This window comes from Macaca fascicularis, chromosome 16, assembly GCF_037993035.2.
Source record: "Macaca fascicularis isolate 582-1 chromosome 16, T2T-MFA8v1.1".
In the NCBI taxonomy this organism is placed as follows: Eukaryota; Metazoa; Chordata; class Mammalia; order Primates; family Cercopithecidae; genus Macaca; species Macaca fascicularis.
In genome coordinates this window covers 60638349-60760244 of record NC_088390.1, presented here as the reverse complement: position 1 = coordinate 60760244, position 121896 = coordinate 60638349, and the positions used below count along the sequence as shown (strand labels likewise).

The 121896-nt window shown below is 54.2% G+C and overlaps 6 protein-coding genes, 2 long non-coding RNA genes and 1 pseudogene across 34 annotated transcripts; 4 read left to right on the top strand and 5 right to left on the bottom strand.

Annotated features, from left to right (window-relative positions):
• Window positions 1–3952: 3952 nt before the first annotated feature.
• LOC135967696 (uncharacterized) lies at window positions 3953–18261 on the bottom strand. Its single transcript, XR_010581866.2, has 4 exons — window positions 18178–18261; window positions 12707–12817; window positions 8449–8513; window positions 3953–4089 (listed from the first exon to the last, which is right to left on the bottom strand). It is a non-coding gene; the product is annotated as an uncharacterized lncRNA (long non-coding RNA).
• On the top strand, window positions 13485–30904 carry PGAP3 (post-GPI attachment to proteins phospholipase 3). 6 transcript variants are annotated; one of them, XR_001485936.4, is made up of 8 exons: window positions 13485–13687; window positions 15796–15893; window positions 17044–17196; window positions 27282–27344; window positions 27958–28019; window positions 28392–28528; window positions 28882–28988; window positions 29161–30904. XR_001485936.4 is itself a non-coding variant. In XM_005584031.4 (8 exons), exons 1-8 carry the CDS (start codon window positions 13507–13509, stop codon window positions 29222–29224), a joined length of 963 nt encoding a protein of 320 aa, XP_005584088.2. In that variant the 5' UTR covers window positions 13485–13506; the 3' UTR covers window positions 29225–30904. The 6 variants fall into 6 exon arrangements, 4 of the variants coding, with proteins under 4 accessions (XP_005584088.2, XP_015293387.1, XP_045231931.2 ...); XM_005584031.4 differs by having other exon boundaries at window positions 28784–28988; XM_015437901.4 differs by lacking the exon at window positions 28392–28528.
• On the top strand, window positions 29302–30135 carry LOC107127767 (uncharacterized; annotated as a pseudogene).
• A 657-nt stretch (window positions 30905–31561) lies between the features above and the next one.
• PNMT (phenylethanolamine N-methyltransferase) lies at window positions 31562–33885 on the bottom strand. Of its 2 annotated transcripts, XM_005584030.4 has the most exons (4): window positions 33661–33885; window positions 32206–32413; window positions 31788–32091; window positions 31562–31712 (listed from the first exon to the last, which is right to left on the bottom strand). In XM_005584030.4, exons 1-4 carry the CDS (start codon window positions 33860–33862, stop codon window positions 31653–31655), a joined length of 774 nt encoding a protein of 257 aa, XP_005584087.3. In that variant the 5' UTR covers window positions 33863–33885; the 3' UTR covers window positions 31562–31652. The 2 variants fall into 2 exon arrangements, with proteins under 2 accessions (XP_005584087.3, XP_005584086.3); XM_005584029.4 differs by having other exon boundaries at window positions 31562–32091.
• A 736-nt stretch (window positions 33886–34621) lies between these two features.
• Window positions 34622–47073, top strand: LOC141408811 (uncharacterized). Its single transcript, XR_012425794.1, has 3 exons — window positions 34622–34766; window positions 45151–45338; window positions 46701–47073. It is a non-coding gene; the product is annotated as an uncharacterized lncRNA (long non-coding RNA).
• TCAP (titin-cap) lies at window positions 35757–36960 on the bottom strand. The gene is made up of 2 exons (XM_045376000.2): window positions 36840–36960; window positions 35757–36593 (listed from the first exon to the last, which is right to left on the bottom strand). Exons 1-2 carry the CDS (start codon window positions 36947–36949, stop codon window positions 36200–36202), a joined length of 504 nt encoding a protein of 167 aa, XP_045231935.1. The 5' UTR covers window positions 36950–36960; the 3' UTR covers window positions 35757–36199.
• STARD3 (StAR related lipid transfer domain containing 3) lies at window positions 38792–66035 on the bottom strand. 17 transcript variants are annotated; one of them, XR_012425786.1, is made up of 16 exons: window positions 65948–66035; window positions 64899–65046; window positions 48546–48815; window positions 45180–45257; window positions 44449–44513; window positions 44262–44315; window positions 43775–43892; window positions 43468–43566; window positions 43184–43239; window positions 42739–42831; window positions 42017–42079; window positions 41767–41862; window positions 41386–41465; window positions 41190–41294; window positions 39939–40032; window positions 38792–39482 (listed from the first exon to the last, which is right to left on the bottom strand). XR_012425786.1 is itself a non-coding variant. In XM_074019497.1 (16 exons), the coding sequence occupies exons 3-16, from the start codon at window positions 48762–48764 to the stop codon at window positions 39378–39380; spliced, it is 1338 nt and encodes a 445-aa protein (XP_073875598.1). In that variant the 5' UTR covers window positions 48765–48815; window positions 64899–65046; window positions 65948–66035; the 3' UTR covers window positions 38792–39377. The 17 variants fall into 17 exon arrangements, 6 of the variants coding, with proteins under 6 accessions (XP_073875598.1, XP_073875599.1, XP_073875601.1 ...); XM_074019497.1 differs by having other exon boundaries at window positions 44436–44513; XR_012425792.1 differs by lacking the exon at window positions 43775–43892 and having other exon boundaries at window positions 44436–44513.
• Window positions 66036–66557: 522 nt separating this feature from the next.
• Window positions 66558–76713, bottom strand: PPP1R1B (protein phosphatase 1 regulatory inhibitor subunit 1B). Of its 4 annotated transcripts, none has more exons than XM_005584025.4 (7): window positions 76193–76713; window positions 74420–74480; window positions 74095–74117; window positions 73612–73687; window positions 69587–69790; window positions 67453–67572; window positions 66558–67363 (listed from the first exon to the last, which is right to left on the bottom strand). In XM_005584025.4, the coding sequence occupies exons 1-7, from the start codon at window positions 76271–76273 to the stop codon at window positions 67314–67316; spliced, it is 615 nt and encodes a 204-aa protein (XP_005584082.1). In that variant the 5' UTR covers window positions 76274–76713; the 3' UTR covers window positions 66558–67313. The 4 variants fall into 4 exon arrangements, with proteins under 4 accessions (XP_005584082.1, XP_045231934.1, XP_045231933.1 ...); XM_045375999.2 differs by lacking the exon at window positions 76193–76713 and adding an exon at window positions 74951–75156; XM_045375998.2 differs by lacking the exons at window positions 73612–73687; window positions 74095–74117.
• Window positions 76714–95193: 18480 nt separating this feature from the next.
• NEUROD2 (neuronal differentiation 2) lies at window positions 95194–99334 on the top strand. Of its 2 annotated transcripts, none has more exons than XM_065531498.2 (2): window positions 95194–95385; window positions 96513–99334. In XM_065531498.2, exon 2 carries the CDS (start codon window positions 96518–96520, stop codon window positions 97664–97666), a length of 1149 nt encoding a protein of 382 aa, XP_065387570.1. In that variant the 5' UTR covers window positions 95194–95385; window positions 96513–96517; the 3' UTR covers window positions 97667–99334. The 2 variants fall into 2 exon arrangements, with proteins under 2 accessions (XP_065387570.1, XP_065387571.1); XM_065531499.2 differs by lacking the exon at window positions 95194–95385 and adding an exon at window positions 95879–96335 and having other exon boundaries at window positions 96513–98473.
• Window positions 99335–121896: the final 22562 nt, after the last annotated feature.

Here is a 121896-nt window from a genome sequence, read left to right as displayed (position 1 = left end):
AACCCAGGAGGCAGAGCTTGCAGTGAGCTGAGATCGGGCCACTGCTCTCCAGCCTGGACAACAGAGTGAGACTCCATCTCAAAATACGCATATATATATATATATATATATATATATATATATATATATATATATCTTAAATCTATCACATATCAGTCATGTGACCTTGGGCAAGTGACTGAGCATCTCTGGTCTCAGTTAGCTCATCTGTAAAACAGCATCTGGCATACTATGCTGGGGTTAAAGGAGATAATGCTCTGGAAGCACTCAGTGCAATACTTGGCATATAATAATTGCTCAATAAATGGTCCCAGATTTAGTTATAATGGGGCAGATCCAGGTTTTGTGGGGCTTCAAGCTTATATAATTTGGGAAACTCTCTTTAAGAAAGTAATATAGGCCAGGCGCGGTGGCTCAAGCCTGTAATCCCAGCACTTTGGGAGGCCAAGACGGGCGGATCACAAGGTCAGGAGATCGAGACCATCCTGGCTAACACGGTGAAACCCTGTCTCTACTAAAAAATACAAAAAAACTAGCCAGGTGAGGTGGCGGGTGCCTGTAGTCCCAGCTACTCGGGAGTCTGAGGCAGGAGAATGGCGTAAACCCGGGAGGCGGAGCTTGCAGTGAGCTGAGATCCAGCCACTGCACTCCAGTCTGGGTGACAGAGCGAGACTCCGTCTCAAAAAAAAAAAAAAAAAAAAAAGAAAAGAAAAAAAAGAAAGTAATACAAAGTTGGCCGGGCATGGTGGCTCATGCCTGTAATCCCAGCACTTTGGGAGGCCGAGGCGGGCAGATCATGAAGTCAGGAGTTCGAGACCAGCCTGGCCAACGTGGCAAAACCCCTTCTCTACTAAAAATACAAAAATTAGCCAGGTGTGGTGGCGGGCACCTGTAATCCCAGCTACTCGGGAGGCTGAGGCAAGAGAATCGCTTGAAATCAGAGGGCAGAGGTTGAAGTGAGCCGAGATCACTCCACTGCACTCCAGCCTGGGCTACAGAGTGAGACTCCATCGAAAGAAAGAAAGAAAGGAGAGAGAGAGAGAGAGAGAAAGAGAGAGAGAAAAAGAGAAAGAAAGAAAGAAAGAGAGAGAGATGGAGGGAGGGAGGGAGGGAAAGGAATGAAACAGAAAAAAACCCTAGCACGGCCAGGTGCAGTGGCTCATGCCTGTAATCCCAGCACTTTGGGAGCCCAAGGCAGGTAGATCACCTGAGGTTGGGAGTTCGAGACCAGCCTGACCAACATGGAGAAACCCCGTCTCTACTGAAAACACAAAATTAGCCGGGCATGGTGGCGCATGCCTGTAATCCCAGCTACTCGGGGAGGCTGAGGCAGGCGAATCGCTTGATCCTGGGAAGCGGAGGTTGCGGTGAGCCAAGATCGCGCCATTGTACTCTAGCCTGGACAACAAGAGTGAAACTCTGTCTAAAAAATAATAGGCCGGGCGCGGTGGCGCACGCCTGTAATCCCAGCACTTTGGGAGGCCGAGGCGGGTGAATCACAAGGTCAGGAGATCGAGACCACGGTGAAACCCTGTCTCTACTAAAAATACAAAAAATTAGCCAGATGTGGTGGCGGGCGCCTGTAGTCCCAGCTACTCAGGAGGCTGAGGCAGAAGAATGGCGTGAACCTGGGAGGCGGAGCTTGCAGTGAGCCGAGATTGCGCCACTGCACTCCAGCCTGGGCGACAGAGCGAGACTCTGTCTCAAAAAATAATAATAATAATAATTAATAAATAAATAAATAATAAAAATAAAACCCTAGCACATGCATGTAGTAAGGATAAAGTGGAGTTTTGTATAGGTGTCCGAAGTGATGATGTAAAATTGACTTATTCCTTGGACCGTTGTCACAAACATTCGAGAAATATTGCTGTATATGGAACACAGCAGCCCTTCTGGATGGCCATCAATATCCCTGTTTTCTTTTGGGCTGGTGTTAGGGTTAGGGTGAGGATCAGGGGAACTGAGGTAAGCAATTTGCCCAGGATGTCTTAGGGCTAGTGAGAAAAGTTGAGCATGTATCAAAACTGACCCCTTACTCTCACCCCATCATCCAGCCCAGGACTGGTGGACGTGCCTCTCAGTCCTGCAGCTTACAGCCCTGCAGGAAGAGGACAGGCTGACCTGGCCGGGAGTCACTGATTCGCCATACCTTGAAGGGCTTGCACCTGGACGAGTGCGCAGGCGGCCTTAGAGGCCATCGGGATGTTAGGGTCAGGGTTAGAGGTGTCCTTTCTCCCCAGGCCCCACCCCTGCCCTGCTGGCGTGTCCCAAAAGGTTAGTCCAGTCAGAAAAGCTACTGTGGATGCCATGCTTCATTGGACCCTACTCTGTGCCACTCTGACCTAGAGCCACGGTCCTCAGAACACTGAGTCCCCAAGACTCCAGAGGAGGCAGGTGTTATCATTCTCCATTTTGCAGAAAAGGAACCCTGAGATTCCACGAGCTAAAGCAGCTTTCCCAAGGTCACAGAGCAGAGCCGGGAACTGAGCCATGGCAGCTTTGGCTTCACCCATTACTCTCAAGAGCCCCAGTCAAGGGTACCAGGAGGGGAACCAGAGGAAAGAAGTTCGGGTAACTACAGGTTCCTCCCTCTACAAAGATCCTGCCTTCCCCCCTTCACTCTTCACCCCGGCCCAGGCAAACCCATCCTCTCTGCATCCCAGATCCCAGGAAGAAACCCGGACTGGCAGACAATGCCTAGTCGCAGTGGGCGGTAGAAAGGGTGGAGCCAGCTGGAGTGGGGACCGGAGTGGGGATGGGGGGGAGGAGCTGGGGTCAGAACTCACGCCCTAGGGAGGAGGCTCGGAGAGGGGCCGAGCCTCTGAAAGAGAATGAGCCCATTCAGAGCCGGGAAGCCAGAGGAAAAAACCTAGTCTGGTGTCTGACAAGAGGAGAGGAAGGGGGGCAGGGGTGGGCGCTGCTGATTCGATTTCCTTCTTAACTCTCCCTCCAGCAGGGCCTGGCAGGAGAGCCCAGGAAAAAGGATGTCTGAGGGACAAAGACAGTGAGGGGGACCCTCAGGGAAGGGAAGGGGGTGCTGGTGAGAGGGGTCTAGCTAGGGGGCTGGGGAGAGGGAGCTGGAACAGAGCGGGGCTGACTGTGGGACAGAGGGCAGTAAACCCAGATCAGGGCAGATGTGTGTGTTTTGCCCAAGACCCCGGCCTGTGGGCAGTGGAGTGACCACTGACACCAAAGAGGCAGGACAGGGCTCTAGCTTCCGAGGGTGACCTCTAAGTCAACAGACTGGGGCTGGAACCAGCGGCCTGTGAAATGCCAGTCAATCATTGACCAGCCGTGGAGACTGGGGGACACAAGAGACTCGTGTGTGTGTGTGTGTGTGTGTGTGTGTGTGTGTGTGTGTGTGTACACGTGCACCAAAGTCTCCTCCCTCTACCTACTTCACCAGCCAGCCTGGGGTCAGAGGACTGAAAGCAAACAGAAATCGGGAGGAGCCGTCTGGTCCATAGTCCGAGGTCCAGGCCACAAACTGAGGCCTACCCCACAGCGCCTTGAGGCTGGGGCACAGGTTGCTGAGGAAGTGACTGTAGGAATTAGTTCATTGGAAAGAGTCCCTCAGAGTAGGCTTGAGGCATCCCTTTGGGCCAAAGACGGATAACTTAGTTAGAAGCTTCTGATGGGAAAATTGGTCCCTCCTCAGGGTGGCCTTTGATGAGCACTTGTATCCTAACCACTGGGAGGCCACCCGTGGAGCCCAGGGTTAGCCCTAGTCTCCAGGACAGCAAAGGGGCAGAACCAAGCTTGCCAGACACACTGACCCTGGGCCCCTCTTACCCGCATCTCAGGAATGCAGCCCCGGGCCCCAGGAGTCACTTTTATCTCTCCCCAGGCTGCTCTGCTGAAACAAAAAGCCGTCTTCTGTCCTGGGACTCACCTCACTTTTGTGCATGTCCACAAAAGCACATGTCACTGTCATCACTGCCTGCACAGGCATGGCTGTCAGGGTCTGAGTCTCTGTGCTGCACTGCGTTTGTCCTGGCCATGCTACTCATGCCCCCGTTTTATCTGTGACTCTTTCCTCAGGGAGTAGCTTTGCATGTGGCCTTGAATATAGTTTTGCTTTGCCATCTGAAATAGACAAGTTGGACACAATGGGTCCTGGTCACAATATTTTCAGATTCGGTATAGGGACAGTGACCCCTTCAACCCCCACACTTGTCCCTTGAAAGCCCCACTGAGCCATCCTTCTCCCAGATTCTGGATTCCTTGTTTCAGGAGCACTAAGTCTTCCTGCCCGCTCCATTCCACTGATCCACGGGGCCTTTCAGGACATCACTTGCTCACTCGACTTGCTGCTGGAGGTATAGACCGCTGGGGTGTGAATGAGGGCATTCTTGCCTCTGGCTTTTGGTCTGAGGAAGAGACTAGGAACCTTTGAGAAGTGTACAACTATGGCAATCACAAATCTTGATTTCAGGGAACAATTCATTTCTGATGGTTTCATTCACTGAACCCACCTGGTTGATTCTTCTCTTCCTTTGCCCCTCACATCCAGTCATTCTTTAAGAGCTATCAACTCCTCTTTTTAATACATTTATGCTTATTCTACCTCCATCTCCAGCTAGTCTGAGTCTCTATCATTTCTCCTTTGGGCTAAAGCAGCAGACTTTGATCACTACCCACTCCACCAGTGCTACTTTTGACACCCTGCAATGCTCCCCCCAGCAACAGCAGCCAAAATAAATGTTTTATTATTATATATATATATATATATTTTTTTTTTTTTTTAGACAGAGTCTCACTATCATCCAGGCTGGAGTGCAGTGGTGTGATCTCCGCTCACTGCAACCTCTGTGTCCCGGATTCGAGCGATTCTCCTGCCTCAGCCTCCCAAGTAGCTGGGATTGCAGGCATGTGCCACCACATCCAGCTAATTTTTGTATTTTTAATAGAGGTAGAGTTTCTCCATGTTGGCCAGGCTGGTCTCGAACTCCTGACCTCAGGTGATCTGCCCACTTCAGCCTCCCAAAGTGCTGGGATTACAGGCATGAGCCACTGCGCCCGGCCTATTTTTTTTTTTTTTTTTTTTTTTTTTTTTTTTGAGACGGAGTCTCGCTCTGTCACCCAGGCTGGAGTGCAGTGGCCGGATCTCAGCTCACTGCAAGCTCTGCCTCCCGGGTTCACGCCATTCTCCTGCCTCAGCCTCCCGAGTAGCTGGGACTACAGGCGCCTGCCACCTCGCCCGGCTAAGTTTTTGTATTTTTAGTAGAGACGGGGTTTCACTGTGTTACCCAGGATGGTCTCGATCTCCTGACCTCGTGATCCGCCCGTCTCGGCCTCCCAAAGTGCTGGAATTACAGGCTTGAGCCACCGCGCCCGGCCCCGGCCTATTTATTTTTTAACTGAGACTCCTGACCTGAGGTGATCCACCTACCTCGGCCTCCCAAAGGGCTAGGATTACAGGCGTGAGCCACTGCACCCGGCCCTAGTATTATTATTATTATTATTATTATTATTATTTCGAGATGGAGTCTCACTCTGTTGCCCAGGCTAGAATGCAACAGTGCAATCTTGGCTCACTGCAACCTCTGCCTCCCAGGTTCGAGCAATTCTCCTGCCTCAGCCACCTGAGTAGCTGGGATTACAGGCGCGCACCACCATGCCTGGTTAATTTTTGTATTTTTAGTAGAGATGGGGTTTCACCATGTTGGTCAGGCTGGTCTCGAACTCCTGACCTCGTGATTCGCCCGCCTTGGCCTCCCAAAGGGCTGGGATTACAGGCGTGAGCCGTCGTGCTCGGCCGCTATTATTATTATTTTAGAGACGGGGTCTCACTCTGTCACCCATGCTGCAGATCAGTGGCCTGATCATAGCTCAATTCTGAACTTCGAACTCTGAGCGATCCTCCTGCCTTGGTCTCCCAAAGTGTTGGGATTACAGGTGTGAATCACTGTGCCTAGACCAAAGTAAATGTTTTGCTTGTTTGTTTGTTTGTTTTCTGAGATAGTCTTGCTCTGTCGCCCAGGCTGGAGTGCAGTGGCGCAATCTCGGCTCACTGCAAGCTCCACCTCCCAGGTTCACGCCATTCTTCTACCTCAGCCTCCCGAGAGTAGCTGGGACTACAGGCACCTGCCACCACGCCCGGCCAATTTTTTGGTTTTTTTTAGTAGAGACGGGGTTTCACTGTGTTAGCCACGATGGTCTTGAACTCCTGACCTCGTGATCCACCCGCCTCGGCCTCCCAAAGTGCTGGGATTATAGGCATGAGCCACCGCGCCCGGCCCAGTAAATGTTGTTTTTTTTTTTTTTTTTGAGATGGAGTCTTGCTCTGTCGCCCAGGCTGGAGTGCAGTGGCCGGATCTCAGCTCACTGCAAGCTTTGCCTCCCAGGTTCACGCCATTCTCCTGCCTCAGCCTCCTGAGTACCTGGGACTACAGGCACCTGCCACCTCGCCCGGCTAGTTTTTTGTATTTTTTTAGTAGAGATGGGTTTTCACTGTGTTAGCCAGGATGGTCTCGATCTCCTGGATCTCCTGACCTCGTGATCCGCCTGTCTCGGCCTCCCAAAGTGCTGGGATTACAGGCTTGAGCCACCGCGCCCTGCCATAAATGTTTTAAACATAAATCAAGTTGTGCCATTTGCTCCAGGACCAAAATACTCCTCATTGGCTTCCAATTGTCTTAACTCTTCACCATGACCTGAGACCTGTCTCTGGCTGCTGCTTCAGTCTCACAGCAGTCCAGCCAGTAGCTTCTTTTCTGCTTTTCAATGATGCCAAGCATGTTCCTACCTTAGGGCCTTTGCGTTGGCGTTGACAGAACAATCTGTCCCCAGGTGTTTTTTTTGTGTGTGGTTTTTTGTTTTGTTTTGCTTTTTGAGACAGGGTCTCACTCTGTTGCCCAGGCTGGAGTGCAATGGCATGATCTCAGCTCACTGCAACCTCCACCTCCCAGGTTCAAGTGATTCTACTGCCTCAGCCTCCCCAGTAGCTGGGATTACAGGCACATACCACCACGCCTGGCTAATTTTTTTTTTTTTTTTTTTTTTTTTTTTTTTTGAGATGAAGTCTCTACCTCCCAGGCTGGAGTGCAGTAGCATGATCTTGGCTCACTGCAACCTCCGCCTCTCAGGTTGAAGCAATTCTCCTGCCTCAGCCTCCTGAGTAGCTGGGACTACAGGCGTGCATCACCGTGCTCAGCTAATTTTTTTTTTTTTTTTTTTTTTGTATTTTTAGTAGAGACAGGGTTTCACCCTGTTGGCCAGGCTGGTCTCGAACACCTGACCTCAAGTGATCCACCCACCTCAGCCTCCCAAAGAGCCAGGATTACAGGCAGGAGCTGCTGTGCCCAGCCCCAGGTGTTAATGTGGCTGTTTCCTTCTGGTCATGCTGGTTTCAGCTCAAAAAAGCCTTTCCTAGCCACCCAATCCAAAGTAGACTTTCCCTCCCTCCCCATTCCCCTCCTCCTGCTGTCACTGTCACATTATCCAGTTACACAGTTCACTTGAATACAACATGGAGGATAGGGGTGCTGTCCCTTATGCAATCAAACATCTGTGCATAACTTTTTTTTTTTTTTTTCCGAAACAATGTCTCGCTCTGTCGCCCAGGCTGGAGTGCAGTGGCACAATCATAGCTCACTGCTACCTTGAACTCTTGGGCTCAAGCAATCCTCCCACCTCAGTCTCCCAAGTATCTGGGAATACAGGTGCATGCCACCATGCCTGGCTAATTTTTAGAAAAATACTTATTTTGTAAAGACAGGGTTTTGCTGTGTTGCCAGAGTAACCTGGAACTCCTGGCCTTAAGCAATCTTCCCTCCTGCCTCCCAAAGTGCTGGGTGCTGGGACTAGAGGCATGAACCATCAGCATGCCCAGCGTTTTTTTTTTTTTTTTTTTTTTTTTTAAGAGACAGGGTCTTGCTCTGTACCCAGGCTAGAGTGCAGTGGTGTGATCATAGTTCACTGTAACCACAAATTCCTGTGCTCAAGCGATCTGTGTATGTATAACTTTTGACTCCCCCAAAACTTAACTACTGGCCAGTACCATGGCTCATGCCTGTAATCCCAGCACTTAGGTAGGCTGAGATAGCAGGACTGCTTGAGCTCAGGATTCAAGACCAGCCTAGGCAATAGGGAAACACTGTCTTTACAAAAATTTTAAAAAATTAGCTGGGCATGGTGGCAAGCACCTTTATTCCCAGCTACTGGAGAGGCTGAGACAAGAGGATTGCTTGAGCCCAGGAGTTTTTGGTTGCAGTGAGCCATGATCGCACCACAGCACTCCAGCCTGGGCAACAGAGGGAGACCTTGTCACAAAACAAAAAAACTAATAATCTACCGTTTACCAGAATCCTTATCAATAGCAAACAGTCCGTTCACACACATTTTGTATGTGATATGTATTATATACTATATTTTTACAATAAAGGAAGCTAGAGAAAAGAAAATGCTACTAAGAAAATCATAAGTAAGAAAAAACATATTTACCATTCATTAAGCGGAAGTGGATCATCATAAAGGTTTTCATTCTCATCACCTTCACACTGAGTAGGCTGAGGAGGAGGAAAAGAAAGGAAAAGAGATGGGTTTGGTCTTGCTATTTTGGGGGTGGTAGAGGTGGAAGAAATGTGTGTATAAATGGACCCGTGCAATTCAAACCTGTGTTGTTCAAGGGTCAACTGCATTTAACTCGATGCTTGCTACTGCATGAAATTGTTTGTACATTTTTTCTTCGCGTTTTTGTTTTTGTTTTGAGACAGAGACTTGCTCTGTCACCCAGGCTAGAATGCAGTGGTACAATCTTGGCTCACTGCAACCTCTGCCTCCCAAGTTCAAGCGATTCTCCCGCCTCAGCCTCCCAAGTAGCTGGGATCACAGGCACCTGCCATCATGCCCGGCTAATTTTTGTATTTTCGTAAAGATGAGCTTTCACCATTTTGGTCAGGCTGGTCTTGAACTCCTGACCTCAGGTGATCTGCTGGCCTCAGTCTCCTTAAGGGCTGGGATTACAGGCAGAAGCCACCGCATCCAGCTTTTCTTTGTTTTTAATTCATTATATACACAGGCGGTACACAATTTTAAAGGTACAAAAATAAAAAGTATTCCTGGCCGGCTGCAGTGGCTCATGCTTATAATTAATCCTAGCACTTTGGGAGGCTGAGGCGGGCAGATCACCTGAGGTCGGGAGTTCGAGACCAGCCTGACCAACATGGAGAAACCCTGTCTTTACTAAAAATACAAAATTAGCCAGGCATGGAGGCGCATGCCTATAATCCCAGCTACTCCGGAGACTGAGGCAGGAGAATCGCTTGAACCTGGGAGGCAGAGGTTGCGGTGAGCCAAGATTGTGTCACTGAACTCCAACCTGGACAACAAGAGCAAAAACTCAGTCTCAAAAAAAAAAAAAGTGTTTCTTACTTCCCTATTGATCAGACACATAGTCCTACTTCCCACCAGAGGCAAGAACTATTTCTACTTTCTTATTTATCTTTCTAGATTTATTCTCTAAAATAACAACCATAATACTATGCGCATAACACGTACCCTTATTTTTCTTCACATGGGGTACTGTATATAAGTGCACATACACATGCATACACACACACACATTTTGTTCTGCACTGTGCATTTGATACTTACCAAAATATTTGGCCAGGTGTGGTGGCTCATGCCTATAATCCCAGCACTTTGGGAGGCTGAGATGGGTGGATCACATGAGGTCGGGAGTTCAAGACCAGCCTTACCAACATGGTGAAGCCCCGTCTCTACTAAAAAATACAAAAATTAGCCAGGTGTGGCAGCGCACACCTGTAATCCCAGCTACTCAGGAGGCTGAGGCACGACAGATATATATATATATATCATTAAGGTTTTACCATGCTAGTATATTACAAATCTGCCCCATTCCTATTAATTTCTCTTCAGCTTTCCATTGTATGGCTCTCCCTCCATTAATATAATTCATTCCCTATTGATGGATATTTCGTTGTTTCCTTTTTTCTTCTTGCTATTGAAAGCAATGACTAATGCTACCACAAATAACCGTACTTACACAAATTTGCACTTGTTTAGGTATACTGGAGCTTATGTAGGTATACCTAGGAGTGAAATTGCTGGGTTAGAGGGTGTGTGTGTATATATATATATATTTTTTATGTAGATGGAGTCTCACTCTGTCACCAGGCTGGAGTGCAGTGGCGCAATCTAGGGTCACTGCAACCTCCGACTCCCTGGTTCAAGCAATTCTCCTGCCTCAGCCTCCTGAAGTAGCTGGGATTACAGACACATGCCACCACCTTCAGCTAATTTTTTTGTATTTTTAGTAGAGAAGGGGTTTCACCATGTTGGCTAGGATGGTCTCTATCTCCTGATCTCATGATCCGCCTGCCTTGGCCTCCCAAAGCAGTGGGATTACAGATGCGAGCCACCGCACCTGGTTTCAGTCTTTTGTTTGACACTTGTTTATGGCCTGTCTCCCTCCTCTGACCATGAAAAGGACAGTGCCTTGTGCATTACTCTGTTCCCAGAGAACTGCACATGGTAAACTTCAATAAATATTTGATGAATAAGGAACCCTCATTGTAGACTCTCTACCAATTTTGTTCTAAGAGTATGGTCAGCTTGCCATTCAGCCTTTAGCACACTATACTTTTTTTTTTTTTTTTTTGAGACGGAGTTTTGCTCTTGTTGCCCAGGCTGGAGTGCAATGGCATGATCTCCGCTCTCCACAACCTCCACCTCCCGGATTCAAGTGATTCTCCTGCCTCAGCCTCCCAAGTAGCTGGGATTACAGGCATGTGCCACCATACCTGGCTAATTTTGTATTTTTAGTAGAGACGGGGTTTCTCCATGTTGGGTCAGGCTGGTCTCGAACTCCTGACCTCAGATGATCCACCTGCCTTGCCCTCCCAAACTGCTGGGATTACAGGCATGAGTCACCGTGCCTGGCCAGCACACTATACTATAACATATGCTTTGTCTTCTCTTTCTTCCCCCCATGAGTACAATGGCTGATACACAGTAGGACTCAATAAGCCTGAGTTGAAGGAATGAATTAATGACTTTTCCGACTGTGGCTCACATCTGAAGCCAAATACAAGTTAGGAAGAAGGATAAGCTAAGGAGGCTCAGGGGAGAACTAGGGGCTCCAGGCTAGAAAGTTGGGAAGAGGACAGGCCAGGTAATCACTATCTAGACATTGTTGTCTGGGGCTGTGCTGGCAGGGAAATTCTCAAGAGCTGTCCCAGAGAGACAATACCCCATCTTCCAAGAAGTCAACAGGACAGAAGTCTCTACTCCCCCTTCCACCATTAATCTAGGATTGCTTTTTCCATCAGGTATGTAAGCATGGGTTTTCAAGGACCTCTGAAACACTTTAGACCTCAACAATTTCCATTGTTAGTTCTAAAATATAAGAAAGCTGCGAAAATTAATATTTTATGGCCGTGTGGCGCGGCTCATGTCTGTAATCCCAGCACTTTGGGAGGTTGAGGTGGGAAGATCACCTGAGCCCAGGAATTGGAGATCAGCCTAGGCAACATATCTAGACCCTGTCTCTACAAAAAATAAAAAAATTAGCCGGACACAGTGGTGCATGCTGCAGTCCCAGTTACTCAGGAGGCTGAGGTGGAAGGATCACTTGCATCTGGGAGGTCAAGGTAGCAGTGATGGAGTGCAATGGCACGATCTCGGCTCACCGCAACCTCTGCCTCCCGGGTTCAAGCAATTCTCCTGCCTCAGCCTCCGGAGTAGCTGGGATTACAGGCATGTGCCACCACGCCCAGCTAATTTTGTATTTTTAGTAGGGACCAGGTTTCTCCATGTTGGTCAGGCTGGTCTCAAACTCCCAACCTCAGGTGATCCGTCCACCTCGGCCTCCCAAAGTGCTGGGATTATAGGCGTGAGCCACCGCCCCCAACCTTACGTACAAATTTTCTAAAGGGGAGAATCCCTACTTTGTCAGGATTTCATCCTCTTTAATCCTGAATGTCCTCATCTTTAAATGAGGATCCTCATAAAAAGACTCATCCCAGAGTCACAGTAAGGACAAAATGAAATGAAAAAAAAAAAAAAAAAAGTATTGTGAAAGAACTAATCTGTAAGATGCAAAGTAGTATTAGCACTGGATTTCCGGTCAGCTCCTGGAGGGCTAAGGGTTGTTTTATTCATTTCAGCTTCTCAGTCAGTATCAGTTGGGTGGTCAACTCCAGGGGACACTATTCATGTTATATTTAACTGGAAGAACTGCCATTCACAGAAAATGCAATGTGAATGCTGCTCCCCAGAGCACCATTCACAGATAATGCAATGTGAATGGTGCCTCCTGGAGATTTTGCCTTGCTTAGCAAGGTGCTAGAGCTAAGGACTCAGAAATGTTTGTTAAGTGACTGAATGGAATCCCACTCTACTTCTTACTCATTCCAACCCCCAGGACAACAAAGGAAAAGTTGACAAGGGGTGAGGAGAGTGGGGGAGGAGAAAGGGTGATCCTTAGCTACAAGGCTTCTCTGAGACTGGGTGTGGGTCGCTGCTGGTGGGAATGCAGGGGAGGTGAGAGGGGAGAGGACACTAAAGCAAGTGTCCTATTCCCAGGGTTCTCCTAATTTTCCTAGAAATATTACATCTCTCCGATCTCAGTGTAGAACCATACTGATGATTTTACAGCCCTGGATTTGTCAAGTTCTTATGTTGATGTATGCTGTTCATTCATTAAACAGACGAACAAACAAACGCACTTAGCGCCTACCATGAGCCAAATTCTGTGCTAGCACTGGAGGTAGAGTGGTGAACAGGATAGCAAAGGTTCTACCTCGCGTGGGGAAGCAATCACTCTCGGGAGGTGGTACTTCAATTGCGACTAGAAGAAAAAAGAGGAGTGAGCGATTCAGACCAGGCCAGGTAGTCAGGAAGCTTGAGGGACATAACCCTCTGAAGCGGGTCTGGAGCAAGGGAGTGAGGGAGACTAGTGGGCAGGGGCCAAATCACGCACGGCTTGTGGAGATTGTATTTTATCCAAGGTAACTGGGAGCCAGTAAATAATTTTAAGAAAAAAAGTGATACGGGCAAATTTTAATTTTTCAAAATGGAGCTCAGGTTGGAAGGGGCAAAAGTAGAGGCAGGGAGAGCCGTTAAGAGGCTACTGCAGCTGTCTTGGCGACACATGATATCTTTAACCAGGGTGGTGCCAGAAGAGATGGAGAGAAGTGGATAGTTACAGGTACGTTTAGGAAGTAAAATCCGACAGGGCTGGTGACAGTAAACAGCCCTACCTCAAAAAAGATCCTGGAAAAGAAAACACTTTAGTTTGCTCATTAACCCATCAGGCGTCCCCCTTCCCTTAACCCTTAACCCTGTCGCCTCGATATACGGACACAGTAGGGGGACGAGGGGCGGGGCAGGCGCCCACAAAAATCCGGGAACTTTAATTTAAACTGGGTGGACGTCACCGAGAGTAAAATAAAGAACATAGGAACTTCCGGTTACTCCGGAAGTGGAAGCTTCACATACTCCTAAGCTCCTCCCCCGGCGGCGAGCCAGGGAGAAAGGATGGCCGGTCGGGCGGCGCGGTTGGTCCTGCTAGCTGGGGCCGCGGCGCTGGCGAGCGGCTCCCAGGGCGACCGTGAGCCGGTGTACCGCGATTGCGTACTGCAGTGCGAAGAGCAGAACTGCTCTGGGGGCGCTCTGAATCACTTCCGCTCCCGCCAGCCAATCTACATGAGTCTAGCAGGTAAGCCCCACCCCCACGGTAAGCCCCGCCCATTTGTCTTGCTCCCGCCCCCTGCGCCCCCAATACGCCTCTGCAATCCCTGAACCTTAGTTTCCACATGAGGTCTCTAATGAATGTGAGTGAAGCCCCTAAGGTGATGAGAGCCTTACCAGCCTCTCTTACTTTCCCAGAAGCTTTCATTTACTTATTTATTCAGTCAAAAGGGTATTTATTAAATACATTCAGGCTACAATGTCTAGGAATGGCACAGAAATCAGACCAGGGTCCCACACATTGGGACTCACAGTCCCCACGGGGACATGAGCCTTCTCAAGTGCAAGGCAGAGAATGATTTGAGCCCCTGAAAGACTCTTAGATTAAGAAGTGTTTGGGATAGGAAGGTGTGGGTTCTGGCTTTGAAGAGTTGGGGGCAGGGATCATCTTGGAACGTTTTGTGTGAAGGAGGGACTTTGGACTGGTACTTTCAATTTGGACCATAGTGGGCAAAGAACCAACGTATTGAGCACTCAGTGTGTGACAGATGTCACAGTATGTCCGGTAATTTTTATCACACCCTTTGAGATAGTTTCTCTAATCCCAGTTGTACAGATGGGGATTAGAGAGATTAAATGCCCTGCCCAAGGTCACACAGCCAGTATGTGGTAAAGTGGAGTTTCCAGTTCTGGCCTGTTTGACCACAAGCTTGTCCTCTTTACTATTATGCCACTTTGCATTCCAGACAGAGGGAACAGAGAGAATGGATGCCCTGGGCAGATGTGGGCACATCCAGGAGCTTTATTTACTCAGGGAGCAGGGTACATGAACAGGAGTAGTGACCAATATGGTTGAAAAGGCAATTTGGAGCCTCAAAAGTCAGGTTGAAGAATTTGAGCTTCATTTTCATAGGAAGGGGGTAAGATAGCAAGAACTCTTTCCAGGAGAGTAAGAGCAAATCCTATATTCAGGAAGGACAAACATAAGCCCAGGTTTCCATAGATGAGTTCATCAGATGCCAGGATCTTGATGGACTTGAGCAAAAGGAGAGGAAATGTTTGCCAAGGTAGAAAGATCATTTGAGCCCTGGAGTTCAAGACTAGCCTAGGCAACATGACAAGATGCCATCTCTACAAAAGTTAAAAGAATTAGCCAGACATTGTGGTCTCAGCAACTTGGGAGGCTGAGGTGGGAGGATCATTTGAGCCAAGGGGATCAAGGCTGTGGTGAGCCATGATCTCCCCACTGTACCGCAGCCTGGATGAAAGAGTGAGACCCGGTCTCAAAAAAAAAAAAAAAAAAAAAAAAAAAGCCAGGCACGGTGGCTTGTGCCTGTAATTCCAGCACTTTGGGAGGCAGAGGCAGGCAGAGGTTGGGAGTTCAAGACCAGCCTGACCAACATGGAGAAACCCCATCTCTACTAAAAATACAAAATTAGCCAGGTGTTGTGGTGCATGCCTGTAATCCCAGCTACTCGGGAGGCTGAGGCAGGAGAATCGCTTGAACCCAGGGGGCGGAGGTTGCAGTGAACCGAGATTGCACCATTGCACTCCAGCCTGGGCAACAAGAGCAAAACTTTGTGTCAAAAAAAAAACAAAAAACGCCGGGCGCCGTGGCTCAAGCCTGTAATCCCAACACTTTGGGAGGCCGAGGCAGGTGGATCACAAGGTCAGGAGATCGAGACCATCCTCACTAACATGGTGAAACCCCGTCTCTACTAAAAAATACAAAAAAACTAGCCAGGCATGGTGGCGGGCGCCTGTAGTCCCAGCTACTCAGGAGGCTGAGGCAGGAGAATGGCGTAAACCCAGGAGGTGGAGCTTGCAGTGAGCTGAGATCCGGCCACTGCACTCCAGCCTGGGCAGCAGAGTGAGACTCCGTCTCAAAAAAAAAGAAAAAAAAAAAGACAAATATCTCTAATTGCTCACTAAAATATGCATACATATATACACCTTCCCCTATGTGTACGTCTCCCCATCTCTCATTCATTCAAATGGGAAGCTAGAATTTTGAGATTTCTCCTGGTTCTCTCCAACCTACAGGCCCTCTTGGCCTGTATTTGAGCTTAGACCCATTCATGCTGTCTTTCCTCTCTGTGCTGGGGAGTTCACCAGGCCACATTTGTCTGTTTTCAGGCTGGACCTGTCGGGACGACTGTAAGTATGAGTGTATGTGGGTCACCGTTGGTCTCTACCTCCAGGAAGGTCACAAAGTGCCTCAGTTCCATGGCAAGGTGAGTTGGAGGGTCAGGGTAGGCATATGGTAGTAGTGTGGTAGGAGTAAGATACCCCCTGGTTGGACCACACTGTCCAAGCAGTCTGAGGCGTGGGGTGATGGGTGTGTGTTTGAGGCGGGTACCTGTTCTCCCCAAAATCTGCTGGTTTCCATAGAATTGGATAGGACCCATGTGTCCTGCCTCTGGATTTGGAGTAGCAATATCTGGAAGGCTTTGGAGTCTCCCCAGAGAGTGGTGCTGGGCCTCTTAGAGTGGTTGAGATGCCCACCTTACTGCAGGGACAAATTCCCTTACCTACTGTGGCATGTTTCCTGTTGCTTCTCCAGTAGGGGTCTGGATCCATAGTAATACGCTTCAGCTTGTCCAGCGAGGCACAGTTTGCTGGTACCTTTCTTTCTTTCTTTCTTTTTTTTTTTTTTTTTAGACGGAGTCTCCCTCTGTCGCCCAGGCTGGAGTGCAGTGGCACAATCTTGGCTCATTGCAACCTCTACCTCCCAGGTTCAAACAATTCTCCTGCCTCAGCCTCCCAAGTAGCTGGGACTACAGGCGCGCATGCCACCACGCCCGGCTAATTTTTTGTATTTTTTTTTTTTTTTTAGTAGAGACAGGGTGTCACCGTGTTAGCCAGGATGGTCTCAATCTCCTGACCTTGTGATCCTCCCGCCTCGGCTTCCCAAAGTGCTGGGATTACAGGCGTGAGCCACTGTGCCCAGCCTGCTGGTATCTTTCAATCCAGTATTATCTCATTCTGGCCTGTTGAGGTTGGCAGGAAGTATTTGCCCCCGTTTTTCACAGAGTGAGCTGAGGCTCAGTGGTAGAGGAGGGGTTGGGACCTGTGTCTTCTGGATGACAACTCTGTGCTGTTTCCACCAGGCCATACTGAGTCATCTACCCTGACCCATCTGGTCTTCCCAGAGATCAGGGCTTACAGTGCTGTGCCTGCTGGCCAGGATGGGGGTGTAACCCTTAACCAGGCGCTGGAGGGGGGCTCACTGGTCTGAAGAGGTACTGAACCTGAGGCTTTGGTCAAACTCCAGAGCTGAGGACCCAGCTGAGGACCTGTTGCTGCAGCATGTCAAGAATAGGTGGACTGGGCCAGTTGAGGGTTGCCTGCCCCTCAAACCCCCTTCATCTGCTCCTTTTTCAGTGGCCCTTCTCCCGGTTCCTGTTCTTTCAAGAACCGGCATCTGCCGTGGCCTCTTTTCTCAATGGCCTAGCCAGCCTGGTGATGCTCTGCCGCTACCGCACCTTCGTGCCAGCCTCCTCCCCCATGTACCACACCTGTGTGGCCTTCGCCTGGGTAGGTAACCTAGCAGGACTCCTGCTGTCTCCCCTTATCTAGGAAGGAGGAACTCTATATCCCTATTAACACCCAACAGGGCTTCTACTTACCAGCTTCCCCTCTGTTTTCCAGGGCTAAATTTGCAACTACAGGGTGGTAAGGCCTGGGGAGAAAACAGGGAGGGTGCTAAATCGGGCCTTACGTTTCCAGCAGAGCCCTAGGTCAGGCTGTTTGGGAAGGAGAGAGGAAAGAAGGGCATTTTTCTTGTCCCGAAGAAGGAAGCCACTGAAAGACCCAGTAGGACAGTTTACAAGCACAAAAGGTTGCTGGGACCACAGGTCTTTCCAAGGGCCCCTCTGGAGGACTTGGAGTAATCTCAATTCCAGCCCAGTCCTGGTGCGGAGTCACAGCCATAGTCTCTGTCTAGAGCTCAGCCTAGTCTTTGTTTTTTTTTTTTGAGATGGAGTCTCGCTGTGTCACCCAGGCTGGAGTGCAAATGGCGCAGTCTTGGCGCACTGTAACCTCTACTTCCTGGGTTCAAGCGATTCTCCTGCCTCAGCCTCCCAAGTAGTTGGGATTACAGGTGCATGCCACCACGCCTGGCTAATTTTGTATTTTTAGTAGAAATGGGGTTTCTCCATGTTGGTCAGGCTGGTCTTGAACTCCTGACCTCAGGTGATCCACCCGCCTCAGCCTCCCAAAGTGCGGGGATTACAGGCATGAGTCACTGCACCCGGCGAGCTCAGCTTAGGCTTAGACTATCCCTGGAGAAGCCCAGGTATGGTTACATCTGCAGGTGCAGAAAGGGCTGTCAGCCTTACAGTATGACTGGTTTGAAGAGCTGTATTCAGGGCCTGATATAGTGTGATAATCACAGACTGGGGTGCAGATATGAACCATGAAAGCCTTGGGAAGGGCATGAGAATAAAAGGGTGCAATGGATGTCTCTAGGTCAGAGCTACCCCTGTAAGCCTTAAGAAAAAATTTCCACTCACTCACCTTCCTGCTGTCACGGAAGCCATTCACTCAGGTGTTGAGTACCTACTATATGCCAGGCACTTCACTGGGTACTGGAGATCCAGAAGTCTGCCCTCTGGTGCTAATCATACAATTGAATGTAGGAGTACACCTATGGAAAAGTGCAGTCGGAGAGAGGTGCTTCAGGGGTGCGTGTAATGGCAGACCGAGACCAGCATGGGGCTGTCAGGGAAGGCTTCCCCGGGGAAGGGGCATTAAAGGTAAGGTGGGAAGGATGCATGAATGTTAACTAGGTAAATTTGAGAAGAGTAGTGGAAGACTTCTAAAGAGAAGTCTTAGAGAGTGCCCAGGTGGGAGAGAGTGAGGGTCGTTCCAGGCAGCCTGACATGCAGGAAATCAGAGAGTAGGTGTGAGCTGGGCAGACTGATGGGTGGTGGATGGGGCCAGCCATGGAGAGCCTCACATTGGAGATCTTGACTCTCAAAGCATCAGGAAGCACAGAGGGATTTTATTTTATTTTATTTTATTTTATTTTATTTTATTTTATTTTATTTGAGACAAAGTCCTACTCTGTTGCCCCAGCTGGAGTGCAGTGGCGCTATCTTGGTTCACTGCAACCTCTGCCTCCCAGTTCAAGCGATTCTCCTGACTCAGCCTCCTGAGCAGCTGGGACTACAGGCATGTGCCACCATGCCTGGCTAATTTTTGTATTTTTAGTAGACAGGGGGTTTCACTATGTTGGTCAGGCTGGTCTTGAACTCCTGACCTCGTGATCTACCCTCCTCACCCTCCCAAAGTGCTGGGATTACAGGCATGAGCCACCACGCTCAGCCTACGGAGGGATTTTAAATGAGGGTTGCGGAGAAAAGTGGTTTCATGAATAGATTTGTCCTTTGGAAAGCTCATTCTGGCTACTGTGTAGAGAACAGATTGGAGGGGGCGGGAGTGGATGCAATAGACCAGTTGGTAGTTTTAGCACAGGGCCCAGTAGCTAGACTAGAGAGGTGGCATGGGTCTTGAGCATTGGAGAGAAGTAAACTTGAGCTGTGTTTTAGAGATGACATTAAAACTCTTTAAAAATTTATTTTATTTCCTTAACAAATACGTACATAGCTCATACTGTTTACCAGGCATCACTCTAAGCATTTAATAAGTGTTAACCTTGTTCATCCATAATAAGTGGCAAAAGGCAAATTACAGCAAACTTACTTATAGATCCAATTGGCTTTAATTTGTGATTCATGAATTGGGGCAGCCTCCATTCTACAAAATAGAATGCAAATTTCCACTGGGCAATAGCAGAACAGTGGGTTTTGTAAGGTGGGAACCAGGAATCAGAACCATAGAAAGAAACCTGATTGGTTAACATCAGGTTTTTTTTTTTTTTTTTTTTTTTTTTTTGTTTGTTTGTTTTTTTGAGACGGAGTCTCGCTCTGTCGCCAGGGCTGGAGTGCAGTGGCGCGATCTGGGCTCACTGCAAGCTCCGCCTTCCGGGTTCACGCCATTCTCCTGCCTCAGCCTCCCGAGTAGCTGGGACTACAGGCGCCCGCCGCCTCGCCCGGCTAATTTTTTGCATTTTTAGTAGAGACGGGGTTTCACCGTGTTAGCCAGGATGGTCTCGATCTCCTGACCTCGTGATCCGCCCGCCTTGGCCTCCCAAAGTGCTGGGATTACAGGCGTGAGCCACCGCGCCCGGCCAGGTTTTTTTTTTAAAAGGGTTAAAGCAGAGGAGACTTCCTTACTTGGGTAGACTGGACGCTCCTGTTTTCAGGAAAAGTGGGCTGTTTTGGAACCTATCAGTTCCCTTAAAGTTTCAGTTTGAAGGTCAAGTGCGGTGACTCACGTCTGTAATCCCAGCACTTTGGGAGGCCGAGGAGGGCGGATCACCTGAGGTCGGGAGTTCGAGACCAGCCTGACCAACGTGGAGAAACCCCGTCTCTACTAAAAATACAAAATTAGCTGGGCGTGGTGTTGCATGCCTGTAATCCCAGATACTTGGGAGGCTGAGGAAGGAAAATCACTTGAACCTGGGAGGCAGAGGCTGCAGTGAGCCAAGATCACACCATTGCACTCCAGCCTGTGCAACAAGAGTGAAACTCCATCTCAAAAAAAAAAAAAAAAAAAAAAAAAAAAAGTTTCGGTTTGATTATGTGACGTTTAACATGAGTGACTTGATTTTGGTCTGCTCCCTTGGGTGTAGTGTGGGGGCTCAATCTGGAACAATGGCCTCCCGTAATTTTTATTTAACACAGCTTATAGGTATTATTATTTTCATCCCCAGTTTATGGATGAGGAAACCAAGGACTGAAAAGGTTAAGTCCAGCCACAGGTCACCAAGCCAGGGTTTGAATCCAGGCATCTGGCTCCAGAGTCCACACTTTCAACATCTTGGCTATGCTGACAAACTTCAAGAGTGGATTAGATGAGGGAAGAGGAATAAGGGATGACCCCTTGTGTTTCTGCTTATAAGACAGTGATTGGGGCCGGGCGCGGTGCTCCCACCTGTGGTTCCAGTACTTTGGGAGGCTGAGGTGGGCGGATTGCTTGAGCTCACAAGTTCCAGACCAGCCTGGGCAACATGGCGAAACCCTGTCTCTACCAAAAATACAAACAAAATAAGCCAGGCCTGATGGCACATACCTGTGGTCCCAGCTAGTAGGAGGCTGAGGTGGGAGGATTGCTGGAGCCCAGGAGGTCGAGGCTGCAGTGAGCTGTGATCCTGTTACTGTACTCTTGTCGCTCCAGCCTGGGTGACAAAGGGAGACCTGTCTTTAAAAAAAAAAAAAAAAAAAAGACAGTGATAGAAGCTGTGGGTGTGGATGAGATCACCCCAGGAGAACTTAGTGAAAAGAGAAGGGATCTAGGGCAAAGCCCTGGGGAACCCCAAAACGTGATGGCTGGCTAGAGGAAGATGAGCCAGACGCAGAGACAGAAGGAGTAGCCGGAGGGGCAGGTAGAGAACTGGGAGATAGTGTGCTTGGATTGTGCCTTCTGGGACAAGCACAGGAAGGAGAGAGGCTTCTGCTGTCCTGAATTTTGCACATGAGAACTGAAGGAGACCCCGGAATCTGGAGATACAGAGGTCTCTAGAACCTTAGGAAAGCTGATAGCTGGGGTGTGCTGCGAAGTCCAGGCCGAGCCTTAGACTTGGGAGGTGGGCATGGGAAGGAGGTCAGGGAAGGAGGTTGATAAACTTCTGGGAAATATTGACCTTCCTTAATACTTCCTATTCTATTAATAATAATTGTGATAAGTTAAGGAACATGAGCCATATGACAGGCTTGTCTGAAGCACTCTACATACATTTCCTTATTTCATCCTCATGGTACCCTTATGAGCTCTGAGTTAGGCTCAGAGGGGAAAAAAACTTGCCCAAAATGAACAACAAGTTAGCAAGGAGTGAAGACAGGGTTGGCGTCCAGGGCTGTCTGGCTCCAGGGCCTGAGAACTTAGCTCTTCTTCTAGGCCACTGCATGTCCTGTGATGAGTGTTCGTGGAGCATTTGCTGGGGGTGGAGACAGGGTTTAGCACTTGTGGGGGCTGAACCTCCTGCCCCAGGGAGCTAAGCATAGTGGGAGGTGCAGGTCTGGGCAGCCTGGGCAGCGGACAGCAGGCAGAGTCAAGGGGTGCTCCGGTAGAGAGCCCTGGGAGTTGTGAGGTGGGGAGACCATGTCCTCTAACTGAGGAAGTCTGCCAGGCCAGGGAAGCCCGGGGAGGAGGAGAGGTTTAATCTGGGACTTGCAGGCCTGGCAAGGCTTAGACACATACATGTGTGGGGACAGGGGATTGAATTCCAGCATTCCAGGAAACCTTGGCCCCATTGTAGCTGTGTGAATGGGGGTAGAAGAAGACTAGATGGAGCAGAGAGGCCCCTGAGTGCCAGGCTGAGGGCTAGGGGCTCTGATATAGGCAGGGCCTGGCATCGGCACACACTGTCATAGGCTGGGTGAGATAAAGCCACCACTTCCTGTGTAGGCCTCTCGGAGCGAAGCAAATTTAGTCCTGGCTAAGAAAGCAGGAAGGGCAGGGAAACTGAGGAGGTTACACCTGTCTCCTCTCCTTTGGGGTTCTTCCACGGACACTGCTTGTCTGGGCCCACAGCAGGTACCACCCCCTTGTCCCCACCTCAACTAGAGAGCATGGGACAGCCCTGCCTGAACTCTGAAGAAGCTTAGAGCCTCCTCAGATAGCCCACAGGCCTGAGGGGACCTCAGAGGGTCCCACCCCTTGCCTTTTAGCATGTGCCAGAGGCCAGGGGTCACTTCACAGCTCTAGTCTCGTCGTCCCTGATTCTCGGATCTTTCACCTCAATGGTATCTGCAACTCAGCTTCCTTCTTGAAGAGGGGGGTCACACTTCCCCAGGGTAGCCTGCAGTCCAATGTGACTAGGGACCCTAGAGAAAAAGCAGGAGATGGCCGGGCATGGTGGCTCATGTCTGTAATCCCAGCACTTTGGGAGGCCGAGGCAGGTGGATCATCTGAGGTCAGGAGTTAAGACCAGCCTGGCTAACATGGTGAAACCCCGCCTCTACTAAAAATACAAAAATTAGCCAGGCGTGGTGGTGGGTGCCTGTAATCCCAGCTACTCGGGAGGCTGAGACATGATAATTGCTTAAACCCAGGAGGCGGAGGTTAGAGTGAGCCAAGGTTGCGCCACTGCACTTCAGCCTGGGCAACTGGGCGAGACTCCATCTCAAAAAAAACCGAACAGAAAAAGCAGGAGATGTTGGATGTTGGGGTGGTAGAAGGCAGATAGTGGGGCCTGTGTATCCTAGGGTACACAGGGGCCTGTGTGTCTTATGGAATATGGGGTTCTGGGACATGGGATCCCGTCATGCTCTCACTAGGCCTTCGAGGGGCAAAGCCTCAGAACCCACACTCCTGTGGATAGCCTAGTTTGGTTTTCCCAGTTGCTCTTGTTTCCAGTTGCCCTGTGAGTTTCTGCAGGAGGGAGGGATCCTGAGCTATATGGAGGATGTGGCAGTGGACTTTGACCTGGGCCTTCTGGGGCACTGAGGCTCCTGATTTCTGTTGGGGTGAGGGTAGGAAGGCAAGGTCCCTCACCCACTCCGGGCTAAGTCTTGGGGAAGGGTACCTCAGCTTTGCCTCTGGGAAATGAGGAGACCCTGCCCCCCATCAGGGCTCTTGATAACGTTGGCACAAGAAAGCAGCCCTTGCCTTGCCATTTAGGCCTGGGCTTGGGCTGGGGGGCAGCCTGGCAGGGGGTGGGGAGCCCACCAAAGCTCCACATACCATGTGTCTTTGACTTTACGGAGCAGGGGCCCCTGCCATGTGCCAATGCTGGAACGCCAAACCAATTCCCCAGGCCTTCATCCAGTCAGGAAAGGTCCTCAGGTATAGAGAGAAGAGGGTGAAGTGGTGGGAAGCCCAAACCATCTCTGTAGAGTGGTTTGTGTAGGTGGGGACCGATTCTTCTCTTCCTCTGTTAAGAAGAGGTAGGTTGCGGCTGTAGTAGAATGATGATTAGACTTCAGGAAGGACTTCCCATGGTCAGACAAGAGCTAGTGGAACAGGCAATGGCGGGAAATCAAGGGATCCTTTGGGATGGTGGAAAAAGCCCTTCTTCGTTTTATCCACCTCTCTCTCCCTTCTCTCAGCTTCTCCGTCTTCACCCACCTTTCTCTCCCTTCTCTCAGCTTCTCCGTCTTCATCCACCTTTCTCTTCCTTCTCTCAGCTTCTCCGTCTTCATCCACCTCTCTCTCCCTTCTCTCAGCTTCTCCGTCTTCGTCCACCTCTCTCTCTTCTGTCAGGAGTGAGCTGGGACTGGCCTGCCCTGCCTGAGGCAGGGGGTGAGACATTGTGGCCTCTGGAGGAGCCCAGGATGGCAGCAGGCGTCATATTTAACATTCTGCCTCCCCCACTTCTGAGACACCAAGCTATTTTAAGCCCCACTTGTCCCCACCGCCATGGTGTCAATGACAGCCCCGAGCACTGGGGCTTAGCGCCGGGTCGAATTCCTGACAGATCTGGCTCACTTGGCATCCAACCAGTTTCACGGCTGTGATATTTTTGTCTCGATTTTCTTATTTCCAACAGACTGAAACAGCCTCTTGCTCTCCCTCCACCCAGCCTCCGATTCCACCCCCACTGGCACCCTGCCCCTGGCCACCCCTTCTACTCAGTGTTTACGCAAAACTCTGGGTGCCTGCCGGGCAGCCTGTCACCCTCCTGGTCAGTTCCCCTGCCTGCCCCCGTTCACTCGAGCGTGGCGAGGAGTCCGAGAGTAGCCGTGCCTTGGCATCTTGGAGCTCTCCTTCCTTCCAAAGCCCATCTGTCCCCTCTGCTTGCTCTTGCTGACAAACTCTGAGTGAGGAGAAATGGATCTGTTTGGTTTACATTAATGGGATCACGGCTCCAGAGGAAGGAGGAGAGGCTTTTCCTATAGCTGAGGTGTCTCCGTTCCGGAATGGAGAGACCCTGGGGCCCCATAGTTTGACCTCGAACCTTGTGACCCTTGAGGAAAGGGAAGTTGAGGGGCAGGTGAAGGGGCGTGGTGAGAGTCAGTCTACTGGACCTGATGAAGGAAACTGACATTGACATTGATGGGCACCTACTACGGACCAGGCAACAAAACCAGCAGCCATTCAGAGGAGTTCCTTGGTGCCAGGCATTCTGCAGACCTCGTGCTCACGGCCTCCTGTGCGGTGGGCATCATTACGAACCTGTTTTGTAGGTGGGGCAGTGGAGGCTCACACATACTGGGTTATGTGTCCGAGATCACACAGCTGCTTAGTGGCTGAGGCAGGACTTGAATGCAGACTCTGTCTCATTGTGGAGACTGGACACTCTTCCCCCAGCCTGGAGCTGTGGGGGTGGGCCTAGGCAGCTGGGAGACCACCCCTTCTCTGCCTAAACATCTTTGGCCTGCGGGGAGAGTGGGAGGCAGACATCCTCTTGGGCCTCAGTTCTATAGGAAGCTGACGGGATTCCGTGCTGGTCAGGCAAGTGGAGAGAACACTCATGTTTCATCCTGTTCTGGGCTCTGTGCTGTACGCTGTGTTTGTATTGCTCATTAAAGCCTTATCAACTATGATTATTCCCATTTTGCAGATGAGAAAACTGAGGCACAGCAAGGCTAAATAACTTGCCCAAGGACACACAGGAAATGCAGAGCCAGGAACTGAACCCTGGCAGTCTGGCTCTAGGGCTTGCATTCTTAATGACACTACCTCCCAAATCTGAGGAAAGGGTGAGAAGAGGAGCACCCCCAGAGTGGGATGCTCCCCAGGGGGGAGGGGCTTTTCAGGGGTGCAGAGGCCAGGCTTCAGGTGGGTCTCTGAGTAGAAGGCACCCAGGGAGGCGGTTGGAGAGGGGACCCAGCAGCCCCACCCATCCTGTGGCCCTACGCACATGTTTGCCCGCACACACACCCCCTGCTTTCGGTGTTCTGAGCCACTTAGCTCAGTCCTGCAGTCCTCTTGTCACCTCCCCCTTCCTGCTGTGGGTGACAAGGAGGCTGGCTGGCTGCCAGTCCCTGCCGCCCACCCCTTCTCCCTCCCACACTGGCTCCAGGGCCACTCTCCTCCCTAAGGATGTCCCTGTTCCAGGCCTGCCAGGGAGACCTGGTCCATGTGATTGCCTGGCCCCGTCTCCAGCCCAAGCCTGCTCCTCTCCCCATGCTGACCCTAAGCTTTTCAGACTGTGGGAGCAGTGTCCGAGAAGCCACCAGGTTCAGTCCCGTTTTGCAGCCTCCACGCCTGTCTCTGGGGAGCGGGCTGCAGCAGGGCAGAGCCTCAAGTCTGGTGGAAGGGACAGAGTGGCCATCCTCAAAGGAGGAAGCAGCCTGCCCGAGACCACACTGCCTAACGCCAGGCTGGGAAGGAACTAAGTTTCACTTGAGCCATGATTTGTCCCAGGGGAAGCTTGGGCTGAGAAGAGCAGGGCCCTTTGCCCAGGTCAAGAGGAGCAGAAGCAGCAAGGCTCAGCCCAGAGCCCGGGCCAGACAGGCGTGCCAGGTGGCCCTGCGTCCTCCAGAGCTCGGCACCCCAAGAACCTCATTGGCTGTGCAGTAGTTCTGCCCCACCTGCACCCCTTCTCCTTCCATTCTCTCCTAAGCTCCCCAGACCTGCATTTGGAATGCATCTTACTGTCTGACCCGCCTGCTGCCGTGCCCGAGAGCGTGGCTTCTTGTCCTCTCCCTCTGTCCCCCGCCTGGCCAGTTTTCCTGGTATATTGGAGCCAACTGAGCAGTTCCTGGCCTTTCCTCATCTCCGCCAGGCCTGTCCCACCCCAGCGCATCCCTCCCCACCTCCAGGCCATTCCCGGCCTGGCCCGCTGTTCCTTTGGTTGTCACGGTTTCCCAGCCCTTCCCCTCAGCCCACCCTGCTTTCAGCAGTTTGGGCCTTTGCTGTGGACAGTGCCAGCACCAACGCCCACAAGCTCTCAGACTCATTCGCTAGATAACCTGCGTGCTTTTTCCACGCAGCGAATTTCCAGGAAGAAGGCCTCAAACATTCCCCTGGGCCCTGGCCCACCGCGGCCTCTCCAGTCCTGCCCTCTGCTCCTCCCAGGCTCGGGAGCAGCCACTGGTCTGGCGGGTTGGGCAGGCCCAGCCAGGAGGAAGCTGGGCTTGGTTCACCCTCCTCCTGGGAGCCTGGGCCCCAGTGGGATCTGCTTGATCTCCCTCCCCTGCTGCTCAGAACACACCCCAAGCTGGCTCGAGCCCCTTCACCCCACCCACCTCACCCACCTCGTTCCCGCCCCCAGAGGCTGAGGTCACTGGCTCCCCGGGCGCCCGGGTGGGGCTGTCAACACCTGCCGGTTGGAGGAGGAGGCAAGGCCCCTGGGGGCTGTTATCTTAGCAATTGAGTAACTAGGGAGCTTGGCTCTGCCGGAACTGGTTCCCAGGCCAGGCCGGAACCTGTGGAGGCTGCAGCCCCCTGTGGCCTTGGGGGTTTGGGGTGGCAGGAAGTCCACCCCAGGGACCCTGGCTGGGTGGGGGTAGAGGGACATAGGTTTGTTCAGAGGGCTCCAGGGGCAGGAAAAGCACATTTCTTGTCCCGCAGAGCTCCTTCCCAAAGGTGAAATGGATGTGAGCCTATGGGGGTCCCTGCCTTGGGGTCAGGGTGTGGGGCCGCATGCTCACCAGCCCCTCCCTCCTCAGGTGTCTCTCAACGCATGGTTCTGGTCCACGGTCTTCCACACCAGGGACACTGACCTCACAGAGGTGAGCACTCCTCCAGCTCCCCCTCCTGCACAGGGTGGTTCCAGAGGAGCCCAGAAGCGGGCAGAGGGGCTCTAGAGGGTCATGCCAACTCCCTCTGAGGAGCACTGGGAGGAGTACAGGGCGGGCATCCTAAACCTGTTGGTGCCCTTGATCCTCATTGAGCCTCGTCAGGTGGGGATGAGTATTCACTCTTCTTGCCTGATGAGGCAGCTGAGCCTTTGAGAGGTGGACCACATGCTTAGGGGCACCCAACTAGTGAAGGGTTGCCACAGGACTTGACCCCATGGCTGTCAGACTCCACACTGTGCTCTGAATTCTATGCAGGGTTGTCATGTCCTGGAGCCTCAGCATGAACCCTCCACCAGCATCCCTAAAGCTTTGTTCCTGAGCACATTTTTCAAAAATTGTACAGTGATGTGAACACAAGGCTCAGTTGGAGTGAAACAGTGATAGGCAGGCCCAGGACCCCGCCCTCCATGCCCCATCCCTGAGGGTCCTCTTGGAGCGAAACAGTGATAGGCAGGCCCAGGACCCCTGGCCTCCCTGCCCCATCCCCATGGGTCCTCTTTGTGAAGCCTCATGCTGGTCTCTCACCACCTTTCCCTGTCCTCAGAAAATGGACTACTTCTGTGCCTCCACCGTCATCCTACACTCAATCTATCTGTGCTGTGTCAGGTAAGCCTGCTGGGGTGGCTGCAGGGGCAAAATCGAGCCCTGGGGGCAGAAAGGGGTCACCCAGCCCTCCCCTGGGGATGCTGCCCCAAGGGCCTTCTTCACTAGTCTCCCAACACCTTCCCACCCTCCACTTCTGCTGTCCTGGGTGAGGACTCGGGTAGGACTGGGGGCCCTGGCTCCTGACAAGGAGCTGTAGCACTTGGCCCCAGGCCTCTGGGAGGGTTGGAGGCCTGCCCAGCTGGCCTTTTTGGTGGGGAAAGGGGTAGTGGCTTCAGGGACCATGTACCGATGTTGAGGGGAGGAGATGCTTCAGGGAATGCTGCTCTGGGGATGGGCCACCCGCCCTCTGAGCAACCCTGGACGGTGGGGCAGGACTGTGGGGCTGCAGCACCCAGCTGTGGTCAGTGCCTTCCGAGCTCTCCTGCTGCTAATGCTGACCGTGCACATCTCCTACCTGAGCCTCATCCGCTTCGACTATGGCTACAACCTGGTGGCCAACGTGGCTATTGGTGAGGCTCTGGGGGGCTTGGGCCATCTGCAGAAGTGCTAGCTTGGGGTGCGTGTGGGAGGTTGGTGCCATTCCTGGAGAAGGAGGTTCTAGAGAAACCCTTGGGGTAGAGGAATGGAGAAGAATTTGAGGTGGGAGAGAGAGGAGGCTGGGAGGAGAGTCCGAGGATGATCCGGGGGTCAGAGAGCATGTTGGGTGCGGCCTTGGGGAGAAGGAGCCGAAGGAATGAGTCTCTCCTGCCCCCACTGGCACCCAGGCCTGGTCAACGTGGTGTGGTGGCTGGCCTGGTGCCTGTGGAACCAGCAGCGGCTGCCTCACGTGCGCAAGTGCATGGTGGTGGTCTTGCTGCTGCAGGGGCTGTCCCTGCTCGAGCTGCTTGACTTCCCGCCGCTCTTCTGGGTCCTGGACGCCCACGCCATCTGGCACATCAGCACCATCCCTGTCCACGTCCTCTTTTTCAGGTGAGTGCTGCCCCCTGCCTGGTGCTCACCTTCTTTAGACCCTTCCTTGCCCATTCCGCAGGGGAGACTGGGGGCTCTGTGTGCCCATCCTCCCCTTCCCACCTTGACTGCACGCACCCCACGCGAGCTCTCAGAGCCGTGTGCCTCAATGGGCTGCTCCTTCGGCCCACAGCTTTCTGGAAGATGACAGCCTGTACCTGCTGAAGGAATCAGAGGCCAAGTTCAAGCTGGACTGAAGACCTTGGGAGCGAGTCTGCCCCAGTGGGGATCCTGCCCCCGCCCTGCTGGCCTCCCTTCTCCCCTCAACCCTTGAGATGATTCATTTTCTCCTTTCAACTTCTTGAAATTGGACGTGAAGGATGTGGGCCCAGAATCATGTGGCCAGCCCACCCCCTGCTGGCCCTCACCAGCCTTGGAGCCTGTTCTAGGAAAGGCCTCCCAGCATCTGGGACTAGAGAATGGGCAGCCCCTCTGCCTCCTGGAGCTGAACTGGGGTGGAACTGAGTGTGTTCTTAGCTCTACCCGGAGGACAGCTGCCTGTTTCCTCCCCACCAGCTTCCTCCCCACGTCCCCCACTGCTTGGCTGGGTCCCAAAGCTGTCTGTCTACCTGGGAGACCGGGGACCACAGGCCTTAGGGGGATACAGGGAGTCGCCTTCTGTTACCAACCCCCACCCTCCTCCAGGACACCACTAGGTGGTGCTGGATGCTTGTTCTTTGGCCAGCCAAGGTTCAAGGCGATTCTCCCCACGGGATCTTGAGGAACCAAGCTACTGGGATTGGGTTTGGGAAGGGGTTTCACCCTGATCATTGCCCTAGCCAGGTTCCCAGGAGGCCTCACCACACTCCCTTTCTGGGCCAGGGCAAGGATCTCATGCTGCTGTCTGGTTGAGAGCCTGCCACCGTGTGTCGGCAGTGTGGGCCAGGCTGAGTGCATAGGTGGCGGGGCGGTGAGCATGGGCCTGGGTGTGTGTGAGCTCAGGCCTAGGTGCGCAGTGTGGAGAGGGGTGTTGTGGGGGAAGAGGTGTGGTTTCAAAGTGTGTGTGTGCAGGGGGTGGGTGGGTTGGCGTGGGTTAGGGGAACATGCGTGTGAGCGTGCTGGTGGGCGTGTGAGATGCGTGGCTGCCAGTGAATGTGTCCACAGTTGAGAGGTTGGAGCAGGATGAGGGAATCCTGTCACCATCAATAATCACTTGTGGAGCGCCAGTTCTGCCCAAGGCCCCACCCGGGCGGACAGCCAGGACCTCTCCATGGCCAGGCTGCCTGTGTGCGTGTTCCCTGTCTGGTGCCCCTTTGCCAGCCCCCTGCAAACCTCACAGGGCCCCCACACAACAGTGCCCTCCAGAAGCAGCCCTTCAGGAACAGAGGAAGGAAAATGGGGATGTCCGGGGCTCTTTCCAGCCTCCTTTTCTCCTTGCCTTGGCATGGCTGGCCTTCCCCTCCAAAACACCCATTTCCCTGCTGCCAGCCCCTTTGCCATAGCCTGACTTTGGGGAGGGGGAAGGGGCGATTTGAGGGAGACGGGGAGAAAGCTTATGGCTGGGTCTGGTTTCTTTCCTCCCCAAAGGGTCTTACTGTTCCAGGGTGGCCTCAGGGCGGGCAGGGGCCACACTGTGCCTGCACTCTGGTAAAGGTGACCCCTGCCATTTACCAGCAGCCTTGGCATGTTCCTGCCCCACAGGGATAGAATGGAGGGAGCTCCAGAAGTTTTCTGTCCCAAAGGCAGTCTCCGTGGTTGAAGCAGACTGGATTTTTGCTCTGCCCCTGACCCCTTGTCCCTCTTTGAGGGAGGGGAGCTATGCTAGGACTCCAACCTCAGGGACTCGGGTGGCCTGTGCTAGCTTCTTTTGATACTGAGAACTGTTTTAAGGTGGGAGGGTGGCAAGGGACGTGCTTAATAAATCAATTCTCAGCTCACCTGCCCTTGTTCAGCTCATTTGCGTGAATAGGGTGGGCTGGAGGGCAGGAGAAGACAGTTGTGGCGGCAGGGGCAGGTCCCAGAGCTGGCTGGAGGCAGTAAACAGAGGTGGGGTCTCTGTCTGGGAACATGGGCGTGGGCGTGGGGAATAGCAGGGCCCAGAGGCAGAGCTGGGCAGAGCTCAAGTCCAGTTGTGAGAGGGAGCCAGAGCCAGTTCTTTCCCTTTCTCTTCCCTGGGCCGTTGTGCTTCAATCATAACACCCCCACTTCCCCACCACCTTGCAGATTCTACTTCCATCTCCTCATGATCCCCACTCTTCCCCATTCTGGTCTGAACCAGGCTGCACTGTTTGTGACTTCACCTCTCTGAGCTTCACCTGGAAACAGACTAGCAGAACCTGCTGCTGAATGCAGGAATGAATGATGCGATGGACGGAAGGGCATATCACAAGTGCCTGGTGCACTGCAGGTGCCCAGTGAGCTTCCCCTGACCTTGGCCTTTCTTAGTTTGGGAAGAATGAGTGGTACAGAATGCTAGCCTCAAGGAAACTTCTGGAAAAAAAGAAAGCCTAGGGTGAATGTCTCCCCTACCCTGACACTCAAATCTCTGGGCCCTTGCTGCTTCCCAAGAGAGCCACAGACAGCACTGACCGCAGTGGCAGGGTATTCTTTCTTTATTAGGTGCCACTTCAAAGAACAGGGAATCCAGGTGGGTAGGGGCCACAGGGCACCAGGTACGCTGGCCCCTCACAGTCCAACCTTCTGAGCCCAGGCGAAGAAGATGCCCTTGACGTCATCTACACCTGTCTGAAGGTGGGCAGGCATGATGTAGGTGCGGAGGTCCCGGACCTCGTAGCCACTACGCACCAGGGCCTCCCTCACCTCCTCCTCAGACACTGGCACCACCATCAGCCTGGCCTCCCCAGCCAGGTACCACGACTCCTCCAGGGCCCCGATGAGGAGGAGGTGCCCTCCAGGCCTCAGCAGCGTGGTGATGTGGTCCAGGGCCCGCTGGAAGCTGGCAAGATCTGGGCTCACAGCCTCCAAGCAGAAGGCAGAGACCAGGGTGTCGGCAGGCAGGGGCGCTGGGCTCCCAGTACCCAGGGGCTGGGGCTGGTGCACGTCGATGGGCAGGACCCGCTTCACCCTGGCTCGCAGCTGGCGCTCCTTCTCCTGCCAGGATTCCCTGTGCAGGGGGCACAAGGCAGGGCTCAAGGCTGTTCTACACTCAGACCTCTGTTGCCCCCACCAGCCACTCTATGGGAAGCCCCCTCCCCAGCCCTCACTCCCCAGTCCTTACCCCTTGCCCTCGATGAGGCAGGCATACTGGCTGTACATGCTCCAGTTGAAGGCTCCTGGCTCCTCCCGCAGCCAGCGCCCCAGCTCCTGGCGGTTGACCTCCAGGAAATCTGTCATGGTAATGTCTTCAAAGTGGCTGCAGGCGCTGAGCAGCTGGTACACGGTGGGGCCTGAACCAATGTCGATGAGGGTGCGTCCGGACACTTCACCTGGGCAGGGCAGAGGAAAAGGGTCCTGGTGCCAGGCCGGCCCAGGCAGCCCCTGCCTCCTCACCCCTCCCTCCCCTGCATTTCCCTGCTTCTCTCTAGTTCTTCCTTCTCCTCTGCAAGTGTGTCTCCATCTGGAAAAAGCATTGGTCCCAGAGTTAGACTGAACCCAGCTCCAACATGGACTGACTTCCCTTGGGAAGGGAACTTCACAGCTCTGAGACTCAGGTTTCACATCTAGAAAACTATACCTACTGGCCAGGCACAGTGGCTCACACCTGTAATCCCAGCACATTCGGAGGCCGAGGCAGGTGGATCACGAGGTCAGGAGTTCGAGACCAGCCTGACCAACATGGTGAATCCCTGTCTACTAAAAAAATACAAAATTAGCTGGGTGTGGTGGTGCATGCCTGTAATTCTAGCTACTTGGGAGGCTGAGGCAGGAGAATTGCTTGAACCCGGTAGGTAGAAGTTGCAGGGAGCTGAGATCCAGCCACTGCACTCCAGCCTGGGGGACAAGAGCAAAACTCCGTCTCAAAAATAAAAATAAAGATAGGCTGGGCACAGTGGCTCACGCCTGTAATCCCAGCACTTTTGGAGGCCGAGGCGGGTGGATCACCTGAGATTGGGGGTTCGAGATCGGCCTGACCAACATGGAGAAACCCCGTCTCTACTAAAAGTACAAATAAATTAGCCAGGCATAGGGGTGCATGCCTGTAATCCCAGCTACCCCGGAGGCTGAGGCAAGAGAATCGCTTGAACCCGCGAGGTGGAGGTTGCAGTGAGCCGAGATGGCGCCATTGCCCTCCAGCCTGGGCAATAAGAGCGAAACTCCGTCTCGAAATAAATAAATAAATAAATAAATAAATAAATAAATAAATAAATAAATATAAAGAAAACTATACTTACCAGCCAGGCTCAGGGAGGAAATTCTGGCGGTTTCTCGCCCCGTCCCACATCTGCCTCTATTTCCTCCTCTGCATCTCCACCTCAGTCTGTCCTGAATCCCCTACCTTAGCTCTCAATTCTGAGCACTCTCCGCTCCCTCTCTCCACCTCTCTCACCTCTGCCCCCTCTCCTAAGGGATGCTGCTCCTTTTTCTCTTCTGTTTGCACCTCTCAGCTATCTCTTTCTTGGTCCCCATCTGTCAGGCGCCTGGTCTGTCTCCTATTCCTTCTTTCTATCTCCCCGCGCCTGCTTTCACTCCCCGTCGACCTCTTGTCCCTCGTGTCTCCGTTTCCCCCGCTCACCGGTGGCGAAGGTCTGTGCCAAGCAGCGCAGCTTCCACGGCCCGACGCCGTTCGGGTTGCACAGGTCCCCGCGAGGGGGCGCGTAGTTGTTGCGGAGGTAGGCGCGCGGCTCGAAGCGCTGGTAGGCCGAGGCCACCGCCGCCCGACCCGAGGCCGAGTCAGGGGCTGCGCCCGCAGCGGGGATCCGGTCTGCGCCGCTCATGCTGCTGCCGCTGTCCGCCCGGTGCCCCGCTCGCCTCGCGGCCCCTTTTTCTACCGCCCGACCCCCTCCCCGACCAGTCTGCTGTGGGGGCGGCAGCTGAGCGCAGAGCCGCCCGGGGCCACGTGCGCCGCATCCTCCCCACCCCATCCATCCATCTCCCTTAGTGTCCGGGCTGCAGACGCACCGGAGGTGAGGGGGGCGGCGGCGGCTGCATCGGCAATCGGCCCCCGCACACCCCTCTCCGCACTTGCTCCCGCAGCCCTCACCCTCCGCCTCGCCTGCCCCCCTCCGAGTACCGCCTCTGCGCCCCCCTCCACCCTCAGTTCCTCACCCCCACAAGCTTTAGACCCCCTCACCCCAGCCGGCCCACCCCTCCCGTCCCTATTCTCCAGCCCCCCCGCAGCCATCCACCTCTTTTGACCCGCAGCCCGCCCCTTCTCTTTCCTGATTCGAGGGGGAGACTGGGGAATTAGGCCCTTTCCCCAGTTTCCCCCTCGCAGCGCCCTCCTCGACGAGGCCCCAGACCCCACCAGGCTTCCCTCCCTCCCGGACACCCGTCCCAGCACCCACCCTTCCCTTAGAACTGCCACCCAACTCCCCTTCCCCGCCCCTCCTCCAGGCCTCTCTTGTCCTTTCCTATGCCACCGGGCCCTCCAGCTCTCCCCCGCGCCACCCCGCCCCAGAAAGGACAGTCCGTTCCGGGGGCCCCAGAGCAGGGCGCGGCACCGCCCGTCCGATGGCAGGCGCGATAAGGGAGGTGAGCTGTGCTAATGCACTTAGCGGGCGGAACAGCCGGGCCTCCCCTGCGGGCCCCGCGGGTTCCCAGCCGCTTATCTGGGGGGCTGCCGAGGACGGAAAGTTCGAGTTCGGGTTGTTCCCACCACGTCGGGATCACCGGACCCAGGTGAGGGCAGAGGGCTTGGGCGGAGGAGAGGCAGGACGCATTCGCAGAGGGCCGCTAGGGCCACCAGGGGGCGCAGTCCGGGCCTTGGGGCCCAGCCGATTTGGGGTCCTGCGGATGCAGGGGCTCTGACCCCTCTCCTCTCGCAGCCCACACTCCAGCTTTGCTCCAAAGGAGCGGCCAGGTCAGGCCTGCAGGTTCTGCTCAGCGCCCCAGGTCCTGGCTGTCAAAATGCCAGGGAGTCCCCACCTATCTCCCGGATGGGAAGCCAATTCTGCCTGTGGCATCTCCGTGGTCTCCCTGAAGACCCCTTCCTTCCCCTATGGATGAGTCCGGGACCCTTCTGCCCTGGGTAGGCCACCAGCCCAGCTCCTGCCATCGTGGGTTCCTGGACCCGCTTGATGTGGGCCTCCTCCATGTCCTCCCCTCCCGCTTGTCCCCAGGGGAAAGTCTCCTTGGGAGAGGCAGCCAGGTTGGGACATGAGTCACCACAACAGCTGCAGGGGTCACAGAGAGGAACCTGACCCCTAGCACCTCCAACCTTCCCTGGCTTCCAGGGCAGGGAGGGTGGGTCGAGACACAGCCGAGGATTGATTCTGCTTGGATTCAGAACTGAGAGGCAGATTAGCTTTGAGGTCACTGACCCTCTTCACACCCTGAGTCAAAGCCAAGGACAGTCCTGGCACCAGCCCCTCTATATTCTCCACGAGACATCGTTGAAACAAACTCTGGATGCCAGCTGGCTTGCTGGGTACCACCCAGTGCCAGGGGGCTGAACACAGAAGCCAGGACTGGGCATGGGTCAGGGTACGGGAAGGAGACTGGAGACAGCACTCTGTTTATAGTTCTGTCCTGGCCTCCCCACCCCAAGTATGGGGCGTACTCATTAGCTCTGCCATATTTAGCTCAGATGCAGAGCCTGGTCCCAGAAGTGGGCACTGGGGGGACACCCATGGGCCAGCCCCGACAACCACAAGGAAAGAGACGCAACTCTGGCACATGATTGAGCATTTATTGCGGCACTAACAGAAGGTGCTGGGGGCCCCACCATCCTTGCCTCTGCCCTCTTCACCTCCCCCTCTCTCCCAGCTTCTTCTGCCTAGAGCATTCCAGATTCCCCTCACATTTTCCTGGATCAGGGCCACTCCTCCCAGGCACCTCTTGCCCTCACCAGTATCTTTTGTCCCTTCTCCTGGGGCTGAGGGTCCTCAGCTGTGCTGGCCCCCAACTCTCCACCCTTAGTGCCCACCGTCTCTGCCACCCTCCCTTTGGGAACTCAGGGGGCTCAGGCATCCTGGCCTCTGGCTCCCTCCTCCCCTAACCCCCAACTCTGGGCAAACTACAAAGCAGCCATGGCCAGCAGCTCCCCTCCACAGTCCTAGCCAGGAAGGGCCCAGCCCAGGGCGGGCACAGCGGAGCCCAAGTCACAGTCCCTCTCAGCCTCTCTGTGCTTCCTGGGACATGGAGCGGGACAGGGAGCGACGAAGGGCACCGGGCTTGCTGACAGGCACCACAGGGGGCAGCTGCTTGGTGATCTCAGCCACCTCCTGGCGGTCCACACACTGGCCACCCAGGGCTGTCTCCAGCGCCAGCAGCTCCTGCAGCTGGATGGGGGTGTCCTCGCGCTCCTCCTTGGTGGCGCCCATCTTGGCAGGGGTGAAGATGGGCAGTGGCAGTACCCGCTGGTAGGGCAGCTGGTACTCCTGCAGCCCACGGCCGAGGATGCCCATCCGCATCACCAGCCAGGGCGAGCGCTGCACCAGCGCCTGGCACTGCCCCTGCTGGTGGTAGGTCTCATGTCTCTGGGTGTCCTCCTCATGCAGGGAGCAGCTAGGGAGAGGGGAGGGGCAGTGAGTTCTTGGGAGCTGTTGCTCTCCGGGAACAGGCTGGGTGGGGGGCTCCCCAGGGCTGCTGGGACCTGGGAGCGGGAGGGGTGGTTCCCCTTTGCTCTTCCCATGGGGCATTCTTCCTTCTCCCACCCCCAGAAATTTCTCCAGGGCTTCATGCTCTGGCCTCAGGGCTCAGTGAGGGTGCTTTGGAGGAGCAGAGGCAGGACTCTGGCAGACCCACACTCACCCCTCCTCAGGCCGTGTGGACAGTGTCAGATCCTTCCATTCTGCCCAGAAGGCCTCCCGGCGCTCACAGTTCTCCTCGGACACCTCGCAGCTCAGCTCTGAGGTAGCCATGATCACTCCTCACTCCCTCTCCCCTCCCAGGCCCTTTAAATAGCCCCCTCCTCCCCCTTCTCCAGGGGCTATTTTCGGCCCCTCTGGTGTCAGATGCTATAAGCAGAGCCAAGACTCACTAATGGGGGGACGCCGGACCCAGGGCAGGGGTTAGGGTACCTGGACGCTGGCTGCTCCCTGGTCAGAGGTCTGGGGTCCAGGGCCCTATGCCTCCAGGTGCCTGACATTACTCAGACACCGTCTCAGGCCAGCCACATGCCCAGCCTCGTGCCCCCCTGGCACTTGCCCTCTGCCCCACCCACTCCCCTTTGCAGGGAGGACAGCAGCTTGTCTGTAAACAGAACAGGACCAGCAGGAACTGATGCCCCCTCTGGGCTCTGTACCAGGGCTGCCAGGTCCTGCCCTGGCTGTGCTCTCCTCTGCCTGGGCTCAAGGGCACATCCCCAGAAGGGACAGTGCAACCACGTCCTCAGGCGCCTGCACCGAAGGCCTAGTGCCTCGTCCCCAGTCACCCTCACCACACCAGCAGGGGCAGAGGAAGTCAATTCCATACCTGGGAACCTGGGGCATAAGCTTTGGTCAAGTGTTTTCCTTCCCCACAGCTGGTGGTCAGATAAGTGGTCTTAGGAGACAGGACAGTAGGGGTGGAGGGGGCCTCCAGTTCTACCCCAACACCCTGTGTTGGGTGAAATGGAAATCCAGGGGCTCTGATGGATGACAGAAGGCCTGGCTCCAGCTCCAGATCAGCCATAAATAGCCTGTGTGACCATGTGTCAGTTCCTGTCCCTCTCTGGGCCCCTTTCCCCACTTTCTGGCCACTACAAGAGGACCAGAAGACCTCTGGAGCCTGCCAGCTCTGATGTGCTACCTGGGAGGGGACTGGCTCTCCTTCATGGGGAGCAGGGGAGACAGATGGCTGTGGGGACAGTCCAGCACCCCAGGAGTGGCAACTCATGGTCCAAGAAGCTGGCACACAGGTGGTAGGCGTGGGGGGATGAGTGAGAACATTGCCGAGTGGACAAAGCAAAGGGCAGCAGGAGAGGCAGTGACAGGGGCTGAGCTCAGGACCCCGTGGGGAGAGCAGAGTACCCAGGAGCAGGTAAGGCCCATGGGCACCCACCTGGGTGCAGAATTGCAGACTACTGATTACTGAGCACTGTGCCCGGTTCTTCGTATCTTTTAATCTCGTAACAACCCTGTGACATCAGTCACATTTTCATAAAGTAGGAAGCAGAAGCTGAGAGAGGTAGATTCGCCCAGGGTCACACACCTAGGCAGGACCAAGACAGGATCCACCTGGCTCTGAAGAAGCTGGCTCTGCTGGAAGCCTGCGTGCAGGCAGGCAAGGGGGCAAGCCAGCCAGGAGGGAGGAGGAGGGCAGTGGCCTGGCCCCGCCCTGCGATCCCGGCTCCAGGCTACCGCTGGTGTGAGTGTGGTGGGGGGAGAGGCAATGGGTAAGTGGAGTCTGGGAGGTCCGGGGCTCCAGGTGGCTGGGATCCCAGAGATGCCTCAGTGACCCTGAAGCTCAGGCCCCACCTTCAGGCCACACAGTCAAGGCTTGCTGTGAGCACTGCCAGGTGCCCATACCCCCACCTCCATTCCTGGACTAGAGACTTTAACTTGCCCAGCTGAGGCCTGGCAGGGGGCGGGGCACTTTTTCTGACCAGTCATCTGCTCAGTTGAACAGGTCAGGAAAGGGGGGGGCATGTTCCAGGAACTGGCTCCCCAGGCTCCGCCCTCCTGTGAGCCCAGGAGAGGTTGTGTGAGGGGTCTCCCTCTTCATCCAAGCTGCTGCCTGCCTTCCTCTTCCCTCAAGAGGCAAGGCAGCGGGAGGGGCTGGAATTTTTTTTTTTTTTTGAGTCCATATTTTTAATTGGCTTAAATTACAAAGGTCCCCCAGGAGGCCCTGGGAGGAGGGGGACAGCCTGGGAGAGGCAGAGATTCATGGCCAGCAGCCCACTCCCACCTGCCACCCACTCCCCAACAAGGGTCCCAGACTCTTTCAATAATCCTAAAAAAACCCACGAGAGCGCAGGCAGATGAAGAACCCCTTCATCTTCACACGGGTGACAGCCTAGCCTGCCCTGCCCTGCCCTGCCCCCGCGCTGGCCCTCCCCAGCCAAGTCAGGCGCCCAGCCCAGACCCTGCCCTGGCAAGGCAGGGGACAGCAATCTGCTCCTCCAGGAGGCAGGGCACCATGTAAACATCAGCAGGCCAGACCCCACTTTCTCCAGCCAGGGGAGCCCCAGAGTCCAGTGCTCCACCCCACAGCCTGCTCAGACAGTCGACTCCAGGCACTGCATGGCTCGGTGGAGGGTGACAGCCTGGGGCCGGGTCCTATGTGGGCAGTGGAAGCCCAACTGGCCCCCTTTCTGGCTCTGGAAGTGGTGGCGACAGGACCCTGGCCCGCAGGGTGGGTGGGGCACAGTCACGCCCTAGCCCCCAGTTCGCTGATGCGCTGTCGCAGGTGAAAGGCAAATTCAAACATGGTGGCCGCGAGGCTCTGGTGGATGAGGTACCGGGGCAGGCGGCCCTGGGGGAAGGCAGGCAGAAGTCACTTGACGGCCTGCCCTCAGCAGGGTCTCCCCTTGCAGCTGGCACCAGCAGGGGGGCTCTGGGTCAGAATGCAGGTGCAGCTCTGGAATCCAGCCTGGGCCGCCCTCTCCCACTCACCCCTGGCGGGAAGAACATGCTGGGCCTGGCTCTTGGCACCAGCCACACAAACAGACCAGGGTGGGGCTGGGCTGGCCGCCAGCCACCCCTCCTCAGGGCCTCAGGACTCAGAGGTAAGAAGTGGGGGCACATGCCCTACAGCAATCCAGGGCTAAGAGACCATCTGGACCCTGACCCGAGTTTTCAAGTAAGAAAGGAGCTGACACAGGGGAGGCCCAGGCATGGCAGAGAGCTCCCAAGGTCACGCAGCAACCAAGGCAGCAGCAGGGTCCCCTCTACTCCATGGAACCCACCTGGCAGCCCCCCAGCACCCCACCTTGAGATCTGTATTAAGAATCCAGACAAAGGTGCAGACACGGGGGTTACTGGCCGACTTGAGCACGACGAAGCCCCCGGGGCCATTCTCTCCCCTATGGAAAGAGGCATCATTGGGGGGACTTTTGGAACAGAGTGAGGCCCTGACACCCCCCAGCAGCCCCCACCACTCACCCTCCATTCTTGGCCCAGCTGGGACTGGGCTGCAAGCAGAAAGGCAGAGCTACCCTGTCTGAACAAGGCTTAGCACAGGTGTCCCAGGGGCTGAGAATCGGCTCTCCACCCCCACTCACTCTGTGATGCTTGAATCCTCCAACAGCCTGTTAGTGCTTGCACACCCCCAGGGGCAGGGAGCTCACCACCTTCCCAGCCCTCATCCACTCTGTCTACAGATTCCAGGTCAGCCCTGCTATGGCAGAGTAGGCTGGGCTGGCACTTCTTACCCCTTCCCTTTCAGGAGGGGACACCTGCTCAGGAGGAGACTAAGCCTGGGAGGCACAGTTCACATCCCATCACCATTTCATTCTCCCTCAGCTCCACTAAGCATGCCTGAGCCCACTCCGCAGATAAGGAAGTTGGTATCCAGAGAGGAAGTAAGCTTGCCCTGCACCCAGCAAGTCTGTCCAGTGCCCAAAGCAGAGCCTGGCACCCTATCCAAAGAACAGTGCTCCTGCTGGAACCCAGGAGGAGATGGGGAAGAGTGGGGTCTATGGAAGGGGGCCACCCACAGCACCACAGCCTAAGACTAGACAAAAGGGAAGACTTCAGAAGCCCAGGCACAGATGCGGGAAGACCATAATCCCTTTATCTTTGGGGGACTCCTGAGCCACTCCAAAGAAAGGTGAGGGAGTGAGGACAGGGTGAGGGGGACGAAAGGGGACCCAAGTCTCCTTAGGCAGGAAGATGAAACCCAGAGCATAGAGCGTCCTGCTCAGGTCAATCAGCCCAGGGTGAGCACATGACTCTCAGGCCCCTTCCCTGCACGGGTCCCCATCCATGGCCAGCCACCGCTGCATGTCCCCTCCACCCCTCCAGGTGGCTTGGTTCCAGCTGTCCACCACCCCCCACCTCCACAGACAAAGCAGCAAGATTAGCAGGATTAGTGGCCGGGAGGAGCAGAGCCCAGCGGGACAGGAAACAGGAACGCAGCCTCAGCAGGGGAAGTGCCCAGCTGTACATGCTGTACCCTGCGCTGCTCAATGCTCCCAGGGGAGGGGCTGGCAGGGGTGACCCCAGGCAAAGTGAGGCTCACCGGACATATTTGTGCGTCGGGGGCTTGGCACTGTGTGCGGTGGCGATCCCTGATGACAAGTATCGGTCCCTGCGCCGCTCAATGCGCCGGACATTCACAAAGTCCCTGCGGGAGGGAGGGTTAGTTCAGGGGACAATGACCCAAGGCCAAAGTGCAGAAGGCCTGGCTGAGAGGAGGGGGCCCGGCAGGGACTCACCTTGGGGAGACCACGCCGCCCGCAGCCCCTGCAGACACGTCATAGGAGATGAGGGTGTTGTCTTCCACTCGCTGCAGGATCTGAGGGCCATCAACGGAGACTTTTGGAACAGGTGGCCCCAGGAAAACCCCAGGGATGGGAACTCCCCAGGCCAGCCTCCTCTGCCCGGGCCCTTTACTAAGAGCTATCGCCATCCGCAGGCCCTGGGCAGCACCTGATGAGCACTCCTCCTGCCCTCCTCCCAACCCTCTCGAGCAGGCACTGTTACCATTACACCCACTGTACACATGGGGCAGCTGAGGCGCAGAGTGCTTCAGTGATCCCACTGGGGCGTGGCTGTGCCCCAATCTGTGCCTTAAGAGGCAGCCAGGCTGGGCTCACCTGGCAGGCGGTCACTGTCTTGTTCCACAGCACCATCCTCTCGGGCTGCAGGATCACCTCCTGGTACACGAGCTCCGCAGGGCAGGGCAAGAAGGTCTGGGACAGGGCGGCAGAGGGCTGGGTGGTGCCAGATGGGCTCGGGCAGACCAATCCTTCCCTCTTGGTGGACACCCACCAGAGGACCCCTCAGCCCCTTCCTAGAGCCTCCTGTGCTGTCTGGGGCTCCAGGACACCCGCTCCCCTCACTCACCTTCAGGATGAACGTCTTGCCGTGAAAGGGAACTTCAATGGTATACACGGTGTCCCCATATTCCTGTGGCAGGGACAGAAGGTGGCAGGGAGGAGAGTGGAGGCAGGGGGTGGGCTGGTGGCACAGAAATGGGTGACAGGCAGGGCAGGTTTTTAACAGCACAGGGTGGAAAACTCCAGGAGTCTGGGGCTACCTGAGCAGCTGTTACAAAACAGCAGCTCTAACAAACCTACAGCACTGGCGGGAGAGAGGCTTTTGATGCTGAGTTAAAAGACGGGGGCACAGCTGCCGCTGCAACCACGAAAAACCATGTCTCCAGGCCAATGGGGCTGCCACAGGAACTGGCCAGGGAGAGGGTCTGGGGCATGTTTCCCTCTGTTTTCCAAGCTCTCTACGATCTTTGTTGATAATGTTGTTTTGATCATGAAATGAAACAACGGACGCAGAGCAGAAGCCTGGCTTCCCCTTCAAAGCCTGGAGCCAAGGGGGCAGAACAGCAGGGAAGTAAAGACAGGGTGGTGCCGGGAAGACGGGGCTGAGCGGGGTGGGGGAAACGTCCAATCCAGTTCGGCCTCCTGCCGACCCGAGGGCCCAGCTCCCTCTCTTGGGGCAGGAATATGGCTCCAACCCATGTAATCCTTGGGTTTCCTCCTGAGGCCTCAGAAAAGGGAACAGGAACTCCTAACACGCATGGGAAGGTCAGGTGGGAGAGGGCTTCTTACATTATTCTTCTCAAACTTCCAGTTCTCTTCCTGGGCCAAGATCTGGTCCACCACTGCTGTGGCCTCCTTCCCCTGGCGGATGTACTCCCGCTCCTGGACAGAAGCAGAAGGCAGCGAGGGGTCAGCCTGGGGCCTACAACTCCCCATGTTCGTGGCCTGTTCTCTCTCTAGACATACCACATGCTTCCCAGAGGGGCCTGGCCCAGTCACATGTGGGGGATCTGGGCTGGTCTCCCTGGGCCCTGCAGGCCTGTGGCTGCTCCTCCTGTGCGCCCAACCATGAGGCAGACCTAGGGGGCTGGACTGGTGGAGGGGCATTCAGATGGGCATTGCCCGAGGTTCAGCCTCTACTGGGAAACCCCTGCCCACCCCGGCTGACCCCTGCACTGGCCCTCCTCCAGGCGCCCATTCCAAGGGCAGGGGTTGGGGATAGGCAGGCAAATACCTGAGCAGAGAAACTTTTCTTTCCAGCAACTTCTTCATCTGATTCATTGTCAGACCCTGCAGAAAACAGGCACAGATGACAATGGCAAGGGGTGGGGAGAGTGTGGGGAGGTAGTGGGGTTCGGGTATGTGAGTGCAAGGATGTGGGGGATAAAAGTGTGTGGGAGAGGGTTGTTGGCTTTCCCCAGGGAGCCTGATAGAAGGAATAGAAAGAACAGACCCAGCCTACCCCATTCCTCACAAGGCCCCTCCCTGAAAGCAGTTCCCCCACACACCAGCCCTCACCTGCAAAGGATTCTGGAGGTGAATAGAACTGTCCCTCGGACAGAGCACTGGAGAACAGCAGGGGTCCACGGGCAACAGCAGCCTGGGCGGCAAGATACCCTGGAGAAGCAGACATGGGCCGCCACGGTCCCAGACTGAGCACAGTAACACCCTAGCAGCCTGGGGTACCAACAGCCAAGCTCCCCCTCAGGTTACTGGAGGCTGCTCAGAGGTGGCAAGATGCTTCAGACTGACTGTCATGCCCGCAACTCCCCTCCCTTGGGGCTGGGGCAACCCTCGCTGCACCCCCCTACCCATGAGCCCTCACATCGTTCCTCTTCGGCTTCCTGGGGTAGGACTTTGAAGTCAAGGAACCAGGTCTCCAACCAGGCGAGGACGAAGGAGACGATGGGGAGCAGGTAGCCAAATGCCCCTTTGCTGAGCAGCTGTGGAGGGAGGGGGCTGAGCTCCATGGCAGGGGTCACCCCAAACCCAGAGCCCTCTCCTGTGGCTACCAACTCTAGCCAGCCAAACTGGCATATACCCCATTCCTGGTACCAGCTGCTTGGGAACCCTCTCAAGTCTGCAGCAGGATAAACTGGGATTAGGCTGGAGGAATAACTTTCTGATTCTTGGAGCTTCAGGGGGCTAAGTCAGGGAAGGATGATTCCTTAGAGATACCAAAGCACAGGATTCCCTCTCCCCCTAATCCGGACAACAGGGACAGACACCCCAAATTAGAGAAATGCTCCTCTCTAGAAGCATACCACTGAGGTCTGATGCCCACCAGACTGGCCAGACCCTGAGCCACTGACCTCAGAGAGGATGACCTTGACAATGAGGAATGCACTGGACACCAGCGTCGTGACCTGCCCAGGGGAGGGAAGGAGGAAGGGGAAGGCAGAGGCTGGGAAGTGAGTTCTCCTCCATCCCATCCCTTCCACCAGCCCTTCCAGGGCCCAGGAGCTGCCAGGGAAGTGGCATCTTACCGCAATCACCCACCAGTGCTGGAGCCGCAGCACGGCATAGCCCAGGAGCAGTCCAGAGAAGCGGAAGAAGGCCAGGACCTGGTGGGATGGGAGCCAGGCTATCACAGGAAGCTAATGCCCCCAACCGTGCTGCAGGCTGACCTCCCCTCTGGTCCTGCCCCCACATTCCCTCCCTATGGGCATGCACACCTCAGGGGACAACGACTGAGTCAGCATTTCTCTGGGACAATTTGGATGTAACCTTGGACAGGGGTCTTATCTTCCCTCTCCCACCTGGGGCTCTCTGACGGGGGCTTTGTGGAGGAAAGGTTATTTATTTATTTATTTTTTTGAGACAGAGTCTCACTCAATCTTGGCTCACTGCAACCTCCGCCTCCCAAGTTCAAGTGATTCTCCTGCCTCAGCCTCCCAAGTAACTGGGATTATAGGCGCGCACCACCACGCCCAGCTAATTTTTTGTATTTTTAGTAGAGATGGGGTTTCACCATGATGGCCAAGCTGGTTTCAAACTCCTAACCTCAAGTGATCCACCCACCCCGGACTCCCAAAGTGCTAGGATTACAGGCACGAGCCACCATGCCCGGCCTTGTGGAAAAAAGGTTTTAACGACTGATGGCTCCCAAAGGATGGGAGCTGAATCTCTGATCAGACTGGATATATGCTGCAGAAAGAGAACCCAGCGGAAGTCATTTCCCTGCTCCCTCTCTGCCTCCAGGGTCCCCGGGATCTCCCAAGGCCACTCACGAAGATGTCGAAGAAGGAAGTTTTGAAGTTGTACTGGATGATCTCCTGCTCCAAGTTCTTGCGGATGCCTGTGTTGGTCTGTGAGAGGGAGATAGGAAGAGCTCTGCAGGTAGAAGCAAGGGCCTGGGGCTGCCCCTCACCTCCCAGAAGTGGCAAGAGGTAGGGGAAGGAGGAACCTGGAGGGGAGGCTGTTAGTGCTAAGCCACCACCAGGGGGCCCCAGAAGCACCAAAGGAGCTCAGCCCAAGGCCAGAGACCTCAGACACCAATACCACTGCCCTAAGGATCCAGGCCGCCCTGATAGGCAGGGCTAGCTTCCAGCACCCTGCCCAGGAAGGGGCAGGCTGGGAGGCTTGGGGGCTGTGCAGGGGAGGCAATGCGCCCTACACAGGGCCAGCAGAAGGGCGCTGGAAGCCCACCTCCGACGGAATTCCATCTCCCTCCTGGCACTGCAGTGCTCCATCTTCCCAGCCATAATCCATCTGAGCTGATGGGGGCTGGGGGTGGGCAGTGGTGTCAGACAGAGCCTCAGGTAGCAAATCAATTGATTAGGTTTATGCTTAATGGGCAAAATCCATCACGCTGCTGGAGAGGGTGGAGACAGAGTGGATGTGTCCTTGCCTCTGTCCCTACCCCAGTCAGCCAGACATTTTCACCAGGACCCCTGAGGCCTTGGCCCCAACTCCAATGTCCAGAGGTCTGAGGGAACTGGACGGACAGCAGGCCAGACTCTGGCCTGACTCCTTGGAAGGACAGGGGTGACAGGCCTAGGCTTCTTCAGCCACCTTGGAGAAGACAGGACACAGGGAGACTCTGGGCGATGGAGCCCAGGAACCCTGGAGAGGAAGACCCCTCACAACTGCCTAGACCGGGGCTTCTGCTCTCCAGCAGGGCAGCCAAATCTGGCAGGGGGAGGCTTGTTAAAGATGCAGATGCTCCCCCACTGAGCACACAGCCCCACCATGTGCCTCTCTACCTCAAGCCCACCCCAGCCCCACGAAATCTGATGCCGCCTCTCCTCTGGCTGCTGCTGAGGCCTCCAGGCCTGCCACCTACCCACCCCACCCAACCCACACCACCCAACACTCCTCTTGCTCCTCAGACTCTGTCCTGGGCTCTGCAGCCCCTTCCACCCTCAGTCACTGGGCCTCAGAGCTCTGTCCTCCTTCCTCTTCTCTCCAGCCTGGGCACCCACTGGTGCTGACTGATCAGGACTTGGGACAGCCAAGTCTCAGCCCCTGCTTTGCCACTCTCTGGCTCCAAATCCCCTGCTCAGCACGACCCTACTGAGGTTCTTATAACCACTGGGCAACACAGACACAGTCTGTCAGCGAACTAAAAATATATATGCTCCCAAATATAAAACTAAAACTACAAGACTGAAAATCAATACAATATTAAATGTCTGCCAAGGGAAACATCATGCGCACTCTACTAATTGTTCAATGCAGGATTCTGAAATGTTTCATGACATCTGAAAACAATTAGTAAGTTAGACCTTCTCACTTTGCAATATTCCCAGGTATGCATGAGGACTGCAGAGCAATCGCAGCCGACACAGCCAAATAACTTCAAAGGCACAATTACAGAGGTCAGGCACAGTGGCTCATGCCTCTAATCCCAGCACTGTGAGAAGCCAAGATGGGAGGATCACTTGAGCCCAGCAGTTTGAGACCAGCTTGGGCAACATAGTGAGACTCCACTTCTACCAAAAAAAAAAAAAATAGCTACACGTGGTGGTGCACCTGTGGTCCCAGCTACTGGGGAGGCTGAGGTGGGAGGAACCTTTGAACCTAGGAGTCGGAGGCTACAGTGAGCTGTGATCACACCACTGCACTCCAGCCTGGCCAACAGAGCGAGACCCTGTCTCAAAACAAACAAAAAAAAAAACAAAAGTAAACTTATCAAAATCTTTTCAGCTCTTCTTGGGTAAGGAAACATGTATTCAATGAAGGATGCAGGTAAGTTTTAGTGTTTGCTTTGATGTCGGATGGGACCTTGAAAAGGAAGTCTGCCAAAGACCTCAGAAGCTCTGCAGAAGGCCCTGAGCCTGCTGGGCCACAGCTTTTTCATGGGTAAGATGGCCCCTAGGGCCATCCATGGCTGTGGCTCCAGCTCACTGAAGGTGCCAGCTCATCTCCAGGGCACAATGGACAGTCACCCTCAGAGCCTCAGAGCCCTGTCTCTCCCTCTAGCTCAACATGCCCAGCATCAAACTTATTTTCTTTGCCCCGAGCTGGCCCCTTCTCCGAGCTCATCACCTCTATTAACAAGACATTGTTTTCTTGTCACATAAGCTTGAGACCTGGAGGAAGGGCCCTTGCCATTCAGAACTCTGATGGGGAGCCCACGCTGCAGAAGGAAAACAAGGGGAGGACTCATGGGGCCGAGTCCCTTGCTGAGGTCATCGGGTCAATTCCAAGGAGGAGCTGGGACAGAACTGAGCCTGGAGTGCCCAGCTTCCAGAGCTCCTGCTTCTGTGGGCTTGGTCCTGCCCGGAGACCAGATCAAGCCACTGCCAACTAGACTGTGTTCCCGAGGGTGGGCCAAGCACTATGTGGGGTGGGGGTGGGGCAGCTCTGGTCTCCAGGCTGCCCAGCAGCATCTTATTAGAGCCACTGGGAACTGGGAGTTTTTCCTGTTTTGCTTCCCACTCTGCCCTCTGCTTTTATTTATTTATTTATTTATTTATTTATTTATTTGAGTCAGGGTCTCAGTCTGTCACCCAGGCTGGAATGCAGTGGTGCAATCATGGCTCACTGCAGCCTCAGACTTCTGGGCTCAAGCGATCCTCCCACCTCAGACTCCCAAACAGCTGGGACAACAGGTGTGCACACCACACCTGGCTAGCATCTGCTTTTAGCACAGTGCCTAGGACACAGCAGAAACTCAAACAATGTTTGCTGAATGAACGAATGAATGAATGAATGATTGAACAAACAAATGAATGAACCAACTGGAGCTGGAGGGCAGTGGAGCAGTGGGGCAGTGGCAGGCAGAAAGAAGACAAAGGTTTCAACAGATCAGCCAGAGCTAGGTCTCCCCCTCCTCCTCTCTCGGGAGCCTCCACTAGGGGGCAGTATGGGGCAGAAGCCAAGAGCATGAACTCTGGAGCCACAGGGTGGGTTCAAGGCCGTGGCCTTCACACATGTGCATGCAGAGGGACCTTGGCCAAATGATGCAACCGCTCCGAACCCCTCCACAGCCCTTCATTCAGAATATGAGAACCCCTGTTGTTCCTCCCAGTCTTCATTTTACCCAGCTAACCAACCCCAGGGGAGAGGCAGCCCTCCCATGTGGCAGATGGACAAACTGAGGCCTGGGTGGCCTGCAACACAGCCTGTGCCCCAATCTCGCCTCCACTCACATTCAGTTCGATGATCCAGAGCAGGGAGATGAAGAGCAGGTCGAAGGTGACAAAGAGACAGAAGGTGCGGCGAACATCAGAGATGGCCCTGCGCTTCTCAGGTGGTGGAAGGAGGTGCGAGGAGAGGCTCTGGCTGTGGGACAGCGAGGAGCCCAGGGAGGCCACGGCGGGCAGGCTGCACTCCAAGTCTCGGGCCAGCTCCCCGGGCAGCTTGCTCATCCTGGTGGGCCCCCACCTCAGGGCGGGGAAGGCGGGGCCTCAGAGGCAGGGCTGGGAGAGATGCAAAGGCAGAGTCCAGTCAACCTCCTCCTGTCCCTCCCACACAGCCCCAAGGGTTGCCATTGGCTCCCAAATGCATTTGTCCCCACACTGAGTCCCAAGCCCACGGCCCAGGGCACTGTTGCCCAAACGTCCTCCACCAAACAGCCTGGCTCCTAGGTTGCAGGGCTGAGCATTCCGCTAATTATCTGTCCTTCCTGGTGCTCCCTGCCCCAAGCCCAGCAGCCACAGGGTTCACCCCTGGAGGGTTCTGGGGTCCCTCTGCTGGGTACCTACCCACTCCCGGATCCCTGGGGCCGCAGCCTGCTCCTGCCAGGCCCAGCCCTGAGCTCCAGCCTCTGGTCCTGTCAACAGCCTCTGGGCCTGCCACCACCCCCAGGAGAAGAGGGCCCCAAGCTCTGTTCTTTGTTTTCCAAGCACAAAGCCACATTCCCTCCCAGCAGCCAATCTTCCCCTCCCACCCCCTAATCCATGGCAACTGGGAGGGCCTTCCTAGAGCAGTGTCTGTGTATCTGGAGCTATGGAGAGCAGGCATCTTGGTCCCTCTCAGCTCCACCGCCCCTTGCCCTGCCCAGGCCCAACCACCACCATCTCTTCCTGGACCACTGCAATCTGCTTCTCACGGGTGGGCCTCCAGGCTGCCTCTCTCATCCTCCTGCTCTTCACACAGCTGGCCTAGAGAACGCGTTCCAATGCCCTCCCAGGGTTCCCCACCCTTCTCAGGCTAACAGTCTCCTCCTCACCAGGCCCTCTCAGTCCAGGCCTGCGGGGTGGCCTCTGCCCAGCCCTTCTTCCTGTCTTGCTGCCACCGCCACTCTGGCCTTCTTTTACATCCCTCAATACAGCTGCCCTATCCTGCCTTGGGACCTTGGATCTGGCTCTCCCCATGCCTGGAATGTTCTCCCACAGACCTTTCAACAGGCAGCTCAAAAGTCCTCTTCTCAGAGAACCTCCCACCCTGCTGCCCCCACTCACAGCATAACATAGTGAGCTGCCTTCCTTTCTTCACTGAGCTGGGTCACTAACTGAAATGATCTTTATTGTTTTCACTGTTTCCCCTTTTCTCACTAGACTGGAAACTCCACGGCCTCAGGGGCTTTATCTGACATGGTCACTGCTGTCTCCCTGGTGCCCAGCACAATGCCTGTCAGGCAATGGGTGCTTCCTGATTGTTGAATGAATGAATGCTCAGTGGGTCTCCTGGCCCTCAGCTCCATGCTACACAGCAGACAGCAACAGGGCAAACCCTAAAGAGAGGAGGAAGCAGCCACTCTGGAGGCCAGCCCGATGCTCTACCACCCCCCGCCCCATGTCCACTCAGGGCAGGATGGTTGTTCTTTTACAGATATGACAACCAAGGCCCAGAGAGGTGAATGGACTTACCCAATCCCTTACCATCCTATGCCAACATCGGGCTCTCAGGAACCCTAAAGACAAAAGGAACTCTGGCACTCCCTCCCTGCAGGTAGCCCCCAGGCCTAGGGTCTCTGCTTCACCCATGTGCTGGGCTCTAAGAGGCCCCACCCCTTGGGTGAGAAGGAAAGGTCCCATTGAAAGTCAGAGAGGAGCTGAAGCAGGGACACAAAAACTCACCAGCTTGGTGGGGCCTGAGCTTCTGGGACTTGACCAAGAGGCTCCCTGAGTCTCCCCCACACCCCAGCACCAGGGGGCAGTTTGGGGGCTAGAGGAAGGGGAGCTCTAGATGTTTGTCCCTGATCTTGGGAAAGCAAGATCTAAGCACTCTCCCCTCCTGACACGTCCCACCACACTTTCGCTATGTGGACTACCTTCCTGGGCCCCTCAGTCTACCACGTCCAAAACAAGCACAGCTCAGTTTGTGGCTGGCAGGAGGTTCTGAGCAAGCCAGCTCATCCATCCCTCTGCCCCGTGCAAGCCCCCACGAACAGGAACTGACTGTTCACAGCAGAGTCGGGGGACAGGCGAGGCAGAGGCACCAGGCCAAGGCTACTCCCAACACCACACTCTGAGCCCCAGGACAGGTTCATCTCCACAGTGCCACGGAGAAGCTGGGCTCAGCTCCGGAAAGAGGCAGTGGGGAGGGGATGTGACAAGCCGCTGGCAATGGGACCCTCAACATCCGTCAGCCAGATCTGTGCCAGACTGCACGCTCGGCACATCCCTCATGGTGACAGGATGCAGCTCCAGGGCAGGTGACATTTCCCTGTCTCTGAGAGCCCTTTTGTTTGCAGCCAGACCTGTCTCCCTTCCTCACTCTCTCCATCTCTCCTCATCTTTTGTATCTGTTTCACAAAGTAACTTTCCATCTGTGTGGGGTTTTGTTTGTTTTTTTAGAGGCAGGGTCTTGCTCTGTCAACCAGGCTGGAGTGCAGTGGCACGATCATGGCTCACTGCAGCCTTCAACTCCTGAGCTCAAGTGATCCTCCTGCCTCAGCCTCCCAAGTAGCTGAGACCACGGGCGCCCGCCACCACACCAGGCTAATTCATTTTATTTTATTTTTTTTAGAGACGGGGGTCTCACTATGTTACCCAGGCTGGTCTCAAACTCCTGGGCTCAAGGATCCTACTGTTTTGGCTTCCCATGGTGTTGGGATTACAGGCGTGAGTCACTGCGCCTGGCCTATATTTCTTGTAAGTATCTTTTTACCTGTCTCCCTCTCCCTCTCTCATGTCTGTCATTTCGGGTTTGTTTGAAATGATGGACATTTATCATCTCCCAGTTCAGGAGGCTGGAAGTCTGAGAAAGGTGTTGGGAGGGCCGTACTCCCTCTGACCCCTTCCTTGCCTCTTCCTGGCTCCTGGCGGTATGTGAGCAATCTGTGCGAGCAATCTGGTGTGATTCGGCTTGTAGCCACACACGTCGACCTGTCTTCGTGGTCACATGGCGCTCTTCCCATGTGTCCATCTTCACACGGCCATCTCTTGATACAGACACCAGTCATACTGGGCCACCCTCCTCCAGTATGACCTCACCTTGACTGATCACATCTGCAATGATCCCGGTTCCAAATAAGGTCACATTCTGAGGTACAGGCGGTTAGGACTTCACCGTATCCTTTTTTGGGGGACACGATTCAACCCCTAACAGTAACCTATCTGTTTTTTTAAGAAATGGGGTATTCTTTTTTTTTTTTTTTTTTTTTTTTGAGACGGAGTCTCGCTCTGTCACCCAGGCTGGAGTGCAGTGGCCGGATCTCAGCTCACTGCAAGCTCCGCCTCCCGGGTTCACGCCATTCTCCTGCCTCAGCCTCCCGAGTAGCTGGGACTACAAGCGCCCGCCACCTCGCCCGGCTAGTTTTTTTTTTGTATTTTTTAGTAGAGACGGGGTTTCACCGTGTTAGCCAGGATGGTCTCGATCTCCTGACCTCGTGATCCGCCCGTCTCGGCCTCCCAAAGTGCTGGGATTACAGGCTTGAGCCACCGCGCCCGGCTAGAGATGGGGTATTCTTGAAATCCTGGGCTCAAGCAATCCTCCCTCCTTGGTCTCCCAAAGTACTGGGATTACCCATTAGCAGTAACTTACGGCTTTAGTGTCTGCTTTATCCTTCTTACATTTCTTTTGTACAAAGGAATATACTTCCTTTGTATATATTTCTTTTTCTTCTCTGTGGCCCAGGCTAGAGTGCAGTGGCACAATCCCGGCTCACTGCAACCTCCACCTCCCGGGTTCAAGTGATTCTCCTGCCTCAGCCTCCTGAGTAGTTTGGATTACAGGTGCACGCCACCATGTCCAGCTAACTTTGTATTTTTAGTAGAGATGGGGTTTCACCATGTTGGCCAGGCTGGTCTTGAACTCCCAACCTCAGGTGATCTGCTTGCCTTGGCCTCCCAAAGTGCTGGGATTACAGGCGTGAGCTACCGTGCCTGGCCTTATATTTCTTATATCCTTTCTTTCTTTCCTTTTTTTTTTTTTTTTTTTTTGAGACAGAGTCTCGCTCTGTCGCCCAGGCTGGAGTGCAGTGGCCGGATCTCAGCTCACTGCAAGCTCCGCCTCCCGGGTTTATGGCATTCTCCTGCCTCAGCCTCCTGTAGCTGGGACTACAGGTGCCTGCCACCTTGCCCGGCTAGTTTTTTTGTATTTTTTAGTAGAGACGGGGTTTCACCATGTTAGCCAGGATGGTCTCGATCTCCTGACCTTGTGATCCGCCTGTCTCGGCCTCCCAAAGTGCTGGGATTACAGGCTTAAGCCACCGCGCCAGGCCTTATTCTTTCTTTCTTACATGGACAGTAGCTTGCTACAGATGCTCTCTTGCTTGTTATTTTTTCATTAACAGTATATCCTGGTGAGCACTCCATATCAGTTTTACATTGTCTTTCTCGTTCTTTGATAGAGATGCTTGGTACTCCATTTTATAGACAAACCCTAGTTTATTCAGTCTCCCATGAATGAGCGCTTAGATTTGTAATTCCAGAAATGCTGCAATGAATAACCTTGAGCATATATACACACACAGACATATTCCCGTTGTTGGAAATATATCTCCAAGACAGATTCCTAGAAGTGGTATTGCTGGGTCAAATTGCATATGTGGTTTTGTGAGGTACTGCCAAGTTCCCTTTGCAGTTTGCACTCCCACTAGCAATGTACAAGAATGCCTGTTTCCCCACAGCCCACAGAACATATCGTCATCCATGTCTGTCTGTATTTCTCCCCATCTGGGTCTTCCTCTCAATCTATCTCCCATTTATGAGTCTTTCTCTTCACTCCCATCAGTCTCTCCCCCTTTCTCCACATTTCTCTCTCTCTTTTCTCCTCTTTCTGCCTCTCTCCTCCCTCATTCCCTCCTTAGTCCTTGCCTCACTTCCAGGTGCTGTCGCTCGCCTACTCCAGGCTACTTCTGTGTCTGTCTTTCCCTCTGACTTTCTCTCTCCCTGGGGACAGGACTTCGATGGCAGCAGCTTGGGTGTGAGACGCACTTGGAGTGGCAACCACACTGACACTCACACGCCCAGACGTCCCTGTCGAAGCGAGAGACACAGATGGGGCTAGAGCAGAGGTGTTGCGGGAGCCCCGGAGAGTTGAAGATGCCAGGGAGTGTGGGAGCCAAGCATGGGGGCTCGAAGGCAGGGGCGGTGGCAGTTGGCCAAGAGTCAAAGAAAGGGGGTTCGATATCACCCTCCCACCGAAAGCAGCTCAAGGTCCAAATGACAGCCTGTACAGTAGGCAGAGCACTGGCCCGGAGTTAAGGAACCTGTACCCCAGTCTCCGGGTAACCACTAATTCCACGTAACTCTGGACAAGTCCTTCTCACCAAGCCTCTGTTTATCTGGGGGAAAGTCAGTGGTTTTTTTCAATCATCTCCCTCCGCCTTTTTTTAAAGAGAGGATCTCACTCTGTCATCCAGGCTGGAGTCCAGAGGCGTGAACATGGCTCACTGTAGCTTTGACCTCCTGGGATCAAGTGATCCTCCTGCCTCAGCCTCCCAAGTAACTGGGACCACAGGCACACGCCATTATGCTCAGCTTATTTATTTATTTATTTATTTATTTATTTATTTATTTATTTTGAGATGGAGTCTCGCTCTGTCGCCTAGGCTGGAGTGCAGTGGCGCCGTCTCTGCTCACTGTAAGCTCCACCTCCTGGGTTCAAGCGATTCTCCAGCCTCAGCCTCCCGAGTAGCTGGGACTACAGGTGCCCACCACCACGCCAGGCTAATTTTTTGTATTTTTAGTGGAGATGGGGTTTCACCGTGTTAGCCAGGATGGTCTCAATTTCCTGACCTCATGATCCGCCCGCCTCAGCCTCCCAAAGTGCTGGGATTACAGGCATGAGCCACCGCGCCCGGCCATGCTTAGCTAATTTTTAAAGTTTTTGTACAGACGAGGTCTATGTTGCCCAGGCTGGTCTTGAACTCCTGGGCTTAAGCGATCCTCCCACTTCAGCCTCCCAAAGTACTGGGACTACAGGCATGAGCCACTGCACCTGGCTACAAACCACCTCCTTTTCAAAGCAAGATAAACATTTAAAATAATAATACCAGCCGGGCGCGGTGGCTCAAGCCTGTAATCCCAGCACTTTGGGAGGCCGAGACGGGCGGATCACGAGGTCAGGAGATCGAGACCATCCTGGCTAACACGGTGAAACCCCGTCTCTACTAAAAAATACAAAAAATTAGCCGGGCGAGGTGGCAGGCGCCTGTAGTCCCAGCTACTCGGGAGGCTGAGGCAGGAGAATGGCGTAAACCCGGGAGGCAGAGCTTGCAGTGAGCTGAGATCCGGCCACTGCACTCCAGCCTGGGTGACAGAGCGAGACTCCGTCTCAAAAAAAAAAAAAAAAAAAAAAATACCTTACTTGGAACCTCAATATATAAAACAGATAAAAACCAGACTGCTATGGGTAAAAGCAGCTACTGAATCCCACCTTTCAGCCTTTCCTCAAACTCCAGCATCACCCTGAGCGAGGCCTCGTTGGCTGCAGTTTGAAAATGGGGCTCACTCAGATGACTTTGAAAGGTCTTTGAGCTCCATCACACCACCTGCCAGTCTAAGTGATAAAAACCTGCCGTGGCGTGGAACTGCCCTGCGCAGTCCCCAAAGTGCTCATTCTCTGGCTGACTGTAGGCTGCCGAGCCCTGGAGGCATCACAGCTAGCGCCAGCGCCCACCCACCACACCCACCCTCCTGATGAGGGGGAGGCAGGAATGGACAATACGGAGACGGCCCAGCCCCCTGGGAGCAGCACCCTACCCACTGCCAAAAGCCCACTGGTTGCTGTCACTGGCCTCTCCCAAGCACCTTCCGAACTGTCAGAGGGGAACAGCGGGGAACAGCACGTGTGGTGTGAAAGAGTCTGCCTGGGATGGCTGCAGACTTGACAATCGAATGTCTGCGGAAGCTGAACTGCTAAGGCTTGGGGAGGGAGTGAGAGTGGGAGGTAGGAGGGAAAGTGGAGGGTTTCTTTTCTTTCTTTTTTGAGACATAGTCTCGCTCTGTCACCAGGCTGGAGTGCAGTGGCGTGATCTGGGCTCACTGCAACCCCTGCCTCCCAAATGCAAGTGATTCTCCTGCCCCAGCCTCCCGAGTAGCCAGGACTACAGGTGTCCACCACCACGCACGGCTAATTTTTATATTTTTGGTAGAGATGGGGTTTCACCACATTGGCCAGGATGGTCTCAATCTCTTGACCTCGTGATCCGCCTGCCCTGGCCTCCCAAAGTGCTGCGATTATAGGCGGGAGCCACCGTGCCCAGCAAAAGTGGAGGTTTTACCATCCTGGGTTACAGGGGGAAGTGGGTGGGGAGGGGGGAAAGTCAGGTGCCAGGGCACAGAAGATTATTCCTGAGGCAAAGGGAAGGGGTGGGCACAGGCCCCCACACCCCTTCCCAGGCCTTCTCTTCCTCACCCCAGGATACAGTAGTACCAGCCCCACTTGTAATGGGGTTTTGGGTAGTGTGCTGGACTCAGGGCAAACATGAGGTGGCTGGTATCATGGAAAAAGGAATGGACTCTGAGGTCACAGTTCAAATCTCAGACTGCCCCCTTCCTAGCTGTGCGATCTGGGGCAAAGCATAACCCTTCTGAGACTCAGTTTCCTCAGCTGCATTAAAACAGGCAACAATAGGCTGGGTGTGGTAGCTCAGGCCTATAATCCCAGCACTTTGGGAGGCCAAGGAGGAAGGACTGCTTGAGCCCAGGAGTTCAAGACCAGTCTGGGCAACACAGCAAAGCCCTATCTCTACAAAAAATATAAAAATTCGCCAGGTGTGGTAGCACACAACTGCAGTTCCAGCTACTCAGGAGCCTGAGGAGGAAGGATCACTTGAGCCGGGGAGGTGAGGTTGCAGTGGGCTGAGATTGTGCCACTGCACTCAAGCCTGGGTTACAAAGGGAAACCCTGTCTCAAAACAAAACAACAAACAACAAACAAAAGGTTAAAATGGTAAGTTTTATATTATGCATATTTTACCATGACAAGAAAAGGCAAGAAGCCAGACATGGTGGCTCACGCCTGTAATCTCAGCACTTTGGGAGGCTGAGGCAGGTGATCACCTGAGGTCAGGAGTTTGAGACCAGCCTGGCCAACATGGCAAAACCCTGTTTCTACTAAAAACACAAAATATAGCCAGGTGTGGTGGCACGCACCTGTAGTCCCAACTACTTGGGAGGCTGAGGTGGGAGGATTGATTGAACCTGAGAGGCGGAGGTTGCAGTGAGCCGAGATCGCGCCACTGCACTCCAGTCTGGGTGACAGAGTGAGACTCTGTCTCAAAAATAAAAAAATAAAAAGGCAAGAATCCCTGTGTCACAGGGCTGGGTGTTGAGGTAGGTCTCAGGAAGGAGTATGGTAAGTGCTTGGTCAGTGGTGGTTGAGATAGACTAAGTAGCTGGCAAGACTTTTCGGGTAAGTGGGGGCTGGGAGCAGTGGCTCAGCACTTTGGGAGGCTGAGGCAGGAGGATCACTTGAGGTCAGGAGTTTGAGGCCAGCCTGGCCAACATGGTGAAATCTCATCTCTACTAAACATACAAAAAAATTAGCCAGGCATGGTGGTGTGTGACTGTAATCCCAGCTACTTGGGAGGCTGAAGCAGGAGAATCACTTGAACCCGGGAAGTGGAGGTTGCAGTGAGCTGAGATCACACTATTGCACTCCAGCCTGGGTGACAAAGCGAGACTCTGTCTCAAAAAAAAAAACAAAACAAAAGAAAAACCTTTTAAGTAAGAGGTAAATTGTGAGAGGGGGAGGTTAAATACACTACAGTGACATATAATAAAAATCACCCTAAAAGGCCTGGGTTCAAATCCGAACTCTACAATTCACCTGCTGTGTGGCTCAGAGCAAGCTCCCTAACCCTCTAGCCTGGTTCCTTCATCTATAGAAAGGCCAGGTTATTCCAGCTGCAGGCAGAGGTGAATTCCAGGTTGGGGGAGGGACAGGAAGTAGAGGACTGTCCTGGCTCCCTGCATAGGCTCTTAGGGGAGTGCAGGGGCAGAGACCGGTCCCTCTGCAATTGCAAGCTCCCACCCAGGAAGCAGCATCAGCTGACCCTTCACGCAGACAGAAGAGGAGGACAGCAGGATGGCTAAGCCGCCTCCCACTCACCCACCCCCAATTTTCAATTTCCACAAATCTCAGGCTGCAGAACCACAGACGGGGTTCCCTGCTAGCCCTTGGTCATACCCCAGGCCAGCCACCTTTCTTCAGGGAGGCAGCTCCAAAGCCCAGCTGACCGATCACAGCTCTCAGTAGGCATTTATCAGCCAAGGCAAGTCTGCGATTTTTTTTTTTTTCTTTTTTTTTGAGAGAGGGTCTAGCTCTGTCACCCATGCTGGAGTGCGGTGGTATGATTACAGCTCACTGCAACCTCAAACACTCCCCAGCTCAAGTGATCTTCCTGCCTTAGCCTCTGAGTAGCTGGGACTATAGGCAGACGCTACCATGCCAGACTAATTTCTAATTTTTCTTTCTTTCTTTTTTTTTTTTTTTTTTTTTTTTTTTTTGTAGAGACAGGGTCTCACTATGTTTCCCAGGCTGGTCTCAAACTCCTGGACTCAAGCAATCCTCCCACCTCGGCCTCCCAAAGTGCTGGAATTACACCACACTTAGGCTTTTATACCTGGCCTAGGCCTGTGATTTGAACAAAGTCACCTACTCACTGTGCAAGCCTCCACTGCTGCATCTGTAAACTGAGGCTACCTGTCTTGACCCTGGGCTGTCTGGGGCACCAAAGGAGACAATGATAATGATTAGCGTGCCTAGGACAGTGCCTGGCACCACAGAGTAACTGGTTAATGTCTAACCATATAGAAATTAACTACCGCTATCGCTTCCAGTCTCCTGGCCCTTTCCCACCTCCTAGCCTCCCAGGGAGGGCTAGGCCAAACTTTACAAGTTCCACCTACTGCTTATTCCACAGAGCTGTGCTCTGGGACTCAGGGGGAAGGGGAACAAGTCTCATCTATATCCAAAGATGACTCACATCTCTGGGCAGAGTGAGTTCTCCAAATCCCCCAGAGGCTAGAGGAACAGTAGACACAGGTCCTCCACACATCCCCCTGCCATATTCCACAGGAAATGCTAGCACCAGCACCCCCTGCCCATGGGGGCTTCCCAGGAAGTCCCTAACTCAGTACAAACCAGGATCAGTGAAGCTGAGAGAACTGGACTCCATGCCAGGAGATGGGTCAAACCTCAGATTTCCACCTTGCTAGTCACTTAACCTCACCATGCCTCAGTTTCCTCCCCTGTAAAATGGGGTTAACAATATCACCTACTCCTTATAGGTTTATATGGATTAAATGACTTATTCAATGCAATGGCCTAGAAGAGATTCTGACACAGAGTGGTGGCTGCATGAGGGTTAGCTGGGATTACTTTCCTGCTCTTCTCCAGAGAGAGTCTTGAACTCTGACTGACTGGTGAGATGGCTTCAGGCCAGGCCTGGGGTTGTTTTGAGTCAAGCAGCCCTGTCAATGCCAAGTTAACAGAGAGTCCGCAGAGGGTAGAAGGCAGAGGCCCTGGGTGTGGAGGAGGTTGGTCTTGGTCTGTGTCCCGCTGCTGGCTGGCCCAGGAGGGTGCTGGTTAGGGGAACGCAGGATAGCAGACCAGAGAGGCTGCACAGCATCCAGATGGGCCGGTGCAGAAGACACAGATCCAGCTGGCCGTGGCCTCCGGTGGCACCCTGCAGACATCATCTCCTTAATGCATCACACCCCCTCCCAGAAGCTATAGTGATGACTCATGGGAAGGAGAGCTGCCCACAGTCCCCCAGCCAGGAAGGGGCACAGCGGAGCCGACCCCAGAGGAACATGACCTTCCCCCATGCCAGGCTGGGACCTTCTAAGTACAAATGTTGCTGCCTGCAAGAGCCCTTGCTAGCTGGGGGACAGTGTGTCAAGAGGCCCTCTTTGGGCTTAGCAGTCATCTGGTCACACCTCCCTTCCACATCCAACCATGAGCAAATCCTGTTGTCTCTTTCTGTAAAATCCGGCCAGTATCTGCCCACTGCTCACCTACCACTATGTCACCCTGTCCAGCCATCACCTCTACCTGCCACTCTTCCTTGTCCTCACCGCTTCAGCCTGTTCTCAACACAGCAGCCACAGGGATCCTGTTAAAAACCAGACCACATCTCGCCAGTGCCCCAACCTCCAATGGTTTCTCCAGAATAAAGGCATAAATCCCCACCCTAGCCTACAAGTCCTTCTCTTCCCCTTTCCTCTTCCCCTCAAGCTCTCTACTCCAGTCACACTGGTCCCTCACTGTCCACGGACGCATCAAGCATGCTCCTACCCCAGGGCCCTTGCACCTGCTGCTCTGTCAGGAGCTCCTCCCCAGGTCTTTGCATGACTTGCTCTCTCACTCCAATGAGGTCCCTATGCAAATGTCCCTTTGGAGAGACCATTCCTGAACCCTTATTTAGCCCCCACCCTCCATCCCTTACCCTGCTGTATTTTTCTTCACAGCACTTGTCACCCCTGACATATGATACATTCACTGGTCTGTGTTTACTGCCCATCGTCTCCCACTGGAATGCAAACTCCATGAGAGCAAGGACTTCCTGTGCTTTGCTCCCTGCTGCATGCCCAGTACCAGAACTGTACCAGGCTCAGAGTGGGCTTCCAGGAAATGCACTGAACGGCCATTTATACCCTTCCCTACAGCAGCACATGCACAAGTGCACATGGACACTCACGTCCAGCTGGGAGAGCAGCCCCTCCCTGCCCAGGCTGCCTCTCCCGGAGCTGGACTCCACCCTCTGCGGGGGTCTTCCCTGCCCAGAGCCCAGGCACTCTCTCCACAAGAAGGCAAGAGGAACTGGTTTCCTGGGGGCCCTCAGGCAGGGTGCCTGCTCCCCTCCCTGAGCCTGACTTGTAGGGAGAAGACTCAAGGTGAGTTAACCTTGAGTCTTTGATAACAGGGGAGGGTTAAGGAGGAGGGAGGACTCCAGACCCCAGAACTCTTCTTTTGCTATGTGGGTCAACACTCGCAGCCTCTACTCTGCTGATCATTGGCTGCTCCCAGGACACACCACAGCCCATCGCCTGGGCTCCCTGTTTCCTCATTCTTGAATGACCTCCTTCCTTTGGGGAGAACTCTGGTGCTTCAGACGACTAGTTCAAATGTCACCTCCTGGGCAGAGCTTCTCCTCACCCTTCAGACTCCCCTGACGTTTCAGAACTCTGGGTCAGCACTTCCCTTATCATAGCTAGATGTCTCTAGGCCATCTGTCCTAAGTCCTTGAGGTCCAAGTCACAATCGCAGTGCCTGGCCATGATACATGTCTAGTAAGGTAGCCTGAGGATCCGTAATGTCCACCTTGGAACAGAGGAAAGGATGTGGGTTTGGGGTTGGACACCAGTCCTGGAGGCAAAAACCTAACGCCATTCCTTATTAGATTGTGTGCCCTTGACCAAACCACTGGGTTTCCCTGAACTTCAGCCTCCTTTTCTTTAAAATGGGGAGAATATAGTGCCTACTTCACAGAGCTTGAAGGGATTAGAAATAACACATGCAGTGTCTGTGCTTAATTAACAGCAGCTATTACTACTATTCCCCATGGGGACAGTGTTAGAGGCAGGGCGCTGGCCAGGCAGGTCCAGCATAGCACTTTGCCCAAACTGAGAGTCCCAGCAGTACTGCTAAATGGAAGGTAGACCCCGGCTTCAGGGGGCTGACCCAGAATGGCACTTTTTTTTTTAAGAGACAGGTCTCACCATGTTGCCAGACTGGAGTGCAGTGGCTATTCACAGGCGCAATCATAGGACACTGTGGTCTCAAACTCCTAGGCTCAAGCCTCAGCCTCCCAAGTAACTCTGGGTCAGCACTTCCCTTATCACAGCTAGATGTCTCAAGGCCATCTGTCCTAAGCCCTTGAGGTCCAAGTCACAGTCACAGTGCCTGGCCACGGTACATGTCTAGTAAGTCAGCTAGTCTGTGGATCCGTAATGTCCACCCTGGAACAGGAAAAAGGGTACGGGTTTGGGGTTGGGCATCAATCCTGGAGTCAAAAACTTGGGAGTAGGTTCCCAAGTAGTTGAGCCTACAGGTATGTATCACTGCGCCTGGCTAGGATGGCACACTCAGGGTTACTGGCCCATGCCATCAGCCTCGGGACAGCTGGCTGACTGGCCCTACTGTAGCCCTCCACAGAGGATTTGGGAAATCCCCTGGAGAAGTGGGAGTGTAGAGAGAGGAGGACACAGCTACAATGACAAGTAAGACCCAAAGTCAAAGCCTGGCTCCGTTTCTCCTTTCCTTCCGAGGAAGCGGAAGGCGAAGAGTTAAGCCAAACAGAAACAAGACTCACCACCACACACTCCTCCCCCAGCCGAGCTGGGGAGGCTCTGCGGTTGCAGTGTACAGGAAGACCCTAACACACTGAGATCCACTCACCCTCCTTTCCCCTTGTGCCAGGCCCTGTGAATCATCAGGGATGCCCCCAGTTCTGTGATTCCATGACCTCTGACCCACTCAGGGCCAGTGAATCAGGCCCCACCTGCCCCCTTCGTGCTGCTACTAAACCAATGAGGTCGAGTTCCCAAGGTTACTCCGGAAAGGGCCAGTCATCTTCGGGAGAAAAGACTCTCTCAAGAAAAGGCTCCCAGAGGGCGAAGAACAAGGGGGGGGGGCGCGGTTTTAGCACAGGATCCTTCAGGCACCAACCCTGCCTGGACAAAGCCAGGATTAGCCTCTCCTCAGCCAGAAAAAGGGACACTTATTTTTTGTCCCACTGATGTGGCAGCTGCCCCCTTGGAGGCTGGGACCCCAAGGCAGTTTCTGAGAGACATGCAGACCTGGAGTCAGGAGACAATTCTTTAAATCCCTGCTGAGTGATCTTGACCTTACCTCCCCTGAACCTCAGCTTCCTTATCTGTAAAGTAGAGCCAACAAGGTCTCGCACTCAGTGGAACAGGCACAAGCTGCCAGATGTGCTGGATTTTTGGTCTCCCGCACGCTGCTCTCCCTTAACAAGTCTAGCTGTGTGAGAGCTCAACTTAATGCAACACGCAGGTACCAAGGGCTACAGCATGCTGGACACAGTGCAAGTCCTGGGGCCACAGGACCCTGTTCTGGTCCATCAGGGACTCTGGGTCTGGTGAGGAAGATTGGCAGATAAATAATATCATGCTGTGATCAGCGCTTTCAGGGAGGAATGAACAAAGGACCGTGGGCTCCCAGAGAAGGGATCATCTGACCCAGGCTGGAATGAGTGAAGTCAAAAAAGCCACAGGGAGGAGGTCATCTGACCCTGGCCTTGAAGAGTCAGCATCTATCAGCTGGAGGCAAGGAGGGTGGGCATTACAGGCAGGCAAAAGAGCTCCAAAAAAGGCCCAGCCCAAAGGCATGCACCATGGCCCTACCCAGGGGGCCTGGCCCCAAACACCAGGTACTAAGCCTCCAGAGCACAGATGCCCCCAGGCATGGTCCCTCCTGGCTCCCAAGTCAAGGGATGCTTCCTTATGGCCAATACAGGAAAGGAATTGCCAGCCGCAGCAGAGGACGCTGCCTCTGTCTTCCTCAGCTCCGTCTCCCGTTCCCCCACCCAGCCACCATCTACTGGAGCTCTGTTCAGAGGACCCAGCTTTCTGATCTCTGAGCCCACTCCAGCCTCTGCCTCCTTCTGATAAAATCCTCCCCTCGCTTTATAGCCCCCATTAACTGTCAGCTCCTCAGAAGCCACCCCTGGTCTTTTTCTCCCTCTAGTTCCCAGCTCTGTATACATGTCTCTAGATTGAATGCTTGCCATGTAACATGCACACATTTCCAGATTGGTTTTCCCGAACAGACCAGGTCTGAGCCCTTTTCACTCTTGAATCTTCACTCAATAAATCCAGATCCTGCCCGCCGTGTCCTCCACTCTAGCACTTTATTTATTGACAAAGAGCCAGGCTCTATCAAATGACTAGTAAACCACATCGACCATCCTCAGACAACTTATGAAATTAAAAATCATAACTGGTGAGCTATGTTGTCCTTACATAATAGTAATAACTATCTTTTTATTTATTTATTTGAGAAACAGGATCTCACTGTGTCCTTCACACTAGAGTGCAGTGGCACAACCATACCCCACTGTAACTTCAGATTCCCGGGTTCAAGGGATCCTCCCACACATACCACCATGCTCAGCTAGTTTTTAAAATTTTTGTAGCAATGGGATCTCACTATGTTGCCCAGGCTAGTTGCAAACACCTGGCCTCAAGCGATCCTCCTGCCTTGCCTCCCAAAGTGCTGGGATTACACTGCACCCAGGCAACTCACTTTTATTGAGCATTCTTGTGCCTAGCACTGGTTTAAGACCTAAACCTACAATATTTCATTCAATCCTCACAACCCTATGAAGTAGGGACATTCCTACCTCCCTTTTACAAGTGAGGAAACTGCGTAGCTGACTTCATCAAGGTCACCAAACAGGTCAGAGCCCAGGCAGTCTGATCCAGGAGTCTGTATTCTCAGCTACTATGCTATTATGGACAGGGTGCTACAGGACACAGAGGGGCAATTAACCTTGGGGGTTGGGGGGGTGCAGTGCTGCCTGCGCTGAAAAACCTGTAGAAGGTAGCTCAGCAGACAAGAGAAGGAGGTTTTCTTTTTTTTTTTTTTTTTTTTTTTTGAGACGGAGTCTCGCTGTGTCTCCCAGGCTGGAGTGCAGTGGTGTGATCTCGGCTCACTGCAAGCTCCGCCTCCCGGGTTCACGCCATTCTCCCGCCTCAGCCTCCCAAGTAGCTGAGACTACAGGCGCCCGCCACCACGCCCGGCTAGTTTTTTGTATTTTTAGTAGAGACGGGGTTTCACCATGTTAGCCAGGATAGTCTCGATCTCCTGACCTCGTGATCCACCCGCCTCGGCCTCCCAAAGTGCTGGGATTACAGGCTTGAGCCACCGCGCCCGGCCTGAGAAGGAGGTTTTCAAGCGGCGGGGGCTGGTGTGTGCAAAGTGACGAAGATATGAACAGCAAGGGTAGGCATGGCACATGCCGCAGTGCCATATTATTGGACCTTAGGGTGCACATAGGAGACTGCTAGGTCAGATCACAGAGAGCCGTGTAAATTGTGCTAGGCGTTCAGCACATAGGCAACAGAAAGCCAGAAAAAGGTTATCAGCAAGGAATTGGCACCATCAGACTTGTGTTCTAAAAGGATCACAAGACTTACAGTTTGGAGACTGGGTTGCAAGCTGCCAGGGCTGGACTGTTGGGAATTGACAACACATCAACAGCGTGGTAACAGAAGAGATGGAGTGGGCCCAGTGTGAAGGATGTTCACAAAGTTGGCAGTACTAGGTCACTTTTAAGATGTGGGACTTGAAAGAGAGGAGAAAGTGTAAGGTAATTACCAGATTTCTGCCTGGGTTAGGGTAGAGGAAGAATTAATCTGCACGGAAAAGACCAGTTCAAGTTTGGATCCGGTGAGCTCCACGTGAAGCAGAGCTGTCCCAATGGCCGCTCGATAATCAAGCGTGGAGCTCCAGGGAAGGGCTGCGCTGAAGATGTGGATCTGGGTATTTAGTTGGCGTAAAGCTGAAGCCGTCGGGGTAAATGAGACCACTGAGATTCAGAGTACAGAGCGAGGAGTTGGGTGACAGAGGAAAACGTGAAACGGGACTTCTGACCGACTGTCAGAGCGGTAGGAAGAAAACCAGGAGACACTGACTAAGCCAAAACAGGGGTGGGGTGGGGGAACGTGTCATTAGGAATGAGTGTCAATGGTACTATGCACCTCTAAGAACTCAAGACTTTAAAGGGCCCTTTTAATATCAATTAGGAAGTTATTCACAGCCGTTTCCAAAGGAAGTTGGGGAGATAAGGGATGACACTGAGACGCAGACCTACCGGAATGCGTAGATGTTTTCCTCTCATCCCAGATTCCGACCCCTCCCCATACCTGCCCCTGCTCGTAACACCCAGACACCTTCCCCTCGCCTCTCTCCTCAGTTAAGACGGAGGTTTTGGAAGGAGATCCCGAACGCCCTTCTCGGGCTCCCCAGGATAGGGGGGTCGCCAAGAGTCAGTGCTGGAGACCCCGACCCGCGCGGGGCGGAGCGAAGCGAGGCCAGGCAGAGGAAGGGGGCGGAACCTGAGACGCAGCGGGTGTGGGAAGGGTCGGATGGAAACCAGCATAGACAGCGGATGGGGAAGCGGGTTCGACCAACGGGAGACGGCCCTTTCACGCCACCCGCTCCCACCGACCGCTCTGGGACCCACCTGCTCCATGTCAGCCACGGCCCCGGCTCTTCCCGCCCCAGCCGCAGTCCGGCTCCGCAGCCTCAGTAGCGCCTCAGAGCGGAAGAAGATCTTTCAGCGGCGCCACTTCCGCCGCTGAGTCTGCCCCTGAGAGCGAAGCGGTACGTGCGTCCGCCTGCGGTTCCGCCCCTTCGCCCCGCCTCCAGCCCTGGCCCTGCGCAGAAGCGGGCGCGAAGGCCGAAGTCTAACTTAAGGGTAGGGGAGTGGAAAGAACACCGGGGCCGTAGTTATTAGGCCACACAGGCCTGGCTGTGAGGGAAAAAGGGGAATTTCCCGAGGGGAGCCCTGTGGGGATGGGGGAATCTTTGGAGGAATCCAGTTACTCGAGAAGGACTTCCCCACCCCACCCACCCCACCTGCCTCCTTCAGCTATCCCAAGCAGGAGCTAGAACTTCTGTGGTTCTTCCTCTGAGTGCCCCGAGCCTGCTGTCTGCCAGAAAGACTCCTAGACTAGAGGATTGGACAGTAGGGTCAAAACCCTAACCTTTGGTTGACCACTGGCCTTCCCTATCAGGATGCCCCATTACCTCCGTTTTCCTCCCGCTTCCCCTGAAAGAGGAGTCTCAGCACAGTTATTTACAAAGATTTATTACAGCACGGGAGGGGTTCAGGCCTGGAGTCAGGGAAAAAGGGGAAGGGGGCAGAGCAACTGGGGGACAAGGAAAACCTGGCGCCCCCTACCAAGTGCCCCACTGGGGATATATACTAGGCGGCATTCCTGGCATCAAAGCACAAAACGCAACAAAGAAGTCTCTGCCAGTCCATCTTCCAGGCACCCAAGAGGAGCAAGGTGATTAAGGGAAGACTCCCAAAATGTTGAGGCTGTGGAGAAAAACGCCTTAGTCCTGGACCCTGGTAGAAGCCGGTGAGAGAAATGGTGACTTGGAATCCTCCATAGGAGAGTGGATGGAAAAGGATCTAAGGGTACCTCAAGGTTCTCAGGACCTCCTTTCCCCAGATCTTAGGGTCCTGCCCTGTGGGTCTCCTGTGTCCAGGGGAGAGGATCTGGGGAGAATTGTGAAGGGCAAATCCCTGTTCCCGGTTTTCTGGATTTTCCAGTGCACGCTGTCTCACATCCCACCTCCCACTGGGTGAGTGGAGGAATGACTGGCAGGGGTAGGCATCAGGCAGCAAGTGCCCAGGTTCTCTGGGCATCAGCCAAAGGTGGGCAAACAAGCAAACACAGACCAGCCTTAGTCTTCTAGAAGTCAGAAGCCGCAGCCCTAGCAGGCGAGGGGAAGGGCACAAAACAGGGTGAGGATAGAGTGGGTTTCTGGGGAGCAGCGATGTCCCCTCCACTTCCTCCTGGGAGATGCAGGCTGGGTGCTTATGTGCCAGGCTCAGAGGGGGAAGGGCGCTGAGGTTCCTCCCCAGGCTCTGAAAGGCAAGCAGAGAGGCACTCAGGGCCTGGCCCCATCCACCAAGATCCCAGCCCCGCCTCCTCATTCCACACTCCCAAGCCTTACCACTTAGTGCTGGGTCTTCCACTTGGTCCTCAGAGCTTCCATCTCTCTCGGGCTCATCCAGAGGGGGTGGGCGCTCCCAGGGCCCCTCCAGACCCTGGCCACAGGTTGTCTTTTGCCCAGCTGGGGATGGGAAAGAGGAGATAAGAACACAGGCTCCGGATAGCCATCTGGCTGTCCTGGAGTGTGAGCTAAGTCTCTGACGGCTGAGGTTAAGCTTTCCAGGGGCATCATGGCAGCATGGAGAGAGCACTAGGCTAGAACAGCTCTCCCAGTGACTAGCCATATGGCTTACATAAGTCAGTTAGTACCTTTCTGAAGGAAATAGTAAGGGGGAAATTGTGTAGATTACTTTAAACAGGATGTAATAGTGAATACCTTGCCCAGACCAGCGCCAGCACCCAGGAGCCACCAGGAGTCGTGGTGGTTTATATTGCTCCATCATAGGGCTGTCATTTGAGCCAGTGCCCTGCCGCTTTTGTTTTTTTGTTTGTTTGTTTGTTTTGTTTTTGAGATGGAGTCTCACTCTGTTGCCTGGGCTGGAGTGCAGTGGTGCGATCTCAGCTCCCTGCATCCTCCACCTCCCAGGTTCAGGGGATTCTCCTGCCTCAGCCTCCCAAGAAGCTGGGATTACAGGTGCGTGCCACCGTGCCTGGCTAATTTTTGAATTTTTATTACAGACGGGGTTTCACCATGTTGGCCGGACTGGTCTTGAACTCCAGACCTCGAGTGATCCGCTGGCCTTGGCATCCCAAAGTGCTGGGATTACAAGCATGAGCCACTGCGCCCAGCCACCTCCTGCTTTTCCTGAGGGAACAGTCTCCTCTCACCTCTCTTCCACTGTTTTGGAGGGGTCTCAGTAGGAACTGATTCAGCTCTTCCAGCTGTCTCTTGCCCACAAAGGGCCTGAAGCCCAGCAACAGCTTTTGCCCCCATGGCCAATGCCCTCACTGCCAGATAGGCAGGCAGGAGGCCCAAGACCTTTTGTTTGTGTGGAAGAGCTGACAGCTTCTAGTAGGGGTGGTTGACTCTTCAGTATTCCCATAAATAATGAGACTAAACAGTTTAATGTACCCTAGGAGGGACAGATGTGGCACAGCCTTCCATGGCCAGGCATGGAAGAAACAACCATGGAAGGGGGTGAAATCTTCCTACCTAGAAAATCTCTGGGCCTTGGGACTTTTTTTTTTTTTTTTTTTTTGAGACGGAGTCTTGCTCTGTCACCCAGGCTGGAGTGCAGTGGCACGATCTCGGCTCACTGCAACCTCCGCCTCCCTGGTTCAAGTGATTCTCCTGCCTCAGCCTCCCAAGTAGCTGGAATTACAGGCACGTGCCACCACGCCAGCTAATTTTTTATATTTCTAGTAGAGATAGGGTTACACTATGTTAGCCAGGATGGTCTCGATCTCCTGACCTCATGATCTGCCTGCCTCAGCCTCCCAAAGTGCTGGGATTACAGGTGTGAGCCACCACATCCAGCCTGGGACCTTTTGTGGAGTGTTTTGGATCTGGAACATCTGGCTTAGAGGCCTTCTGTTACAGGTATTAGGCCCCTCCCTGGCCCCTCTCCCAGGCAGCTGAGGCTGGAGATGCAGGAGACAGGATTGGTTCTTGAATTTTAAATTCTACATCTAGACACTAGAGGGCACCCTCCCACTCCATCCTAGGAAGGAAAAAGAGGAGAAACAGACCTAACAGTCCTGGAGTGGGCAAGTAAATCAGGCAGCCCTCTGCATCCCAGCAGAGACCACATCCTAGGTTCAAAAATGCAGGTGACGGGGGTGTTGGACTCTCTTGGTCCTCCATCCCTGAATGTCCTCGAACCCCCTTACTACCATAGGTGGGAAGTCCTTTTTTGGCTCTAGCCTCAAACCCCAAACGGCCTGGGCCTTAATTCCCAGGGAAGAGAGGAATTATTAGGGAAAACCAGATTGGCAGAGGGACTGAGCCAAGGATGGAGGAAGCCCATGTCTCAGGTAGGACTGAGTGTGAGGCACCCCATGGAGCGAGAAGACAGGGAGGCCCCTGTGGTGTCACTACAGTTTGCATGTGTGAGACACTAAATTAGAAGGGGACGTCCCCATATACTCAAGGAGGACCCACACCTAACCCACATGTCACAGGCACTTCAGCTTACCAGACTGCCTGATGACCTTCAGGACTTCAGCCTGGCTGTCCTCTTCTTCCTCCTCTTCCTCATCATCCTCCTCTTCCTCCTCGTCTTCCTCTCTTGGATAACCCAGCTCCCGAAGCTCCCCCAGCTCATCCTCCTCCTCTGAGGCCTGGTTCTCATTCAAATTGCTGATAGACTGTAGGTGAGACTCAGCAATGCGCTGCACAGCTGGCCCAGAGGGGACCCAGGAAGGCAAGGGTCAGCCAGACACAGCCCATGGATCTGGAGATAGTGTGTGGCCCAGCCCCCAGCCTCCTTCCCATAGGCCTGGGACAGAGAATACCCCCTCAGGGGCCCAAGTTCAAAGGCCAAAGGTTACAGGTCAGCCTGATGGGGATCAGACCAGGGCAGAGGCAGCCAGGGGTAGATTTGATCATGTTTGGCTCTCAAGCTGTCCCAAGATGCTAGCCCCCAGGAGGCTGCCACCAGGCAGCTCCCCCACACCATAGGGCACCAGACTGGGCAAGACCAGGCGGGCACAGCAGCAGCTTAACATTCCCTGGCTGGAGAGCTTGATTTGCCAAGTACCCAGTACTGGAGACAGTATCTCCCAGCTTCAAGCCCAGGCAAAAGGCACAGGGCGTATGGACCACGGCCTGGGGATTTGCCACTTTCCATTTCTTGGGGGTGCCCAGCCTGCTGAGGGCTCACTGCTTACCCTGATCCTATCTCCCATGCGGTGCATAGTCCCCACTCCCTGGCACTGCCCAGTCATAGATGCCAATCCACATACTCCTGCCCTGGGCTCCAAGGGACAGAACAATTCTGAGGCTGAGGACATAATAGTCTGCAGCCAGTGCAGTCTGTGCCTGGGGATGCGGCGTGCTCAGATGCGGCCCCCACAATCTTGACCCACATCCCCAGGTTCCCAGCTCCCTCTGCGGTGACCTAGAAAGCAACCCCCCAGCCTCCAAAGACCTGCTCAGATAGGGCTGGGAAGGGAACAGTGTGTGCAGCTGGAAAGAAGTTTCCAAAAGATGGAAAGGAGCAAGGGGTTAGAGAAAGGGGCCAGGGCCAGGGGTTCTGGGGGATGGCGGAGTTTGAGGGGCCCCTGAGGAGAGGCTGCAGGAGGTGGTGGGATCTTAGAGCATATGGGACACAAAGTTCACAATTTGCTGAGGAAGGGCTGGGGGTGGGGGGATGGGGAGTTGCTGCAGCTTCTTCTTGGTCCGCCAGTGGCCCCTCCCCTCAGAAGGCCCAGGGGGGTAGCGCCAGGCTGGAAACCTCTGGCACAGTGAGCAGGGTGCCATGCTCCTGCCAACTCAGGGACAGGCACAGAGGGTGCTTTGTATGTGCCCGCTGCCCCACCCAGCCCCCAGCTCCCAGCCCAGTACCTCCTACTGGCTCTGGGCAAGCTATCCAGGCAATAAAAGCACAATAAATCACCCTGCCCTGACCTTGGGGACGCAGCGGAGCTTCATTTTGAGCCAAGTGTGAGAGTTCCGACCTTGGAGTACAACCCCTCAAGCCAAGACTTAGTGCTGGGCCCTCTCTCCAGGGCCCTCAGTTCTTCCCTGACAAGCCCCAACCCTGCCAGGCACCTTCCCTTGCCCACAAAGGGACCGAAGCCTACAAAACAGTGCCCTCCTAGTAGAGAAGGATCCATGAGGGCTGTGGGGGGAGGTAACGCAGGAGAGCAGGTGGCAGCCCAGGCAGCTTCCTTCTCCCCCAGTGGGGGAGGAGAGTTCACTTCGTGAGCCACAGTGACAAGAGAAGGTGTGTGCAGCACCTGCGCTGGTGCCCCGTGAGCCTCCCTTGCCTCCCCCACCTCCCTCATGCTTCCTGGGCTCTCTGGGGTCTCCCCATCACTCCTTCCAGGCTGTCCCCTTCTCTGCCCCACTCTGGGAGCCTGAACTCCCCCCATCCCAAGTCTCCCTTTTTCAGCTTGAAGGTCCCCAGCCTAGCCCCAGACTGGCCTCCCAGCTCTTGATCCCTTCCCTGCCTCTACTCACCTGGACTCTCCTAAGATGTGGTCTAAAGGGGCAGTTGGGGGTGGTGCACATTTTTGGCCACTGCATGGTGCATGGTAGCACCCTGGCCATAACATCTTCATCCCAGCCTGTTCCCCCATGCTGGTAGTCAAGAGCCAGGTGTTTCCCTCACATCCACCCAGCCTCTCCCTGCCCAGCCCAAGGTGGGAGGGAGAGGGATTTCTTAAATTCTCTCCTGAGAAGATGCCACTTTCTCTTTCATGCCTGCTTTGGGGCCCTTCCACACACCCCTCTAGGTGGGGAGGTCCTTCCGGGTGCTGAGCCACACTGCCCACTTGCTGCAGCTCTGACCTTTCGTTTTCCTGTACTGGGGAAAGTGAAATAACCCCTTCCCTTCTCTCCTCCCTTCCCAGCCTGTCCTCTCTGTTCCCAACCCTGGCAAGTGGGCTGACAGGTACACCTGTTGACCTTTGCTGGTGCTGGGAACTTATTAAACCCTCCACCGAAGCAGTTCCCAGCATACTCTTCCAGTAGCTCTCCCTCCCAACTTCCGGATGGGGCTGGCTGGGCAGGAAGAGCCCCAGGCAGGAGTTGAGGTGGGGGTTGGTAGGCATCAGGGCTTAATCAGGGAGAGGGCCTCCTGTCTCCTTCAGGTATATCTCCCCAGCTCCCTGACTAGAAACCAAGCCTCTAACAGGTTGGCCCAAAAGTACCCCTCTGACTCGCATCTCCTTTTCTTTGCACACCTTCTTCCATCTTCCTGGACCTGGGATGCCCTTGACTGCCTGTTAAATTCCTATGATCCTTCAAATCCAAGCTTAAACATCTTTGTGTACCTTCCTTGACCCTTTTTTTTAATTATTATTTTTTCCTGAGACAGGATCTCACTCTGTAGCCCAGGCTGGAGCACAGTAGTGCGATCATAGCTCACTGCAGCCTCAAACTTCTGGGATCAAGCAGTCCTCGTGCCTCAGCCTCCCAAGTGTCTGGGACTACAGGTGCGCACCTCTATACTTAGCTCACTTTTTTTTTTTTTTTTTTTTCTTGAGACGGAGTTTTGCTCTTTTTGCCAAGACTGGAGTGCAATGGCACAATCTCGGCTCACTGCAACCTCTGCCTCCCAGGTTCAAGTGACTCTCCTGCCTCAGTCTCCCGAGCAGCTGGGATTACAGGAATGCGCCACCACGCCCAGCTAATTTTGTATTTTTAATAGAGACGGGGTTTCTCCATGTTGGTCAGGCTGGTCTCAAACTCCCAACCTCAGGTGATCTGCCCACCTCGGCCTCTCAAAGTGCTGGGATTACAGGCGTGAGCCACCGCGCCTGACCCACTTAGCTTGCTTTTTAAATTTTTCATAGAGATGGGGATCTCACTGTATTGCCCAGGCTGGTCTCGAACTCCTAGGCTCAAGCAGTCCTCCTGTCTTGGCCTCCCAAAATGCTGGAATTTCGGGTGTGAGCCACCTTTCTTGGCCCCTCCCTGACCCTTTGAGGCAAAGGCAGGGACCAAATCTGACTCATCTTATTCTGCCCAGTGCCCACCAACTCGGCCTGGCATATACTAGGTGTTCAGTAAGTGTGTGCAAAAGGAATGGCTTGCTTTTCCATGGAGAAAGGGAAGCAGGAAAGAGGAGACCAGTGTGCAGATCTGTGCAAATGAGATGCAAATGGGAGGGGAGGCCAGGGGTAAAGCCCACAGGAGAAGGCGCCCTAGATGAGCAGGGGTGGGATGTGGTCCAGCACAGGCTGGTGAAGAGGAGCTGCAGGTGGAGTCCCTTCCACGCAGATGCCTGCTGTTGTCTTAGGCCAGCCATCTCTTTTCTTTCAAGCCCACAACCCGATGTTAAGGCCCACAGCTGCCCATTGCAGCCTCGGGGCTCCTGTGTTTTGCGAAGCCAGACTGAGAAAAAATTGGTCTTTACGTGGGGTTGTTGCACCACACTGACAGAGGGCTACGTGTGGCCAAAAAAATCCCTCCCCACTGACAAAAGCTCCCCCAGCGTCTGCCCAGTTCCAGAGATCAAGGGGACAGCCAGGAAGGTCGGTGGGGGGATAGTACCTTTCAGCGAAGGTGGTGTGTAGGCACAGGGGTTGGGTCTCTTCGACTTGAGATGGTGCCCCTCTCCTGAGGCTCTCTGCCAGGGGAAGTGCCAGGTTAAAGGGGCTCAGCAGAGGCCCCTTCCCTTCACCCTCCCTCCATTCCATCCCACCCATGGCCACCCAAGCGGACTGGTTTCGCCGCTGCTAATGGGTCCTGCACCTAGGCTGAGCCTCCCCACCCTGTGGCTTTGGGAGGGCCCCCATAAGCCATGGCCTGGTTTAGGGCAGGATTCTAGGTCCTGGAGGTTCCACCCTGAGTCTGAGCAGAGGAGGATCTGCTGGTGGCACCTGGCATGAGGCACTCTCAGAGGACTGCCCATTGATATGCTAATGTGTCCTCTTGGGTGGCACCCCATACTGGTTGGTTGTCACTGCAGGCACCCGTCCACCCCACCCCAAAGGGCCCAGGCATCCCTCCTTCCAGCTGCCCCAGGAAACTCACCTGGTGGGGGGAGGCTTCCTCCTCTGAGGAAGGCCACCAAAGCCAACCAAACCGGAACCGAGTGAGGAGGAAGAGGAAGAGAGAGAAAGAATCCGAGTTATTTTCCCCAGGGTCTCAATCTCTGGGGACAGGGAAGGTGTGCCCTCTCCCTTCTGAGGCTGGGAGGTGTCATGTCAATAAATAAAGCCAATAGAGTTGGGTTCCCAGACCTTATCCACTCCCCAGTCTCCTGCTCTGACTCCTGTTCGTGGAACTTCTGCAGGGCCCCTAGGAAGGCATCAGAGCTAGGGTGGGACAGGGGCTAAGTGGACAGGGAGGGCCCTACCTGGTGAGGAGTGCTCTGAGAGCCGGAACAGCATGGCAGGCGTTGGTCTCCTGCGCCGGATCTAAGGAGAAGGAGGGAGGGGTGACAAGATAGACACCTGCAGCCCCCCAGCCCACCCCAGATAGCAGGGAACAAACAGTGCTTTGGAGTCCCTGGAGAACCTTTGAATCAAAGTCTGTCAGAGCCAAAAGGAACTCTGTAGCTCACCTAACCCCCTCATTTTATAGAGGTGAAAAAGCAGGGCTCAGAGAGGTTTGGCAGTGTCCTCAAGGCCACACAGCACACCAAGTCCAAAGGACAAGAAAAACCCCAGTCACTGACTCCCAGGCCATGCCTTTCCCACTCCATGGCTACTCCAGAACAGACATTTCCCTTCCTGTCTTCTCCCACCAAGGCCCTTCCTCTCCCCAGTTTCTGAAAACATCAGACCTCGGAAAACATCAGACCAAAGCTGGCTACAGCTGCAGCTGCCAGGGCTGGGCCCTGGGGAAGATGCCCCACGGGTCATGGCACCCACGTGGCCCTGCCCACCTAAGGTCAGTTCAAGGGCTCCAAACAAGCTGGATCCAGCTTTTCAGAAGGAGACTGAGCCAGGGCACTGCAGGCATCCCCCACCTCCAGCTGAGGCTCAGGGACCCACAGGGGCCTGGGGGGGACCTCTCTGGGGGCCTGGGTTTGGGCTTCTCTGCCAGTCTCTGTAAGGCTGCAGAACTCTTCACCCAGTCCTTGTGAGAAGTGAAAAGTTGCCCTCCTGCTACGTGAGCCAAGCTGAATTGGGGGGAGGCGGGTGCTGAGCACTCCCAGCAACTGACCCCCCACCCCTCAGCTTGGCAATCAGACCAACTGTCAGTTAATTAGGTCCCTGTTGAGCTCCAGGGAAATGCACAAAGAGAACCAGGTGAGTTAAGCTGAAACTGCCACCTCCCCTGCCAAGCTCCCCACAACACCCTCCCAACCCAAAGCTGCTTAGGCCCAGGGCTGTACCCCCTGCCCTCTATCTCTCCCCACAATGACTTGGCCCCCTCCTCACTGCTCGGTGGGGAGCCAGCTGCATCTCAGCAACAAGTGACCCCTGCTCCACTAGGGATGGGAAGTGGAGCCCTCTGTCACAGCACCCCCCAACCTTTGGAAGCCCCTCAGCCCCCAAGAAGGCTCTCGGGAGGACTCAGTAGTCTGTAGGAAGACATCTGGCTTTCTGATGACTTGTCACCTCTCCCTCCTTGGGGTTGGGGCTCTGGGGCCTGACAGCAGGAGGTCAGAGCAAGGTTCTGGCGACCCCAGCCCAGGCACACACGCGGGACTAGAGAGGGACAGGGCAGTGGGGTCACCCGGTGGCAACCTCACACTCCCGCCCTGGGTGGCGAGATCAGTGTCCGCCGCTGCTCACATCTGACCAGCTCTGGGCTGGAGCCAGGCGAGCGGTCCCGGTGGTAGCCTATTAGACTGACTACCCTTTGGGGACTGTGCTGGGACCAAAGGACGCCCCACTCCCGGACGGTCTGGAATCGGCCTGTCCCCCCACCCCCGCACCCCCAGCCTTACTGCCGGGAAGTCTCTGGCCCCGGGATTAGGACCGAAGCCGCGGGAAAAAGTTGCACGAGTCTCCAGCTAACTTCACACGCGGCCCGCACCCAGTCCTGACCGAGGCAGAGCCCGACTCCCCTTGCGCCCCCACCCCCAAGGCCAGTCCGGCCGGGGCAGCTCCCTGCGAGTGCGAAGAAGGCCCGCGGGGTGTGTCGGGGACACTGCTGGAGTGGGGCGCGGGCCGCTTACCATCTCCACCTGGCGGGGGTCGAGCTGGCTAGGGGGCGCGGGAACCGAGAACTGGATCTTCTTGCGGTCCTTGGGGTCCATGGCGCGTGGGGTGGGCGGCGGGGCTGGGAAGCGCGACTCAGGGTCCCGGCGGCGGTCTGTGCTGGGCTCCCCCGCGCAGGTGGCGGGCTGTGCGGCGGGAGGAGGAGGAGGGCTGTTCGCTCACGGATAAAAATACCGCGCCCGCCGAGGGGAGGGCGCGGAGCGGGAGGAGGGTCGGCGCCCGGGCTGGGCGCGCCCCCAGGCTCTCGGGACTCTGGGGTCGCCCCCCGCGCTCGCTGAGCCGGGTCTGTGCCTCGCTCCCTCGCACTCCCCGGCCTGGGTGTCTCTGCGTCTCGGTGTCTCTCCCCTCCGGAGTGTCTCTGCGTCTCGGTGTCTCTCCCCTCCTGAGTGTCTCTGCGTGTCTCCTCTCTCTGCCTCTCGCGCCCTTCTCCACCTCCCTCCCTCAGCCTCTCCTCCTCTCCGCGTGTGTCGCTGCCTCTGCCAGGCTCACCCCTCCGGTCCCCGCTTTGGGGTCCCCAGCCCGTCCCCTCCGCCTGGGACTGGCGCCCGGGTGCTCGGAGGGAGGGCTTAGAGGAAACTGGCCAATGAGCATGGAGAATCGTGTTCTCCTAGGGCTGGGAGGAGGGTGGGAGTTAGAGCCAAGGCCGGGGGAGCCGGCTGGGGGGCCCCCTGCGGTCTCCCCAGAACTTGAAGCTGCATTATTGATGGAGTCCAGCAGAGAGGATAAAGGGGGAGGGAGAGAGAGAGGGGCAGCCGGGAGGCAGGACTCTGGCTTTAACCCCTTCGTGGTCCTGGCACTGGGAATTTCAGGGAGGCCTGTGAGGTCGTGGGGAGAGTACCAGCCTGTCACGCTGTGAATGGGGGTGTCCTGGAAAGGCAGCGAGTGTGACCGAGTTGTGTGTGGGAGGACACGTGTCAGTCATCGTGGCAGGGAGAGTGTGCAGGGGAGTGCCGGGGCCCTTTGGTGCCCATAGCCTGGGAGTGTGTGTTGGGGGGTCGGTGTGGTGTGTGTCTGTGTAAGTGTGTCAGAGTGTCAAAGATGCAGGTGTGAGTGGCAGGATGTGGGAGGACTGCGTGTGTGCAGAGGAGGGTGTGGGTGTCGGGGAGGATGTCAGAGGCTGTCAAGGTGATGGGCAGGCGTGTGCCAGCTTGCAGGGAGTGGGGGACTGTATCCACAGCTCCCGCCGTGCAATTGCTGGGGGTATGAGGTTGTGAATGTGTGAGCGCTCCTGTGAGGGAGAAGGGGAATGCGCCCTGCCATGATGTACCCTGGATTCACGTGGCTCCTGTCTTTCCTCTCCAGATCTAATGGGGTGGGGAGGACAGGACCGACCCAGAGTTGGGCGGTTTGGGGGCTGCCTATACACGTGCCATCACATGCGTGAATTTGGTGCATTCAGAAGCAGGGTTGGGGGAGACAGGTGTGAGTCTCTCTCTCTCTCTAGAGGTGTTTGTGTGTGTCTCTGGAGCGGGAACAGGAGGAGCTGGCCCTGTGGGTGGAATGTCCCTATCTATCTGTCCGGGCCTTGGGTACCTTTGCGGGAGCTGCTGTTTCCCTCCTTGGGGCTGCGCAGGGGGTCTGAATGCTTCTGTCTAGCACTGAGAGGGTGCGTGTGTAGGCGTGTACATAGCATGTCTTCCTGGGGCTCTGTTTGTGTTGGCATCCTCTGTCCTGGTCACTCTCAGGCCTGAAACTGCCAGGAGCCTTCCCTACCCCCAATCCTCCTGCGGCTTTTCCACTCCCAGCCCCAGCATCTGGGTCCTTGGTGGAGTGAGAGGCAGAGGAATCTTCTGGAATTGGGGTCAGGGCCCACTCTGGGGGTGAGGGAAAGAGTGGCAGGAGGGCCAGAGTGTTGCTCACAGGAGCGGGATGCCCTGGCCACCCAGCTCCGCATCGGCCAACCCCAGGCCTGGCTCAAGTCCCCGCATGTTTGTTGACTTATATACTTGTTGGGAAACAGCCGGATGCCAAGTTGTCGGCCCAGGGGTGTAGGCATCTCTGGCAGCCCCTAGCTTGGCCCAGAACCTCTGTCGAAGATGGGGTGTGGTGGGGAGTGGCAAAGGCCAATTTGGCAGTGCCTTGGGAGGGTAAATAAGGAGGCCCTGAAAGGAAGAAGGGGTACAGGAAGGGCATGACCCAGGCAGTGGCCCGGACAGCCACTGGGTGGGCAGAGGTGGGGAAGGGGCTTGTGGCCAGTGCTGGTGGTGTGGGGAAGGATCGTGGGAATGAAGGGGACAAAGGACAGCTGGGAGGGTGATGAGAGGATGGAGACAGGGAGGCATGACCACCAGTTGCACCTCAGAGCCTGTCGGAGCTGAAAAGGCCTCAGGGAACTTGGCAGCTGAGCCCCATTTGAGCAGGAGGGCTTATTTACGGAGGCTCTGCTGAACTTACTGGAGCTCTGGGAGACCCCAGATCAGGAAACATTCCCTGGATCCCAGGCTGGGGCAGCTGAGAAGGGAGATGAGGGCAGAGAAGCCTCCCTCTCAGCTAGGCCTGGAAGATGAGGTCTTTGGGAGCAGAGGGATGGTGTTTGCCCATCTCCCCCAGCCTGTGGCCAGGCATCCACACTTCTGGCATCTAAATCCTGGGGCCAAGAAGGGTGGGGAAGACTGGCTGACAGAGGGACAGACACAGGGGACAGACACGAAGGAGGAGGAGGAGACTGCACAGAGACAGGATGTGAGAGAGAGATTGAAGGGAGAGAGGAGAAAGCAAAGAGGGACAGAAAACATGGTTGAGAGATGGAGAGACAAAGGGAGGCAGAGAGAGAGAGGGAGCCTCACAACGGAGAAAGGCAGAAGACAGAGATGGAGAGAGAGTAAAAATAGCTCAGCATTAAGATAATTGCAGCTCACAGCTCTGCCCTCCGTTAGGAATTAAATTAGGTTTTATTACTTTGATTTTTCTCTCCTGGATCCTACGCGACTTCTCAAGAACTTGGGGAAAAGTTTTTCAGGTGGGCGGCCAGGTGGTGGGGGCTGCGTGGGCGACAGAGGAGGAAGGGGATGGGACTCTGGGGAGCTGGGGGAGGGGTGGGCAAGGGCAAGGAGTGGGGAGGGGCTGCTGGGGACAGTGGAGCCCGGCAGGGGCTGGGGGAGGTGGCCAGGACCAGGCACAGGGTGGGGGTGGGAGGGCGCTGAGAAGCAAAGGGCCAGGGTGCCCTGCATTCACTTTAACTTAGAATTAATCATATGCAAATAAGATGTAAAAATAATATGCCACTCCTTGGTTATTATTCTTGGGTTAGAAGCACAGGCGGTTGGGTCCAAGGAACAAATTCAAGACCTCATTTGACTTAACTTTGATTGAACTGTGGGTCTCTCTGCTTGGACTGACAGAAAAAGTTGGTGGTAGGGTGTCTATTGATGTACCATAGGTCTGAGTACACTATTTTGAGGCATTTCTTTCCCATCATGTATCTTCATGCCATTGCTGGATGCCTGCCACGGGGCCTGGCGTGCAGGAGGCCCTGCATTCACCTCTGGAGGGAAAATTTGGGAGGGTGGTGTGAAGCTTTGCCCTCTTCCCCGGATGGGGGGAGAAGGGACACTCGGATCTGTCCCCCACTCCTCCCAAGCAAGCTGTGTTTACCTGGACAGAACATCAGCTGGGAAGTCCCAGCCCTGGGTAGGAATTTCAGATCTGTAACTTACTGTGTGAACTTGGACACATTTCTTAACTACTCTCTGTGCCTCAGTTTCCTTATGCTTCAGAGCCCACCTCACATGGTGGCTGTGACGATTCAATAGGAAGAAAAATAAAGCCCCCGCCAGGGCAGGATTCCTGATAGCCCTTGATCGAGTTTCCGGCTTCCCCAGAGCTCTGGGGATGCGCATCCAGAAAGAGCCGGCAGGTGGCGGAGTCGGCCAGGGTTTGGGTAGCTACTGCAGGCACTGCGGGTCTGGAGTTGGGCATCATACCCGTGACCTTGACACCACAGAGCTGAGCTGGCTGGGTTGGCATGTGGCAGCTGGAAGGGAGGCCCCGGAAGTCCCAGGAAGCACCCTGAGAGGAGCCGGGAGTGCTGGCTGGGAGCCCTGGGCGTCTTTCCCTGCCCTTGGGGGAAGGGAGAAGTGTGGATGGGGGAGGAAGAGGAATTCCAAGGCCCACCTCCTCTGGGGAAGGCCGTGTACCCAAGAGGAGAGGGCAAGGGCACCCTCCGTAGGAGCCGTGGTGGCACCAGGAAAGGTGGACAACAATCTGAGATGCTCATTTACACACGGACTCATTCATTCATTCACCCGTCATCCATCCCTTTGCCCATTCAGTACATTCACATTGGGTGCTTAGGTGCTTTGTTCCAAATTTTGTTGAGTTACAGTTTGCATACAATAAAGTGTTAAATATACATTTCAATGAGTTTTTGGAAATTTATATAGCATTTGACCACCACCACAATACAGACATATAATGTTTCTGTCACCCCAGAACGTTCGTTTTTGCCCTAATCCAAGTCAATCTCCCTTCTCCACTCATTGGGTGTATCATAACTCTTAGCACACTATTTTGATACGTGTCTTTCTCATCAATTTTTTTTTCATTTTTTTTAGAGACAGGGTCTTGCTCTGTTGCCCAGTCTGGAGAGCAGTGGCGCCATCACGACTCACTGCAGCCTCGACCTCCTAGGCTCAAATGATCTTCCTGCCTCAGCCTTCTGTGTTGCTGGAACTACAAATGTGCACCACCACACCCGGCTAATTTTTTTATATTATTTTTTGTAGAGACAGGGTCTCACTTTGTTGCCCAGGCTGGTCTGGAACTCCTGGGCTCAAGGGATCCTTCTGCCTTGGCCTCCCAAAGGGCTGGGATTACAGGCATGAGCCACTGTCGCCGGCCGTCATCTCTGTTTACATCATCACCAACCTGCCACAGTACCCAGAATACAGCAGGCACTCCATGACGCCGAGAGGATGCTTTGAGAAGTGAATGAATAGATGAATACATGAGTCAGAAATTGACAACGGTGACATATAGGGAGCCTCTGTGCTGGGCACCGGGCTAGGCCCTTCCTATGCACTCTCATTTAATCCTTGCTGGTATCCTTCCAATTCACAGATGAGGCTATTAGATTCAGAGAGGTTCAGCAGCTTTTGCCCAGAGCCTGGGTTCAAACGCAGACAGTCTAACTCCAGAGCCCTCCCGCTTTAACTGCTGCTTTTAACACGTTCAGGATGGACGCGTGGAAGATCGCGTGCACGCACTGCAGCGAGCTCCTCTCTTTCTCTGCCCTGGACCAGGTTTCTCTCTCGCTCAGTCCCGCCAGTTTGGACCGTTCTCGGGAGCAGCAGAAATCAATGTGCGGAGGCTGCCCTCTGGTGGCACAAACGAGTACAGCCGCATATGTGCCCTCTGGCGCCCCCAGGTGGGAGCTGGGAGGTTGTTGAGAAGAGAGCAAGCTGCAGCCCACAGCGGGGGCAGCCTCAGCCCCCGGCACCTGGAGACCCCCTGCTCTGGCCACTGCCTGGTGCCCCCCGAGGTGCCAGCTGAGGCTGCCCCCGAAGAATGCCAGCTGCCGGAGCCCGCCGCCTCCCACTCCTTCCACCAGCCTCACACACACTCCAATCCCGGTCCAGTCGGCTGCTTCCATTCCCTGAAGAAGAGGCCCTAAAGTTAAAACAGCTGTTAATTTATAAACCAATTTTTCCGTGACTGCTTAATAAATCGCCAGCAGCTGCTCTGCCCCGTCCTCCTGCCCAGGCACCCGGCCCCGGGGGCTGCATGGAGAAGCTCAGAGCCGCCAGCCTGCCCCTCCTGCCTTCTTCCTCCAACCTCTCCAGCTTGCCCCCATTCACCCAGAAACTGGGCAACTTGCGGGGCGGTGGGCGGGGGCGGGGGTGTGGACCTTGATGAACCCAGCTTCTCTGGTCTTCAGTGCAGTGCTGAGACAGGGATGAGTTTTCTTTCCTAATGGGCTGCAGCCCAAGGGCCGTCCCTCCGTAAGTCCCACAACCCCCACATCCCACCGGCCTTCCAGGTCCGGAAGGTGGGTGTCAAAGGTTTCTCTAGTTCTGGGGAAATGAGGGTGTCCAGATTCCCTGGGGAAGCCCCCCTGAGCCACCAGGAGGTAAGGGGATCCTGAGAGCACTGGAATCCCAGTGTTCTGTCTCAGGGTGGACCCCCTGACAGATGCTAACAGACTCCCTGACCCTGCTGTGCTGTCAAGGGTGGGCTGGGAAGAGGCAAGAGAGGCTGGGATAGCATCCTGTTCTGGAGCTCCTGGTGCCTGCCCACGCGTCCTGAAGCTCTAGTGAGGAGGGATGGGGGCCACCTGAACACTCACTTTGCCCGCTTCTACTAACATATAAACAGCACCATGAAAATTCTTGTGGGGCGGGGCCCTGTGAACTGCAGGCTTGAGGCCTGTTCTTTCTCTTTGCATCTGCAAGTTCCAAAGGCACCCAGGGTGAAAGGCCAGCTGCCACCATGATCCCTGATTGCTGGGCAAGGGGGTCAGTATGGCTCAGCGTGTGCAGGGTGGTGAAGCACCCCAGCTCAGAAGTTCAACTCCCAGTTCTACCACTTACTAGCTGTGTGACCTTGGCCAAGTCATTTAATCTCTCTTTCCTTCCTCGGTGTCTCCATTTATAAAATGGGGATAACAATAGAATTATAAAAACTAAGCAAGTTGATGCTCATAAGCACACAGTTTAAAAATGTGATTTATTACAAAGTGATGCTCAGTATTATCTTCTCATCCCCCTGCTGGAGACCGAAGCTCCTGGAAAACCCAAATAGGAGAGACAAATAGCAATTATTGGGGTAGGGGTGCCCAAGAGATTGCCAGGGGAAATGGGTGGGGGGCAGGTAGGAATGCAGGGACAATTTTTTTTTTTCGAGATGGAGTCTTGCTCTTGTCGCCCAAACTAGAGTTCAGTGGCAGCGATCTTGGCTCACTGCAACCTTCGCCTCCCAGGTTCAAGCAATTCTCCTGACTCAGCTTTCCAAGTAGCTAAGATTACAGACGCCCGCCACCACGCCCAGCTAATTTTGTAGTTTTAGTAGAGACAGGGTTTCACCATGTTGGCCAGGCTGGTCTCGAACTCCTGACCTCAAGTGATCTGCCTGCCTTGGCCTCCCAAAGTGCTAGGATTACAGGTGTGAGCCACTGCGCCCAGCCTATCAGGGACAAAATTTTTAAAACCCAGCCAGGATTCCTGAGTTATGTGGTCCTCATGAGGCTTTATCACTCTGGGCCCTTCTGTTCTCCCCAACCCCTCCACCCCCATCCCCATCCATCTCCCACTACACAGCCAAGGCCCTTCCTTGGCCTGCTTCTGGGAAAGGAAGAAAAGGCTCCATCCCACCACAGCTGCCGGAGCCCCCACCTTTCAAGAAGCAAGTTCTCCCCACCATCTAACCGAAAGCCCTTCCGTTTCCCTAGTCAGCAGGGGCTGCCACAACGCCCTCTTGCTCTGCCAGGAGGAAGAGATCCCAGCAGGGACAGAGATGGGGAGGGATCAGAGGGCCTGGGGCACTCTGTTGGACTCTGCCCCTCGCACAGGCCCGGTGTGAGCCTGGCCTTGCTACATCTTCCCTGTGTGTTTCAGAACAGCTTAGTCAACCTCTCTGAGCCTTGTGTTCCACATGGAGATAATTCCAGAACCTACCTTCTGGGTTGTTGCAAGGGTTGGATGGGATACTGCCCATGCAGTTCTTAGCACAGGACGTGGATCACAGCAGGAGCTACAGAAATGGTGGTGGGGAGAGGCGGAGGGCTGGGAAGAACCTGGATGTCAGAGCTGAGCTGTCTGGTTCAAACTCCACTCCACTACTCACAACTGGGTGACCTTGAGCAGGTTGCTTAAACTTCGTGTGCCCCTGTTTCTCCATCCTTAAAACGGAGACTGTAACAGAACTTGTGTCACTGGGGGGTCGTGAGGCACCTAGAGCTTGCTGAACAGTTCTCCAGCTAAATAAATGTTTGCCGAGTTAATAGTCTTGTTAGTTGCTGTCATTATCATCGGCCCCCACTAGAGCACTGACCCTCCTTAGACTGTGCCTCATCCAGGGGCTTGTTGATGGCAGAAGGTTGGAGGCTGAGCAGAACCAGACTAGAGACCCTGGCATGGGGAATACCAGCTCAGGACAAGCCCACAGTCCCCACCTCCTTAAGGTACCCACCTCTGGTATCCTCCTACACCCTGGCACAAGCACAACTGATTCCCTCTGACTCCCCCGGTCAATGGCCCTGTAGAGCAGCCAGCCCCCTCCCTGTGCCCGGGTCCTGACTACCTCCTGGAAATAAAGCAGGGTCCCAAGGGCCCACTCAAGCCCAGGACTACTCTGCCAGGGTGCCAGCTGGTGCCCATGGGGGCGGGGCAACCGTTTGATCATGTGGAAGGGGAAAGCTGGAGGCACCCCCAACCTTGTGGCCCCCATGAGATACAAGAAAAGGCTGGGGCCACTCAGAACATCCTTCTAGCTTCCCTCCCCTTGGGAGAAGAGGGGTGGGAGCTAAGATTGGCCTGTCCTGTGCCTCAGTTTACTCAGCCATCCAGGTGATGGAGTCTTCATTCCTGTCTCCCAGGCTTCCTGGGGTCCCAAAGCCTTGGCATTGGCCTCTCACATCTCCTAGACCTCTTTCCTTTCTTAAAGAATCCTAGCTCAGCCTCCTGGTCCCCTCCCACGTTCTCTCCTTAGAAGCCACTTGGGAGGACACTGAGCCCCAGAGCGGGAGGCAGAAGCCACCGCACGCTGGAGATGGCCCCTACAGAACGTGAGGCTGCATCTCCAAGCCCGTCCAGGGCGCCAGTCCCCGCTGGGGTCACCGGCGATCCCCGCCGCTGCCCCTTCCCGCCGCCACTGGCCCTTTAAGAGACTCTCCGCGCGCTGCCGTCCCGGATCAGCCAGAGAGACCATTAAAATTTTATGCAGAATGAAAATGGGCCAGGTCTCCAGCTTCCTCGCTCCCATCCAATGATTTATTACTCGCAAATACCACAGAACTAATTAGTATAGTAATTAATTAATACGCATTTGCATATTTGCATGTGCAATTAGTGCAGTGGAGTGATTACTGGGAGAATGAGGGGCCCCGATTGTCAGATGTGAGGGGGAAGTGGCCTGGAAAAGAGTTAGTGGGAATGAACTTTGTAGGGAGCGCGATGGCGGGGAGGAAGGGGAGGCGAGCACGGGCGAGGCGGGGGGCACCGGAGCACCTCGCTGGGGCACGGGCGGCCGCGCCCGGGAGCATGGGGCAGGACTCCCCTGCGGGCCCAGGACGCAGGTCGGGGGTCGCGACCCCGGCGCCCCCGCCCTGCCCAGCCAGCGGCCCCGCCCCGCCCGCGCTGCGTGGCACGGCTCCAAGCGCGCGCCTGATTGTTATGCATTGTGTTTCTTGTAGCTAGCGGAGCCGGGCGGAATGGGGCTGGCACAAGCTGTTTCCCTGCCACGCGGCGGTGGCACCTTAAAGGGGCAGCGTCCCCTTTCCGCCGCCGCGGCGGACCCGCCCGGCCCCTGCCGGCCCCACCTCCGAGCCGGGGCGACCCGCGCTCCTAAGCCCTGCTCTGGGCGGGAGAGCGCGCGGGGAGGCCGCCCGGGAGGGCGCGCGGTCCCAGGGGGCGCTGGGCACGTGCCGAGGGAGCCCGGCGGGCAGGAAGTCAGGGCTGCGAGCCGGGATTGGGCGGCTGGGGCGCGCCGGGCGCCGTGCCAGGCGCGGGGCGGGGGTGGCGAGGAGAGAACCGGGAGCAAGCCAGGAGAAGGACAAGGAGGAGAAGGAGCGAGTGGCGGGGGCCCACCGGGCGCCAGGTGCTTGCTCCTAGGACGCCGCTGCTCCTCCTTGCAGATTTTGTGAGGCAAGGCTCCTTATTCCCATTTTACAGACAGGAGGGTAGACGGGGGCGGGGGCTGCAGGCAACTAGTGAGCAAGTTGTGAAGCTGGCGCTCCTAAAGCTGGATCGACCATCCCCAAATGTTCAACGCGGTGCCAAGGGCCAGCGGCGGCAGCGCCATCAGGGGACATCAGGGAGGACTTCCTGGTGGAGGCAGCACCTCGCTGAGTCTGCAAGGGCTAGGAGGGCGTCTTCTGAAGAAGCTGAGGGAAATGGCGTACAGGGTGGAAAAACTCCATGTTTAATGTGACTGCTCCCTCTCTGTGTTTAGAAGCAGCCTCCACCCACCTACCTACCCATGAGCAGAACTTGATAGATCCAGGACAGGGCATGGCTCTTGTGACTTGGGGACCTGGCTAGAGGGCAAACCCTGGGCACAAGTCCTTCCCAGGGTACCCTCCTTTCCCTCTCCATTGCGGAGTCTGCTGGTAATAGGGTGTGGAGACCACAGCGGTTTCGGAGAAAGGGACACACTGCATAATGAGTAAGAGCATGAGCCCTGGAGTCAAGCGAAACTTGGTTCGAATCCCATCTCTGCCACTTTCTAGCTATGTGACCCTCACACATCAGCCTTGACGGCAACCTCTCTGCGCTTCAGCATCCTGGTCTTTAAGTGGTGGTTCTAGGAATCCCTCCCACAGATGTCTTGTCAAGAATAAAATAATATTCCTGTGAAGGCCAGTGCCTAGCACAGATAGCACTCACCATTGTCATTATTACATTATTAAGTATGTTATCACACAGTGCTGAGGCTCCGGGAACGGGAGGACCCCAAAGTGGCAACAGGGTCCTGGTTTCCTGTCCATGCTCTGCCACTCACTTATTGTGTGACACGAGGCAGGCTGCTTCCCCTCTCTGTGGCTTCTACATCTGTAAAATGGGGAGTGGGCCCATGAGACCCTACCTCTCTAGACTATTCCCTTCCCTCCCTGTGGACCCCAATTAAAAAGTCAGGCAGGGCACGGAGGTGTGGGCCTGTAGTCCCAGCTACTTGGGAGGCTCAGGTGGGAGGATTGCTTGAAGCCAAGTATTTGAGTCCAGCCTGGGCAACATAGCAAGACTCCTGTCTCTAAAAAAAAAAAAAAAATGACTGGGCATGGTGACTCACACCTGTAATCCCAGCACTTTGGTAGGCCGAAGTGGGTGGATTGCTTGAGATCAGGAGTTCGAGACCTGCCTCACTGGGCGTGGTGGCGTGCGCCTGTAGTCCTAGTTACTCAGGAGGCTGAGGCAGGAGAATTGCTTGAACCAGGAGGCAGAGGTTGCAGTGAGCTGGGATTGCACTCCAGCCTGGGTGACAGAGCAAGACTCCGTCTCAAAAAAAGAAAAAAGGAAGGAAGGGAGGGAGGGAGGGAAGAAGGAAGGAAGGAAGGAAGGAAGGAAGGAAGGAAGGAAGGAAGGAAGGAAGGAAGGAAGGAAGGAATCTCCACCCTTTATGCCAGGCAGTCCTTCCCAGGTCCACTCCTGGGGCTGACTCAAGAGATCTCTGGTTAAATTGTGACCTCCTAGCCTGACCATGTCCTGCGCATACACCATACATTCTGCCCCAGTGACCCTTTGGGGCTGTCCTCCTGAGTACCAGCACTACCACTAAGGTGTGGGTCATCCATGCCTACTGCCAGGCCCATATGTCCCCTGCACCCATGAGCTCAAGGGACGTTTCAGAGAATAGTCCAGCACCAAGCCCCTAAAATTCCCCAGCCCAGATCCCTGGCTCTGATTTCCAGGGGCAGAAACTGGGAAATACCCAGGTCACAGAGAAGATCACAACAGTGCCCGCCCTAAGGAAAGAGAGCCCATGATGCAGCCTGGTCCTGTGCTCTCCCCACTGCCCTGTGCTGCAGCATCAGGAAGGAGTTCCCCATCCCCCATCCACCAGCACTTGGCCACCCAAGAACGCACTTCCTAATCTGCCATCCTTTTGTTCCTCCCATCAGTGCTGAACTGCAGGGGACCAGGTGAACCGTGGCACTAGTCCCATTTTACAGATGAGGAAGCAGGGGGTTACATGATCTGACCAAGGTCACGGCTGCTAACTCTGGTCCAGTTGCCACCTTGAGCTCCCTGTTCATCTGCCTTCCTGTGTAGACTCTGGGAGTGAGTTTGGGAGGGGCTGGAGCAAGACATATCAGCTTCCCCATGGAAAACTCACAAGAGAAGCAGAACAAAGATATGGTGATGAAGAGAGCTGCAGGAACGAAATAAAAAAAAATAACATTGGGCCAGGTGCAGGGCTCACGCCTGTAATCCCAACACTTTGGGAGGCCAAGGTGGGCAGATCTCTTGAGGTCAGGAGTTCGAGACCAGCCTGGCCAACATGATGAAACCCCATTTCTACCAAAAATACAAAAAATAGCCAGGCGTGGTGGTGGGCGCCTGTAGTCTCAGTTACTCAGGAGGCCGAGGTGGGAAGATTGCTTGAGCCCAGGAGGTGGAGGCTGCAGTGAGCCAAGATTGTGCCACTGCACTCCAGCCTAGGTGACAGAACGAGACCCTGTCTCAAAACTAACTAACTAACTAAATAAATAAATAAATAAATAAGAAAAAATAAAGGAAAAAAAAATAGTGCTGATCAGAGGCTTGAGGCAAAAATCAGCCACCTCTGGACAGAGCTGTTAGCTCATCTGAAGCTTATTAGCACACCCATTTTACAAAGGGGAAAACTGACATTCCATGTCAGTTCTGGTATTGGTGGGGAAGCTGAAGAGAAAAGAGGGAAGATTTCGAGGAGCGACTTCCTGTGGGTAGAGGTCCTGTGCTGGCTGCAGCCTTACATTTTGGGGGCAGAAGAACCGACACCACCACCCTCCCAACAGGGGCAGGACAGGTCTTGGTGCCACAGCTATATATTGAGGATATTCTGTATGCCAGGTCCTGGGTCCACTTCCTGCCTTCATGAAATGTGCTGCCCAGAGTGGCTTCCTGGAGGAGGTGATGCTTAGGTTTAAGGAGTGAGGAAGCTGGACTGGACACCTCAAGAAGAGAGAACAGCCTGAACAAAGGTTCCTAGGCATGAGGCTTGTAAAACCAGAACTAGTCGGAGCTGCTGAGGGCACAGATAAAAGCAGCAGCTAAATCAGGGGTGTCCCTAAAGAGCATGGCCTCATCTTAGGGGCACTGGGGAGCCATGGAAGGTGCCAGAGTAGGCAAATACCATGTTTGGATTTGCATTTTGGATAGGATGTGCAGGGTGGGTAGCCTTGGTCCAGTGAGGGAAGCCAGAGGAGCAAGGGCCCTTAAGAAGTCACGGCCAACTTCCCGGAAGAGGAGGGATTGGGTCAGGCCCATGAGACAGAAGGGTTCTGAGATGCTGGGGAGTAGCATCAGCAGAGATGCAGCAGCGGGAGCGGGACGCAGCTGTGTCCCTGGACCTCATCTTGCCTCAGAGTGCCCCATGCAGAGCAAGAGTGGGGTGGGGTAAGAAGGAGGGGGCTCATAGCCTGCTGAAAGGTGAAGGTGCGGAGACCAAGCAGGAGGTCCACAGCAGGGCAGGCCTTGTGGCCTCAGCATCAGGGCCTCGTACCAGGAAGCAAGTCTGGCAGTCCCAGGCTCAGCCTCCTTGCCCTTCTTTGGGGGGAATCTGTGACCTCCCCCATCCCAAGTCCACCTCTCCAGACTGCAATTTGTGCAAAAGGCAAGGGAAGGGGCTGAGGACTCTGGGCTTGACCGGGACCCTCAGCTTTTCTCTTTAGGAGTGTCTCAGGAGAAAGGTCCCAGGACTCAAACTCTCTGACCCAGATGGGCATTAATGCAACAAGCATTTATTAAGCACGAACTCAGTGAGAGCTGTGTGTATGGCACCAGGCAGGTTGAATCAGCCCCAGGCGTGAACCTGGGAAGGACTGCCTGGCATAAAGGGTGGAGACTCTTTCCTGGGCATTTATTTATTTATTTATTTTAGAGACGGGAGTCTCACTATGTTGCCCAGTATGAAGCCTGAGACTAAAGAGATACAGAACAAGTCATCACCAGGGTCCAGGCAAGGAGACAGATGGGTAAATAGATCCTTCTAACAAAGGGTGGTAAGCTACCCTGCCCAGGGAGGTCAGGGAAGGCTTCCAGGAGGAGGTGTCCAGGAAGCATCTTAGTGAGAAATGAGAATGCATTTGACCAAAGGGAAACTCAGGGACCAGTGCCCATGAGGGAAAGCGCTCTTCTCAGAAAAACAGGGCTTAGAGGCCAGAAGTCAAAGGTTACTGGAGCAAAGGTCATGCCACCTTTAGAGCAAGGAAACAATCCAGAGGGGGGTGGCTTTGGTGCAGGACTGGCGGGTCTCCTCAATCCATCCTTTGTCCCTGATTGGGGGTGGGAGAGGGGGACAAGGATGCAACAGAGGTCTGACCTCTGTCATCGTCAGGCCGGTCCCACCCATCTTTGGGTGGGGTCTAGGCCCACAGTGGGAGCCCAGGGAGCAGGCAGAGGAAGTTGAAGAGAATCCTGGTGGTGAGTGGAGGTCAGGACAGGAGGTCAGCACGGAGGAGGGGGCTACACCTCACTGGCCCTGCCCTCCCCTCCCCCATGGCACCACAAGGCACGCAGCCGCATATCACCCGTGCCAGCCCTCACCTCCCGGCAACGTCGCCGCATTCTCAGCCACGCCATCTGGCGTGCCCGCCGCTCCCCAGCATACTGCGGCGGGCGGGGAGGAGGGGGCAGTGGGGCAGGTGCCCACCCCAGAGCCAGGAAGAAGCTGCAGGTCCCCCTCCCCCAGCATCCTTTGGACTTGATGTGGGGCAGGGGCTGGGGAGGGAGGTGGCAGGTGCTCTGATGCTTCAGGAGGAATATTCGAGCATCTTGAACTGCTGGAACACTGCTGGGCAATGCCAGCCTGTCCCCTCCCTTTCCCCCTCCCCCCACAGCACGGCTAATGGCAGGAACACAGGCCCCTCAATGATCTCCAAATTCCTGCCCTTCCCCTCAAATCTGAGGAGGGGAGTGAGAAGACAGGCAGCCCCCTTCCTTCCCGCGCTCCCAAGCTCTCTGGGTTCTCACCTGCCGGCCCCACTCAGCCCAGAGAGGCCCCAGGAGGTAGATAAATGTGTGGCTGAGGCCAGGGGCTGGACACCTGGGTTTGATCCACCTGCCGCCGCCCTCCCTGCCTGGAGCTTTGGTGGGAAATCAAGTGTCCTTCAGTGCCCCCACCAATCTCATTCAGGGGTGGTGACCACCAATCTCATTCGGGGGGTGGTGACTGGCTAGCTGTCCTTCTGGGTGTCAGAATGGAGTGGAGCAGTTAAAGATTTATGTATGTATTTTGGTGGAGCAGGGGGTATAACGAGAGCAGTTTCTAGAACACTCTTCCTGTGCCCTGAGCAAGAGTCCCCCAGACTCCTCAGGGATGACCTCCCACCTCCCTGACACACACACTCTGCCCCCCTCACCCCTGCCCCCAGGACCTGAGCCTGTACAAAATGGCCGCTACCCCTCTGAGGCAGCCATTTTAGGTGCCCAGACTGTGGCCTCCCTTGGGATGGGGCTATGTCTCCATGGGAACCTCAGGCCCCCCAGCTCCCAGTTCCTTCCAAGAGGAGTGGGCAGCAGCAATGGGGGCCTTCCAGGCCTGGCTGAGGTGCCCATCACTCCCTTTTTTCTCTCAGAGACCTGGAGGGGACCAGGCCCCTCACCAACTCCCTTCCCCCAATGCCAGGGGGAGGAACAGATGGCATCTCTGGGTGTCCTTCTCCTTCCGTCTCCTTCCTTCCATTTCTGGCTCTTTCTGTCTCTCCGTCACTGCATCTCTGCATCTCTGGTGCACAGAGAGACGCGCGTATGTCCCTGCGTGTTCATGCTTGCTCGTGTGTATGTGAACACACGTGTTGTGCCTCTTTCAAGCCCATGTCTGAAGCAGGCCCATCCCACACCTCCCTCTGTTCCAATTTTCCCCTGGTTTTTATTGTATCTTCTAAAAAAAAGTTGAAATGTGTCGAGTGAGAAAAACTTGTTCCATTTTTCTGAAGGAAGAAAAGACAGAGGCAGGAGACAGAATGAAAGGGATGAAGTCCTCAGGTGCACACCCGAACCTCAGGCCTCCTTCTCCGGGTGACTGAGGGGAGCTTCTCAGACCCAGAGAGTTGAGGTCATTCCTGACAGGTGGCTGGAAGGGTGGCAGGAACCCTCCACCCAAGGGCTCCCCTATCCTGAACAAGTTTTTACCTCCTGCCTGGAGGGGCCTGTGATACCCCTGGTGGGTTTAACCCAGCCCTCAGTGTCCAAGGGAGAAGGCAAGAAGGCACAACTTTCTCCCCCAAGGAAGAATTTATTCACCTATTCATCCATTCACTTGCCCATCAATTCAACAAAAATTCAGTTTCTATATAGACCAAGCATTCTGAATGTGTGTGGGGAGGGGTATGAGCAAAAAAATTACGTTGTAAACATAATATTGTAAAGGTGTTTTAATTAAGAGTTGGCATTTATTGGAGGCTCATTTGTGGCATGGATTATCCCATTTAGTATTAACAACAGCCCTATGAGGGTGTAGCATAATTTATCCCATTTTATAGATGAGGAAATCAAGACCAAGACATGTTATATAACTTGCTCAAAGCATTCAGCATTTTTTTAATTTTTTTTTTTTTTTTTGAGACAAGGTCTAGCTCTATCACCCAGGCTGGAGTGCAGTGGCGTGATCACAGCTGTCTTCAGCCTCTGCCTCCTGGTCTCAAGCGATCCTCTCACCTCAGCCTCCGGAGTAGCTGGGACTACAGGCATGCGCCGCCATGCCTGGCTAATTTTTGTATTTTAGGCAGAGGCAGTGTTTCACCATGTTGCCCAGGCTGGTCTCGAACTCATGAGCTGAAGGGATCTGCTGGCCTTAGCCTCCCAAACTGTTGGTATTACAGGTGTGAGCCACCGTGCTGGGCCCAGCATTTTTTTTAAGTTGGTAATGGGGTTGGCCAGGAATCAGAAGCCCAGAGCATGAGCATGTAATCCAAATACCACAGAGCCAGGAGACTCCAGGAGAAAGGCTGCCAGTCAGAATTGAGGACCCTGCCTCAGTAAACGGATTGCAAAGCCTTCGAGGCTGTGCCCAGACTTGGTGCGGGCTGGCCAGCACTCCCGAGTCTCTGGCCTACCCGAGGCCCGTCCTTTGGCCTCTTTCTCTGCCATGCCCAGAATCCCCCCACCCCAACTATCTGCCATAGATGAGATTCCCCTTGCAGACCCAGGTTCCGGGAATGAAGGGAAGCATGGTAGGCTTGTTTTTAGAGACCACTAAGGCAGATTGTGGGCTTATAAGTGGAGCACTGGCCTGTGGGTCAAGTGCCTGAGTTCTAGGACCAGTTCTGTGTTTCCCCTCTGTGTTCCTAGGCAGGTCAGTTTCCCTCCATGGGCCTCTGTAAGAGGAGGAGTTGGAGAGGTACATTCTCAGGCTACTTTCAACTCCTGGCCAAGTGACTCAGGCAGCACCAAGAGTCTCCGGCAGCACTAGCACCCCTATCTCCAAGGCCTCCTGATGTGTGTCTCTATTTCCAGCCTACCCAACATTAGATCAGTGTCTTACCAAGGTCCCTGGGGAGCCTCCTAGAGGGAGAGAGCCTGCCCACCCAGACTGAGGGTAAAGGCCTCCCCGTGCTCATTTTTGTACCACCACAGTGCTTGGCACATGGTGGACATCAACATGTGTGTGCTGAAAGTATAATTGAAGTTGTGTGCATATGTCAACCAGAGTGTCTGGAGGGGCATGAAATGTGGGTCTAAAACACACAAATGCCCGAAATGGGGTGTGGACAAGGGTCTGTCTACACCAGGCTGTGATCCTGCTCACATACATGTGTCTATCTGAGTAGCGGTGTGTTCTCTATTTTTCCACACCACAGGGTGAGGAACAGGTATGTGTGTGCATGTGTATGCATGCCTATGTGTGTGTATGTGTGTGTGCATGAGAGTGTGTGTGTGTGTGTGTGTATCCAAAGCCACCTCTTCAACCTGTGCCATTTGTGTCTGCGTCTGGCCCAGTGAGAGGGTTGAAAGGTGAGCCGCAAGATAAAACAGCAATTTCTACCTTCCTTACCAAGACACCTGTCTGACCTACCTCCCCTTGGCCACTCTTGGGATTACTGGGGTTGGCTTCAGTATTTTCAGATTTTTCACAAGGGGAGGAGAATACTTGAGTCTCATCCAGAAACTTAGGCAGTTCTCAGCACTGCCTGTTCCTCCTCCCTCAAATAACCAAGTCTGAAGGCCAAGAGAGAAAGCCGCTGGTGGACTGGTCACCTGTCTGACAGTGGGAGGAGGAGAGTGAGAGGTTTCTAGGTTAGGAATCCAGACTTAGACCCTCCCCTCCACCCCCAGATGGGTGGTGCACAGGCTCATCTCACAGCCCCTCCCCACCTCCACCCTAACATGGATACGCCCCCAACAACCAAAGAAAGATCTCCCATCGGCTGACTCCACAGATACACACATGTCCCCACAGACACACACACGCCCATGCAGAGGCACAGACATCCAGGCACATCTTTCCCTTTCTCTGTCTTTCCCTTGGTTTGAATTTCGTTTAGCCACATATGTTGTGTGTGCGTGAGGGCGGGTGGGGGAGGGGCAGACAGGGATGAGGGATGGCATGGTGCCAATATCTACCTATGGGGCTCGGGCCAGGGACGCCCCTTACAGCCTTCCTGGGAGGGGGCCTCAGCTGTCCCTTTGTGGCCAAGGGGACCCTCCTGGGGAGAGGGGGCAAGCACAGAGGTCCCCTCTCCCCAGCCCAGGGTCTGGTCCCTGACCCACCTTGGGGGCCTGCAGGGGAGGAAATGGACAGAGCGGGACCCTGAGGGAGGATAGAATTGGCTACCATGAGTCCCCAGTGTCCAGCCTTGCCACCCCATTGTTCCCATGTGGGGGACTCTATATCCAGGGGGGCAACTCCTCCCACCTTCCTCTCAATCCCTGCTTTCCTTGCGTTGGGCGGGGAGGGGAGGGCAGCAGAAATATTTATTTATTTCCTTTATTTATTTAATTTTTTTTTTTTTGGAGTAGAGAGTGACAGATGGCGGCGGGTCCCGGGGGAGCCGGCTCTCCCCCAGTGCAGACGCATGCCAATCACCGTCTCTCATGTGATAGCTGCTGCCCGTGACGTGCCAAGCCCATATGGCCTGGCATAGAGGCTGGTACCCCGCCTGGTAGAGATGCCACACTCGCTCCGCGGTTCGCATGGCGCTCTGAAGACGCCGGCGCCCGCCGCCTTGAGGAGCCGCTGCCCCCGCTCCCTGAAGATGGGGGAACAATGAAATAAGCGAGAAGATCCCGCTTCTCCCCCCTCTCTCTCTTGCCCCCTCCCCCCCTCCCCTCCCCTCTCCCCTTGACTCCTCTCCGAGGTAAGTTGTCCGAAAGGGAGCTAGATCTGACCCGCCGGTTGGGAGGGGGGGCGGCAGCTTCGGCCGAAAGGAGGGTCCTCAAATACCTCCTTCCTGGGATGATGCCCTCCTCATTGAGTGGGCATCGGAGGCGCCCCAGATTCTCTCTCCCTTTGGGGCTGCAGCCCAGGGGGCTGCAGAGGAGGTGTCTCTGCCTGCGATGGGCTCGGTGGGGGTGGGGGGAAGGCAGGATCACGGAGGGGGAGATGCGAAGAGGCCGAGACGGAGGACCCCTCCATGGTTGTCCCAAAAAGCCTGCGACCTTTCCCCACCACCAAAAAAAAGGGAAGCAAACAAACAAATTTGGATTTTTCCCCATCAATCCCCAAATACAACGAGATCTGAAGAGCCGTGTGGGAGGGAGGCAGCTTGAAGGGGGAAGGGGGTCCCTGACCGTAGGGGGGGACGGACTGGGCTCGTTTCTCTCAGTCTCCTCCCCATGCCCTGCTGCTTCAGTCCTCACCGCCCAGAGCCGGCTCCGGGAGCTGGGGACGCATCGGCTAGAGGAGACGATCCTCCCGCCTCTGGAATTGGGGGTGCGGGGGTGGGGGCCAAGCAAGGGGCGGCGCGCAGCCAAGTTGCAAATTGGATTAGGGAGCGTGGGGGTGAGAGCCACGGGAGGGGTAAGGGAGCTGGGCCGAGGGGCCCGGGCCGAGAGAGCGCTGAGCGGGGCAGCTGTCCCCACCGGCGGCCGACCAGCCTGTCTCCACTGCCAGGAGAGAACAGGCTTTCAGGGCGAGTGCGCCGCCTTCCCTGGCAAAGATATCTGGTCCCTAAAATCCCCACCCGGTCTCTGCCCTGACCCTGAGAAGAAGCAGGCGCGGGGAGCAGCCCCCGATTCAAGCGAGGGGCGGAGCCGGGGCCCAGAGCCTGGGAGAGGGCCTGGGCCGAGATCCCAGGCCGGCAGCCGGGTAGGGCTGGGCCGGCTCTGGGCGGGGCAGGCGGCGGAGGTGGGCATCCAGGGTAGCCTAGGCAGGAGCCTGCACGAGACTCGGGGGTGGAGACGGGTTGTGGGGGACGTCGTGACCCCAGCGTGCCCCTCACTTTGTGCTGTCTGTCTCCCTTTCCCGCCCACGGGGCGCCCTCAGGCACCATGCTGACCCGCCTGTTCAGCGAGCCCGGCCTTCTCTCGGACGTGCCCAAGTTCGCCAGCTGGGGCGACGGCGAAGACGACGAGCCGAGGAGCGACAAGGGCGACGCGCCGCCACCGCCACCGCCTGCGCCCGGGCCGGGGGCTCCGGGTCCAGCCCGGGCGGCCAAGCCAGTTCCTCTCCGTGGAGAAGAGGGGCCGGAGGCCACGTTGGCCGAGGTCAAGGAGGAAGGCGAGCTGGGGGGCGAGGAGGAGGAGGAAGAAGAGGAGGAAGAAGGACTGGACGAGGCGGAGGGCGAGCGGCCCAAGAAGCGCGGACCCAAGAAGCGCAAGATGACCAAGGCGCGCTTGGAGCGCTCCAAGCTTCGGCGACAGAAGGCGAACGCGCGGGAGCGCAACCGCATGCACGACCTGAACGCAGCCCTGGACAACCTGCGCAAGGTGGTGCCCTGCTACTCCAAGACGCAGAAGTTGTCCAAGATCGAGACGCTACGCCTAGCCAAGAACTACATCTGGGCGCTCTCGGAGATCCTGCGCTCCGGCAAGCGGCCAGACCTAGTGTCCTACGTGCAGACTCTGTGCAAGGGTCTGTCGCAGCCCACCACCAATCTGGTGGCCGGCTGTCTGCAGCTCAACTCGCGCAACTTCCTCACGGAGCAAGGCGCCGACGGTGCCGGCCGCTTCCACGGCTCGGGCGGCCCGTTCGCCATGCACCCCTACCCGTATCCGTGCTCGCGCCTGGCGGGCGCACAGTGCCAGGCGGCCGGCGGCCTGGGCGGCGGCGCGGCGCACGCCCTGCGGACCCACGGCTACTGCGCCGCCTACGAGACGCTGTATGCTGCGGCAGGCGGTGGCGGCGCGAGCCCGGACTACAACAGCTCCGAGTACGAGGGCCCGCTCAGCCCCCCGCTCTGTCTCAATGGCAACTTCTCGCTCAAGCAGGACTCCTCGCCCGACCACGAGAAAAGCTACCACTACTCTATGCACTACTCGGCGCTGCCCGGCTCGCGGCCCACGGGCCACGGGCTAGTCTTCGGCTCGTCGGCTGTGCGCGGGGGCGTCCACTCGGAGAATCTCTTGTCTTACGATATGCACCTTCACCACGACCGGGGCCCCATGTATGAGGAGCTCAATGCGTTTTTTCATAACTGAGACTTCGCGCCGGCTCCCTTCTTTTTCTTTTGCCTTTGCCCGCCCCCCTGTCCCCAGCCCCCAGAGCGCAGGGACACCCCCACCGACCCCAGCGCCGGGCGCGGGGAGCGGGCCACCGGTCCTGCCGCTCTCCTGGGGCAGCGCAGTCCTGTTACCTGTGGGTGGCCCGTCCCAGGGGCCTCGCTTCCCCCAGGGGACTCGCCTTCTCTCTCCCCAAGGGGTTCCCTCCTCCTCTCTCCCAAGGAGTGCTTCTCCAGGGACCAGTCTCCGGGCGCTCCCTGGAGACACCCCCTCCCCCATTCCCAATATCTTCGCTGAGGTTTCCTCCTCCCTGCAGGCCCAAGGCGTTGGTAAGGGGGCAGCTGAGCGATGGAACGCGTTTTACCCTCTCATTATTATTTTAAAAACAGACACCCAGCTGCCGAGGCAAAAAGGAGTCAGGCGCTCCCTCTTTCTTGAAGAGGGTAGAAGTCAGGGCGCCGGAGCCCGGGCCTGGAACGCCCTCACCCCCAACCTCCAGTCTCCGCGTTTTGCGATTTTAATTTTGGCGGGAGGGGAAGCAGATTGAGAGGAGAGAGAGGCCAAGAAAATTTGTAACTAGAATCTGTTTTTCCCTTTTCCTTTTTTTAAACAAACAAACATACAAAAGAAAAAAAAAAAAAAAAAAAAAAAGCTAAGACGCGACGGAAGCCGAACGCAGAGTCCGGATCGGAGAGAAAACGCAGTAAGGACTTTTAGAAGCAATAAAAGGCAAAAAAAACAAAAAACAAAAAAAAAAACAAACAAAAAAACCACTACTACCAATAATCAAAGACACAAATATCTATGCAAGGAGGCTCCACTGAGCCTCGCGGCCCGGCCCGGCCCCGGGATGCCCCGCCCGGCCCGCGGGCCGCCCCGCCCGAGCGCGGATCTGTGCACTTTGGTGAAGTGGGGGCCCGCGCCGCCCCCTCCCCCTCCCCAGGTTCTTACAATCAGTGACTCGGAGATTTGGGGCCCCAGTGCCACTGCCCTCCCCCGCCCCGTCCCCGTTGTGCGTCATGCTGTTTTTTAAAAACCTGTTTCCAAATTTGTATGGAATGGCAAACTGTTGGGGGGTCGGTTTGGGGAGGGAGGGTTTGCATGAAAGACACACGCACACCACACCGCACGCACAAACAGGCCCGGCGCCGACGTCTGGGGGGGCAGAAGGAGGTGAGCTCGCCGGCTCCTCCTCCCCGCGGGCACTTCTGTCCCCTCCTGGGGTGAGGGGTGGGGATGGAGACCTGGGGGCAGCCCCACTCCTGCCCGGACTGTGCCTCGGTGGGTGCCAGGCGCAGGGCGATTTCCGGTGTCTGGAGAGAGTATTTTTTGGTCCAAGGAGTCCTCCTGGCTTTAGCTGGTGGGTGGGCGGGGAGAGGTCTGAGGGCTCCTGCTGGAGGTTCCCCCAAAAAGGGGCAAAAGGAGACCTTCTCCCCACCGGAGGCAGGGGATCAGGCATCCAAATACACGATGCAAAAATGCAAACCCACAGGCGACACACCCACACACTCACCCACACACACGCAATTTTACCTTCCTCTTGTAGCGAAGATGAAACTCCCGTCGGACACCCGAAGTGCATTGCGTGTTTCTGTTCAGTTTAATGACGATTAATAAATATTTATGTAAATGAGATGCAAAGCCGGACCGGTTTCTCACGGTGGCCTCATTTCATTGAGCAGGGAGAGAAGATTTGAGCTGGGGCTGGGGTCATGAAGGCAGAGTGTCAAGTGACTGTGCAGAGGCCAAAGAGAGGGACCCTGGACATTCTTGGGTAGGATTCCCGCCCTAACCACCCCCCATACACCCACTGGGCTATACTAGCTACCCCTCCCGGACCCAACCCAGGCTCGCACCTTCCCAGCACTAAAGCACTGACATCCTTACACTTCTTCACTCCCGGACATGCACAGGCACCTCCCTTGAAAACAAAATACCTTTTCATCACCGAAAAATGATCAAGTTGGAAACAGCCCGTCATTTTACAACTCTCTGCCCACTGTTGCAAAAAGCAAGTGGGCAGAGACAAAGAGACAACCATTGAACCAGACAGGGGTATTTTTAAACAAACAAAAAAAATTATAAGGTCATGAAGATGAAATATTAATGCGGGAGGCCCCTTTTTCATCTTAAAGTTGTGTTTGGGTGGACTCAGGGGAATCAGCCATTTTGGTCTCAGGAATGTTGACATTTTTAGGGGTGTCGACAAGGTTGGAGGAACACCCCCAGAGGTCTATGAGGTGGCTGAGTCTGAGTGCCCACCCAGTAGAGAGGAACCTAACCATGTTCTCCCCTGGGACAGGGCAGCAGGTGCCCACCCCATCCAAATCTGGGCTGATTTCTTCCTGCCTGGTACAGTTCTGAACAGAGGGAACCCTAAGGGCTTAGAAGGGAGGAAAGGCACTGGATGAGTATCTCCTGCTCAGATAACGCGGCCTCACAATTCTTTTTTCTCTGAACCTCAGAGGCAGGGGCAGCTCTTAACTGACTTCCCTGAAAGAACCCCTCCTACTCCCCCTGCTCAGCGCTCAGTGCACGCTGTAGTCCTAGAATATTTGAAGAAGGTTCTGAGCCCCAAAGACTCCAATCCTAAAGCCTGAACACATTTAGGAGTCCCCCAAGGAGGCTGTTTCTGATGCTGCTCATTTAAATTATTTCTCCAAACACTGTGGCTCGTTTTAGGGCTGAAATGGAGCTTGTAGTGTTGGGGTTGAGGATTAAGGTCAAGCGTGCAAAGGCTTTTAAAGATTGGGTCCAAGAACCCAAAATAATATCTCCCTGACAAGCAGGAAAGGGAAAGGTTGTTGAAGAAGGAAGTCCTACATGTCAAAGGGTGGATCCAATTATACTCTGAGCTTGAGCTCATTGCATCCCCTAAATGTCTGTCCTCAAACCCTTTCTGTCCCCCAGTAGAAAGGATACCCTCCCCGTGGTCAGGAAGGCAGTCAGCAGAGGCGCCAAGGCCAGGAGCTGTTCACTCTGGGGTGCTGACCCTCGTCCAGTGTCTTTCCTTCCGGCTGCAGAGGGAGGTCTATGTGCCTGACCCAGGGGAACATGGAGCAGGGGGCCCTTTCCAATGCCGCGCCGGAATTCTCCAGCAGTTTTCAGAACATTTTTACCAGCATTCTTTCAAAATTTCACTGCCTTCTCTGGAATTCTCCCGACATCGCCTCTCTAGAGTGAGATCACAGACTGGGGCCTTCATCCCCCGTATGTGTCCCTGTCTTCAGCATCTTATAAACCTCTGAATCACTCTTATTCATGGAATAAAGGAGTTGGCCCATCTTCCTTCCCCCTCACTTATTGCAGGGAGTGTGGAGCAAGGCACATATCCCAGATCCTAACCTGCAAAAGTCTGATCTGCACTCATGGCATAGGGCAAGGCCTGGCGGGGCAATTGCAGAGAAAAGGAATTTGGCACTTATCCCAAGGCCTGATTCTTATCCTGCCCTGGGAACAAGGTTAATTGGGCTTCTCCCCTACTCAGCCAGTTTCCTAGAACCTGCTCAGAAGTCCAGAGCTGGGCGGGATTGGGGCCTGAAGCAAAGGACCCCTCCATGTGGCTCCCCTGGCCAGACCACAGACTTCTTTCTATGCATTGTTCTTCAGCTACCCTACATGGCTCAATTCTGTTTTGAAGCAGGATTCTAGCCCTTTTAGAAAGATGCTGACGACTCTTGGGCCTGTGTGACTGTGATCACATTAGGTGGGGGTGCATGGGTCCCTTTTGGGACAGAAATCCCCCTGAGTGACTCCGCTTCTAGTGAATCCCGGCATCCACACCAGTCTCCACTTTCCCGTTTCCTGACCCTTCCCCCCACATTCCCTGCACTCTGGCTGGCTCTCGCCTCTCATCACCCTCCTCCCCAGTGCTCAACTTCCCTGGCGAGATGGTGTGATGAGCAGGAGAAGAAGATGTGCGCGGACATGCGGCCCCAAACGTCCCCTTGCAGGTCTCTTTCTCTTGCTTGCTCTCCCGCCTGTGCACACACACCCAGATATGCTCCAAGAACAGAAGCAGGGGAGGGTCCAACGTAGTGCCCGGCCGGGGGAGAAGGCACAGATAGGATGCCCTTCTTGCCCTAGCCTCAGCGTCAGGATCTCCAAGCGCCCACCAGCCAGCTCAGTTCAACCCCTGGGCCGAGGAACTCGACGACTGGATCCAAGTTCAATCAGGAGGACTTCTTCCTCTTGATTTTCCAGCCCCCATTCTAAGTCCAGCATTTGGAAGGTGACAGAGAAAAAGAGGTATCTCTGAGTCCAGGCCATTTGCCCATCTGGCAAGAAAAGGAAGGAAAGTAGTTACTCCCTGTCCCTTCACTGTTAAGCTCCATTCCTGTCCCTTCACCGTTGAGCTCCGTTCCAGCCATGACTCAGACAGTGAGCCATGGACTCCCAGTAAACCCCCAGCCCTGATTTTGTGACTCGGGGAAACAGCCCGATAAATCACTGGGGGACACCGACCCCCATGAGGGTCAGTGGCAGGAAAACCCTGACACTCTGGAGGCTCCATGGGGCTGCGACTGCTTCTCTTTTTCCCTTTCATGGGAAAGTCCACAAGCTGATGGACACAAGAATTTCTGGGCAGAGGTCAGAGATTTCGTTCTCTCTTGGGCATCCTTGCTTCCTCCTCTTCCCCAGAATCATTGACAGGAATTCACCTGCTCTGAGGGGAGCCATTGATTTGAGGTGGATTGGGACTAAGATATGGTTCTAGATTCTACAGTTTAGTCCTTAAGGAAGCTGGGGAGAAAGAGAAGGCAGAAACCGGGACTGAGCAGCTTTAGCCTGACCTATGCTCCCAACCCCTCCATGGCAACAGAGGGGCAGCGCAGGACTCCGCATCTGACCTGCTCCAGTGTGCTCAAAGGAGGATGCTGCTTTTTGCGAAAAGTGGGAGGGGCAGATGGGCCTCTGCTGTCAGAACAGGCTTCCCAACTCACAGCCCAAGACACTGTCATTTTTCCATCCTTCAGGGCTGGGATACCCAGGCGCTGGCTACCGGGCCAGAGCAGAAATGACACCTGAACTGTGAGAAACCTTAAAACCCTGCCCCAGTTCTGAATTCTGAAGCAGCTTCTGCCTTTCTGTCCTGCAGCTTTAAAAATTCTCGACAAAGTTTCCCTAGGTGAGAAGTGGTAAGAAAGGGCGCAGCTGCTTTGGGAGGGCTGTTTTGCTCTGGAAACTTTCTCCATCCTAAAGCACTGGGACAGGGGCGCCAGCCCTGGGAGTGTGGACCCGAGAAGAAGGCCAAGACCAGGGCTGGGTTCACAGGAAGGAGGGCAACGGATTTCAGGAAGGAGATGCGAGGAGCGGAGTCACCTTAGTTCCCTAGTGCAGGGAAGGGAAGCTGGGGCGCTCCGAGGGGAGGAGAAGAGGGAACCTCTAGGCGCTGGCCGTGCCCAGGGAGCTGGGGTACAGCGTTGGGTGGAGACGCTGCCCAGGTGTGAGCCAGGGTATGGCTCTAGCGCAGCCAACTCTCCTGCCCGCTCCAGCGCGGGAGCGCAGCGCGGTCTCCCCGGGCTGATGCGGGGCTGCGGAGTTCCATACCAGAGTGTGTGTCTGGTGTTTGGGTATTTAAACCTCTCTCTCAGGCTCTCTCCGTATCTGTCTGCGTCTCATTCCTCTTTTTGGAATTAATTGAATTAGGAACGGGTCTTTCCGGGTCTCTTCCGCCTCCCGCCTGAGGCTGCGCTGGCCAGGAGGCCAAGGCTGCGAGGCCAGGTCCCGCAGGAGCCGCGGGAACCCCCGAACCCCTTTGGGAACCTGCATGCCAGTTCCTACCCTTAGCCAAGTCTTCACCAAGGGCACAGCTGGGCGGGGTCTGGGCAGTTCGCCCGGTTTGGGACATCTGTTCTCGCCAGAGTCGCATTAAAAGCGAGGGGTGGGGGTGGGGGGCTCAGAACCAACCCCTCAAGCCTGAGCGGGTGCCCCTTTTCTTGACCGCAGGCGGAGGCAGGAGGGGACAACGGACTCACATAGTTTTTTTCTTCTCCCTTGGGAACAGCGCGAGAATTGGAGTGGGGTCACTGGGGCTTTCTCTCTTCCCTTCATCTCTCCCACTTCCCAATCAGATGCCACATCCAGCCTCAGTCTTGGAGGGCAGCAGGGTACCCCTGCCCCCAGGAGCCGCAGGGGAGCCCCTGGAGGCGCCCGCGCCGGGAATACCGCGGAGGCTGCCGGCCAGCCGGGCGCAGAACGGATCCCGCTTGCAGCGAACTCGCGCTCGGCTAGGCTCCCAGGCCGAGGCTGGGGCGCGGCGCAGGGGGAGGGTTAAAAACAACTCAATTAAAATATCAAAAACATTTGGGTTTATATGGAGTGGAGGGCGGTGCTTTAAAAAATATATCAGAAGAACCACAAAGAGCCAAAGCAAAACCAAACCAAAATCCTAAACTACTGATAATCTCGTAGAAAAAGACAGAAAAATCCCGCAGACACTTCTCCCCTGGTACCAACACGGAAAATCTCCCGCCTGGCCTACCCCAGCCCCCGGATGCCCCTTCACCACCCCAGAGCCCTGGCGCTGAGCCCAGGTCGCCCCCTGCCCACACTTCGCTCGCGCGTTGGTGCCAGTCTGTGCCACTCAGCCGGTGCCCGGTGCCCGGTGCCAGGCGCGGGGGGAAGGCGGGGAGGAGCCGAGGCTCCAGCTTAAATTCCATGGCATCTGTTCATTATTATACAGTGAGGATTTTTATATGGACAGCTAAATTAAAGACAGATTTTTGCCAGAATTGCAGATCCCATAAAAATGATGACACAGGATGGGGGCTTTTTCTTTTAAAAAAAGAAAGTAAGAAAGATTAAAAAACACAACCCCACAAACCACAGCCCAAACTCCTCTGTGCCCCTCTCCTCTGTCGTGACCAGTTTCTTTGCCCCCTTTTGCCCCCCTTTTCTTCCTTCACTAGCTCGGGACGCCCAGGGAGAACCAAACCCCGGGCCTCTTCATGCCCAGCCGGCTCACAGATGCCCAGTGACCAACCAGCTCGCTCCCGCAGCCACTGGCAGGGGCAGAGGCAGGACAGCCAGGTCAGGCATGGAGGGCCAGGATAGGACAGGAGCGGGAATGGGGTCCGCTCTGGAAGGCAACGTCAGAAAGGGACAGTAGCCAGGGGGCCTTGACCTTTCTGTGTTCCTAAATCAAAGGGCAGGCTGCACTGTTGGCTAGTGGCCAAGGTTCTGGAGGCAGCCAGTGAGGACCAGGCACGTAGGGCAAACCGTTCAGGGGCACCGGACAGCACCCACTTCCCGCTCACCCACGAAGAGGGCAATATAAGAACTGGGCACTCAGCACGATTTGCAATTCGTGGGAATTCTGGAATTTTGAATTTCAGAGGTTCTAGAATGCTAGAACTTGCACCTTGGTGGTGTTCTAGAACTCTCAGGGATGCTGGATTTCTAGAACTACAAAAGGGTCCCGCATGAAGGGACAGACCTCGCTGACTTCAGAGGTTCTGTCTGCCACCATTTAACTTAGAAGCTACGTAAAGATGTTGTGGGGCTCTCGAGGCCACTGAAAAAGTCTGAACAGGCAACACAAGGAGGAGAGGAAGGGTGGGGCATTCACCGGGGCACTGGGAGTGTCCCCCAAATTAATGGGAGCGTTTCTTATTTTTCTTTCTTTTTTAAAAAATGTTTTCAGGGAAGAAAAATATCTGTAGAGTTCTGCGTCTTCCAGAAAATCGCTCTAGCTGTGTCTGTGTCTGTCTGTGACTCTGTCTGTGTAGCTGTCTGCTTGTCTCTCTCGGATTCGGAGCTGACAGAATTCATATCAGAAGAGTGAACGCAGGGACATCTGTGTGCGGAATGACTGTGCTACTCGAACCTGCCAATCGCTCCTGGCACGAGCTGGGTAACAAATGCCTGTTACCTCGGAATGCTGGAGGGTGGGGGGAGGGTGGGGGAGGGCTCCTGGCACCACCCCGACTGCGAAGCCTTGCCAAGGCCCCCTCCTGCCCGCTGTGGGTCCCGCCCCCTTCCCTGAGTTGGGGGTCCACGGAATTGGATTATTCATTAATTAGCAGTGATTAGAAAATTTGGGTGTCTCACAGCCAGGGCCAACCCTGTCTCCTCCACCTCCCTAATCTCAATCCCTACTCTCTCCCGTCCTCCCCCCCACGTTTTCCGGATTAACTCGGGGTTTCTACTGAGGGCAGGCAGCCAGTTGATGGTGATGAGGGGCGGCTCAGGAATGCATGAAAAGGGGTCTCTAGAGGAAATAATTCCACCAAAGTTGCCAGAAGGAGTTTCTGTCGTGAAGTGTGAGGGTCTGTGTAGAGGATCTTCGTAGACTTGGTGGCTGGGGTGGACTGTAGGGTGGGACAGAGGCCGTGAAGGACATAGACAGTGGAGAGATGGGAGTGAGGGGATGCGGGAGAAGGGAAGGAAGGAGAGAAGGAAAGAGGCCCGCACAGCGCCAAACGGTTCCCTCCGCGCTGGGAGCCGCCACTGCCACGCCGCGGGCCTCCCGGGCCTCCTGGCCCAAGCCTGCAGCCAGGCTCCCGGATCTATCACCCGGTTTTGCTATTGGGAGCTGGGGGAGGAGGAGGGCGCCACGCCACAGCCGGTGCCAGCTGGGGGGGTGGGGTGGGGGGTGGGGGGAGTTATTGCGAGGAGGGGCGGAGAGCACATCTAAAATTCCGAGACATCTGTTCACCCAGGGAGGAGACACCGCGCGCAAGAAGGCTGGGCGCCCCCGCCCCATCCGCTCTGCAACTGATTGCGCCAGGCCGGGACCTCCGCACCCCAGGCCACCTAAGCGGCCAGTGCGGGGAGGAGGAGAGGAGGGCGTCAGCCTCGGGATCTGGCAGGGGCAGGGGGTGGGGGTGCGGGAGCTGCCGCCCCACTGATGAATTCTTAGAAGGGGAGAATCGTGGCTCTGGGGAGGGCTGTGTAGGGAAGACATCCTGAAAAGGAGGATGTGGACGGACGTTGGCTGAAATAGATCCCCCTCGCCAGCTCCCTCATCTCCTGCTTCCCCACCCCCTCCCACCAGAGCACCCACAGACACCCCCACATACACACATACACACAGAATCCAGTCAGGACACACTCGGATAGAAATCTCCCATTCCTGTGAACGCACGCAAGTCTGCATAACTGGCCCCTTTCCCACTCAATCACTTATTCATTCAAGCAACTTTATTGGGTGCCCTGTTTGTGCCAGGCCGGGGCTGGGTATCAGGAAACACCTCCCTGCCCCTCAAGGCTTGGTGAACACATTCAGATACCCAAGTGCATAGGCACACACATTGCCCTCACACTCACCCTGACTCTTTGTTCTTAGGGAGGGGTGGGAGCTGGAGGGAAGGAGTTCCAGTAGCAATACCCTCTCCCTCCTCTGTAAGCAGCTTCCCCAGGGAAATCCAGCACAGGGTGTGGGGGTCCCAGCAGGGAGTCCTGGACCCACTGCCAGCCACTTGCCACTTTCTTACCTAGTCTCTATTGGCAGGAGCCCCTGCCCCAGGTTTTGCTTGAAAAAGCTCCAGCCTCACTTCCCACCAAACCTCAATGACCACCCCTCTCTCTTCGGTGCCCTGGCCTGGCACCTGCCCCTCCACCAGTGTTGCCCTAGCTGGGCCGACAGAGGCCGGGCCTCTCAGCTGGGAAATGTCCATGTGGTTGCTACTTAAAAACTGATTTATGAGGCCGTGGCGGCTGTGGAGGTTTGGCCTGCGGTCCTGGTAGTAATCAAGGGCATATGCCCATCTCGCCTGGCACTGCCCAGCTTGTGAGCCCAGCCCTGGCCTCTGCTCTTCTGCTGGGAAGAGAGAGGCATTAAAGGCACCAAGTCTCCTTTCTCTGCAAGCCACCTCTCTCCTCCTCCACTATATTTCCTTTCCTCCTCCTCCTCTTCTTCCCTTTCCTCTCTCCCTCCTCCCTTCATCCCTCCTCCTTCTCTCCCTCCCTCTCTCTTCCTTCTCTCCCAAGTGGCACGGACCAGCCTGTGTGCCGGGCTGGCGCTCACAGCTGCAGCCCATCTGCTATGATTGAATGGTGACAGTGATGAGACAGGAGCTGGGGAGAATAGGGGGACATGGGGACTGCCCTGCCACCCCTCGCCCCTCCTGTGCCAGCCCCCACATGCTTCTTTGACCACCAGCAGGAGACCATCCATTCTGCTGGTTCAGGGTGGGGGAATCCCACTCTAAGTAGTGAGGGAATTCCTTTCCTTCCAACTAGATTCCTGAGAATTAAAAAAAAGGGACAAGAAAGGAGCAGAGGGTGAATTGAAGAAAGTGAACGAAGAGAAGGAATTGGGGTTGAAAGAGGAGTCTGGAGGAAATGACCCAAACCACACAGGCTTGGGCGGGGTCCGGACAGGATCACTTCGTGGGGCAGATGGCTGAGGCTCCAGGCTGGATGGGGAGGCACTGATGTAGGTCCAGGGTCCAATTTCTTCAGGAATCCAGGAAAACCATCCGTGACAGGCTCTGGTGGGAAAACTCAGTGACCTGCACCCTAGACTTTTCTTATCATGGGGTTTTCGCTTTGTACTCCAGAAAACCTCTTGGCTGCCTCTCTTCAGGAGTAAATTTGAATATCTGGGAAATCACAGTCCTCCATGTGAGTAAAGGGAGACCTAAAAGTGTTGAACCTAAGGGCATAGCAAGAAGGTCTAGGTAAGCACGAAGAATTCCCCAACTGGGCTGGGTGCGGTGGCTCACGCCTGTAATCCCAGCACTTTGGGAGGCTGAGGCGGGCAGATCACCTGAGCTCAGGAGCTCAAGGCCAGCCTGACCAACATGGAGAAACCCATCTCTATAAAAATACAAAATTAGCTGGGCGTGGTAGTGCAAACCCTGTCTCTACTAAAAATACAAAAAATTGGGCATGGTGACGGGCGCCTGTAGTCCCAGCTACTCAGGAGACTGAGGCAGGAGATTGAGCGACTGCACTCCAGCCTGGGCAACAGAACGAGACTCCGTCTCAAATAATAATAATGATAATAACTCCCCGAGTGATCCAGTGCAAAACCAAGATGTAACAACAACAATATGGAAGCTAACATACACTTGGAGCTTGTGATATGTTAGTAATTGACTCAGCATTATACAAGAGTTGATAATCCTCTCAATAACCCTATGAGTTTGGGACTCTCACTATAACTATACCACAGACAAAGACACTGAGGTAGATGTGCCCAGCTGGTAGCCTGGGCCTTCTTCCTCTTTTTGTTTCTTTTTCTTTGAGACAGGATCTTGTTGTGTCACCCAGGCTAGAGTGCAGTGGTGAGATCTTGGCTCACTGCAACCTCCACCTCCCAGGCTCAAGCCATCATCCCACCTCAGCCTCTCGAGTAGCTGAGACTATAGGTATGCACCACCACACCCAGACAATTTTTTGTATTTTTGTAGAGATGGAGTCGCATCATGTTACCCAGGCTGGTCTCACACTCCTGGAGTCAAGTGATCCACCCGCCTCAGCCTCCCAAAGTGCTAGGATTACAGACATGAGCCACCATACCCAACTGAGTCTAGGCCTTTTTCTCAAATTGTAGGGAAAAAAAGAGAATAACAGAATGTCCAGAACTTTCTAGAAGAAGATCCAATATCCTTTTCTTCCCACTTACTCCTCTCCCTCTGCTCTCTTCTTCCTTTTCCTCTTCCTGTTCCTCATCCTCAATCAACCCAGTACCCACTCTCCAGGGCCCACCCAAGCATGTGACATCTGTCTCCTGCCACTGCTTACACATGAATAGGTGGAAACACCCCAGGAGATACCCACTGTCCTCACCCCACCCATAAGGAAACCACACATGCACTTGACTGCATCTGACCTCACCTTCCTCGCCAGAGCAGCTGCTCCTCACATCGGTAGTCCTGGCCCACAGGGTCTTTTTGCCTGAAGCTCTGGGTGAAGAATGACATTGTGAACAGCTGCAGGACTAAGCTGGAATTCCAGTCTTATCTGGGCCCCTGGGACACTTGAGGGGAGCAATTTACTCCAACTGGCACATTTTCCCTGCCCCTTCCCTGGACACAGGATTCTGTCTGGTTCACTCAAGCCCTGTCTTACTCTTGCCATCTGCATCTCCACCCTCTTCCTTCCTCTTTCCTTCCTTCTTTCATCCTCTCATCCACCACACACTTTCTTTCTCCTTCTCTTTTCTCTTTTTTCTCTCTCCCATCTTCCCTTATCCCTTCCCACCTAGTTATATGATAATCCCTTCAGTCCTTGAAGATATCTCCCCACCAGAAGAGTGAGCATTCCTCATGTTACATAAATTCCACAACTAAGGGGCTGCTGGTGGGACAGCCATCTCTATTAGGCAATTTCTCTGGAGGGAAGTTTCTTTCTTTTCTTTTCTTTTTTTTTTTTTTTTTAATCTCAGGAGAGAGCAAAAGGAACCCATAATCCAATCTGATGGATAAGCATTAAGCAGTCACTAAATCCCTGCAATCCCCAGAACAAATCCAGATCAACAGTGTTGTCCACTTGCCCAACACAAATTGAGATAAGTAATCAGGTAGGGAGCTATCTGCAAGTCCACTATAGGGCTTTCCCAGGTCTGTCTCCTTTCCCTACCATTTTCAGGTCATCTAGGGCAAGGCGGCATATGGAAGGAATGACTGGAGGTCACAGGAGACACACATCCAGCGGGGAGGGATGGGGGCTCAGATCATCTTCCATCTTCTTCTTCCTCTCCTAGTCCCAGGGTTCAGATAGTCCTTGGTTATCCTAGAATCCTTTACATTCTCTCTCTTATTACCAGATTTCTCTCTCCCCTCTCTTCTTTCTCCTCCATTGCTTCTTTTTTGTCCACCACCCATTCCCAGGTCTTTTTCTCCTCTTTCCTGTTAGTGCTTCCATAGGGAGAATGTTCAAACATTCTTGTTTCAGCACCACGGACAGAGACACCAGGTGGGTTTGCCTAAATGTCCTAGGCGGGTCAGGTTCTGTCTGGATCCGTGCAAGTGGAGACTGCCTATGAATTTATCTGGGCGGGTGTGAGCGTGTGTGTGTGTACCCGAGCCTGTGTAAACGCCTGCGTCTGTGCCCCGGAGGGGCACACGCCTGTGGGCGTCTCTGGGTGCATCTGTGTGTTTGTATCTGTCTGTGCTGTGTCCCTGCCTGCTCCCCGAGTCCCTGGCTGGGAAAGGGGATGGGATGGGGACGCTCCGTTCTGGAGGTGGGAGAGGCAGCGGGTGGCTTGGTATCCCAGCCGGTCCTGGGGGCGTCATCCTTGCCCAGACGCGCGCCAGGCACCATGTGGCATGTGTGCCAGCCGGCACAGGCTGAGGGCATTCTGCCCAGCTTGGGGAAAAGCAGGGGGAGGCAGCGAGCTGGAGACGGGCAGGAAGAGGTGGAGAGCTGAGCTCAGAACTCAACTCTGGGGCCAGCCCCTTTTTCCATCCTGTGGGAACTCCACCCACCAGCACATGCTTGAGGAAATTTACAAGTTACCTGCCTTTCTGAGGCCCCAGACAACCGGATAATCATCCCTTCACACACACATATCCTGAGGGAAATGCACAGAATCCAGGCTCTTCTGACTTGCATGTATGTGTGCAAATCACCTGGTCCTTTGCACACCAATTATTACACAAATGCACACACACATATACAGAAGTGTAAATGCACCTGCACAAACACCAAAGCCATCCTCAGAGGATGAATACAAGAATCAGCCTTTTGTATCACAGAGCAGGATCCTGCACTACATAGATGGGAACCTCCCTCCTCTGACACCAGGCAATTGCTCTAAGGGACTGGTAGGTCTTGTGAGATCTGTGCCCTCCCCAACAAATGGACACATTTCCCCAGCAAAATGCAGGCCCTGGAGTTGTCATCGGGGTGCCTGCCCTCTGCAACCAAGGAAGTCTGGAAAGATAATGCTGCCTCTGTGCTCCATTTGCAAGAATAAATGAGAAGGAAGGGAAAGGCATCACAATGCCTCTGCCCTTCCTCCACCCATGCAGCCAAAGTCCTCATCCCCCAAGAGAGTCTGGTGTACTGGAGACAAGCCCAGGTTTCTCATCCCATTCCTAACTGGCTATTTGACCCTGGGTAGGTTATTTCCCAATAAGATTTTAAAATGACAATTAATGTAAAGCATTTAGTTCCAGTGAGTTGTCATTAAGTGGTCACTATTATTTATTACTACTACTATTATTATTGTATTATTAATACTGTGGAAAGAGTGGTTGGCAAGATTGAATGAAATAATGTAGCCAATGCTTCTAGCATAGTATCTGACCCACAGTGGGTACTCAATGAATATGAGTATACTATGAATTTCGTGGTAGAATTTCAGGAACTTAGGCAGTTAAAGGGAACTGAGAATGACAGAATTATCTCTCCAAAATTCCCTCTCCAAACTAGAGAGATGCATTTCCAAGAATAGCAGGAAGAATGGAAGTTAGACATGTAAAAAAAGCTAAAGGACAGGCTGGGCACGGTGGCTTGAGCCTATAATCCCAGCACTTTGGGAGGCCGAGGTGGGCTGATCATCTGAGGTCAGGAGTTTGAGATCAACCTGGCCAACGTGGTGAAACCCTGCCTCTACTGAAAATACAAAAATTAGCTGGGTGTACAGCCTGTAATCCCATCTACTTGGGAAGCTGAGACACGAGAATCGCTTGAACCCGGGAGGTGGAGGTTGCAGTGTGCCGAGATCACATCACTGCACTCCAGCCTGGGTGATACAGTGAGACCCTGTGACAAAAAAAAAAAAAAGAAAAGAAAAAGAAAAAGAAAAAGGTGAGCCAAGATCATGCCACTGCACTCCAGCCTGGGGGACAGAGCAAGACTCCATCTCAAAATAAATAAATAAATAAATAAAAGCCGGGAAGCATCAAAGTGGGGTGGTAAGAGGAGACTCCCTTGGTGTGGGCATCCAGGCCTCCATCCCTCAGGGCCAGGGAAACCTCACATGAACTCTTTATTGTTTTTAGTTCTGGGGTACATGTGCAGGATGTGCAGGTTTGTTACATAGGTAAACGTGTGCCATAGTGGTTTACTGCACCTATCAACCCATCACCTAGATATTAAGCCCAGAATGCACTAATCATGCTTCCTAATACTCTCCCTCCCCCACCCCACCCTCTGACAGGCCCCAGTGTGTGTTGTTCACCTCCATGTGATCCCAGCATTCAGCTACCACTTATAAGTGAGAGCATGCAGTGTTTGGTTTTCTGTTACTGCTTTAGTTTGTGGCAGATAATGGCTTCTAGCTTCACACATGTTCCTGCAAAGCACATGCTCTCATTCTTTTTATGGCTGCATAGTATTCCGTGGTGTATATGTACCACACTTTCTTTATCCAGTCTATCATTGATGGGCATTTGGATTTTCTTTGTTGTTGTTGTTGCTGTTGTTTTTGAGACAGAGTCTCACTCTGTCACCCAGGCTGGGGTGCAGTGGTGCAATAATGGCTCACTGCAACCTCCACCTCCCGGGCTCAAGTGACCCTCCTACCTCAGACTCCCAAGTAGCTGGGACCACAGGCGTGGGCCACCATGCCTGGTTAATTTTTTTTTCTTTTTTTGAGATGAGGTCTTACTGTGTTGCCTAGGTTGGCCAAGTCTGAATTCTTTATCCACATGTCTTTCCACCTGCTTCTCCTCTTGGCTCCACCACTGCAATGAATGGCAGCACCCAGTTCAAGAGAGAAACCTGAGAGTCACCTTTAAGCTCACCTTGTCCCTCACTCTCCACATAGACTCTCACTAAGAATCACTGCTTCTTGCTCCAAAGTGCATCCCAAATCCAGGCTCTTCTCTCCTTCCTCAGTGTTTTTCCCCCTGAGCCAGGTCACATCAACTCTCCCCTGGGTCTCTACATCTCTGCTTCAGTCTCTTACCTTGCCCCTCTCTGATCCATTCTCTCATAGCAGCTGGGGTAATCTTTTTTTTTTTTTTTTTTTTAAGCCAGAGTCTCACTCCATCAACCAGGCTGGAGTGCAGTGGCACGATCTCAGCTCACTGCAACCTCCACTTCCCAAGTTCAAGTGATTCTCCTGTCTCAGCCTCCCAAGTAGTGGGAACTACAGGCGCCCGCCACCACACTCAGCTAATTTTTGTATTTTTTTTAGTAGAGATGGGGTTTCACCATGTTGGCCAGGCTGGTCTGGAACTCCTGATCTTGTGATCCTCCCGCCTAGGCCTCCCAAAGTGCTAGGATTATGGGCGTGAGCCACCGCACCTGGCCTGAGGCAATCTTTTTTTTTTTTTTTTTTTTGAGATGGAGTCTCGCTCTGTCGCCCAGGCTGGAGTGCAGTGGCCAGATCTCAGCTCACAGCAACCTCTGCCTCCCGGGTTCACGCCATTCTCCTACCTCAGCCTCCTGAGTAATTGGGACTACAGGCGCCCGCCACCTCGCCTGGTTAGTTTTTTGTATTTTTTAGTAGAGACGGGGTTTCACCATGTTAGCCAGGATGGTCTCGATCTCCTGACCTCGTGATCCACCCGTCTCTGCCTCCCAAAGTGCTGGGATTACAGGCTTGAGCCACCGCGCCCGGCCTGGCAATCTTTTAAAAATATAGGCTGGGTCATTTTACTCCCTGGCTTAAAACCCCCCAGTCTTTAGCATATAGAATAAAATAACTCTGGTTGCCTAAAGCTTGGGGGCTTGGAGGAAAATGGGGAGTCATTTTGAATGGGTATACTTTCTTTTTGGGGTGATGAAAGAATTCAAGCCTGATTGTAATCATGGTCCTCACCTCCCTTCCTGGTGTCCTTTTCTGTCTCTCCTGCTCCCTCTCTATGCACCAGCCTCACTGGCTTTTCATTCCATTTTGCAAACACTAAGAGCCCCATCCTAGGACCTGGGTTTTTTTTTTGTTTTTGTTTTTTTTTTTTTTTTACAGAGTCTAGTTCTGTTTTGCCCAGGCTGGAATGCAGTGGTGCGATCTCGGCTCACTGCAATCTCCACCTCCTTTATTCAAGTAATTCTCCTGCCTCAACCTCCCGAGTAGCTGGGATTACAGGCACCCGCCACCATGCCTGGCTAATTTTTGTATTTTTAGTAGAGTCGGAGTTTCACCAGGTTGGCCAGGCTGGTCTTGAACTCCTGATCTCAGATGATCCGCCTGGGCTGCTTTCTGAGAACCAATTTCCTCAACTCCCTCCCACTCTTGGGTTGGCTGACTCGTTTTTATCTTTCGAATCTCAGCTTGCCCATTCACCTAGAAACGCTTTCTGATCTCTTTGCCCAAGGCAGATCCCCCAGGTATTCTCTAGTTCAGCATCCTGTTATTTCCTTCGAGGCACTTGCAGTGCTTTGTTAAACTGTTGGCTGTTTTTGGTTTTGGGTTTTTTTCTTTTTGTTGTTGTTGTTGTTGTTTTTGGTCAGCCTCGTCTCCTGGTGTGTAAGCTCTCTGAAAGCAGGGATCATAGTATTTGTTCTGCTTCCATTGTACACTCTGGGCCCGGCAAGGAAGAGGTACTTACAAATGTGGGTTGAATATTAGAATTGATTAATGCTTCGGCATCTTTGAAGAGGGGTTGGGAAGGATAAGTAGGTCCTCTGACCTGGGTTCCAACCTGCCTCATTAGGACTTGGTCCCACCTTTCTTCCTCTCAGGAGGCCAGTCTGCTGGCAGCCTCCTAATTATGTTTTACTTGACTATAAATCTTTTCGTTAAACGTAATTGAAAAATACAGCTTTTGAATCATCGCATTAACCAAGCATCAGCAGGAAGATGGTAATTAATGCCTTCCTAGAATCTCCCACTAGGTTGAAGAGAACAGGCTCTGAAATAATCTTCTGCCAACCCCAAATGTGTAGGCACTAGTCCTTCTGCCCCCAGGGAAGGTGGAGGTGCAGGAGCTAGAATGACCACGAATGGGTCAGGCTCAAGGGCGATGAGCAATGTCTTCCACTTCTTTCCCCACTGCAGGAGTCAGATAACTAAGAACGATGCCCAAGCCCCCTGCCCAGTACTCCTTTGGGACCTAAGGTCTGCCATATTCCTCCCCCTCATTCTTTCGTGGGCCCCTGGCTCAGAGCAGTCTCAGTTAGAAGGCCAGAAAAGAAGGGGATAGGAATGGAGTGAATGCTCCACAAGCACCTGAAATGAGTCAGGTCCGTCCCCATCAGTCTCTGCAGCTGATTGAGTACAAGTTGAGGAAACTGATGCTCAGAGATATTCTGAAATATAATAGGGTTAATATTCAAATTAAAAAGCCAGGGTCAGCTGGGAACCATGGCTCATGCCTGTAATCCCAAAACTTTGGGAGGCTGAGGCAGGTGGAATTACTTCAGGTCAGGAGTTCAAGACCAGCCTGGCCAACATGGTGAAATCCCGTCTCTACTAAAAATACAAACAATTAGCCGGGGGTGGTGGCGCACACCTGTAATCCCAGCTACTCGGAGGCTGAGGCAGAAGAGTCACTTGAACCCGGGACTCAGAAGTTGAATGAGCCAAGACTGCACCACTGCACTGAAGCCTGGGCAACAGAGCAAGTCTCCATCTCTAAATCAATCAATCAATCAATCAATCCAATCAATCAATAAAAAACTAAAAAGCCAGGGTCTTACAACCTAAATTCTAAGGGCAATCTCAGCACTGCCCTTGAAGGCCCATGCCCTCAGGCCATCCCTTCCTCCTTTCCAGAACTCCAGTTCTTCAACTATTCTAGTTTACGTTCTTGTATATCCCACATTTGATTCATCAGGGAATTTGTCTGCTCTGCCTTCAAAATAAATCCAGAATCAGCGCATTTCTCCCTCCACTGCTCCCCACTGCCTTCCCTCTCTCCTGGATGACCACAGTTTCTGCCCTTGGTCCGCTCCTGTAGTCTATTCTCAGTGCAACAGTCAGAGTGATTTTTTAAAAAACAGAACAGCTTCGTTGAGATATAAGTCACCCATTTAACATGTACAACGGGCTGGGCATGGTAGCTCACGCCTGTAATCCCGGCACTTTGGGAGACTGAGGCGGGTGGATCATTTGAGATCAGGAGTTGGAGACCAGCCTGGCCAACATGGTGAAATCCCATCTCTACTAAAAATACTAAAAAAATTAGCCAGGTGTGGCGGTGCACACCTTTAATCCTAGCTACTCGGGAGGTTGAGGTGAGAGGATATTTTGAACTTGGCAGGCAGAGGTTGCAGTGAGCCAAGACTGCACCACTGCATTCCAGCATGGGTAACAGAGCGAGACTCCATCTCAAAAAATAAAAAAAAATTAAAAAAAGTAAAGTGTACAACAGGGCCAGGCGCAGCAGCTAGTGCCTGTAATCCCAGCACTTTTGGAGGCCGAGGCGGGCAGATCACCTGAGGTGACTCAGGCATTCAAGACCAGCCTTGCCAACATGGTGAAACTCCATCTCTATTAAAAATACAAAAACTAGCTGGTTGTGGTGGCAGGTACCTGTAGTCTCAGCTACTTGGGTGGCTGCGGCACAAGAATCACTTGAGCCTGGGAGGTGGAGAGTGCAGTGAGCTGAGATTGCACCACTGCACTCCAGCCTCAGCGATATTTTAAGATATTTTATTATCTTAAAAATAACAAATAATAACAAATAAATAAAGTATACAACAGGCCAGGAGTGATGGCTCATGCCTGTAATCCCAGTGCTTTGGGAGGTTGAGGTAGGAGTATCACTTGAGGCCAGGAGTTCAAGACCAAGTTGGGCAACACAGTAAGACCTTGTCTATACAAAACATTTAAAAATTAGGCAGGTACGACAGGGCATGCCTCTAGTCCCAGCTACCCAGGAGGCTAAGGCGGGAGGATGGCTTGAACCCAGGAGTTGAAGGCTGCAGTGAGCCATGATCATGTCACTGCACTCCCTCCTGGGTGACATAGACTCTGTCTCAAAAAAATAAATATGTAGGCTGGGCGCAGTGGCTCATACCTGTTATCCCAGCACTTTGGGAGGCCGAGAGGTGGGCGGATCACCTGAGGTCGGGAGTTTGAGACCAGCCTGACCAACATGGAGAAACCCCATCTCTACTAAAAATACAAAATTAGCCGGGTGTGATGGCGCATGCCTGTAATCCCAGCTACTCGGGAGGCTGAGTCAGGAGAATCACTTGAACCTGGGAGGCAGAGGTTGCGGTGAGCCGAGATCGCGCCAATGCACTCCAGCCTGGGCAACAAGAGTGAAACTCCATCTCAAAAATAATAATAATAATAACAAACAAATAAATAAGTAAATAAATATGTAAATAAAACATAAAGTGTACAATACAATGATTTTTAGTATATTTATAAATTTGCATGGCCATCACCACATAATTTTGAACATTTTTCCTTTTTATTTTGAGACAGAATCTCGCTCTGTCACCAAGGCTGGAGTGCAGTGGTGCAATCTTGGCTTACTGCAACCTCTGCCTCCTGGGTTCAAGCAATTCTCCCACCTCAGCCTCCCGAGTAGCTGGAACTACATGTGCCCACCACCATGCCCAGCTAATTTTTGTATTTTTAGTAGAGACAGGGTTTTGCCATATTGGCCAGGCTGGTCTCGAACTCCAGACCTTGTGATCCGCCCGCCTCAGCATCCCAAAGTGCTGGGATTACAGGTGTGAGCCACCGAGCCCTGCTCTTTTTTTTTTTTTTTTTTTTTTTTTGAGACAGAGTCTTGCTCTGTCACCCAGACTGGAGTGCAGTGGTGTGACCTCAGCTCACTGCAACCTCTGCCTCCCAGGTTCAACCTCCGAATAGCTGTAATTATAACTGTGCACCACAACACCTGGCTAACTTTTGTATTTTTAGTAGAGATGGTGTTTTGCCACGTTGGCCAGGCTTGTCTCAAACTCCTGAACTCAAGTGATCCACCTGCCTCAGCCTCCCAAAGTGCTGGGATTACAGGCATGAGCCACCACAACTGGCCAATTTTGTGCATTTTCATCACTCTAATAAGAAGCCCATCCCATTAGCAGTCTCTCTCCACCCAGCTCCCAATCCCTCAGCCCTAGGCAACCGGAATGATTTTTAAATACTAAGTCAGATGATGTCACTCCTCTGCTCAGAACTCAGAGCCCTCAGATGGTGTACCTTTTCATTCAGTGTGAAAACCTGAAGGCCCTAGACAGTCTGACCTTAGGGTCTCTGGGCTCAACTCCTTCAACCTTCCCCTTGCTCATTACCTCTTCCAGACACTCTGGGAAAGCTATTGCCTGGGGGTCTTTGCACTAGCTGTTCTTTTTGATAGGAAAGTTCTTCCCCAGATATCTGACCTCTTTCAGATCCATACTAAAATAGCACCCTCTCTAAGAGTCTTTTCCTCGCTGTCCCATTCAAAACTGCACCGCTTTTCCTTTCTTCCTTCCTTTTTATTTTGAGACAGAGTCTTGCACTATAGCCCAGGCTGCAGTGGAGGGGCATTAGCTCCACTCCCTGCAACCTCCGCCTCTCCGGGTTCAAGTGATTCTCCTGCCTCAGCGTCCTGAGTAGCTGGGACTACAGGCATGCACCACCACATCCAGCTTTTTTTTTTTTTTTTTGTATTTTAGTAGAGATGGGTTTCACCATCTTAGCCCAGGCTGGTCTAGAACTCCTGACCTCAAGTGATTTGCCTGCCTCAGCCTCCTCCCAAAGTGCTGGGATTACAGGCGTTAGCCACCACACCTGGCCCACCTTCCCTGTTTTTTTTCTTCTTTCATATACATTTCACCATCTAACACACTATGTATTCTACACATGTAGTATGTTCATTGTCTATCTCCCCCAACTTAGTACACAAGCTCCTTGGTTGGGGGTTGTTTTTAGTAGCACTCCCAGCACCTAGGACAGGACCAGGTACATATTAAGTGCCCCCCCAAAAAATGTGGAGTAAATAGATGAATGGACTCAATAATAAAGGTATGGAGATCAAGGATCTCAGAAGTGGCAAGCATTCTTGAGAGGCAGGCGATAAGACCAACCTGGTGCCCAGCTTTCTCTCTGTCTCCTCTCTACCAGGGCAGGAGTTGGTCATTTCCTCCTTTTTGGTGGAATACTCTGAGAACCTAGCTTGCTCTGAGTATTAATTGATATAAAAGTAAGTACATGAGCTGGCACGATGCCTGTGTCCCAGCTACTTGGTAGGCTGATGTGGGAGGATAACTTGTGCCCAGGAGTTTCAGACCAGTCTGGGCAACACAGCAAAACCTCATCTCAAAAAATAAAAGTAGGTGGAATACTCCCCCATCTCCTTACTTCCTACCCCAAAAGAAAGCATGAAGTATGCCCTCATGGTAGGGAGCATGGATAGGAGCTCTTCCTTAAAACTGGCAACTGGGGTGGTTTGTGACTCTATTAGATGGGATAGGAGTTAGACAGCCGGAAGGATTTACCAAAAGTTACGAAACAAAGTAAAGGAATGAAGTGTCTTCTTCTTTATTTTTATTTTTATTTTATTTTATTTTTATTTATTTATTTTTTTTGAGACGGAGTCTCGCTCTGTCACCCAGGCTGGAGTGCAGTGGCCGGATCTCAGCTCGCTGCAAGCTCCGCCTCCTGGGTTTACGCCATTCTCCTGCCTCAGCCTCCCGAGTAGCTGGGACTACAGGCGCCTGCCACCTCGCCCGGCTAAGTTTTTGTATTTTTAGTAGAGACGGGGTTTCACTGTGTTAGCCAGGGTGGTCTCGATCTCCTGACCTCATGATCCGCCCGTCTCGGCCTCCCAAAGTGCTGGGATTACAGGCTTGAGCCACCGCGCCCGGCCTATTTTTATTTTTATTTTTATTTGAGACGGAGTCTCACTCTGTCATCAGGCTGGAGTGCAGTGGTGCCATCTCAGCTCACTGCAACCTCCGACTTCCAGGTTCAAGCAATCCTCCTGCTTCAGCCTCCCAGGTAGCTGGGACTACAGGCATGTGCCACCACTGCCAGCTAATTTTTGTATTTTTAGTAAAGATGGGGTTTTAGAGATCATGTTGGCCAGGATGGTCTCGATCTATTGACCTTGTAATCCGCCCACCTTGGCCTCCCAAAGTGCTGGGATTACAGGCGTGAGCCACCATGCCTGGCCAAGGTGTCTTCTCCTCTTAAGGGCTAAGAGAATTAAATCCACTAATCTTCCTGTGTGCCTTCCTTTACATCTTCCTGAATGGTCAGCAACAGATCCTCAGAACTCCAGACCTCATTCCTCTCCAGTTTCCCTTCTCCACTCTTCCTCATCCCTTTTCCACCTCCCTCAGCTCAATGCCATTTCCTGGGGCCAAAATAGAGGACCAGCTCCATATGTACCCAGCGAATATTAAGCCAGGTCGAGAGGGAAGAGCTGACTTCTAATGTATGGCCCAATCACCTAATGCAGTGTGGTAGAAGGGAAAGGCTGGAGCTTCAGGTCAGTCCTGGCTCTGAAGTTGGTCAACTTCTCTAAGCCTCGGCTTTCTCATCTGTTAAATGGGGCTAATAATATCTGCTTTGCAACATGTGCAAGTTGGAAATGGCTCAGTGGCACAGATTAAGCACTTATTTTAATCTTATTTTATTTTAAAAAATCCTTACAGAGGACAGGGTAGGCACTTAATAGTGTGATGATGATGATGATGATGATTATTATTATTAGTGAGACTCTGTCTCACTCTGTCGTCCAGGTTGGCGTGCAATGGCGTGATCTCGGATTACTGCAACTTACACCTCCCAAGTTCAAGAGATTCCCCTGCCTCAGTCTCCCAAGTAGCTGGGATTACAGGTATGCGCCACCATGCCTGGCTAATTTTGTATTTTTAGTAGAGACCGGTTTTCACCATGTTGGCCAGGATGGTCTCGAACTCCTGGCCTCAGGTGATCCCCCCGCCTTGGCCTCCCAAAGTGCTGGGACTGCAGGCGTGAGCCACTGTGCCCTGCCTATAGTATGATTATTATTCCTTGGGCTCCAAAAGGCCCTCTTTTTCATCCCCATGGATAAGGAAGGCCCTTTCCTCCCATCGTTCTCCATCTGGAACTTTCATCTGGACAAGAGAAACAGTTTCACTGCTGGCTTCCCTGCCTCCGGTCTCACCCTGTTCCAATCCAGCCTCTACACTCTGCCAGAATTCTTTTTCTAAAACTCAGTTCGCTGCTGAAAATTCCTCCAAAGTTCCCCCATTGCCTACCAGAACACAGCAAGCAAGCGATTAAGAGTTTGGGCTTGGTGTCAGACTCAGGTTTGAAACTTAGCTCTGTCACTTTCTAGCTGTCTCTCTCGGGCCAAGTTACTTCGCATCTCCGAGCCTCTGTTTGCTCATCCAAAAAATGGGATAATAGTACTTGGTTCATGTGGTTATTGTAAAGAAGAAACAAGATAATCAATATAAAGCATTTGGCACACGAGAGATGCTAGCTA

What these genes read in the sequence shown, in the direction of transcription:
- PGAP3 (XM_005584031.4), top strand. Translation starts at nt 13,507, where the DNA reads ATGGCCGGTCGGGCGGCGCGGTTGGTCCTGCTAGCTGGGGCCGCGGCG. An exon ending in TGCCTCAGTTCCATGGCAAG is followed by an intron (nt 15,894 to 17,043) that starts GTGAGTTGGAGG and finishes CTCCTTTTTCAG; the next exon opens with TGGCCCTTCTCCCGGTTCCT. An exon ending in GGGACACTGACCTCACAGAG is followed by an intron (nt 27,345 to 27,957) that starts GTGAGCACTCCT and finishes CCCTGTCCTCAG; the next exon opens with AAAATGGACTACTTCTGTGC.
- PNMT (XM_005584029.4), bottom strand. Translation starts at nt 33,862, where the DNA reads ATGAGCGGCGCAGACCGGATCCCCGCTGCGGGCGCAGCCCCTGACTCG. An exon ending in GGCACAGACCTTCGCCACCG is followed by an intron (nt 32,414 to 33,660) that starts GTGAGCGGGGGA and finishes TGCCCTGCCCAG; the next exon opens with GTGAAGTGTCCGGACGCACC. An exon ending in TGCCTCATCGAGGGCAAGGG is followed by an intron (nt 32,092 to 32,205) that starts GTAAGGACTGGG and finishes CCCCCTGCACAG; the next exon opens with GGAATCCTGGCAGGAGAAGG.
- TCAP (XM_045376000.2), bottom strand. Translation starts at nt 36,949, where the DNA reads ATGGCTACCTCAGAGCTGAGCTGCGAGGTGTCCGAGGAGAACTGTGAG. An exon ending in TCCACACGGCCTGAGGAGGG is followed by an intron (nt 36,594 to 36,839) that starts GTGAGTGTGGGT and finishes CCCTCTCCCTAG; the next exon opens with CTGCTCCCTGCATGAGGAGG.
- STARD3 (XM_074019497.1), bottom strand. Translation starts at nt 48,764, where the DNA reads ATGAGCAAGCTGCCCGGGGAGCTGGCCCGAGACTTGGAGTGCAGCCTG. An exon ending in TCAAGGTCATCCTCTCTGAG is followed by an intron (nt 43,893 to 44,261) that starts GTCAGTGGCTCA and finishes CTCCCTCCACAG; the next exon opens with CTGCTCAGCAAAGGGGCATT. An exon ending in ACCTCCAGAATCCTTTGCAG is followed by an intron (nt 43,240 to 43,467) that starts GTGAGGGCTGGT and finishes TGTTTTCTGCAG; the next exon opens with GGTCTGACAATGAATCAGAT.
- PPP1R1B (XM_005584025.4), bottom strand. Translation starts at nt 76,273, where the DNA reads ATGGACCCCAAGGACCGCAAGAAGATCCAGTTCTCGGTTCCCGCGCCC. An exon ending in ACCCCCGCCAGGTGGAGATG is followed by an intron (nt 74,481 to 76,192) that starts GTAAGCGGCCCG and finishes CCTTCTCCTTAG; the next exon opens with ATCCGGCGCAGGAGACCAAC. An exon ending in CTCAGAGCACTCCTCACCAG is followed by an intron (nt 74,118 to 74,419) that starts GTAGGGCCCTCC and finishes GGCCTTCCTCAG; the next exon opens with AGGAGGAAGCCTCCCCCCAC.
- NEUROD2 (XM_065531498.2), top strand. Translation starts at nt 96,518, where the DNA reads ATGCTGACCCGCCTGTTCAGCGAGCCCGGCCTTCTCTCGGACGTGCCC.